Here is a 144,179-nt window from a genome sequence, read left to right as displayed (position 1 = left end):
CCTCCTGCCCCCGTGCACCTTGCCTACCCACCCCAGCTAATACGCCAGATCCCCAGCACCACAAGCCTGGCAGTGTGCAAGTAGCCCAGACGGGCCACCCCACCCCACAGTGAATCCCGCCCCTAGGAGAGGGGAAGAGAAGGCACACACCAGTCTGACTGTGGCCCCAGCTGTGGGCCGGGGGCAGACATCAGGTCTGCCTGCGGCCCCGCCCACCAACTCCAGTTATAGACCACAGCACAGGGGAAGTGCCCTGCAGGTCCGCACCACTCCAGGGACTATCCAAAATGACCAAATGGAAGAATTCCCCTCAGAAGAATCTCCAGGAAATAACAACAGCCAATGAACTGATCAAAAAGGATTTAAATAATATAACAGAAAGTGAATTTAGAATAATAGTCATAAAATTAATCGCTGGGCTTGAAAACAGTATAGAGGACAGCAGAGAATCTCTTGCTACAGAGATCAAGGGACTAAGGAACAGTCAGGAGGAGCTGAAAAACGCTTTAAACGAAATGCAAAACAAAATGGAAACGATGACGGTTCAGATTGAAGAGGCAGAGGAGAGAAAACGTGAACTAGAATATAAGGTTATGGAAAAAGAGGAAGTTGAGAAAAAGAGAGATAAAAAAATCCAGGAGTATGAGGGGAAAATTAGAGAACTAAGTGATACACTAAAAAGAAATAATATACGCATAATTTGTATCCCAGAGGAGGAAGAGAGAGGGAAAGGTGCTGAAGGGGTACTTGAAGAAATAATAGCTGAGAACTTCCCTGAACTGGGGAAGGAAAAAGGCATTGAAATCCAAGAGGCACAGAGAACTCCCTTCAGACGTAACTTGAATCGATCTTCTGCACGACATATCATAGTGAAACTGGCAAAATACAAGGATAAAGAGAAAATTCTGAAAGCAGCAAGGGATAAACGTGCCCTCACATATAAAGGGAGACCTATAAGACTTGTGACTGATCTCTCTTTTGAAACTTGGCAAGCCAGAGAGGATTGGCACCAGATCTTTAATGTGCTGAACAGGAAAAATATGCAGCCAAGAATCCTTTATCCAGCAAGTCTGTCATTTAGAATAGAAGGAGAGATAAAGGTCTTCCCAAACAAACAAAAACTGAAGGAATTTGTCACCACGAAACCAGCCCTACAAGAGATCCTAAGGGGGATCCTGTGAGACAAAGTACCAGAGACATCGCTACAAGCATAAATCATACAGACATCACAATGACTCTAAACCCGTATCTTTCTATAATAACACTGAATGTAAATGGATTAAATGTGCCAACCAAAAGACATAGGGTATCAGAATGGATAAAAAAACAAGACCCATCTATTTGCTGTCTACAAGAGACTCATTTTAGATCTGAGGACACCTTTAGATTGAGAGTGAGGGGATGGAGAACTATTTATCATGCTACTGGAAGCCAAAAGAAAGCTGGAGTAGCCATAATTATATCAGACAAACTAGACTTTAAATTAAAGGCTGTAACAAAGATGAAGAAGGGCATTATATAATAATTACAGGGTCTATCCACCAGGAAGAGCTAACAATTATAAATGTCTATGAGCCGAATACCAGAGCCCCCAAATATATAAAACAATTACTCATAAACATAAGCAACCTTATTGATAAGAATGTGGTCATTGCAGCGGACTTTAACACCCCACTTACAGAAATGGATAGATCATCTAGACACATGGTCAATAAAGAAACAAGGGCCCTGAATGACACATTGGATCAGATGGACTTGACAGATATATTTAGAACTCTGCATCCCAAAGCAACAGAATATACTTTCTTCTCGAGTGTACATGGAACAATCTCCAAGATAGATCATATACTGGGTCACAAAACAGCCCTTCATAAGTAAACAAGAATTGAAATCATACCATGCATACTTTCAGACCACAATGCTATGAAGCTTGACATCAACCACAGGAAAAAGTCTGGAAAACCTCCAAAAGCATGGAGGTTAAAGAACACCCTACTAAAGAATGAGTGGGTCAACCAGGCAATTAGAGAAGAAATTAAAAAATATATGGAAACAAACGAAAATGAAAATACAACAATCCAAACGCTTTGGGATGCAGCGAAGGCAGTCCTGAGAGGAAAATACATCGCGATCCAGGCCTATCTCAAGAAACAAGAAAAATCCCAAATACAAAATCTAACAGCACACCTAAAGGAAATAGAAGCAGAAGAGCAAAGGCAGCCTAAACCCAGCAGAAGAAGAGAAATAATAAAGATCAGAGCAGAAATAAACAATATAGAATCTAAAAAAACTGTAGAGCAGATCAAAAAAACCAAGAGTTGGTTTTTTGAAAAAATTAACAAAATTGACAAACCTCTAGCCAGGCTTCTCAAAAAGAAAAGGGAGATGACCCAAATAGATAAAATCATGAATGAAAATGGAATGATTACAACCAATCCCTCAGAGATACAAACAATTATCAGGGAAAACTATGAAAAATTATATGCCAACAAATTGGACAACCTGGAAGAAATGGACAAATTCCTAAACACCCACACTCTTCCAAAACTCAATCAGGAGGAAATAGAAAGCTTGAACAGACCCATCACCAGCGAAGAAATTGAATCGGTTATCAAAAATCCCCAACAAATAAGAGTCCAGTACCAGATGGCTTCCCAGGGGAGTTCTACCAGACATTTAAAGCAGAGATAATACCTATCCTTCTCAAGCTATTCCAAGAAATAGAAAGGGAAGGAAAACTTCCAGACTCATTCTATGAAGCCAGTATTACTTTGATTCCTACACCAGACAGAGACCTAGTAAAAAAAGAGAACTACAGGCCAATATCCCTGATGAATATGGATGCAAAAATTCTCAATAAGATACTAGCAAATCAAATTCAACAGCATATAAAAAGAATGATTCACCATGATCAAGCGGGATTCATTCCTGGGATGCAGGGTGGTTCAACATTCGCAAATCAATCAACGTGATACATCACATTAATAAAAGAAAAGAGAAGAACCATATGATCCTGTCAATCGATGCAGAAAAGGCCTTTGACAAAATCCAGCACCCTTTCTTAATAAAAACCCTTGAGGAAGTCGGGATAGAAGGAATATACTTAAAGATCATAAAAGCCATTTATGAAAAGCCCACAGCTAACATCATCCTTAATGGGGAAAAACTGAGAGCTTTTTCCCTGAGATCAGGAACACAACAGGGATGCCCACTCTCACCGCTGTTGTTTAATATAGTGTTGGAAGTTCTAGCATCAGCAATCAGACAACAAAAGGAAATCAAAGGCATCAAAATTGGCAAAGATGAAGTCAAGCTTTCGCTTTTTGCAGATGACATGATATTATACATGGAAAATCCGATAGACTCCACCAAAAGTCTGCTAGAACTGATACATGAATTCAGCAAAGTTGCAGGATACAAAATCAATGTACAGAAATCAGTTGCATTCTTATACACTAACAATGAAGCAACAGAAAGACAAATAAAGAAACTGATCCCATTCACAATTGCACCAAGAAGCATAAAATACCTAGGAATAAATCTAACCAAAGATGTAAAAGATCTGTATGCTGAAAACTATAGAAAGCTTATGAAGGAAATTGAAGAAGATATAAAGAAATGGAAAGACATTCCCTGCTCATGGATTGGAAGAATAAATATTGTCAAAATGTCAATACTACCCAAAGCTATCTACACATTCAATGCAATCCCAATCAAAATTGCACCAGCATTCTTCTCGAAACTAGAACAAGCCATCCTAAAATTCATATGGAACCACAAAAGGCCCCACATAGCCAAAGGAATTTTGAAGAAGAAGACCAAAGCAGGAGGCATCACAATCCCAGACTTTAGCCTCTACTACAAAGTTGTAATCATCAAGACAGCATGGTATTGGCACAAAAACAGACACACAGACCAATGGAATAGAATAGAAACCCCAGAACTAGACCCACAAACGTATGGCCAACTAATCTTTGACAAAGCAGGAAAGAACATCCAATGGAAAAAAGACAGTCTCTTTAACAAATGGTGGTGGGAGAACTGGACAGCAACATGCAGAAGGTTGAAACTAGACCACTTTCTCACACCATTCACAAAAATAAACTCAAAATGGATAAAGGACCTGAATGTGAGACAGGAAACCATCAAAACCTTAGAGGAGAAAGCAGGAAAAGACCTCTCTGACCTCAGCCGTAGAAATCTCTTACTCGACACATCCCCAGAGGCAAGGGAATTAAAAGCAAAAATGAATTACTGGGACCTTATGAAGATAAAAAGTTTCTGCACAGCAAAGGAAACAACCAACAAAACTAAAAGGCAACCAACGGAATGGGAAAAGATATTTGCAAATGACATATCGGACAAAGGGCTAGTATCCAAACTCTATAAAGAACTCACCAAACTCCACACCCGAAAAACAAATAACCCAGTGAAGAAATGGGCAGAAAACATGAATAGACACTTTCCTAAAGAAGACATCCGGATGGCCAACAGGCACATGAAAAGATGCTCAACGTCGCTCCTTATCAGGGAAATACAAATCAAAACCACACTCAGATATCACCTCACACCAGTCAGAGTGGACAAAATGAATAAATCAGGAGACTGTAGATGTTGGAGAGGATGTGGAGAGACGGGAACCCTCTTGCACTGTTGGTGGGAATGCAAAGTGGTGCAGCCACTCTGGAAAGCAGTGTGGAGGTTCCTCAGAAAATTAAAAATAGACCTACCCTATGACCCAGCAATAGCACTGCTAGGAATTTACCCAAGGGATACAGGAGTACTGATGCATAGGGGCACTTGTACCCCAATGTTTATAGCAGCACTCTCAACAATAGCCAAATTATGGAAAGAGCCTAAATGTTCATCAACTGATGAATGGATAAAGAAATTGTGGTTTATATACACGATGGAGTACTACGTGGCAATGAGAAAGAATGAAATATGGCCCTTTGTAGCAACGTGGATGGAACTGGAGAGTGTGATGCTAAGTGAAATAAGCCATACAGAGAAAGACAGATACCATATGTTCTCACTCATGTGGATCCTGAGAAACGTAACAGAAACCCATGGAGGAGGGGAAGGAAAAAAAAAGAGGTTAGAGTGGGAGAGAGCCAAAGCATAAGAGACTCTTAAAAACTGAGAACAGGGGCGCCTGGGTGGCGCAGTCGGTTAAGCGTCCGACTTCAGCCAGGTCACGATCTCGCGGTCCGTGAGTTCGAGCCCCGCGTCAGGCTCTGGGCTGATGGCTCGGAGCCTGGAGCCTGTTTCCGATTCTGTGTCTCTCTCTCTCTCTGACCCTTCCCCGTTCATGCTCTGTCTCTCTCTGTCCCAAAATAAATAAAAAACGTTGAAAAAAAAAAATTAAAAAAAAAAAAAAAAAAAAAAAACTGAGAACAAACTGAGGGTTGATGGGGGGTGGGAGGGAGGGGAGAGTGGGTGATGGGTATTGAGGAGGGCACCTTTTGGGATGAGCACTGGGTGTTGTATGGAAACCAATTTGACAATAAATTTCATATATTGAAAAAAATAAAAATAAACATCGCCCTGTATGACTTTTTGCCAAATGAGGAAAGAAATTTCCAAGTCTTCTTCTTGCCCTAGTTTATCCCTCTTGTATTCTTGCATTCCCAAGTAACGACTTTTTCTTTTAGCATCTTTTTAGAAATTCTATTGGATCCAAGATTAAAGGGCAATGTGTAGAATAGGGAATTAGCAGTTATGAGCAGTTATTTTGGTTCAAGTAATGTGTGAGTGTTTTAAATACATTATTTGACTTCATATCAACTTACTGAAGTGTAGACTGTTTACTCCACTGCATGAAAAAAAATGCATATAATCATGGGAAAGAGATGACACTCTACAGACAGGCTACCTGGACTGAAATCTTAGCACTGTACCTTCTTGTCTTATGGAAATAATGGCCCCAAAGATCAGGCACATTGGAATTTATTTACATTTTCTAAGTCATTTTCTTTTTTTCAATATGTAATTCATTCTAAACGCTTCATTTAGAATAAAGGTAGACTGAAAATTGGTCTTTCACTGCTCCACCCAGACCTGTGACAATCAATAGCAAAGGTGGCTGTTGTCCTTATTAGTTCAAAGTATGCGGAAGACAGAAAAAGGCCCCAAAGATGTCTATATCTTAATTCCTGAAACTGTCTATAACTTAACTTCTGAAACTGTGAATATTTTACCTTACATATTCACATTTAGAAGGATAAAAAAAATCAGGGGGAGGAGCCAAGATGGCAGAACAGCATGGAAGTTTTTTTGGCATCTCATGTCCATGAAAGACAGCCAGATCAACACTAAACCATCCTGCCCACTTAGAAAACTGATTTGAGGATTAACACAAAAATCTGCACAACCTGAACCACACAATTCACCAGGTATACGGTGCTGAGAGGTGAATTGGGCGAGAAAGAAGCCCCGGAGAGCAGGGAGCTGGTTTTGCTTGTGTGTGTGTGTGGGGGGGGGGGGGGGGGGTGGGGAAGTACATGAAAAGAACCTCCCCCAAAAGCAGGTGGAAAGTGGAAAAGTGGAAACAGCCACAGGAACTGAAATAAAAAAGAAGAAAGGAGAAAGGAGAGGGTTTAAATTCCATTAAGACTCTATAAACAGAGAGCACAGAGTCTGAAACTCCACAGCTCAGTACCTGGTAGTGCTCTGTTGGGAAGGGCAAATCTCCAGGAACACAGTGGGGTCCAGGAAGTCCTCGGGCCACACGAGAGAAGCAGTTCCACTGCTGAAATGCATTTGGTAGAAACTGTGTATCCACCTGGTCCCAGTGGACCCCAGAGAACAACCACATTCGCTGGTGCTGAAACAAGGTCCTTAAAGGTGAAGCCTGGTGCCAGATGTGTGTTGTGATTTTCCAAAATCCCTGAAATGCTGCTGCTACACGATCACACAAACTTTTTCTGGGGCAGGCTGGCACTCAGCCGCAGTCTCTGGGCATCAGCTACAGCACAGTTCCATGAACCTTCCTGGGTATGGCTGGCACCTGGCCATTGCTTGGTGAGACCCTCCCCCACAGCATCTCAGTGGGTCAAAGCCGCAGTCCCTCAGAAGTCAGGGGTCGGGAAACGCAGCCGCATCTGAGATAAAACTCAGGAGGGAGGCGCTGCCTGGCAACCTGAAGGCTTGGTCACAGAGTAAAAGTGGGGAGTGGACAGAAGCTGGAGATAAAGGATGGGTGTGCGATTGCTGGTCAGGGAGAGCACAGAGTTCCAATACTACACACCGGAGAGCTGGGTAAAGCCATTTTCACGAGACCCGCACATGCGCATACACACCGCAAGCGCCACAACAATTCACCCCAGTAAGCTAAGCAGCGCCATCTAGTGGAGAAAGGAGCTGTTACACTAAGCCCCACCGAACGCGGCCAACCTCGCTCTTTAAGAACACCACAAATCACTCCTTCTGCTTATTTACAGATTATAAAGTGCTTCATAGTTTGACTTGAAGGGGAAAAGGATGTAATTTCAATCGTATTTCAGTCTGTTTGCTGGTCCATCTATTCAATTTTCTTTTTTTTTCTTTCTTTGTCATTTCTTTTGTTTTTCTTCAATACAGAAAGAAAAAAATTATTTTCATTTTCAATTTTTATTAAAAATATTTCATTTATTTTTTCTATTTTTTTTTACTTTTTTGTAAATTTTACAAAATCTATTTTACTTCCATTATTTGATGTTATACTATTTCATTCTTTTCATTTTCTAAAATTTTCAAACATTTTCCTTTTTTTATTTTTCTTTTTTATTTTTTTTGCCTTTTTCTTTTTTTTTCCCCTCTAATCTGTCAAGCACCTTTCAATACCAGAATAAAACCACCTAGGGTCTAGCATCATTTATTTGATTTGTGTATGTGTGTGTTGTTTATAATTTTTTAATTTTAGGTTTTTTTCCTTATTAATTCCTTTTCTTCCTTCAAAATGATGAAACAGAGGAATTCACCTCAAAAGAAAGAGAAGGAAGAAACGACAGCCAGGGACTTAATCAACACAGATACAATCAAGATGTTTGAACAAGAATTTGGAATCATGATAAGTAGCTGGGGTCTAAAATAGATTAGAATCCCTTTCTGTGGAGATAAAAGGATTAAAACCTACACAGGATGAAATAAAAAATGCTATAACTGAGCTGCAATCTTGAATGGATGCCATGGAGGCAAGGATGGATGAGGCATAGCTCAAAACAGTGACATAGAGGACAAACTTATGGAGAATAATGAAGCAGTAAAAAAGAGGGGGACTAAGGCAAAAGAGCATGATTTAAGAGTTAGAGAAATCAGTGATTCATTACAAAGGAACAATATCAAAATCATAGGGGGCCCAGAAGATGAAGAGAGAGAAACAGGGGTAGATGGGTTATGTGAGAAAAACATAGTGTAAAACTTTCCCAACCTGGGGAAAGACACAGACATCAAAATCCAGGAGGCACAGAGGACTCCCATAAGATTCAACAAAAACCAAACATCAACAGGTATATCATAGTCAAATTCACAAAATTCTCAGGCAAGGAGAGAATCAAGAGAGCAGCAAGGGAAAAAAAGTCCTTAACCTACAAGGAAAGACAGATCAGGTTCACAGCAGACCTATCCACAGAAACTTGGCAGGCCAGAAAGGAGTGGCAGGGTATATTCAATATGCTGAATTGGAAAAATATGCAGCCAAGAATTCTTTATCCATCAAGGTTGTCATTCAAAATACAAGGAGAGATTAAAAGTTTCCCAGACAAACAAAAATTAAAGGAGTTTGTGACCACTAAACCAGCCCTGCAAGAAATTTAAAGGGGGACTCTCTGAGGGGAGAAAAGACCAAAAAGAAAAAAAAAAAAGAGAGACCAAAAGCAACAAAGACTAGAAAGGAGCAGAGGACACCACCAGAAACTCCAACTCTACAAGAAACATAATGGCAATGAATTCATTTCTTTCAGTACTCACTCTAAATGTAAATGGATTAAATGCTGCAATCAAAAGACATTGGGTAACTGAATGGATAAGAAAACAAGATCCATCTATATGTAGTTTACAAGAGACCCACTTTAGACCTAAAGATACCTTCCGGTTGAAAGTAAGAGGATGGAAAACCATCTATCATGCTAATGGTCAACAAAAGAAAGCTGGAGTAGCCATACTTACATCAGACAATCTAGGCTTTAAAATAAAGACTGTAACAAGAGATGAAGATGGGCATTATATCATATTTAAGGGGTCTATCCACCAAGAAGACCTAACGATGTAAAAATGTATGCCCTCAATGTGGTAGAACCAAAATATATAAATCGATTAATCACAAACATAAAGGAACTCATTGATAATAATACCATAATAGTAAGGGACTTCCACACTGCACTTACAACAATGGACAAATCATGTAAGCAGAAAATCAACAAGGAAACAATGGCTTTGAATGACACCCTGGACCAGATGGACTTAACAGATATATTCAGAACATTTCATCCTAAAGCAGTGGAATATACATTCTTCTCCACTGCAAATGGAACATTCTCCAGAAAAGATCACATACTGGGACACAAATCAGCCCTCAACATGTACAAAAAGATCGAGATCGTACTGTGCATATTTTCAGCCAACAATGCTATGAAACTCAAAATCAACCACAATAAAAAAATTTGTAAAGATAACAAATATTTGGAGACTAAAGAACATCCTACTAAAGAATGAATGAGCTAGAACCTCTGGGATGCAGCAAAGGTGGTCATAAGTGAGAAGTATATAGCAATCCAGACCTTCCTAAAGAAGGAAGAAAGGTCTCATATACACAACCTAGCCTTACACCTTAAAGAGCTGGAAAAAGAAGAGCAAATAACACCCCAAAACAACAAATACATGAAAAAATAAAGATTAGAGCAGAAATCAATGCTATCGAAACCAAAAACAAAACAAACAAACAAAAAACCCAGTAGAACAGATCAATGAACCCAGAAGCTGGTTATTTGAAAGAATTAGCAAAATTGATAAACCCCTAGCCAGTATGATCAAAAATAAAAAGCAAAGGTCCAAACAAATAAAATGAGAATGAAAGAGGAGAGATCACAACCAACACAGCAGAAATAAACACAATAAGAGAGAATATTATGAGCAATTGTATGCCAATAAAATGGGCAATCTGGAAGAAATGGACAAATTCCTAGAAACATATACACTACCAAACTGAAACAGGAAGAAATAGAAAATTTGAACAGACTCATAACCAGTACAGAAATAGAATTAGTAATTAAGAATCTCCCAACGAACAAGAGTCCAGGGCCCGATAGCTTTCCAGGGAAATTCTACCAAATATTTAAGGAAGAGACAACACCTATTGTCTTGAAGCTGTTCCAAAAAATAGATATGGAAGGAAAACTTCCGAACTCTTTCTATGAAGCCAGCATTACCTTGATTCCAAAACCAGAAAAAGACCCCACTAAAAAGGAGAACTATAGACCAATTTCCCTGATGAGCATGGATGCAAAAATCTTCAGCAAGATATTAGCCAACAGGATCCAACAATACATTAAAAAAATTATTCACCACGACCAAGGGCGATTTATACCTGGGATGCAGGGCTGGTTCAATATCTGCAAAACAATCAATGTGATCCATCACATCAATAAAAGAAAGGACAAGAACCACGATCCTCTCAATGGATGCAGAGAAAGCATTATTACAGCATCCTTTCTTGATAAAAACCCTCAAGAAAGTAGGGACAAAAGTATCATAACTTGAGATCATAAAAGCCAAAAATGAAAGACCCAACACTCATATCATCCTCAATGGGGAAAAACTGAGAGCTTTCCCCCTAAGGTCAGGAACAACACAGGGATGTCCTCTCTCACCACTGTTATTCAACATAGTATTGGAAGTCTTAGCCTCAGCAATCAGACAATACAAAGAAATACAAGGCATCCAAATTGGCCATGGGGAGGTCAAACTGTCACTCTTCACAGATGACATGATACTCTATATGGAAAACCCAAAAATTCCACCAAAAAACTTCTGGAACTGATCCATGAATTCAGAAAAGTGGCAGGATATAAAATCAATGCACAGAAATTGGTTGCATTCCTATTCGCCAACAATGAAGCAACAGAAAGAGAAATCAAGGAATCAATCCCATTTACAACTGCACCAAACACCATAAAATACCTAGGAATAAATCTAACCAAAAATGGTGAAAAATCTACACTGAAAACTATAGAAGCTTATGAAAGAAATTGAAGACAGAAAAAAATGGGAAAAGATTCCATGCTCCTGGATAGGAAGAACAAATATTGTTAAAATGTCAATATTACCCAAAGCAATCTACATATTCAATGCAATCCCTACCAAAAGAACACCAGCATTCTTCACAGAGCTAGAACAAACAATCCTAAAATTTGTATGGAGCCAGAAAAGACCCTGAATTCGTAAAGCAATCTGGAAAAAGAAAACCAAAGGAAGAAGCATCATAATCCCAGACTTCAAGCTGAATTACAAAGCTATAATCATCAAGACAGTACGGGACTGGCACAAGAACAGACACTCAGATCAATGGAACAGAACAGAGAACCCAGAAATGGACCCTCAAAGATATGGCCAACTAATCTTTGACAAAGCAAGAAAGAATATCCAATGGAATAAAGACAGTCTCTTCAGCAAGTGGTGCTGGGAAAACTGCACAGCGACATGCAGAAGAATGAACCTGGACCACTTTCCTACACAATAATAAACTCAAAATGGATGAAAGACCTAAATGTAAGACAGGAAGCCATAAAAATCCTCGAGGAGAAAGTGGGTGATGGGCATTGAGGTGGGCACTTGTTGGGATGAGCACTGGGTGTTGTATGGAAACCAATTTGTCGATAAATTATATTACAAAAAACAAAACAAAACAAAACAAAACAAAAACCCTCGAGCAGAAAGCAGGCAAAAACCTCTTTGATCTTTGCCACAGCAACTTCTTACTCAACATGTCTTTGAGGGCAAGGGAAATAAAAGCAAAAATGTACTATTAGGACCTTATAAAAAAAAAATCTTCTGCACAGTGAAGGAAAAAATCAGCAAAACTAAAAGGCAACCGATGGAATGGGAGAAGACATTTGCAAACGACATATCAGATAAAGGGTTAGTATCCAAAATCTTTAAAGAACTGTTCAAACTCAACACCCCAAAAAACAAATAATCCAGTGAAGAAATGGGCAAAAGACATTAATAGACACTTCTGCAAAGAACGCATCCAGATGGCCAACCGACACATGAAAAAACGCTCAACATCACTCATCATCAGGGAAATACAAATCAAAACCACAATGAGATACCACCTCACCTGTCAGAATGGCGAACATTAACAACTCAGGCCACAACAGATGTTGGTGAGGGTGTGGAGAGAGAGGATCTCTTTTGCACTGCTGGTGGGAATACAAATTGGTGCAGCCACTCTGGAAAACAGCATAAAGTTTCCTCAAAAAATTAAAAATAGAACTACCCTATGACCCAGCAATTGCATTACTAGGCATTTAACCATGGGATACAGGTATGCTGTTTCGAAAGGGGCACATGCACCCCAATGTTTATGCAGCACTATCAATAATAGCCAAAGCAGGGAAAGAGCCCAAATGCCCAAAGATGGATGAATGGATAAAGAAGATGCGGTATATATATATATATATATATATATATATATATATATATATACACACATACACACACAATGGAGTATTACTTGGCAATCACAAAGAATGAAATCTTGTCATTTGCAACTATGTGGATGGAACTAGAGAGTATTATGCTAAGCGAAATTAGTCAGTCAGAGAAAGATAAACGTCATATGACTTCACTCATATGAGGACTTTAAGACTCAGAACAGATGAACACAAGTGAATAGAAGCAAAAATAATATAAAAACAGGGAGGGGGGACCAAACATAAGAGACTTTCAAATATGGAGAACAAAACAAGTTTCCTGGAGGGTTTTTGGGAGAGGGGATGGGCTAAATGGGTAAGGGGCATTAAGGAATCTACTCCTGAAATCATTGTTGCACTATATGCTAACTGACTTGGATGTAAATTTTAAAAATAAAATAATAATAATAATAAAATATTAAATATTAAATAATTAAAATAAAAAAACAAAAACAAAAGAAGGATAAAAAATTTGAGAGTTTATTCTAGTTTATCCAGGTATTTCCCTATATAAATTCTAAAATTCAGAGAACCTTTCTGGTTGAGTCACAGAGAGGAGACGTTGCTGGCTTTGAAGTTGGAGGAAGGGAATCACAAACCACAAAATGCAGCTGGACTCTAGAAGGTGGAGAAGACAAGAAAGTGAATTTTCCAGGTTCACTAGAGTCTCCAAAGTATACCAATGCAGTGAGACTGATGTTGGATTTCTAACCTACAGAACTGTAAGGAAATAAATATGTGCCATTTTGAGCCACTAAAGTTTTGCTGATTTGTTATAGCAGCAATAGAAAAACAATGCAAAAGTTAAAAGGAAAGGTACAACTTTCAAGTTCACAGCATTGCCAGCAGTAATCATAGAAAGAAAATTATTTATATTTTTGTTTACTTTTAGAAAAATGAAACTCAAAGAAGAAAATCTTACCAGCTAAGAAAGGGTATTGTGTACAACTATTTATATGTGTAATTACTGCTCTTTAATTCAATTGTGGAGAAGAATCAATTATATACTAAATATTTTTTTGTTTAACTTGCTTGGAAGAAAACTGTTCAGCTATTATTATCTTTTAAATTTGTCCAGGTTTGGATGCATTAAAAAACTGGAGGCATTACTCTTCCAAGTAATTTTTATTATTTTTTAATGTTTATTTTGGAGAGAGACAGCCAGCAGGAGAGAAGCAGAGAGAGAAGGAGACAGATAATACTAAGCAGGTTCTGCGATGTCAGCACAGAGCCTGATGCGGGGCTCGAGCTCACAAATTGTGAGATCATGACCTGAGCCTAAACCAAGAGTCGATGCTTAACCAATTGAACCACCCAGGTGCCCTTCAACTAATTTTTAAAATAAGAAACATCAAGATTCATTTTTAAACTAACTCAAAATTACTAGTTATATAAAGTTATTTAAAATACAGTAATGATACCAGGAAGAATTTTGATATGCATGCATGAAGACATTTATTAGCCATTTACCATTACTCTAGTTTGTGCTATACTCTGATGTCTTCAGGTTTAACAGCCTCCTGCTGTCCTTATAGGAATGTATCCAATTGTGTAGACACAGAGTATATCAGGTCATAAAGGGAGGTCAGGTCATAAAGGGAGAAGCACTTACTTTAGCAAATTTTAGTGTTCTCTGCACTCCGTTTCAAGCAAAAACTAAATATGCAAAAACACAATTTTGCTTTTTATGGAAGCTTTTTTATGATCATTATTAAGGTCCCTAGTTAAAATCTCCTTAGGCTCTACCCTCTCTCTTTAAAAATAAAAAATATCTTCTGTAATTTGTGTGTTATTATTGTGACAACTTGAAAATAAATAATGACAATGTATAATCTCCTTCTGTTAATTAAAACACAAACCAGTTTCATAAAAACATCTCTTCTCTTGGGCGTGGGGTGGGGATGGGCGTGGGGGAGACAAAACAACCTCATCCAGAATTTCTATTATTGATCCTTTCTCTTTAAAACCAAAGGAAATCACATACAATAAAAGACAAAAATATTTTACATTTTTCATTTTCCCTTATATGTTTATATTTTTCATTTCATTTCAAAATGTTAGAATAAATTTTTATTTACAGCAGGGAAAATAGAAGAAATCTTGGTGAGAGAATTTTTAAATTTAGATCTTGAAGACTAGGCTTTCAGCAGTTGGGAGGGGAAAATTGCAGAAAACAGCTTTTAAAAAATGATGATTATGATAAGAGTTTCAATTTACCGATTACCTACTTTGTTCCAGTATATTACTTTTGTCCTTTAATTTTATTACACTTACTATTTTTTTTTAGAACAGAAAAAGTTTAGTGAAATTATATCCATTTTACAAATTATGAAACTGAGGTTATGATAACAGTAAAAGGCCACCCAGGATCACCAACCAAGTATTTGAATTATACATTTAACAAGCAAAGATGTAATCCAGATCCACTTGATAGTAAACACAAATGTGCTTTGCACTGTGAAAGATGAAATCACTTCTTATCAGTTTATAGGCATTTTCTGTTTTTTGGGAGAGACAGACACTGTGCCATAGTGATATAGTCTCCCATTAAAATAAATCTTTTTAGGGGTGCCTGGGTGGCTCAGTTGGTTAAGAATCCGACTTCAGCTCAGGTCATGATCTCACACTCTGTGAGTTCAAGCCCCGCGTTGGACTCTGTGCTGACAGCTCAGAGCCTGAAGCCTGCTTTGGATTCTGTGTCTCCCTCTCTCTCTGCCCCTCTGCTGTTCATGTTCTGTCTCTCTCTGCCTCAAAAATAAATTAAAAAACATTTAAAAATAAATAAATAAATCTTTTTAAATACAAAATATTTTCTTAAAAAATTATAGAGTAAACATGAGTATGGAGGATATGCAGATATGGTCAAAATTGTGATGGTGATACACTAGTTAAGAAGTCTGGGCTACACTGCAATATGTTGAGCCATTCAAAGCATCCCAGCCCCCTTGACATTCAGTGCTCTACATCAGTCATAGTTATATAAAGTCTAAGATGGCGCCTGGCCTCTAAAATGAGACACTTCAGCTTCAGTCAACTTCACTCCAAATTTAACTCCTGGGGGCACCTGGATGGCTCAGTCAGTTAAGCATCTGACTTTTGTTCAAGTCATGATCTCATGGCTCGTGAGATCCTTGATCACGAGGTCAAGCGCCATGTCAGGCTCTGTGCTGACAGCTTGGAGCCTGAAGCCTGTTTCGGATTCTGTGTCTCCCTCTCTCTCTCTCTGCCCCTTCCCTGCTCCTGCTCTGTCTTCCTTTCTGTCTCTCAAAAATAAATAAATGTTAAAAAAATAATAACTCCTGACTTGTCTTGACACAAGAAAAGTCTTTGATAAACTGAACATGTCCTAAATTTATAAATCATTGGTCAGGATGCTATTGCAAACATTCAAGAAATTAGCTCTGTTCTGCCACTAAATATTTCTGTGGACTCTGAAGTTCTAAGCATTTTTTGGAGACTCAGCATTCAGGGATGAGATCCTCTAATACTCCATATTAGATTTAATGTTCTAAATCATGGAATCAACACAGATCATCGATTTTTGATCATGGGACCTTATTTTTTTCATCGTAAGAAAAATAGATGCTTTTCTTCTTCGTGAGGAAGCTGTGAATTATTTTGGTAAGTATGATACTGAAATATCAATTCAGACCTCCATATATACTCAGGATAAGATGTTAGAGTGTATATCAGATATACTCAAAAAATAAAAATGTATTCAAGCCTTTCTAGGGTTAGTTTCCAGTAGGGTTTTTTCACAAAATGCAAAAACTATTGGGCATTTTCACTGCCCAATGGGGAATATACTCCATGGCTCTGAATGCTACCAGTGTGAAGCACCTTCTGAAGTTCACAATGAGCACAGTGTCTCAGCTGGCATCTGTGGGGAATGCTTGTTGAGTACCTAAGGAATCACAAGTACAAAGCAGGACTCTCAGCCTGAATATTTGCACTGGAACACCACCTAAAAGTATTCCTTAGTCATAAATTTGTCTGGGATACTGATAATTCAATTTTAAATTACATGCCTACATTATGAATCCAGGAATCTTAGTTTGTTTAAAAAGGACCCTTACCAACCCCAAATGCACATCAAAAGTGGAACTAATTATTCTACTTCCTCCCTATTTCTTTCTCTTCATTTTTCCATCTCTCTCTTTTTCATTCGCACACACAGATACTTACTCCTGGAAGCTATTTCTTCTAACAACTATGAAAAGGAAATATGATGCCTGGGCAACGAGGGTTCAAAATGCTCATTTTCTAGAGGTTCAACACTCGACACCATGTAGTAAAATGATACATCCATATTTTAAATTGTACCTTCAGATTCAAATAAATTACCAAAGTACATCATTTCTTTCATAGATTCAGTGAGTAATACAATAAACCTTTATCAATGGCTAAGGTGTACACGTATGACACCCCTGAGGCTAACTTGATTACATAACACAGATGTTTCTGAAAGCTTTGAAAAAATCAGAGGGAAGTGGAAGATGTAATCTAGGGAAATGAAATAATTTCAGTCTCTAAATGACAATTCTTTTAAGTTTGTCTATTTATTTTGTGATAGACAGCATGAGCAGGGAAAGGGCAGAGAGAGAATCCAAGCAGGCTCCATGCTGTCAGCTCAGAGTCTGAGGTGGGGCTCAAACTCACAAACCATGAAACCATGAGCTGAGCTAAAACTGAGAGTTGGACACTTAACTGACTGCGCCACTCAGGTGCCCCAATAACTATTTTTTTAATAACTTAGAAAAAGTACTATTATGACCATAAATGGATTAGACAAACTTTCTATCTTACTTGCCTTCACAAGTCCTCAGTTATTAAATGTGAATGACGTTTGGAGATGGACAGGCTATTGATATTCAATGAAGCCTAAAAATACAGATGTTTCTTCCTCTAAAACTGAATTTATCATTTATAAAATTTTTACTGTGGGAAAAATAAATTCAAATTCCTTATATTCCATAGTTCCACTGTAGTCATAAAATATATTTAGTACTCTAAAATATAATATAAATACAGTAAGTCATAATTTCTGGGAACTTACTACCTTAAATATTAGTATATAAAATCTATTTTTTCCTCATTAAATGATTGCTGCAAAATCTTTAACCAAAATTACGAATTCAGCTGGCCTCATATGATGCATCCATCTCTTTATTACAGCAAGAATAGCAATATGTGGAATGTACATCACCATCGAGACCATCAAAAGTATATTTCCTATTATAAAACAATCTCAAACTTAACATAAAATCTTTTAAACATTTCAAAAATGTTTATACTATTTGAGTGGGTTGACATGATACTATTCTTCCCCAAATGCTTGAGTGTTTCCTCACTCACGAAGACAGTTCTGTACTCAATCTGGTATGAAAACTGAAAAAGGGATACACACACACACACACACACACACACACACACACACACATATAGCCACTGGGTGGCTCAGTTGGTTAAGCATCCAACTTCAGCTCAGGTCCTGATCTCACAGTTTGTGAGTTGGAGCTTTACACTGGGTTTTCTGTTGTCAGTGCAGAGCCTGTTTCAGATTCTCTCTCTCTCTCTCTCTCTCTCTCTCTCTCTCTCTGCCTTTCCCCTGCACTCTCTCTCTCTCTCTCTCAAAAATAAACAAGCACTTAAAAAAAAATAAAATAAAATTGTTCACCAGTCTTCCCCACTAAAAAGCCAACCTTATCCCCTTTGTAATAAGTATTTTGTTGGAAGTTATTTTGAAACTGTAAAAATCCCATTCCTAATCAAACGTTCAAGTTACCAGTTTGCTTTTTATCAGTATGAACATAGGATATCCATTCCATTCAATGGGTCATGATCCTTGTTATTACTATTAAGTCTCAATTTTTTTTCCAGTTTTGACCTTTGGAAACTCATCAAATATAGCTCCAATGTACTTTCAACGTATTCCCATTATTCTTGAACACTCCTTTACTTTGTGGTTGAAAAAGAAGTTCCAGTCTCATCTGGTGCATTTCCTACCCAGCCATGGCACTTCTTCATGGCACTTTGGTTCCTTTTTAGTGGAACAATGTTCAGAAATCAAGGGCACTATGTTAGTAATTGTTAGGGAGGTGAAGCTATTCCCAGTCATTGTCAGGGGAAAGAGCTAGGGAACATATGTAAGATGAAGATAGAGGTACACACATGTACACACACACATATCCCATATATGTACTTTTGTTATTACCTTCATATATCCTATAAAACCAAAGTGTATTGCTAGTTTGTGATTTTTTGCTTCATTTACTTACCTTTAGAGCGACGAAGAACAAAGAAAATTACTTCTTATGTTTCTGCTTCATTGCCAGCAGCCAGTATTGTCAGGTTTTTTTATTTATGCCATACAAATAAGTACATAATAGCATCTCACTGTTGTTTTAATTTCAGTTTCTCTAATGATAATGTTGAATACCTTTTCACATGCATACTTACTATATATTTATCTTCTCTGATTTGTGTTCAAGCGTTTTGCCCATTTATTAAGAATTGTATAATTTTCTTATTTTTGAGTTTTAAGAGTTTTTTTATATTTTGTGGTTATGAATCCTTTAGCAGGTGACTTGCAAATATTGCTCATACTCTTTTGTTACTTCATGCCTTTAACAGTTATTTTTTTCACAGCAAAAATTGTCTAATTTTGACAAAGGCCAATTACCTTTCTCTCTGTCAGTAACAACATATTTTAACTTGGTGTCTTAAACGGATGTTCACTTGTGCCCTGGGGCTGCAGCTTCAGCTGCTTTTCTCTCTGAAACTAGGCTTCCATTTGTTAAGGTAGTGAGGGCCCCTAAAGCCTTTCACACAGTGCTGGCTTCTCTTCTTCAGGACTCCACCATGGAGGCAGGCTTTCTTTAGTCTCCCAAACTACCTCCAACCACCCTTAGGTTCCTGGACAAGATCCTGAGAGATGATGCAAATATGCCTTTTGTCTTTAATATGAGTGAGGGATTATCTCCTCAAGGTTGTCCACGTTCAGGCTTCGGCAATTTGCTACAAAGTTTAAGTGGATTCCTATATGCCTATAATGTGTCCAGCATCTCAGCTTCCTGTACTATGCACAGTTAAGATTATTCTTGGGTCCTATAGCTCTAGAGGGACATGTTTTACATTAGATGTCAGGTAATTTGTCCTGTGACAAAAAAAGCTAATTTTTTTTATTTTATTTAGTTTGCTCTTAAACTTGGTTGAGGGCGACCCACTCTTTCCAACTTTCTTTTCTTTTTTTTTTTAATCAATTAATTTATTTGAGACAGAGAGAGAGCAAGAGAGAGAGGATGAAGGCACAAGCGGGGGTGGGCCAGAGAGAAGGAGAGACAGAATCCCAAGCAGGCTCCACACCATCAGGGCAGAGCCTGATGTGGAGCTTGAACTCAGAAACCCTGAGATCATGACCTAAGCCAAAACCAAGAGTCAGACTGACTGACTGCGCCACCCAGGTGCCCCTGTTTCCAACTTTCTATACCCTAGGCAGAAGCAAAACTCTAGATCATCTTCTAAATGGTTTTCTCATTAAAAACCAAGCAATAAAGTCCTCAAAAGATTAACGAAATGTGCTATGTATGTATCTGTATATGTATACACATGGATACATGAAAATGAGAAAAGACATTTCCATTTTATTCTTATAGTAAATTACAAAAAGGTTAATGAAGATTTTCAGAAACTCTAAACTGTAATGCAATTTATTACACAATTTAGGCTAATTTCATAGTTGATTTATACATTGACATTTTATATTAGATGCCAGTGAGCATAATGAGATATAAAATTACGGGACTGCATAAAGCTTGTGAAGAGACAGGAATATATATCAAATATAAGTTACTGTTCAAGGAAATTGCTGATTACCTGTCCTTTACTCTGGGTTATTAAAGATTAACGTTTTCAAGCGTAACCTGAGAAAAATATAGTCTGGGGATCCCATCTCTGCTATCTCTCTAGACACTAAATGAACAAATAGCAATACTTTATGAATTTTACACCTCAAATAGTTCAGAGTGCTTTCTGTATTTTGCCTCATGGCATAAATTTTATAGCTTTACCTAAGCCAACTACTGAAACAAATAGTGTCTCCCTCCAGAAACAAAACTTTAAAAAAAAAAAAAGCCAAAACCCCTGAAGAAATTTTAAAAAATATCAAAATTATGTTGTCATCTCCTTGAACATGCAACTAATGATGCCATCAACACAGCATTGGCTGTGGATAACAGACCAGCAACAGGACTGCCCACTACTGATAGGCCAATTAGAAAACACACTAAGAAAGATTTAACTGTCATGGTACCTGGGTGGCTCAGTTGGTTAAGCATCCGATTCTTGACTTTGGCTCAAGTCATGATCTCACTTTTTTTGAGTTCAAGCCCCACGTTGGGCTCTGCGATGACAGCACAGTACCTGCATGGGATTCTCTGTCTCCCTCTCTCTCTGCCCCTCCTCCACTCACTTTCTATCTCTTGAGAGAAAGAAAGAAAGAAGGAAAGAGCAAAAGAAAGAATCTTTTTTTTAAAAAAAAGGCTAAGATAAAGAGTAGCATGAGCACTCAAACTTCGTATATGAAGAAGACAACATGGAAAGGCATGTTCATGGTGTCTTGAAGCATTCCTCACTCAGATGAGTAGGATTCAAACCATGCCTCTATTGACAGCTTGGTGTAATATATTCCATTAGCTAAACTAAGTTTTTCATCAGATCTATTTGGGAGTTTACAATTAACTCGTCACTGTGAATTCCTCCACATTTTGTAGAAAATGCTCAATTTGAATCATGAGATAAAAACAAGCATCCTACCGAGTCGCAAAGAAACTTACACTTAAAATGGCACAAGTATGGAAAGGACATTGATTTGGATTGTGCAGCAATTTATCTAGGATGACACAGATCCATACACAAAACTCACAGAACAGGATAGAATTTCGTTTCTTTTAACCCTCTCAAGTTACGTATACAGAATTTATGAAATTTACCCTTTGTTTTTCCAGGTTAGTTCCTATCAATCCCTTTTCTCTCAAAAAGAATAAAATAACTCCTCCTTTTGTCCAACTCTATCTTTTAAACTTTCTGAAATTTCAAACTCTGTTTAGGGTCTATCAGTATACCCATCCTTCACCACTAAATTAACCCTTTCTTGCCAGATGTGCACGTTTTCCCGTTTGCACTGCTGTGTTCTCCAGTTGTTCATTTTTTGGAATCAGACTTTTGTTTTGTTTTTCTTCCCAACTTCCTAGATTCTCAATTTGGGATATTTGCCCAAAGATGCTGATGTTTGAAGTTGGAATAAAGCATACCCTGTATCAATACTGAGTGAGTCTGAATGAAAATTTTCCTGGAAGTTATGGAGTTAAGCACTAAAATTCAAAGGCAGCCTCTGTGGAGATCAAGACTGTGATTCAGTTAACTTTGGTTGAAAAATGGACACTAGATCTATTTTGTTCAAACCAAATAATTTAAACCTTTTTATTACATTGCTAGAGAAATAGAATTGTTCAGAAAGCATAGTACTGATGAATTAGGCTATTGTGACTTTAAATTCAACTTGGAGAAAATCCTATGCTACCATTATAAGACGTTTATAAAAACTAGGAAGTAGTTTATTTTTCTACAAAGGCTGCCTTCAACCACACACCGTTTTATCTGTTTCCATTTGCATATCCCATGACTTCTGTATCCCATGACTCCCATGAGTCATTCTAAGGTATCAAAATCCAGGCTCAGCAACTAAGATTCATGTTCAGGTACTAAGCAACTTCATCTGTTCTAAGTTAAAACTTTAATCTCTCTTTCAAGCCAAAGCTTTCCTCCTCTTGCACAATCCTAAACTATTGTTCAGATCTCTGGTGGGAGAAGTACACTCTGATCTTTCACTCCCACTTGACTTCTTTCTTTCCCAGCTATTTTCTGGCTTTTCTAGAGCCATTGAGAAACTTAGAGAAACCAGGTAAAATTTATATTTGCACTTCTCTCTTCCTGACTCATACTGGATGACCTCCAATGTCCTTCCAAATGGCAGGTAAAAAAATATGGGCTTTTTGTGTGGGAGAGGTAAAGTTCTTTGAAGGCCCTATGAGAACTTTGGCCTTTCACTTTTTCTTGAGATAGGCTATCACAGTTGACCTGCAGTCTTGTGATTCACCCATGCTCAATTGATGCTCGCTGAAGTATGCAATACAACCTACTTTTGGATTCTCTTTGCCCAAACAGGTTACCATATTGCTTTTAAATTACTATCTTTGGAGTGCCTAGGTGGTTCAGTCAGTTAAGCATCTGCCTCTTGATATCAACTCTGATCTTAATCTCAGGTTCATGAATTGAAGCCATGAAGTGATAAATTTTTATGATAAATATCATAAAATATATGGTAAATTACTATCTTTGACGGAAAGAGTAAAGGACAAAGCAGATCTTTTGCATCGTGCCACCTGATTCCAGTTTCTTTCTTATTTTTAAACTTCATGGTAGTTCTTGACTAACATTTGTTTGTCAATGATTCTCTCTTGTAAATAAAGTATACTAAAAATAAGACTGATACTTCCCAAAACACCAGTATATTCTAAAGGAGTAAAAAATGTTCATTCTCAAATATACCATTGCAGTAAATAAATACATACCTGAAAAGAGTCAGCCTCCTTTCTTTTCTTTGGAAGTATTTTATTAATGTCCGCCTGTAAGGCATCTGGAAAGAATCTTGAAGTATTCAGGTCTTTACGATCTAGATCTATCCTTCCAGGATAATGAAAACACCAGCAATGTCAAGAAGTTTCTTTTTTCACAATATTAAATGTAAATACACAATCACAAATTCCCCTTACCTAAATTTGCTTATTTTCTAACTGACCAGCCAACAACTTGAATGCCAGTTGTATTCAGAATAATGAATTTGAAATTGCCAGTGACAAAATTTCCTACTGTCAACTTCTATTTATATAGGGAAAAAAATAGAAGGCAGTGGATTTTACTGACCTGACACTGAAGCTTTTTATAATTGCAGGTCCAAAACATTGTACAAGGTGAAATGCCAAATAATTCACACATGGGCAAACAAAGACCACAACAAGAGGAAGCAAAGTCTATGCATACAATTCTTTTCTACTTAAATGCTTTACACATGCTCGAGTTTGCCTGGAGTGCCAGACTCCACAGAACCAGGTAAATACATAAATGCAATTTGTATACTACATCAAATAATACACACTTAATAAATATTTAGCTTTGTATATTCTGTTTATAACATACCTGCCTACTTCAACGAGAAGAATGTCTTATAAGAAGGGGTGTGGTTCAGGGCTGCTTCCAAGGCAGAAGGGACACAGGGAAAACCATACTATAGTAATCTTTCTCTCACACTGTTTCTTATGGGTAAAACCCAGTAGAAACAAACATTAGATATGGTCTAGAAAGGCTAAACACATGCACACACATACAGAGAAATGCTTGTGAGTTTCCTGGCATTCTCTATACTTCTTATATGCTCCTGCCAGTTAACTCTCCAAACTTCTGCACTGTGTCTGTTTGGTCTAGGATGAGGACCTGAATAGAAAACATCATACCCCTCCCCTCCATGCTTTTTGCCCTTTTGTTTGGTTGGGCCAACTGAGTGCCCAGCGGGGTGCTGGAGGGAAGGATAGGGCAGAATGCTAGAAGCATAGTTGGGATATTTATTCTCCAGCTCCCTCTCTGAGAAATCAGCATGGGTTGGCAGCACCCTTCAACCCAAATGAAGGTCACGGTTTCACTCAAGGTGGCTCCCTTCCACAAAGCAGTCTTCTTCCAGGTTGAGGAGCCCTCCCTTTCCCTGTTTCTCCAAGTCAAGAGTGGTAACAGCTGTTACTCACTCCATGCTACAACTTTCTACCACTTTTTAAAATATTGTTTTTATTAAACCATTCTTAAATCATGCCATTTGGAGTGTGTCACAGTTTCCTGCTGGAACCTTGACTAACAGACATGAGGGTCACCATTACACCTGCTTCATTCCCCACCATACACTAAGTTGTGGGAATAATGCATGACAAGGGCACATAGTAATTATTTAATTCCAGAAAGGAAGGTAGAAAAGGAGCTAGGGAGGGAGGAAAGAAGGAAGAAACCTGCCTACAGGGTTTACATTTAAAATTAACAATGGAAAGGCTTATCTGCTTTTGTATTCCCCCTTTTGGTTATTACCTGGGGGGGGGGGGGGGCAGCACTTAGACTAATTGTAGTGAGTCTCTGTCTTAAATCTTCCCTCCAACATCTCACCTGGACTCTAAAAACAGTATTGACTGCTTTCTCTGTTTTGATTTTAGATCTCCTATAATTCATTCTCTGTAAAGTTGTCAGGGTGATTTCTCTAAAAACTCATACTTTACCCCTGCAGCTTCTAAGCTACTCACAGTCTTGTAGGTCAAGTCCAAACTCTTGAATGTACCACAAATAATGTGCTACCTCTAGTTTCTACCATCCTCTTTAGACTTATCAAATCATTAATGTCAACCCTCAAAACCTTGTTCCAGGATACAATTCTACTATGTAAAACAGCAAATGTCCAAAATTACATTTAGACATTGTTTTAAACTTAGGAAATAAAAACAAACAAAAAGTACATACATTAGTGAGCAAGAAAGGGTAGGGACTTTAAAATGTGGGCCATTGAAATAAACTAAGGGTGGGGCACCCGGGTGGCTCAGCTGGTTAGGTGTCTGCCTTGAATCTGGCTCAGGTCATGATCCCAGTGTCATGGGATCAGCCCTAGGCTGGGCTCAGTGCTGAGTACAAGCCTGTTTAGGATTCTCTCTCTTTCCCTCTCTGCCCCTCCCCCTCTGCTCAGGAGCCAGTGCGCACATGTGCTCTCTCCCTAAAATAAAAAATCAAATTAAAGTGGCATTAAAAAAAAGAAAAACTAAGGTTGGCAAAGGACTAAAAGAATAACTTTAAAATGTCTTTTGGATCACAAAATCCCATTAATCCAGATCTAAGTTACTATACTAAAACTAGAAGTAAAAACTCCGTTGAATGTTTAAATTTATTATTTAATAATTTGCAATATAAAGTACAGTTCAACTTTTTAAAAGGGTTATTCTTCTATTTGTATATCTCAAACTTATTTCCTTTTTTTTCTTTTTTCCCTCTCTAAGTACCTGTTTCAGTGGAGGAACACAGCTCATCCAAGGGGATGCCCAATGGAATACATAGATTTGATAAACCCCTCCCCCACAAAAAATCACATGATAGGAACTGTTCCAAAAAGCAGTTAATCAACAGAGTAGGACACACTTATTGTGTTGTTCTTATCGTGATGTGCAAGCTAAACACCATGCTTTTGGTTGTTGCTATTTCACAGATCTTGCAGAACATAATTACAGAATTATAGACTGTCTACCAGAATAGTTGTCTAATCTCAAACAGATCACACACAGCTTGTCCCATTTGTTTTGGTCCCCTTTAATATCAATTACAATGACTGTCAGTTTGACACAATTTTAGAACAAAGATTGTAAGATTATACCTGGTTATCTATCACCCACAGAAGGAAAATACAATGTTTCTCATCTCTATTATACTAGCCTTTTTCCATCTGCCTTCAACATTTATAACTGTCTAAGGAAACGAGGTGTCACAGTGATAAGTTCCTGTCAGTGAAAACTTCAATAAAACAGCTGCATATTTTCATGCATAAACCCCTCATCTATTGATTTCACTTAGGTGAATTAGGTTGGTTACAAGCCAACTCACACACACTTAAGTCAAAAGGCAGCTGTTCACTATAAGAATGTTGAGTGTAACTTTGCATTTTGCCGTCAAATTAATGACTGGGTCCCAAATGGAAATCAGAAGCTTTAAACATTCCCAATTTTAATACAATTACCCCAATTGTTAGTGTTATAGATTAAGTTCTCCAGAAAGCAAACTCTAAGACAGAGTTCAGCATACAAGATGTTTTGGAAGGAGCACTGCCAGAATCAACAATTGTGGAAGGGAAGATAAAGAATTAGAATTGAGCAGAGGAAGAGACCAAAGCCATACAGGTTTTACAGGCTCACCAGACCCAAGAATCATCTGGAGCTAAAGTGATCCTTCAGCGTTGTCCCGATTTGGAACAAAATAAGTGAGCCTTATACTTCTGCCTCCTTCACTCATTAGATGTGAACTGACCCTGGAAGGGCATGACTTTAGGTGAAACGGCTATGCCATTGAGACAATCACTCAACAGGTGAAGACTATTTGCTTCAGCACCTGGATAGTAAGTTTTTCCTTCAAGAAAGATCTGAGTGGCACATATTCCTGTCTATGTGGACCCCCTTTGTACCACCAAGCTCCATCCTCATGTATGCCCAGGAAACAGCATCCTCTGGAATCTAGTAAGCCTCAATTTTGTAAGAAACGTAAAATAAAAATACAAAGGTTAGTAGAAATAGCTGCCCAACCCACCATCAATACCAATATCACCTTCCTTCATTACCTATACTAGACTCCCCTTGCAGCTGCCAACTCTGCTGGTCTCCAGGGCATATCTGGTGACATGACCCAAACCCTCATTCCAGAGAGGACTGGACCCCAAGTCACTGTGCTGTTTTCAAGCTAGAATTGCTATAACTGTTCATTTACAGTAAAAAATGGGCAACAGGAATGTATTAGTCTGTTCAGCCTTCCATAATAGAATACCACAGACCAAGTTTGAATAATAGTTCTGAAGGCTGGAAGTCTAAGACCAAGGTCCATTAGAGTCCATTCTTCGAGTAGGCCTTTCTTCTTCCTGGTGTGCAGATGGCTGCCTCCTCACCAAACCTTCACATGGCCTTTCTCCTTTACACATGCAGAGAGAGCATATTCTCTGGTAGCATAGCTCTTCCTCTTCCAAGGATACCAGTCTTATTGTATCAGGGCTCCTCTTAGGACCTCACTTAATCTTAATTACCTCTTTGAGTACTCTATCTCCAAGTGTAGTCATATTAGGCATTAAGGGTTCAACACACAAACCTGGGGGGAAGGGATACAATTCACTCCCTAAGAAGGAAGACCTAAGGGATACCTAAATAGTTTATCTTGCCCTGCCCCAATTGTGTAATTGAAGTCCTACTTCCTCCTGATGATCAGGATCAATTACTCCTGCGAAATGGTATCTCCACTTCTCACCTATTAGTCTCTGGACGCAAGAAGTTCAAAGCGTCCAGTTGGCTGATGTAGATTACAGTCCAATGGGATACAGGCAAATGTGTTCTCACTATGGGGACAAGGACATCTGGCCCTGAAGGCTAGAGTTGCAGGGAGAGGAAACATCCAGCCCACTAAGGTAATTATGAGTAACAGTAAAGGAATTCACTCCTGCTTCTCTACTCTTGAGTTCCATCAAAGATAACCATAACTGAGCATTGATTAAAGTGGTAAAAATAGATTGTACTCAGTAACTACTGACAGTAGGGGAAAGAGTTGAGCTCCGTTCTGATTTGTGAAAAGGCAATCTGGGCATTTTAAGGGAGAATGAGGGAGGGAAGAGACATTATGCATATAAAACACTTCTTAAAGTTTTAGTCAACATGAATTAGCTATTGTCTGCATTTCCAAAACAGATAGTTGGACACAAAATTTTATCTGTGGCTTTGTGACAGGACCAAGATAACTGGTTCCCATGGATAACTCTCAATGTAACAACAACCATGAGTATTACAACAAAAAATAATAGTGTTACAGTAACAATTGTTGCATGATGTCTGTGTGTCAAGGACTATACCAAGTGTTCTACATGGATTACTTCCTTAATCTTTACAAACTTTCTATTAGGTAGTTACTAAATACGTGTGTATACACACACACACACACACACACACACACACACACACACACACACATACATGCATATATATACATATCACACATATACACACTCTGGCAGTATGGAGCCTGCTTGGTATTCTCTCTCTCCCCCTCTCTCTCTGCCCCTCCCCTGCTTGCTCTCTCTCTCTCTCAACATAAATAAATAAACTTTTTAAAAATTAAAAATAAACACATACCTGCATATTTCAAATTGTATGATCCTAAATACATTAAATATTTTTCTACAATGAATCCTACATTCTACAATATAGATTCAAACACCTAAAAAATAAATTTTTCATAAAGTAAAGTTCACCATATATTCTCTCACTGAGAAAAACAATGTGCTTTTGATGAATTGTTAAATGACTTAGTTATAAAAGAACAAGATTTATTGCCCTACAAAAGCTAACTCCTTGATGGAATTTACTCTGTCTTCATTTCAGAGAAAGAAAAATAAAATCAAAGTGTCTGCTATTGTCCTCCAGTGCCAGTCAATGTCATTTGAAACTGCCTCGTTACTGTGTAAAGGCCGAATCCATGAGCTTGCATCAACCATTACACAAGTATGTTAGAGGAGAAAAGAAAGCAAAATGTGTGGTTATGGAATCATACATTGCCCAGGCCTGCATCATTCTGACCATAGAACAAACTACTGAACCATGGAAAAAAACACTAAATATATTGTGGGATACAGTTTCCAGTTCATCTTAAGTATTTGCTTCAAGTGGATTCCATGGTCTTTAAAGTCCTCTAAAGTCAATAAAATAAAGCTCAATAACTTTTGAATTTAAATCATCACATTGCCATCTTGTGGCCATAGAAGAGAAAACTGATGATCACTACGAGCCTCTCCCTCTGCTTGTAACTTGGGTTATAAGGACACGATAGCTCACCTGCGTGACTTATGGGAGGCTAAAAAGGCTCTGTTGCTCTGACTGGCAGCTATAGGACCTGATAGAGGACAGAACTTTTATATAACATTGGGATGTGATTGCTGAGCAAAAAAACACATTTTCCAAATTAAGTAGAAAGTAAGTAGAAACTAAGTTAAAATCTGAAAAGGTCTTAGTATGAAGCATCATACAGTGCTCCATAGAAAGATGGTGAAGTCACATTTGCTCAGGAACCTCTACTGTTTTCTCTAACTTGGACAACTACAGAATGAATGCTTTTCAAAAGTGTAACAGATTGGACATCCAATTCATGCAGTTGGAAATCAAATTTAAAGCAGAAACCCCTCAAAGCAAAGTGTCCCTGTTTGGCTGACTTGAGACTCCACTCAGGTGTGCATCAAGACAAATACCAAGGCCAGATTTCTTGTCTTAAATTCCCAACCCTATTTTGAGTTATTAAAAAAAAAAGTCTTTATTTGAACTTAAATGTCATGCCTTAGTATGGCTGCATGTTAACATCTAATTACATTTGCCTGTGGATTCATTAATTCATCAAAATTTGCCAACTTTACTGTTGGGAACATATAACAAAAGTATGAATTCTGTGAAGCACGAGTTGCTTTTCTAACATATGACAAAGCTGGGAAATTTTCAAGAGAAAGATGATGCACATAGGTAACCAAATAAGTAGCTCCTGCTAAGTTAGCTGATGAGGAGGGGAATGTATAGTGGTCTAGAAATGACTCGGAGGAGGAAAAGGGGAGCAAAAGGCAGGGCGGGGCATTTAAAGAATACACAGGCTCTGTAAGATTGTGTTTTATACTGCCTTAGTTCAAGAATGCTTTGCAGTCTATGACCCATGATCATCTCTGTGACATTCCAAGGAAACTTGAGAGCAAGTGGCAGTTCCCACGAAGCTGGCCCCATGACTGGAATGAGCAACCACAGGCTGGAGAGACTAAAAGACCTCAAACTTATCTGGTAGAGTTCCTCTACAAGTGAGTGCTCCAAAAATACCTATTAGCTGCTCCCATACCTATGTTAGTTATTTCTAAAATTTCATTATTCGTCATGTAAGAATTCTGATGAATAATTTCCAGGCAATAAATAGTTCTTGCTATCCTTCAACTTGCTCCAGCTAGTGAAACTATGGAAAACCAAACCCCTAAACTGTTTATTAGCTTTGAAGTGCCATTTTCCATTTCCTTTAAATCCCGAAATGTCTATGAATCTTGAAAGTGTCACATGTTTCCTTACTATAGTCTTCCATTGACTTGAGATAGTGGATTTTTATAAACAACCGAAATGTGTGTCTCTATTTTCACTTCAATAGAGAAGGTCTCCTGTATTTATTTCCTGTTAAGAGGTAGGTAGTTAAGATTAGAATTTAGGGAAAATTCACTGTTCTTATATACACGGATGCTCACTTTAGAAGTTAATAGAACCATCACTCCATCTCAGATAATGGTCTACCCTTTGATTATTTGTAATTGCTTGAGAGTAGTCAGCAGATCTCTAGAGACATTTGGAAATGAATTTACAAAATTGACTTGCTCTTGAAATAGAATGAAACAATAAAGATAAATCATTTTAATAGGAATCAAAATTCTACTCCTCTCAAATATAAATTCTCTGAAGAAAATGTATTTTGGGGAATCCTTATAAGGATTTATAAATCCTTATAAATCCAAATATCATTTCAGGAATTTTTGACTTAAAGAAATTGAAAATAACTTCTGAAGAGGAGACATTCTGGCAAGTCAAAATTCCTGGGTTCAATTTTAATTGACATCTTCATTTAGGTGCAATAGTTGATGAAAGGAACAAATTCTGGTGTGTCTGGGTGGTTCAGTCGGTTAAGCATTTGACTTTGGCTCAGGTCATGATCTCATGGTACGTGGGTTTAGGCCCCATGTTGGGCTCTGTGTTGACAGCTCAAAGACTGGAGCCTGCTTCAGATTCTGTGTTTCCTACTCTGCCCCTCCCCACTCTGTGTCCTTTGCTGTTTCCTACTCTGCCCCTCCCCACTCTGTGTCCCACCTGTGTCCTTTGCTGGGAATCAGAGTTACTCAGGCATGATGGATGTTTCCTGGAGGAGGTGTGCAAGCAGGTTAAGTTTTGTGGCCTAAACTGATCTTTATGAGAGAAATGGATGCATGAAGTATTAGCCTATTGTCAGACTGGAATCTGGGCCAACTGGCAGATGGGCCTGCAGGCATATATAAATGATCTTCGTTCATGACATACTAGACTTGGTTCTAAGAAAATGTAAGCTAGAATCAGAAAATGAACATGCTCTCCAGTTCTGCTCAATACTCTGTAGCCCTAAGGACTATAGACCCCCCAACTCTGGATCCCAATTTTCCAAGTATCAGAATCTAGGTTTTGGCACAGACATTGGCATTGACAAGGTGGGCATCAGCTATAGTGACAGACACATACACATGCTTTTCACAACCAATAGCCATCATGGAGAGGGTTGGAGCTGCTGAGGAAGAATATGGCAGATGTTGACATGGTAACTGGAGAGAGACAATTCTTTTATGTCTTCTGCTCTCTCCTCTTCCAGTAGATTCACATGCACAGTCTAATGAAGAGCAAGGCCTCTACTACACAGCAGCAGCATTTGGTTATCTGATAAGGTAAAAATATACGCCAGAGAAATTACCTTACTATAAATCCATAGCCTGTCCCCTCCAAAATGCCCCATAAATGTGTAGAGTAGTACGGGTACAGATTACTCACCTGAAACCTTTACCAAGAGAAGACTGAGTATTGTATTGCAAAGCAAGACTATCCCTTTGTATTCTAATTTCTTTATTCATCAGCATAATTGCCAATTTACTCAGACTTCAGGATTTTTATTGTTGGTGATGTGTATTAATTTGAAAGCATGTGATAATCAGTTGACCTCAAAGTACAGGCTCTGAAAAAAATTGTGTGTTTAATCTGACAGTGCAATTGGTTTGAAAATTATAATTGGTTAATGAATATAGAACACTTGGATCACATTCATTTTTCTATTACTTTCATGGGTTTTCTTCAATTAGTTTTACTATCACATATTCCTTTTCATTTTTAACTCCACCAAAATGGGGAAAATATGGACACTCACTTGAATAAATCTCAGAATAACAGGCGTATAGACATCCAGAGTTGCCTTGGACAACAATGAGCATGAGGCTGCTGGTGTTCCACTGAGGGTGTTGTTTTGGTGACCAACACTCTTGAAGCCCTGAGATAGCCAGATCTGAAAATAAGATCACTCTACAACTCTGTGATGGCTCAGGAAATTCTCCAACTACGTCAACATCTGGCTCTAACCCTAGTGTCTTGTCTTCTCATGTTGCCTGTCCCTCAGCAGAGCCTGAGTTAGGCTGTAAGTACAGGATGAAGAATAAAGCCAATATTAGGCAGGAAGACAACCTAAGCAAATTGGAGAAATTTGACATTTACTTAAGATAACCACTAAAATAACATATAAAGACTGGTGTGATTGAAGATTAAGAGTGATCTACCTATTCCAGGAAAGGTACAGACACCTATCAAGCTATCATTCTCAACTCTGGATTGAAAGAACATTCTCCTCCCCTCCACCTTCTCCCCAAAGCTTAATTGGCTGCCTCATGTTTTTCAAATTCCACATGGAGTAGCCCAAAAAAACTTTTTTTTCAAATTTTACTCAAAATATATTGTATTTCATTAAGAGCCATTCAACACAATAATTCAAGGACATAGGGGAAAAAAAATCTAAGTCTGGAAATCATCTCATGGACTATCCAAACACACAGACTAGAAGAAGTATAAATTGTATCCCATGATGATGATAAAAAAGCAGAAATATTTTCTCATTTATATCCAATATAAAAAATGTACCTTTTCCTTTTCCTAACTAGATTTCACTGATATTTTTGATAATACATTTTCCCTTGTTATTAAGGACATGAGAATCACAGTCATTTATAGTTTTGAAGACATATGTAGTCCCTGAACATAATTAAAACTATATCATTTAACAATGATTATTGTTACTGCATTTTATTTGTTACCCATGCCTTCCTTTAAATTTATTTTAGTTGAATTCAGTTAACTATATCTGTCATTGTTACCTACTGTGTTTTCAAAATCTCTAGCCTGCAAATGCCATGTTTTTGAATCACACTGGTTTTACATAATCAAATCTGAGACTCTTCACCATTAAGCACAAATATTTAGATCACTCTTATTACTATAATTGTATTGGGATTGATTTCAGTTTTCCTAATTAATATTTTCTACTTCCATGTTCTCTTGACACTTTAAAATTTTGTTTTCAAGTGTACCTGAATGGCTCAGTCAGTTAAATGTCCAACTCTTGGTTTCAGTTCAGGTCATGATATCGTGGTTTGTGAGTTCCAGCCCGGAATCAGACTCTCTGCTGTCAGCATGGATAGATGCTGTCAGCATGCTGTCAGAATACTGCTTTCTCAGGATTCATAGCAATAGATGACTCAAGTACAGGGAAGTAAATCTAAGGTGCTAAATCTGTGATCATGGTCATTTGATATGAATTGAAATTAAAACGTATTCTCTCACCCTACCCACTCATTACCCAGCTATAGAATCTCACTCTAGATACGTAAAACATAAGATCACTGCCCAAGAGAAACCAAAGGTCCACACCTGATGCTAGAACTGCTTCACAAATGATAGGTGTTTATTTAATAGACACTTTCCCCCCTAGCTTCTTCAATTCCATGTATCCTTTTCTTCCACTCATGAAACAAACAACTAGTGTAGTTTTCTTCCCTTTTAAATACATTTAAGTTCTTGCCAAAAGAACTTACCCCCTTTAGCTCTCTTTGTTCAATGAATAAAATTAGATACCTGTTGACCATTTCTGGGTTTCCAGTAATAACTTCCCCCTGACCATTTCATATCTTTCTAATTTTGTAATTGAAGAAAAATGGCAGTGATAAGTTTTAAAGTTTGCCCCCAACAAATAAAATAGTGAAAAGAGGTTCTAGATTTTAGTTTTTCACCTTATTCAAATCCATTTAATTAGGGGGAAAAAAGTTACTTTATTAAGATGTAATGTTTCACCTTAACTTTATAAACACAAGAATAGTTATCCCAAACTATGATTAAGCTGACCTTAGATGTAGTAGCATAAGCTAGAAGAAGTATTTGTATAAATGTAAAATGATATGGAGCACCTGGGGGCTCAGTTGGCTGAGCATCTGACTTTTGATTTCAGTTCAGGTCATGATCCCAGGGTTGTGGGATCAAGCACCAATTAGGGGTCTGTGCTCACAGCATGAAGTCTGCTTGGGATTCAAACTCTCCCTCTATCTGTTCCTCTTCCTCTATCACTCTGCCGCCAAAAAAAAAAAAAAGAGGAAAAAATGGTGTAACTTACAGTCCTATCAAAATATCAAATATCTATGAATAAACAATGAAATATCTGTAAAAACTCTACACATAAAGTTACAAACTATCACAGAGTGGAATTAAGACATAAAAAAATGGAAAGATAAAACACTTGAGAATCAGAAAACTCAATACTATAAATATACTATGTCTCTGTTAATTGATTTGTAGATTCAATGTCACACCAATCAAAATCCAAGCAGTTCTTTTAATGGAGATTGCCAGGTTGATTCTCACATTTCTGTAAAAAGGTGGAGAAGCATGGACACCTAAGACAGTGTTGAATAACATACACTTATAGGACTACAGTAGTTAAGACCATGTAGTACAGGGGCAGATAGAACAATACGAACAAGAAACACATACAGATAGAACCTGATTTCTGGCAAAGTTGGCATGAAGAATAATAAAAACTAGATATCTTTCTAATAATTTTTGCTGAATTTATTGGATATGTGGATATCCATAAAGAACAAATAAATTAATCACTATCTCACAACATACACATGTACTTACATACAAATCATAGTGTCCTATAATTTAATCTTGTTGGTGATTACATGGGTGTAATCTTTGGAATTACTTTGGAAAAAGATCATCAGAATTTACACTCACAATTTACCCATTTTTCTCTACGTGTGTTATACTTCATGTTATACTAAAAAGTATATTCTCAATAAAGTCCTTACATGGGGTGCCTGGGTGGCTCACTTGGTTAAGCAACCGACTTTGGCTCAAGTCATGATCTCATAGTTTGTGGGTTCGAGTCCCAATTGAAGCCTGCTTCGGATTCTGTGTCTCTCTTTCTCTCTGCCCTTCCCAGCTCATGCTCTGTCTGTCTGTCTCTCTCTCTCTCAAAAAATAAATAAACAATAAAAAAATTTAATCCTTATAGATTTCTTTTATAAATTAATGATATTAATGGCCTATCTATATGTATGCCTTCTGCTCTGAAATTTTGTAGATGCCAATTAGTCTGCTATGGGTTGCCATAGTAAAATACCATAGAGTGAGTGGCTTAAATAACTGAAATTTATCTGTTACAGTTCTGGAAGCTGTAAGTCCAAGATCAAGGTGTTGGCAGGTTTGGTTTCTCCTGAGGCTTCTCTCTACAGTTGTAGACTAAAACACGGACTGGAACTTTTTAGCTCACTGTGTCCTCACAACATTTTTCCTCCATGCATGTTCATCTCTGGTGTTTCTTTCATTTCTTGTAAGGGGACCTGTCATATTGGATTGGGGCCTCACCCTTAAGACTCATTTAACCCTAATTATCTCCTTAAAGGCCTTGTCTTCAAATACAGCCATACCAGGGATAAAGGCTTGAATTTTGAGGGGACACAATTCAGTCTGTAATATCACCCATTCTGATTTGGGGACCCAGATGTGTGACTTGCTCTCCCAAACTGGATGTGAAAAATATGCAGAGCCATAAGTCTGGATTCAGGATAAAGATACGACAATGAGGAGGTAGCCAGCCATAAGTGCATCTTTCCAAGAATATAATAAAAATCTTAATGACTCAATAAGAAAGAAGGAAAGAAAGAAAGAAAGAAAGAAAGAAAGAAAGAAAGAAAGAAGAAAGAAAGAAAGAAAGAAAGAAAGAAAGAAAGAAAAAAAGAAAACCACAAAATAATACCTTACAAACAACAGCAAAGATGAGATGGAAGGAGACAGTGACATACATGTTCATATGCCCTCGTCAAGGTTTTGGCCCAGATTATAGTCAGGGGACAGTATACTGGATACTTTGAAAGGAATGTTAAGGCAAGAAAGGTTTGGGAATCTAAAAAGAAATTAGTTTGTAGGCTGATTCACAAGATCTTCTGGCAGCCATATTAAGGTATGATGAACCACATCAAGTCAATAAATATGAATTATGCATGCACCATATGCTTAGATCTGTGCTCAGTATTTTTAAAATATATATGGAAGATTAAAAACAAAGTATATGGAGGATAAAATATTCTCCCTTCTTTCAAGGGATGCATGACCATAATGGAGAAAGAGGACAACACCATTAGTCTTACAAATAATGGGCACAAATGGTCAGATTTAGGGCTCATATAATCAATTGTAAGGAAACAGTGCCCCATGAGTTTGCTGCAATGCTGTGATGCAAACCTTGTTGTAAAATTAAGGTTGACATTTAAAAAGGAACACCCTGGGGCACCTGGGTGGCTCAGTTGTTTAAGTGTCCGACTTCACCTCAGGTCATGATCTCATGGTTTATGGGTTCAAGCCCCGCATCGGGCTCTGTGCTGACAGCTCAGAGCCTGGAGCCTGCTTCCGATTCTGTGTCTCCTCTCTCTGCCCCTCCCCCACTTGTGCTCTGTCTCTATCAAAAATAAATAAATGTAAAAAAAAATTTTGTAAAGAAACACCCTGCCCAATATGTTACTGCAATATGTTTCAAAGTATATTTGTACATAAATATTTCATTTTCAATATGTCCATAAAGCCAAATGCCATACAGATTCCCAGTCTCCCTTCTATGAGGCAACACATTTTTAGTTATGGAAACTGAATTCATATTAACCACTGAATAAGTATGTATCTACTAGATTCTTAAGAAACCGTTGACAGGTAGAAAGGAATTCAATAAGAGATGCCTGATCTCAACCCCTTTGGAAGGATTTGTTGATTTTATAATTGACTTAAATTTGAGAGGGATAACCGGCTTATATGTTGCTGTGTTTCTACATGGCCTTAGGCAAAAAAAAATTTGAATGCACAGGCTATTTCTCCCTCTTTTGTGTGTGGTTTTAAAGCCAAGAGTACAAAATATACTCCATATTTTGCTTTTCATAACTAGGGGAAGTATAGTTTGTGCTGAAGGGGTTAAGTTCAAGGCATATTTCACTACACTTTATAAAACACTTATAGGATAATAACCATTTTCAATTATATCTAGTCAGGCATCAAGACTCAACAATTATTTTTGTAAAATCTCATTCCTATTCTTGCAAGTAAGCAATTCTTTTCATCTAAAGCCATGTTTTTCAAAGTGGAGTCAAAATTTTCCGTGAACATATAGGCTTTCGCCAAGGCAGAGAGCTCTGAGGCAGACCTGTATCTTCAATTTATCAATTCATATTCTCTCTGTCCTCCTCATTTCTTTCTCTGTTTCCATAGAGATCCTTATTGCTTTGCTTTTTTTTTTCAGTTTCTCCTTCTCTCTTCATTTAATGGTGTTGCCTCTCTATCCTTTGTCTCTCTCTCCCTTCCTTCTTATCCTTCTCTCTGCTTCCCTCTCTCCTTCACACACACCTACAAGCATTATTTTATTTTCCTCTCTCTCAAACGTAGCACCAAAGAAACCAGAGCCAGACTTCAAGAAGTTTGTTCCACCCGTACAGTGTGACCTTAGGGGCAAAAGGAAGCTACTCATGAACAAATAAAAATACTCTGCAGCAACTGCAGTTCTTATAATCCAAATAATTTGTCATGAACAGGTATGGGTCAATATGCACAAGGTCAGGCCAATAACAGTACCTCACTCTTCTGTCCAAACAGTGCCAAGTGCTGGGCAAGGTATGCAAACCAGGCCAGATGCAATCCTTCCCTGGGGAATTTTCTAACGGAAAAGACTCTCTACCTCTCAGGATCTGCACTGAAAAGATACAATCCAGGGATGCTCATCACCATGCAATCTTGAGGATCTTAAAGTCTTCAACTAATTGGATGAGGCTCATCTATATGATGGAGGGTGTTCTGCTTTACTAAATGTCTACTCATTGTAAATATTAAACATATCTAAAAAATACCTTCCCAGCAGCATCTGGACTACTGTTTGGCCATAATAACTGGGCACCATAGTATAGTCAAGTTGACACATAATATTAACTAACCATTGCTGATAGTATGTGAACTAATTGTGTACAGATGATTTTAGAAAAGACATCGATCAACTTTTTGAAATAGTTATTTATGATATTTGTTTTCATGTGACTTGAAAGAGCATAACTAAAATACCAAACCTATGATATTAAGCAGATTATCGCAAAGAATATTTTCAAAGCTATGTAAGATAAAATAAATGTATTAATTAAGTGATAGTCCAAGCTGTATGTGTCAAAAATTTGAAGGTGATACTAAAATTACTGAAGTCTGGAAAATCCCAGCCTAAGACCTTGTACCATTACAGATGAAAATATCCTTTACTGTTAATAAAACTAGTAGACATTTTCCAAGGTAGATTTTGATGAATTAAAGTCATATGCTAAGGACAGCATAGGAGACACATTCTTTGCAGTTGGAAATGACCAATGATGTAAAAGCAGAGATTGGGTAGGACCTCTGAGAAATATTTTGACCTTTGCCCTTCCTTTTTCTACAGCTTAGAAAGATGCTATGATAACTCCAACAGCCATACTGAACCACAAGTCAAGCTTAGGATGAAAGCCACATGCTAAGCGTGGTAGAGTAGAAAGAAGTAGTCAGGGCCCTATTATTCATGACACCAACATACTATTCCTTGGCTTTCCACCTCCAATTTCTTATACCTGAAGAAAGAAATAAACCTTTCTCTTAATGAAGCCACTTGAACCGGATTGCTGCTTCTGGCAGCTAAGTGCCATTCTGAGTGCAACAGGAAGGACTTCGAAGGAAATTGGAAAAGGAAAAACACTTTTACCAGCTGGTAAGTTAGGAAGAGATGTTAGAGACAGGGCATGAAAACAAACTGCTAAAACCATTCTAAAACAAACCCTAACTCAGGAAAGAAAGTGAAAGTTTTTGAAATATTTAAGACTAGTTGACAATGTTATCATAGTATTTTTTTCCATTTCAACACTTACTCCGTCTTGAATCTTGTTTTAGTTGAAATGTGATATAGAAATGTGAATATGACTCCCCGAAAATGCTCAATAAGGCTTTGATCTTGGACAGTTCTGGGTACAAACAAACCAAAACTGAAAAACTGCAAAAGGAAACATGAAAGGTCTATATGAGCTAAAGGATTAAAAATGCAAATTATGAGGACACACACACACACACACACACAAACTAAAGAAAAAATCACTAAAGAAAAATTAACACTGTCCTTCCATCTTACGGATAATTTAATGTTTGTTAGCCTTTCATGGTGTTTACCATTATGTTAAATTCAAAATAATAAAATCTGAATTCACCAAACTTTTAGGCTTATTTATATTTTCTTAAAGACTTCTTCACTTTCCATAATTATGATTAATAGTGAAATTTTCTTGTGTGTGGAAAGATATCAAACAAAATATCAAAGTGAAATAAAATAATTTTTAAATAAGTACTTACTGGACATTTGAAGAGCACAGTACTTTATTACACGGAGGGTGATTATAAGCAGTTTCTCAATTGGAAATAAGGTATGAGGTTAAGACCATGGCTCTTTATAGTACACATGGTAATAACCATGAGGATGAGCTATTGCAATAATAAAATATGCTTCTCTTTAGTTTTTTTTAATATAATTTATTGTCAAACTGATTTCCATAAAACACCCTGTGCTCATCCCAACAAGTGCCCTCCTCAACACCCATCACCCACTTTCCCCTCTCCCCCACCCCCCATCAACCCTCAGTTTGTTCTCAGTATTTAAGAGTCTCTTATGGTTTGCCTCCCTCCCTGTCTGTAACTTTTTTTCCCTTTCCCTCCCCCATGGTCTTCTGTTAAATTTCTCAAGATCCACATATGCGTGAAAACATAGGATACCTGTCTTTCTCTGACTAACTCATTTCACTTAGCATAATACCCTCCAGTTCCATCCAGGTTGCTGCAAATGGCCAAATTTCATTCTTTCTCATCACCAAGTAGTATTCCATAGTATATATAAACCATCTTTTTTATCCAGTCATCAGTTGATGGGCTCTTTAGTTTTTAAAACAAAATGTATCCTCATTGTTTAGAATGTTAGAGATTTTCTTTTGTTACCTGGGATTCAGTGCTTATCATATACTTTGTTTCTCAGTTTTATTTCTTTCATGGCCGCTTGCTTGCCACATTCTAATCTAAGGAGGTCAAGGAGAAATACTAAGAGAAGTGAAGGAGTTTTAAATGAGATGTATCACTTAAACTTAAGAAATAAAGTCAAGAAAGAGTTCTTAGCTCAGTGCTCTCAGAGAGGGCCATATACCTGGAAGGGATTGAGAATAGTGGACATTTTTCAGAAGCTCTCTTTCATGGATTTCTTCTCCACTGCCTGGGGCCAGACATCAGAATGATTCACCTCAATGATTCAAAACCTGATTCAGAGATCTAGTTAAAAGAACTTTGTATTTCTTATTATCCTACCTTGTTTCCAGTGGCAAAATAGATCATTCAGGATAAATTGGAATGTGTGAAAGTACAAGCAAGTAGATTGGGTCAGAATCATTACTGCCATCAGAGGGGAGCCTGGTATATCAGAGCTTTTATTAGTCCTTATAGTAAGCAAAATATCCTAAACAAGTAGAAACGTGTTAATTAAATGCACATATTGATTGCTCACACTTCATATAAACTTTAAAGTGATATCCCACCTTTGCATCTTACCTGTCATATTTAAGTCCAGAGATCCAATCTTCCTGAATGTAAACAAAGTAGTATTTTCCCCGTCGACCCTACAACTTTCAAATCACTAAGAACACTAAAATTATCATGGAATAGAATTTTTGTCTTAAATCCTATTAGGGTTCTCAATCTAAAGTTATTTGAGTCCTAAAAACCAATCTTTCATCCTTAGTTTTCATATGTACAACATCAGATATTAATAAATGTCATCACAAACGACCCTGTCCCCTTCAAGCTTATTTTTCTGTGTTTGCCTTACTCCTACATCTTCTCCTAGTTAGCAGAATTACTTGAAGTTCTTGTGGCTCATTAACTAAATTGGTCTGAAGCTACTACAATACCCAGGTGAGAAGCTATGTGGCCTGGGCGAATGTGGCAGCAGTGGAAGAAGAATTGAGAGTTAATCAAGCTCAGGGTATCAGTTTTAAGATTGAGACGATTTCCCTGTTCATGGTTTGGTCAAGGTTTGGTTGTGAAATAGAAGGTGTCATTTATGGAGACTGAAGCACTCTCAGGTTTATGGCAGAAAACAATTCAAATAATGACGCTTGATAAAGAGCTCTATTACATATTCAAGTACAAAAGTCAAGCAGGCATTGATAGTTACTGACATCTGAGTTTAGGAACACAATGAATGCTTGAGATATAAAGTAGGGAATTACAGGTGTAGAAGATCGTATTTGAAGCTTTGAAATTAAATCAGACCATCTGGATGTGAGTGTAAATAGAAAAAAAAAAACGGAAAGAAAGAAAGAAAGAAAGAAAGAAAGAAAGAAAGAAAGAAAGAAAGTTGTGCCGATAAGCACCATATGCTCCAAGATGTAGTGATTCAAAGAGGAGAAAAGAAAGAAAGAAAGAAAGAAAGAAAGAAAGAAAGAAAGAAAGAAAGCTGTGCCGATAAGCACCATATGCTCCAAGATGTAGTGATTCAAAGAGGAGAAAAACGTGCAGGTAGTGTGCTACATGAGGGGCAAGTCTTTCCTAACACCACAAGGGTCTCTGTCCCAATTAATGGAGTTTGATAGTAATTCTGGCTACGAGTTAAAAAAAAAAAAGGAGAAGAAATCAGAGGAGTCTAAAAAGGAAACACTTGTGAAGTAAGAGTAAAATTATGTGTGCAGGGTTCTGAAGACTGTTGTAACTCAGAAGTCAAGTAAAGAAAATATTGGAAAAGGTGAGATAGACCAATGGTGTTAAATGCTAAGAGATCCTGTAAGGGAACACTGTGGATCATCCACTGGGTTTCAAAGATAGAGATCACAAAGCACTTATACAAGAGTAACTTTAGGGGCACCTGGGTGGCTCAGTCGGTTGAGTGTCCGACTCTTGATCTTGGCTCAGGTCATGATCTCACAGTTCATGAGATTGAGCCCTACATCTGCACTGACAGCATGGAGCCTGCTTGGGATTCTCTCTCTCCCTCTTTCTCTGCCCCACCCCTGCTTTCATGCTCTCATTCTCTCTCTCTCTCAAAAATACATAAATAAATATTTTTTAAAAAGTAACTTTAGTGGAGCAGTGGAAATGCAACTCTGATTAGAGTGGGTTGAAGAGAGAATAGGAAATGAGTAAACAGAGAATGAGTATAAAAGAAGGTATTGGACCTAATGTCTGCAGATATTGTTTTTGATTTTCACAATAGCATAAAGTTATAAATTACAGAGAAAAATAAGAACACATTGTGGCTACTAGGAAAACCTCATTCAGATCTTTCCTAAATGTCCTGAGTCACAAACAGGCATGAATAAAGAAATTTGCTATCCCCTCAGCACTGAAACCGGTTATAGTATATAAGTCACCCTAAATGTGGGGCACCTGGGTGGCTCAGTCAGTTGAGCAGTCAACTTTGGAGCAGGTCATGATCTCAGTTCGTGGGTTTGAGCCCCATGTTGGCCTCTGTGCTGACAACTGGGAGCCTGGAGCCTGCTTCAGATTATGTGTCTCCCTCTCTCTCTGCCCCTCTCCTGCTCATGCTCCGTCTCTGTCTCTCAAAAATGAATAAACATTAAAAAATTACAAAAATAAATCATCCTAAATGTAATTGTTCCTCTACTCCAAAATGGTGTGGTACTGTTGGAGTTGACAGATAGAAACAGAGATAGAATAGATATATATATCCAAATGTGTGAATAATGGAAAGAAAAGATCTTACAGAACTCCATGTGTGGTAGAAATACAGTCTGAGCATTCCACATGGTTTCTCATATCACAGTATTATTCTTAAAGTGTCTTTCTTATTTTTCACTTATTCTATTATTATTCACTTATTCTATTATTATTCACTTATTCTAGATCATTCATTTTCATGATGTTTCACTTAATTTATTTGAGAAAAAGAGAACGAATATTTACATGAATCTTTTAGCATTACTGGGAAAAACAAAGTAACAATCTACTCTTAGAAGTGCCTATTTATTAGCATTTATTTATGCAAGTAGGAAAATAAAGGCAGGTCATGTGTAAGAAGTGCCACGTTTGTTAAGTACCTCCTGATTTATATTTTTCTCTTCATAAGCTTCTTTCTCCTTTCAATCACTATATACCACTAGGATCTCAAGAAAGGAAATAGATAAATATCATTACAGAAAGGAAACACTGATTTAAGGGAGATCCTGACAGAAGACATCTTGGAAAACAGCTGGGGATGACAAAAAAAAAAAAAATTGACATGTTGAACAATCCCAAAGAGAATACATTACCAAGTTATCAGAATTAAAATTGTTTGAGTTGCTGAATTTGAATGAGTTTACTGTATTATAAATTAATATAGAGAGGTTGGCATGGAAGGACATGAGAACTGTGCTAGCCTACAAGGTCATAGCATTGTAAGAAAAAGCAGATAAATTATAGGAAGTAAACACTATTATTTGAATACATAAATATCAAAACATAAATATTTAGCCCTAATACATGATTTCACATAATGGGTTTATTATTCCTAGAAAATTTATTTTGTGAGGAAAGGATGTTAGTCCAATGCCTTACCTCATAATTCTTCACCCTTTCTACATATTAATATGGGGGGGGGGATGCAACTTTTCCCCTTTAAAACAAAGGTTGATGTTAGCATAATATGAGCCTCTCTACTTCCAAATTTCAAATGATGAAATGCAAATTTTGGAATACCAGGAATGACCAAAAGGATTTTTTAAGCATGTGACTACAATTAAAGCTAGATGATACGTTAGGCTGGGAGAGAAAATTTGATTTGGTAAAAGCAGCTTCTCCACCCTCAGTAGGCTTGTCCTTGCTTTTATGACACTCAGTAAGAAGGCACTTTACCTTTGTTTTTAGATTAAGTACGACTTGTCCATGTTCCTGATGGCTCTCCGGTGTCATCTTTGTACTGTAGCGATGTTATAGAAGAAAACACAGAGCTGATCCATATCATTTTGAAGGCAATCTTTTTCTACCTATTGATGGGCCAGTTTTTAAAATAGTATAACTGAAGATGGAGATTAAGCTCCATTTTCCTAGATGACCCTCATAAAATATCAATGACAGAGACAAATAGCAAGAATCTGAAAGTATCACAGTATTTTACAACTAGAATTTTTTTTGCTTTTTTTTTTTTAATTCTGAAGTTTTTCTATTAGGATGTTCCTTTAAAGGCTGAATCAATGATGTCAAGAACTTTTCAGAAACCCCATGCTCTGGATTTTGTGATTACAATAAAGCTTTTGCACAGATGCCTGCTATTTACTTATTTGTTTTGCTACACAAAGAAAAATCTCATTCCTGAAAGCAGAGATGCTGACTTGATTTCTCTAAACTTAGAGAATTAGAATATTGTGAAAATGGAAAAAAAAAAAGATCTCTGGATCCCCAAAGTTACAGGTAACAAATACCGTATGAAAGAACAGGGCCAAATAGTCAAAACTAAGAATGAATAGCATATTATTATTACAGTAATTATTACAAAGAATAATATATAATTATGATTAATTAATACCATATTTAATTACATAAACCCATATTTCTTCTCATAATTTCATTCTAATCGAAGGAAAGGCAAGTGGTATGCAAGTATCCAGGCTCCGATCTATGGATACCCCTAACAAATCTTTTAAATCTCACCATTAAATAAAGAATAGTAACTGCATTTAAGAGCTCCTTTTATTTATGGACATAGTTAATTAAAAATAAAAGAGTACCCTTAATTGAGAACTCCATTTCCTAATATTTATTCCTTTGAACCACCTAATTCCACAGAGGATAATGTGTATAATCATGAGAGAAAAAACGACAAATCATCAGACCTTTCTTTTTAAGTTTGGTAATTTTCAAGAAACTTTGTTCTCAGGCATAAGGAAAAACAAGTGAGAATATTTGTATTCTCTGTAGTTTACCCTTTTCCATTTTCAAGGCTTTAACCAGATCTTTAATTTTTTTTTTTCTAAAAGAGTTTTGCAGGGTAGGAAAACAAAATCTGCTTGAAGCCAAATCTTTGCTCTGTTTTTTGAAAAACATTAGTCTAGTGAAAACATTATTTTAAGTGTGATGGGGAGTGGGGGGAGAGGAAGAGACAAATCTTTTAGAGGGTTATGACCATTCATATTGGGAAGTAAGCCAAAGGAAAAAGAAGTCAAATTAATGCAGTTTTCTTCCCTCTGAGAAGACAGCAATCCTGAAGAGTATTTTAAGCCTTTTTTCAACATTTTCCCACCTCTTCATATTTGCCAGCAGTGATAAAAGCCAAGAGAATGCATTGAAAGTGTGGTAAAAAGGTCAATTGAAGATTAGAGGAAGATAAAGAGGCATCTGGGGGTAAAGTAGCATTTCTATTTCTCTTCTAAATTCTCTGACAGTGGCAATGCTGGGCCAGTAAACTTTGATGTGATATAACTTTATTTCTGATTTATTTTGTGAAGAGAAGTAAAAGTTATAAAAGGTAAATAGTGATTACAACTGATTTATTTATACTGCTGTTTCTTTCGTTTTATTTATCAGTGGGAAAAAAGTCAAATGTTGTCAAACAATGTAGATGATTTCCTATGGTCTTCTACTTATCCAGGGCTTCTGTTAGTATTCAGTACATTTTATGATGCATGTTATTATTTCTAAGTATTGAAACCCATTTCCTGGACTACGTTTAGTTATAGGTTGTTCAGAACAATTATTTACTGGATCTAAACCTGCCTCAAAAAGATACTTTGTGTGTGTGTTTGCAGGGAGAAGAGAATGAGGTTTCATGTTACTGTACCTTAAGTGTATTCTTTCATCATTTTATAGTGGTTAATTTGAATAACAAAGTCATTTAATCTTCTCAAATCTCCATTTCCTCATCTATTAAACTCACCTGAAAAGGTTGTGTGGACTCAAGAATTTAACATAGGTGAAGACATTTGGACTGGTTTTAGGAACATAACAGGTTCTGAATATATCTGATCTGTATTGATTTCGTCAAGTGCCAAATATGAGATAATTTGAATGCATGCAAGGATATATATGGCGTGTTCTGTACTCTACATTTTTTTTTCATTTTTTAAATTTATTTACTTATTTTGAGATACAGAGCATGAGCAGGGGAGGGGCAGAGAGAGGAAGAAAGAGAATCCCAAGCAGGCTCCGCACTGTCAGCATAGAGCCCAATGTGGGGCTCAGTGCAGGGCTCAAACTCTGGAACCTTGAGATCATGACCTGAACCAAAATCAAGAGTTGGATGCTTAACCACTGAGCCATCCAGGTGCCCCTGTACTCCATTTCAGAGGCACTTTTTATACCTAGGCCAGTAGCAGACCAATAAGATATAACCAATAAACTTTTTACATTTTAGCATTATGTTTCTGATGATGATTTGGGAGAGGTCCCTTACGTTAATTCCTGTCTGAACCATCGGGAACCTTTCTACCAACTCTTTCAGCACTGACTGAATGGTCAGCAACACCAGCACTATTGACAATACCGGAAGACTCAAAGTTAATTGGGCTAGCAGTCTGCTTATACCCCATGGATCGACTTCCCCCATACTTCTCTTCTCCCCAGTTGTGGTACTCCATCATGATTTTAGTCATGACCTTTCTTTTATTGCTTAGGAAAAAATTACTAACAGGTCATGGATAAGCCACATAGAAAATAGCAAGCTCATAATAAATACGCCATGGAACAAAATGACTGGCAGATAATGCCCTGGTATAGGAACTAGGTGGATAGAGGACACATTTACTAGATTTGTGTGACAAGGAATGTAATTTTTATGATTTGTTTAAGGCAGAGATTTCCACATCTTCTTTAAAAAAATAGGCAATATGATAAAAGAAATGTATGTTTTATGCTAGCACTATGAGGACACTTTGACATTTCTTTCCATTTTCTGACAGCTGTTTTTGCAAGTTTCTCTATAATATTTCCATAAATCAGTAGCTGAGTATATAAAATTATGCAGTCTCCATAAAATCACAGAAAACCTTCCTTAGATAACTAACTTCAATATTTTCAAAGTCTTTGTTTTATATATTTTAAATGTTAGCTTAAAATGTTGGTTTAAATTATAAGCAATCAACTTCCTGGCACTTTCAGCAGGTTCCATATATGGGTCAAACCTGCTCCCATGACTAGAAAATTCCCTCAGGATGCCAGCAAGTAGGGCAAAGGTCTGTGAATAAGCTCCTTAGGATGTGCTGAGGGAATGTGGTTGGGCATTGACAGTATCTTAGTTTAGTAAGAAATTCTAGAGTCCAAAGATTTATGATTTGAATCTGTGTGACCTTGAGGCAAGTAATGGAATAAGTATAGTCAACAAGAAGAGCAATGTGTAAATCCAGTTTTGGTAGCACTGAGTATGTGATTCTATTTGGAGAATCAGAAACGCATGTCTTGGACTTGAGAACTGATTCAGGCAACTTATATACAATATAAACAAGAAGACAGTTGGGAACAGGAGAAAAAATGACATCCAGGAGGCAAGAAAAGAGAAAAAAAAGAACAAGCTTAAAGTTTAAAGAACCATATATTTAACAAAATGTCATTTGTATTGGCATTAAACTAACAGCATTATGCTAGTTTTGCAATATTGGAATTTTTTATCCAAGATATTTTGCCTCTCACATTGATTTGGAGATGTACCGAAGTTCATGGAATATTTGGTTTTGCAATATTAAATTTTCACCTATCACTGATCTGAGGGTGGCTATATGAGGAAATGTACAAACTAATATTTACAAAAGTAGATATAGTTCCCCAAGACCTTAGTTTTCAAATGTTGAAGAATAAATTACTCTTTGACTTTCAGAAACAATACCCTCAGGAAAGCCTGAGAACAAATGTAAAAAACTGAAGTCAAAACTAAGTTCAGGGCGCCTGAGTGACTCACTTGGTTAAGCATCTGAGTCTTGATTTCAACTCAGGTCATGATCTCTTTGTTCCTGGGATTAAGCCCTGCATCTGGCTCTGCACTGACCGTGTAGAGCCTGCTTGGGATTTTCTCTCTCTCTCTCTCTCTCTCTCTCTCTCAAGTAAATAAACTTTGAAAAAAAAAAAGAAAATTAAAAAAAACACAAGTTTTATCTTAGTTAATTCTGAGTGATTAAAAACAAGATACTTCATTGAAAACTAGTCTGTAATCTTACTTATTTGTACACACTATCATACACCCCAGATTTTCCCTTGCCTTTGTTCAATATTAATGCTGTTTTAATATTCACGAATTCATAAATAACATAAAATCACTGTAAAGTTAGCCATTGTTGGGATTGCACATGTTACTGTTCCAGGCAGTGTCATAGTTCAGGTCCAAGAGCCTCGTATTTTGTGACTAGAGAAAATATGATGGAATACAAGCATGTCAGAAAGGTACTAGTAGGAGGGAAGAGAAAAAAGACTGCGAGGTCCTTTTTGGGAGATCCTTCAGGCTTGTTATTTCTCGTGGTAGCATCTTAGCAACATTATGAACTTTTTCTTTTATTAGTTTAATTTTAAAGCTTCTGATATATAGATATTCAGTGAATTCAGTAGATGATTTCTCATTTTCTCAATCTTAAAGCTTCAGACTTGATAAAATGAAGGAAATTTTCAACTTTTAATGTTTGTGGGCCCACCCTGCTCAAGGGGTCTCAGAGGAACCATACTTTAACAGTCACCCAAATCAACAAAACCTCAAAGCACACGGACTCAGTTTCTGCCCAGAGTACACATTGTACATCTGCTTCATTAACAAATAACCTTGGAGGAAACATTCTAAACATAAAGATACGAGTAAAACCTCCCTAGTTCCCACAGGATTGGAATCATGCAGTCCTGCATATATTAAAAGCTTAAGATAAGGTCTGTTACTTTCTTCAATGCCTTTTGATTTGTAACTCTTTATGTAAAAAGTATATACAACCCTGAATGGTCCTTCCGTGGAGCACTTTCTTCTTTGTGAATGAAGATCGTGTATCCTGGGCAGCAGTCCTAACTTGGACTTGAATAAAACTCTTTTCCTTTACCTTTAACTTTTTTAAAAAAAGGTGTATTCATTTGTATTGACAGACTGCTTATCAGTAATGGAGAAATAATGATTACTTTGATTTTCAGAGTACTTTATTGTTGTGTGTACACAGACCTTTTTAATTCACAAAGCTCTGTGGAGCACATAACTCTTAAGGCACACATTGACCTAAAATTTATTCCATGTGAATGACTCACAGAGTCTGCCTTTCTGACCAACTCCTGATTGTTTTAATGCCATAAGCTGCCTGTATCTAGTTTTCAACAAAATAATGTGCTTCTGAGCATAAAAATGAAGTATTCTGTTCCCAGAATACTTCTACTACTGTGGTAAAAAAAAAAAAAAAAACCTTTACCTAAAACTCAAGGTTTGATTTCTTCTATGAGAAAAAAAAAAAAAAAAAAAAAAGAAAGAAAGAATATGTGTGTGGGTGTGTGGACACTGAAAACTTGTTGGAGTTATATTTAACCATTCATAGCAAATGAATCTAAAACACTTTTTTTTTTAAATAAATGCTGGCAAGCATTGAGCCTGTATCCATACAAGGTAGAAAAAACTTGGCAATGAATCAAGACTTTTTGCATTCCCTTGACTGATTACATTCTTCATTGTTTAGCTAATTATTCTGGCATCATGTGCAGACACAGAGTCCGTGTACATTCCATATTTTCAGATAAATCCCAAATCTCAGAAATCAGGACTTTGAACAAAGTCTTCAAACAATGGGCTTCCCTTTGAGATACATCAATTCCTGTGCATCTTTTTCATAAATACATGCATGAAATAGAGTGAAAGATGATATGCTATCAAAGGTGTATCAAAGTTTAAGAAATTGTAACTGAAGGGGGGCGCCTAGGTGGTTCAGTCAAGTGCCTGGCTCTTGATTTTGGCTTAGGTCATGATCTCATGGTTTGTGAGTTCAAACCTCACCTTCATCTCTACACTGACAGCACAGAGCCTGCTTGGGATTCTCCCCTCTCTCTGCCCCTCCCAAACTCACTCTCTCTGTTTTTCTGTCTCTCTCTCAAAATAAAGAAATTGTAATTGAAGGAAAATTTTAGACATTCCACTAAAACACCCACAAAACCCTTTGTAAGTCTCTGTTATTCTCCATGAAAATAGTTTCCCTGAATAAATCAAAAGGTTTTTAACTTTAAGCTTTATATAAGTAATATATACATAGAGTTTGAAATGTCAAACAGTGCTGAGATCTTAATAAAAATAAGTTCCACTAACACTGAACTCTTCACCCCACTCCCCCACACATATACCAACCTACTGACTAGAGATCAAGTTTGTTTTCTGTTCCTTCTTATTTACTAGTTACTAAATAATATTATTTGTTGTTAATTCATTGTCAGTTATAGATGGTATCCACTAATTTCTTATTAAGACAGGTAAAAATATTTTTATAGAAGTAACATTAACACACAATGTTATATTAGTTTTAGACGTACAACATAATGATTCAACAAATCTATCCTTAGGCTATGCTCTCCACAAGTATGGCTACCATCTGTCACCACACCACGCTATTACAATACTATTGACTATATTCTTTATACCATACCTTTCTTCCTCATGACTTAATTCGTTCCACAACTTGAAGCCTTTACCTTGCACTCCTCTTCATCCATTTTGCCCATCACCCTCCAAAATATCATATTTCTTACGTATTGCCCTCCATTCATTACCTACTGTAATAATTTTTATCCAACCTGTATTCAGTCATTTATTACTTGTATTATCACATGTTTCTAAAATAAGTATTATAATTATGCTTCTATTTATATCAATCTTGGTGGTGATGGTGTTTTCTGGCAATCCGTCCCTTCCCTTCCCTTCCCTTCCCTTCCCTTCCCTTCCTTTCCCTTTCCTTTTTATTTTTATGTTACTTATTTTTGAACCTTGGGCTGTTTTATCCAATATTGTGGCCATCAGTGTCTAAAACACATTATCAGATTCTATTTGCCAGGCTCATGTTTTCAGTTCCAGCCTCACAAGTAACTATGCTAAATTTTGTATGTTTGTATCCTTCAGCTCAGCTCCTCATCTCTTCCTTCCTCTTTGACTAGTTACGGTCTTCACTGGTTAAATTTTGCTGGAGAATTTATTTCCCTTATTCCGATTATTTTTGAAATATCCAGTTGAGGCTATTAGAACCTATTGTAACAAAGAATTTTGAAACAACTCAGGAAATGTAAACAATTCAATTAATCAATTTATCAATAAATACTGATATTTAATCAATAAAAAAAACCTGCTTGATATTCTGTGGGAGAGAATGGGAGAAATTTGTTGGACATGTTCAGGTGTATAAAATAATAACAAGAATAATAGAATCTTTCTCTTTAATTATTAAAACATACTATCAGATACCATGGGAAGCATTTTTCATAGAGAAGCATTGGGTAAAAAAGCTGTCAGTTCTGAATAAACATTAGGATTCTTATTTAAATCAACATGTTTAGGAGTAAGCCTCAGACATAGCATTATATAAATCATTAGGCAAATCTAATGTGTGAGCCAGGTATGGAACTTGAGACAAGAACCTGGGTTTGGAGATCAGTTATACTACTTAGTTGTTATTTGACATTCTTAAATTGGTTTAGTTCCTTCATCCCTAAGAAAACTGTATTATCTATATCTTATAGTTATGTAAAAATCATATATGAAATCTAAAATAATGATTACTTTTTCTTGAGAATAAACATGTACCAGGCGCTAAACTAAATAGTTTTACACATAGCTTTTAATAGGCATTCTAACAGTACATGGCATGTACTTGATCTAAATATAAAAAGTAGAAGCTTAGAGATGTTGAAAGTGTCACTCAAGGTCACACAAACAGTATTTTAGGAAATGGTTTTCAAACACTGCTATGGTCACTGAAGAACTTAAACTTTTAGATACTACATTGGCAATAATAGGCCCTTAAGAAGTACTGGCTATTTTATTTGGAGAGGCTAGCTGGGTTATTGGTATTCTTGGCTAAACTTATCACCCTCATAGACTGAGAAAAACTCTCTGGAAATGCCCTCTATTTCAGACAAATAAAGGGCCCTCACGTTACACTAGCAGTGTTTCCTCAGAGGACCTCTCTGCCAACAATTGAATCTGAATGAATCTGAATCTGTTCCGATTCAAAAGGACAAGCTCCTCGGTCAAGTTCTTAACTGTAAAACAATAGAAATGATCTGAATCACTCCTAATGGGGCAAGTCATCTAAATTCTCTGAGCCTTAATTTAATAGAAAATTTAAAAATGAGGTGTGTCTAAACGATTTTAGTTACTCAAAAATTCCATCTAGTTTCATGATTTTCCATCATTTTTATCACATTTTTTTTCTTTTCCGTCTTACTTTTAAGAAAAAGTATGCCTCACAGAAATTTTAGAAGTTATATCAGAGATCCCTTGGTACCTACGTGTTGATATTCAATTGATGCATTTAGGTACAACATTGTCTTATCAACCCTCAGGCTGACACACTTCATGAATGATAAAATGAGTCATACACTTATTATTTCACTATTCTTCAGTGTGATTTAAAAATATTTTTTTAACTTTTATATTGCACAAAATAATTTCTCATGGAAATGTGATTGAAAGAAGAAAGTTCTAAATGAAAATAATAATTTTTCGTAACTCAAAATTGGAATCACACCTGCATTAAAAAAAAAACACACACAAAACACCTGCAATTCTTCCAAGTGTTGACAAACAATTCTACATTATTTCTGTTTCTAAAATTAATTGGGAAGTAAGACATCTGAGATTAAAAAATACATTATTTTTGAGTAGCATAGTTCAAGAGTAACCCAATGTGAAAAAAAAAAGCTAGTTTTTCTGTTCTGATTTCTACACCAAACCTCCTTATAACTGAATTTTCATATTGTATTTAAATAAAAACAGAATATGGAAATGAATTGGTTAGTCTTCCTGACATAAGTATTTATTACAATATTTACTCGATAAGAAAACTTAATAATATAGTATGACCGGAGTCCAGAACCTACTTTGCAAATAAATTCCTACCTATTATAAACTTGAAAAACCCAAAGTCTTTTTTCTCATATAATTTCTAAAAGACATGAAAATTATGTGTACTTTTTTAAAATCTTAGAATTTTGCATGTCATATTTGGATGTAATTTAACATTTTAAAATATTTTATTTTATTTTCAATTTTGTAAAGATACATCATTCGAAGTTGTATAATTTCCTTCAAAATTTCATTTGTCTAAGAGATCTTATTCTTTTCCTTGACTATCTTAACCTCATATACTTCCATTGGTATTCCATGTGTTATTTTTTATGTTATTTTTTTAATGCTCTGTAATCATAATTTGTCAAACAGTCCTGCAAAGAGAGTATCTTTCATACTTTTTAAAATTATTATGTTCTTCCACGATTACTACTGGATGATTTACAATGTCACTCTAATCTATCTTTCTTTTTTTGGTTTGTTTTTCAATCTATTTCACCCCTCCTCCTCCACACCTTCTCTCTGGAAACCACCTGTTTGTTGTCTGTATTTAAGAGTTTGAGTTCGTCTTTTTTATTTGTTTTGTTTCTTAAATTTCATGTATAAGTGAAATCATATGGTATTAGTCTTTCTCTGGCTTATTTCACTTAACATTATATCCTCTAGGTCCATCAATGTTGTTGTAAATGGCAAGATCTAATTCTTTTTTGATAGTTGAGTAAGATTCCATTATATATATATATATATACACACATACACATAAACATATATATATATACACACACACGTATATATGTATATATATATGATATTCCATGATGTCATATAATTTTATATATATATATACATATATATATATACACACACATATATATACATGTATATATATATACACATACACATACCACATCTTCTTTTCTATTCATCTGTCAGTGGACACTTGGGTTGCTTCTATATCTTGGCTATTTTAAATAACGCTGAAATAAACATAGAAGTACACATATCTTTTTGAATTAGTATTTTCATTTTCTTTGGGTAAATACCCAGTAGTGGAATTACTCAATCATACACTAATTCTATTATTAATTTTTTGAGGAACCTCCACAAGTTTTTCACTGTGACTGCACCAATTTACATTCCCACCAACAATGCATGGGAATTCCTTTTTTCTCCACATCATCATTAGCACTTGTTATATCTAGTCTTTTTGATTCTAGCCCTTCTGACAGGTGTGAGATGATATCTCATTGTGAATTTGAGTGGCATTTCCTTAATGATTAGTGATGTTGAGGATGTTTTCATGTGTCTGTTGGCTATCTGTATGTCGTCTTTGGATAAATGTCTATTCAGTTCCTCTGTCCTTTTTTTAATGGGATTGAGTGTGTGTGTGTGTGTGTGTGTGTGTGTGTGTGTGTATGCATGTGTGTTGAGTTGCATAAATACTTTATATATTTTTTATATTAACTTATTGCATGTATCATTTGCAAATATCTTCTCCCACTGCATAGGTTGCCTTTTTGTTTTGTTAGTATTTCCTTGTTCCTTCCTTTTCCGTGCAAAATCCTTTTTATTTTGGGTGTAGTTCTGATAGATTAAATTTTCTTTTGTTTCCCTTGATTGAGGAAACCATGTCATTATTATACTGGACTAAAGATTAAATCCATTTTGGATTTGTTTTGTGTGTGGTATAAGAAAGTGGTCCAGTTTCATTCTTTTGCATGTTGCCGTCCAGTTTTCCCAACACCATTTGTTGAAGAGGTTGTCTTCCCCAGTGTATATTCTTGCCTCTTTTGTCATAGATTAATTGGCCATATAAATTTAATCTTGTCCTCTTCATGTTCTATTCAAAATTTGTTACTCCTTTGAAATATTTCTAAGATACCAGTCTCAGATCTATGAAGTTGAATGACATGGTTTCAAAAATACTGACAAAGAAAACTTTATCTTCTTTCAATTTCCTTCTAAGATCACTTTATGTCCTGAAGTATCAAACCTATCAGAAAGACTATATTATATACCACCATGTAAGATTGTCTAGTCTTGGTAACTGATAGACTCATCAAATTCATCTCCTGTCTGACCAGAAGTGCATTCAAACCTAATTAAACATAGTGGACTGCCATATTATTTTTTTTAATTAAGGAAAGGAATATTAAACTAATCATTATATTCATACACTGGAAATCTATGAGGTTGCTTGAACAGTGGGTTAGATATACCTAGAGAGTTATTGACTATGTCCATGAGATTATAAATGAAAGGTGGAGGGAGGGGAGTGAAGTAGAGCAACATTCCTTGTAACACGATTGCATTTTCCAGTTTTATAAAATTAAATAGACAAAGATTGAGAAAGGACTAAAGGAATAATAGGATTATTTTATTTGTTTCAACACTCCTATAACAATATTGTAATTTTAAGTAATATGGAAAAATATCAATAAAGTATAATCTCCTGAAAAGAAAGTTCCAGAACCTGACTTGAACATGATTTCTCATATCTTACAAATTTTAAAACTTTAATTATAAAGACTTTTTCTCATAATTTAACCATATGTCTTCTTTGTCAGTTATTTAAAAAAAATTCTTCTTTCATAACACTATGGAAAGTAGAATGAGATATTAAAATTTAGATGCTGAATTTGACTCTCTGGAAAGCCACATACTCTAAATTTGTTAAAATAATGTGAAAAAATAGGTATCATACTTACCCTAGGCACTAACCTTGTCATTTTTCTGGCATGCCACATAATCCCTGTTAGATTGCTCTTCATCTCTAAAATCAATTTTTAAAAAATGAGTTTCATACCTGCCTTCTAACTTTTAGAACATTGTGGTAATGTTATAGAATACAAATCATTTCTTCAACATATAAAAAAAGTGAATATGTCTATAAGTATAAATCTATAATGATCATAATCTGTAATGTTTGAATAGGTCCAAACTTGGAGGAGAATTCTGCTTAGGATCATACTCTAAAACAAAGGCCAAAACCTCAGGAAATATAATAAAAAACAGAATCTCCTCCCAACAGAAGGAGACAGAAAGAAACTATGACCGCAAGTTTTCTAAAGTAACTGCTCTAAGAAACAGAGAGAGAAGAAATATTTTCCCCAGGGAAAATTAAGCCTCTTATTTTCTATTTGTATTTGCCTTTATACATCACACTAGGCCATAACAAACTCACAAAGGTCCTGTGGAATATTTAAAAGGGTTTTTTAAATATTTATTTATTTATTAGTGATCTCTACAATGTGATACTCAAACTCACGATTCTGAGATTAAGAGTGAAACACAGCAGGGGTGCCTGGGTGGTTCAGTTGGTTGAGCGCCCGACTTCGGCTCAGGTCATGATCTCATGGTTCATGAGTTCAAGCCCCGCGTCAGGCTCTGTGCTGACAGTTCAGCGCATGGAGCCTGCTTTGGATTCTGTGTCTCCCTGTCTCTCTGCTCCTTCCCTGCTCACACTTTGTCTCTCTCTCAAAAATAAATAAAGATTAAAAAAATAAAAGAGTAAACACAGCAATATTCGACATCTATTATAATCCATACAGACTGCTAGCTTGAGGAATTCAAAATCTTAACATTTGACTGCACTATATTCCTTGAGATGATGCCATATCTTTGCAAAGCTAGGTTTTCAGCAATCACTATGATAAGCAGCAAGTACTCATGAAAACCAATGTGGGATAGGAAAAGAGGATGGCAGTGTCAAATCTGATTACAGGTTTGAGAAGTTGCACTGTGTCCAAAACATGCATACATTAACAATTGTGATTAAGAATGAAATAAAAATATAAGTTTTCTTTCAATGTGCATGTGGTTTCTGTCAAATAACAAACTTTTAGGTAATAAATATTTATTAAATTTTTGGACCCATTTAGAGATCAAATATAATTGTTAGCCACTTTTTTTTTTTTAATTTAGGAGGGGAGGGGCAGAAGGAGAGAGAGACAGAGACAGAGACAGAGACATAGAGAATTCTAAGCTGGCTCCACACTCAGAGTGGAGTCCAAAGCGGGGCTTGATCCCGCGACCCGGGGATCATGACCTGAGCTGAAATCAATAGTCAAATGCTCACCCAACTGAGCCAGCCTGCTCCCCCTTAGCCACTTCTTTGGGTGGAGATGCACCATGGAAAAATGACAGACACAGCTAGTTCGTTGTGAACCCCCTGGATCAATACTTAATCTCTGCAAAACTACTGTGCAAGAGAGGAATACAGTACACTCATCTCAATCTTGTGGCTCTTACCTTCATAACTTTAATGAGAGAAAGATATGTGCTGCCACCCCCCCATGGAGAGTTAAGTGCAGACTCATTTGAATGAGAATGATTCTGAGACAGACTTTTGATTTAGGATACATCTGGGATGGCACCAAATTTAGGTTTTGTTTCCTCTCCCTATCACCAGAATCCAGTGATGTCTTGTCATTAGAATAATAGAAATTATTATTATAATGGGAATAAGCATATGATTCACCTTTATGTGAGCATGAAAATGAATTCATGAAAAAAATTACTTATCATCCAAAATGGAAGCATCCACTCCACAGAGGGCCAGACTCCCTGGGCCTAGCAATTCACTGAAAATTGGGGAAATTCTGACAACACATCCTTCATTAGTTAAACAATTATTAATGTGTTAAGTCTAGCAAATTTGTGACTGGAGAAGACAGTACACTGGAAAAGGCCTGTCTTCAGTTAGTCAAGTATAGCCCATTGCATCTCCATTCTTTTAAGGTTTCATGTGTATAGATTGTGTATCTGCAGTATAGCTAATTATCTAGGCATTAAAGAGAAAAGGAGAAGAAAAAGGCAAAAAGGAATTAACCTGTATGCCATTGTATGCATCTGTGTTCTCCTATAAATACTGGATTCATGAACCATTGCCAATGAAGGTCATTCACTTTAACTGGAATGAAACACAATAGCAATGTAATTTTCTTAATCTCCTGTATGACTTTCCTTCCATGCATTACATTTCCATCCCTCATTTCTTTTGTCTCATTTCATGTCTTCTATTATAGTGGCTTTAATATGCTTACTCCCCAATCTCTTATTGGCCCACATTCAAACCATTTACTGTAGGTAATTAGCTTTACTGTGTCTGAGCCTGTGTTATCTCTGCCTGTTCGGTTCACAGCAGCCTTTTTATGAGTATTCTTCTTATATCAGAATTTAAAAGAGTCAAAATAGGATCAACGTCTGTTGAGGACATTGTGGCTTAGTTTTTCAGTTTCAAGCAACCAAATGTGATGTTATACTCTTTTGAGTAAGAACACAAATCATTGACCGATGTGTTGTTTAATTAAAAAATAATAGCTTAAGTCAGACCAAATTTAACAAGGGCTACTATATTACAGAGTCTCTAAATCTAAAATCAAATACCAAGCAACCACAAGGATATGCTATATAAAATATGCTTAGAGAGACTCCAGGGAAAATTGAAATGAAATCAAAGAATTTGCATCCCCTTGACCAAGGCAGCCTTAACATTTTTCTCAGCCTAACTAACCATTAGACAAGCTTCTTTCTGACTCTAGGCCCCTGCCCTTACTTTTCTGAGAACATTTCCTTTAGAAAACTGGTCAGTAAATCCTTTCCCAGCCCCTTTGAAATGTAAGTATTTTTAAAAGGTTGCCTATTTTACAACCTAAGGATGTCTTTCTCAAGACCTGGGAGCCATCTTTTTGAAATGTAGTTATCAAGAAAAAGAGCACCCCTATCCTCATTTCCCCCCATTTTTGTGGAAGGACAGAAGCCTAACTTCCGTGGACTCCTTGATCTCAGTTGTAAAACTTCCTGTGATGAAGTTATGATTTTACTTATATTTGGAATCTAAAAACAAAACAAGTGCACAAACCACAAAAACCCAGAAACAGAATCATAAATACAGAGAATAAACTAGTGGCTGCTGGGGGGGAGAGAAGGAGCGATGGGTAAAATAGGTGAAAGGAATTAAGAGGTCCAAACTTCCAATTATAAAATAAATAAATCATAGGGATGAAAAGCAGAGCATGGAGAATATAGTCAAAAATACTGTAATAACATTGTAGGGTGACAGATATAACTATACTTATCCCAGTGAGCATAACTTAATGTATAAAATTGTTGAATCACTATGTCATACATATGAAGCTGGTATAATATCATATGTCAACTATACTTCAATTAAAAAAAAAAGAGAGAGAGAGGGGCGCCTGGGTGGCTCAGTCAGTTAAGCGTCCGACTTCGGCTCAGGTCACGATCTCGCGGTCCGTGAGTTCGAGCCCCGCGTTGGGCTCTGGGCTGATGGCTCAGAGCCTGGAGCCTGTTTCAGATTCTGTGTCTCCCTCTCTCTCTCTGCCCCTCCCCCACTCATGCTCTGTCTCTCTCTGTCTCAGAAATAAAATAAACGTTTAAAAAAAAAAAAAAGAGAGAGAAAATGTTTACTTTTCCTTTTGTAAAAGCCAGTTGGCAAACACAGATGGCCTATGATCTTTGTCTCACCCCCAACTTTTATTTTTATTTTTTCAATTTAAATTCAAGTTAGTTAACATATAGTATGTCCAAGTATTCTTTCAGGATTATTGGTTTCAGGAAAATTTAGTGATTCATCACTGGCATATAACACCCAGTGCTCAACAAGTGCCCTCTTTAATGCCCATTATTCATCCCAACAAGTGCCCTCCTTAATGCCTATCACCCGTTTAGCCCATCCCCCCACCAACTTCCCCTCTAACAACCCTCATTTTTTTCTCTGTATTTAAAAGTCTCTTATCATTTGCTTCCTTCTATTTTTATATTATTTTATTTTCCTTCCCTTCCACTATGTTCATCTGTTTCGTTCCTTAAATTCTACATGAGTGAATTCCTCTGACTTATTTTGCTGAGCATATACACTCTATTTCCATCCACGTTGTTGCAAATGGCAAGATTTCATTCTTTTTGATTGCCAAGTAATATTCTTCTTTATCCATTCATCAGTTTATGGACATTTGTGCTCTTTCCATAGTTTGGCTATTACTGCTATACACACTGGGGAGCATGTGCCCCTTTGCATCAGCATTTTTGTATCCTTTGGATAAACCCCAACTTTTCAAAACCATACTGCCTTTTGTTTCTGCAAAGTTGCATTCAGACTGAGTTCTAATCTCTCTTCCTTATTATAACAACCTGAACAAAGTCTTCCTTTCCTGTTTAACTTCACTCAGTGCAATTTTTGCTTTGACACATTAATGCCTGATAATATTGTTTTTAAAAATATTCAAAACCATCAGTTTTATCTCATAGCTTTTCCCCAAGGCTTGCTCTGGTCAATGAACTGGGTGTTGCAGAGTTGGAAAGTAAGAATTCAAGAAAATAAGCATTTTCATTTCCAGCTTATATTAACAAGTTATTCATTTCAAATTATTATATTATCATTGATTCATGAAAGAAATGTTTGAAAATAAAAAGTAAGTCAGGAAATGAAACTTAATATTTGACCATTCTTGATTTTTCCTTAATTATCTCTTGACAATACACAAAGGTAATGGAGAAATAAAAACATGGTCTAAATCTAGACCTGGCATTCTATTTTATTCTGCTATCATAGTACAACCCAATACATATTTACTGAAGAAATTTAAAACTGTTTATATGTTATCCTTTCCTTTAAATTACAACGATTGTATGCAATATTTTTTGTTGGTCTATGGTGAATTGTCAAGATGAGGATTGTTTATGGGTTTGGAGTAGGATAGATGGCGAGTTTAGAACGCAAAGGCAGGGGAGTCTAGGAGTCAACTGGGTATAGCCACTCATCAAAATGGAGAAAACAAGAGAAGGAAGAAAGGAGGTGGAGGAGGGTGGGAAAGCGAGGTACTTGGTGAGTTCAGTTACTGACAAATTGAGTTTTGATGCCTGTGATTTAGCCCAAGAAAGATGTCCACAATAAACCTGTATATGGAGAGGCAGATCAGGGCTGGCATTCGACATTTTGAAGGCATGAGGGGAGAGAAAGGATTTTCTACAGAAGGGAGAACGTTGAACTCTTCAGATGTGAAAGGGATGAAAGAGAGCAGAGATTAATATTCTACAGAACAGAGGGAAATTGATTGAGCAAAGTCCTGAGAAAGAAGTTCAGGGGGATTCAGAATGGATGAAGGAACGAGGTTGGTAGTTTACCTTGAAAAATGAAGATGTCTTTTCCACTGAGCTGAGATGAAAGACAAATACACGTTAATCTGAAAGCAGGATGTAAAGAGATGTGAATAGAAACTGAGAATAGTCCTATTTAATAGTCTCTCTTCTCTATAAAGTAAAAAGCAGTATTACCTATGGAAAAGAAGGTTAGATGCTTCTAATCAGGGCTTCTAAATGTCTGTTCCATTAGGGAGATAGCTCTAACTAAACCAGTTTGGGCACAGAGCTGTGCAAGTCATTTGTGATCAGGTATTGCTTTGTAACATCACATCAATCCATCACTTGCTAAACCATTAACACAGCTGTCACCCTCCTGCATTAAAATCCCAGACAGAGTTGCTGAGTCACTTCCATTGTGTGTTCTGGAACCCATTTGAACCCGCCATATTATATTTCTTTGTAGATTTACTGACTGTAAGCACTGGCTTGAGAAGGGGACAGGAGAAAAGGGACTATATTTCTGTATTAATTATCAGTGCTATGCCTGACACCAACTCTTCTACAAAAAAAAAAAAAAAAAAAAAAAAAATGCCTGGTGATAAAAACAAACTGTATTTTAATATGATTGATTAAATACAGTTCTATTTACAAATGTCCCTGAGTACCCGAAAAATATAGACAAAGTGCCTCTCTGTCTCTGTCTCTGTCTCAATCCCCCCCCACCCCCGCCCCCAGCATCTTCCCCAATTTTTGGAGCTCAAAACAGCCTGGCATTAAGTAAAGGATCAATAAATGTTTCTGGAGGCTGAATGCTTTGACTTTTGGCTTAAATCTTGAATTACTTTACTTGTTAACTCTTTATATACTTATGCTTTACTTTGCCATTTGGATGCTAAGCTTTTGAGGAGAGAAACTCTAATCACAACACTACATGTTAAAGCCCCAACTAGCATAAAAAGAAAACTTTGAGAAAGGCAGTTTTATAATAAAACTATATACATAATATATTTGGCTAGCCAAAAGGGTTTGGGAATATAAACACGCTTGAAATGTCCTTTCAACAGCAAGTATATAATAAGTACAAGAACACATTTTCAGTTTCATTGTTTTCAGATTCATTTTTAAAATTCTAGTTTGAAGTGGTCTTATAGAAATCGATGGGAGGAAACCCCAGTATAATAGTAGGAAATGTTAATAATTTTAATATGTAAAAAATTCATGCTTAGCAATGGAAAGACAACCTCATCAAAATATTGATTTTTTTGGCATTTCTTTTCTAAGTTTTTTAAGGATTAATTCTAAAAAGAATTGGAAGATAATTTAAATAGCTATTTGCTATTTAAAAATAAAATATAGATTAATATCAAAAATTCACTCTTGGTCTATATCTAGAGAGAAAAACTGTTAAATTGGAAATATGTATCATTCTATTTCTAAATGAGAAAAGAAGTCAAAATAGCAAAAGTTGAATCCACCAATGATTCTCATTAGTTACCAGTTTCTCTTCTAACTGGAAATCTTTCCAATGATCTGTAATGAGAAAACAATTCTGGAAAAGTTACTAAAAGGATATGAACAATGATAATGAAAAAAATGCAAATGAAATTTTTACCAAAGAGCCAGAAATACTCCAACAACAAAAAGGTTTCTAAAGCAAAACACTTTTTTTACTATTATAGTAAAAACAACACCGCCACCTTCTGGTGAAAATATAAATTGCAACCTCGGAAAGGATTTTTTGTTTAGTGCTTCAAATTTGCTTATTTACTAACTATAACTTCAGAAAATATAATTTTTAGCATTGACATATATTGGATAATTCCCATAAATAAAAGTTGTGTTTGGGGTTTAAAAAATATCTACGTAGTTAACGTCAGCATACCAATGATAAAAACAAAAGCATGAGACTTGGAGCCACAGATACCCAGATTCAAGTTCTAGTGCTGACATTTACTAACCTGTTGGCCTTGAAAACTTAATTTCCCTGGGCTTTAGCTGTCTCATCTAAGAAGAAATTGATAAGACTGTAGTGAGTCAAAATGTGTAATACATCTAATGCATTTCCTCATATCCAACAGATCCACAATAAGTAATATTTTCACTAGAACTATGTGGTCTTTTCTTTTTTCAGTTTAAAGTGTTTTGTAAGCAGTATTACCCAACTGGCTTTGCTGTTTATAATTTTCCGACTTTCAAATTGCTTATCAAAGACATATGGTAATTATCTTTACACCATTCACTCATATAAAAGGAAAGCCAATAATAGATCTATTTAATCAATTGAAAAGCAGGACGTATATACCACAAAGAAAATAAGGCAGACAGTTGATAAAGTGATTCATTTTTTCCTTTTCTTGGGCAAGCTTCTGCTTTGCTGACAACTAGCAAAAAGATGTGCCAAAGTTTCTGTAATTGGGAAGCCAGATGAGTCAGCTGTTTCCACATTCTTTGGAAGATTCAAGAATATAGCTAAGGAGCATGTACCAGGAAGTCTCTGTCTTATGTCGGTCAGTGCCTTTACCATCTCCATTGAGCTATGTCAATTCTCTATTTTCCTTATCAGAATTTATCCCATTACATCACCATATGCTGCCATGCACTCAACCCAACTACTCTTGGATCTCTCCATGAAATAATCCTGTAGTGGGTGTTATGTCCACATTATTACTGAAATAGCTCACTAATGCAGGAAAAGAAGGAATCTAGTGATGTTCTCTGATTTTTTTATTTCTAAAATCAAGAGCCTTTAGAAAAATTTAAAAACAAGTAACTCTCCATTGCTTTCCAACTTTCTACCACCCTTCCTTCCCCAACTCACTCTACCCCATCCCAGAGAGCACATGCTTCTAGAAAAAGCCTCAGTAGTATCTCAACTCTCAGCAGTTTCCAGCAATGATTACACTTTAGAATAAACTAGGAATTTTTAAAAACTATTTTGAAAGATGGAGAGGGAGAGAGAGAGAGGGAGAGGGAGAGAGAAAGAAAGGATAAGCAGGGGAGGGGCAGACAGAGAGAGAGAGAGAGAGAATCCCAAGCAGGCTCTGGGCTGTCAGCACAAAGCCCAGCTCAGGGCTGGAACTCACCAGTGGTGAGATCATGACCTGAGCCAATATCAAGAGTTGGATGCTCAACTGACTGAGCCACCCACATGCCCCAGAATAACCTAGGAAAATTTTAACAAAGCAAACTTAATCAGACCTGGATGGCACTTGACATTGTTAATTTTTAAAGTTCCACAGGCAACTTCCATTTTAGTCATTGCCAACCACTCAATCCAAACTCTAGTCAGAGAAAGAGTTGACACAGAATCTGAAGCAGGCTCCGGGCTATAGGCTGTCAGCACAGAGCCTGATGCGGGATTCAAACTCACAAACCAGAAAATCATGACCTGAGCCGAAGTCAGATATTTAACCAACTGAGCCACCCAGGTGCCCCCCATACGTTGAGAAATTCTTATCTTCAGATGTTATGAGTGCAGCTATTCTGCCGAGGCTTCTGCTCTGTGTATTTTGGTCCCTAGGCTTAAGCCAGGAATTTCTAACTTGTTCCTTTCCTCCCTCACCATATTGGGATACATACTCCATTCTGATGGGACTGAACTAAGAAAACATCCAAATAGGCAGGAGACACTAGCAAGATCCTCTTAGGGAATTCTCTATAGACTTGGAAAGACACAACAATAGTTGGCTTTTCAACATTGTTTTTAGTATCAATTCTTTTTGCAGATCAAATATATAGTAAAATGCACCATTTTAATATGTACAGTTCAACAATTAAAAAATATATATATACTACCATAACAGAGAATGTTCTACCATGCCCTTTTGCAGATGTGGTATTAATTATTTCTTTAATGCTAATTTGCTGGTTTACATCATCATTCTATAGATAATTAATATGTTAACATAAGATAAGCTGGGTAAAGCTTATAGGAGAATTGTTTGTACTATTTTTACAGCTTTTCCTAAGTCTAAAATTATTACAAAATAAAGCATCAAAAAAAGAAAGTCAAATTAAATCTGAAAAGAAAAATTTAAATGCCAATTATTTGAGGACGATTTTTATAAGCTGTTCATTTTAACAAAAACACTAAAATGTTTTGATACCATTTACCCATGCAGTTTTTAAAAACAAATTCTTTTATTTATTTTTGATCACTCACATGTAATGTGTAAGTTAATGTTTATTGTTTTGGGTACAAAAAAAGGCCGAAAAATACTGAAATATGCTGCAGTGCAGGAAAAGGACATTACCTCTAAAATTAATGTCCAATCTGATTTCTTTAAAAAAATAGTACTGAGTGTTTTGATAACCCAAGAGGACTTACATACAAAACCTTCACACAACACATTACTTTTGCAGTTTCAGATAACTGACAAGCAGCCATCTGCAACTGTATACTACTAACATAAATCTTATATGTCCATCTGTCATCCATGAAAACTATAGTATGGAACAATATTTTAGCGTGTATTTCATAGTGAATGCAGTTTATATTGAATTAAATACATCTATTGAGATACCAGAAATCACTGAATTAAATTACATTCACCAAGTTCAAAAGTACACTTATTTTCCCTTTCCCAACCATCAAATGTGTGTATTCATAAACAGATATAAAACATACTGCAAAATCTATGCCAATTAATAAGGTTAAATACTTAACAACCTAATACAAATATTCTCATTTTTAAAGATACATATATACATTTTACATAATTAAAGAAAACATTCAAAGAAAATATACAATTTTACTTACATTTTTCTCCAATTTACAAAGCTAGATCAATTGTATATATTCTTTCCATACATAAGAGTGTATGGAAAGTTACATTTTTATGTCCTACAATTAAGGAAATCTAAATATTAAAAATAAGTTTTAAGACATATATCCAATTATGTACAAAAATAACCACAGGTCAACTTATAGTTTCAAGTTCACTTTAAAAATCATACAAACTGTGAAAAAACAATACTATGAAAAAATTTTGTTCTTAAAGTAGCATACCAACACATATAATCTAGTTGATCCAAAAGTATAAATAATAATTATAAATTACAGTAGTGTCTAAACTGCCCTGTCATAAAAGGAGGTATTCTTTGTAAATATGTGTAAGAGTCTGACCTCATTAAAGTGCCAAAATTATTTTCACTTTACCCATTTTCATTAAAAATTTATAAAAATGTATCATCTTATAAAATTGAGCACACTGAATGCAAAGAAACCCTTGATAACTAAAAATCATTATGAATGCCAATTATTAAGTGACTTGTTCATCAAATATATGCATATATAGGGTGATTTCTTCTCCCTAAATTAAGTATGAACTTCAACATTTTTCTTAATCTGTTATTCACAGATCTATTTCCTCCATATTCTGAGTAGACAAAGTTGGCTTCAATCTGAGCTAAAACAAATGGAGTGGTATCATGTTATATGTGAAATACTTTATCTTTCAAATAAATGATCAGTAGAAAAGTAGAGTTTAATGTATTAATCAAACAACATTAGTACAGGCCCACTATCAGCAAAGTACTATTTTAAGTGCTGTAAAAATAAATAATATACTAGGTGATAAGTTTTTAAAATGAGAAAAATTAAATTACTGAGTATGTAAATACTGATCAACAGTTTATTAAGAAGTCTTTTCAAAGAAAGCCACTAAAATGTACCTAAGTCATTTAAAAAAAAATCTTTTCATATATAATTGGCACTTTACTGAAGTTGGTATTTCTCCCGGAAGACATATAATTGGATAATACTATTATGGAATCACAAAAGGAAAGTGTTAAAAATAAGAAATAGTAGCAAATTACTTCCTGCAATTCTTGATTTAAAGTGAAAATATGTAAATATAACGCTATTCCTGAATTCACTGTATACTGGGATACAAAGAAGATAATCAATCTATGTTCTAATAGTTCAGTAACCTTTTGTGATGGACAGACTAGTGTATATAAATTTAAAAACAAAGTAGCTGGTTTTAAATTCATTAGTTTTCAAGAATAGTTCTCAAAAATCATCACATAAATTTGGTTAAATTTTTATACCATAAATTTTCTAAACAAGCCCCAACTACTGGTAATGATAATTAAACTAAAACAAGTTGCAAGAAGAATAGAAATACCACTTTGTTTTTAAGATATAAACTTTTAACTAATCACTGGATTTTTTTCTAGTTTAGTTTATTAGTTTTTTTATTTCATACCTGTACAATGGGAAGTGTGTGTGTGTGTGTGTGTTCTGAGGTTTTTGGTGGGTTCTGAAGGCACAAGTCTGTTTCTTATATTAAAACAAAAACAAACACATTCATAAATATACAGGAAATGCATTTAATTATAAAATACCAACTTTTAAAATATGATTGTCCATATCGGGTGGATAATGCTGCAATGGCAATGTGAATTCTTACAAATGAAGGCCAATTTTCCGGTTGTAAAATGGTCTCCTTTTGCTATTTCACCCTTCATTTCCTGCATTGCTGAGATCACATTCTACTGAAACAGTCACAACTGCATTCTGACTCTGAAATGATACATCTGTGTCTAATGGTGGCGGCTTATACAAAAAGATTGCACACCCATTGAAGAAAATGGTGATAATTTTACAAGTAACACCTAAATACAAAAACAAAAATTAATCATGCATTTGGGTCTTTAAGTATTACAAAAAAATAATTCTCACTGAAAAATTCCTCATGAATAGAAACTACTTTAAAGAAGAGCATTATTTACAGTTCTATATTTTAAATATTAAAAGTTTTACAAAGAAAGGTGATATTCTTCAGTAAAACATTTCTATACAACTCAATGAACTAGTCTTTATTTTCTCTTTTTTTTAAGTTTATTTATTCTGAGAAAGAGAGAGACAGAGAGCACACATGCAAGTGGGGGAGGGGCAGAGAGAGAGATGGAGAGAGAATAGCAAGCAGGTCCCCCACTGTCAGTGTAGAGCCTGACGTGGGACTCATTCTCACAAAACAGGAGAAGATGACCTGAGCCGAAATCAAGAGCTGGATGCTTAATCAACTGAGCCTCTACTTTCTTTTCAAACAGTAAAATGTACGATAACTGTTCTTTTCTTGGTTATGCTTGTACATTCTTATAAAATAAGTATTACAGAGAATTAAATAAATCCATGTTTCATTTCTAATTTTATTAACATTGTATGTATAAAAAATTACAAGGAATGAAGCCAGTGACAAAATATAATAGCTTACTATATCCTTGAACCTAAGTAAGTTGTAGAATTTTCATGTCCATGAAGGAAAACAATTCTTAAAATAAAAAGCCTCTGGGCCTCTTAGGAGAAAGCTTCCATGAAATAGATCACATTGAATACTCATCCAAATTTAAGTATCAACTAAAAATATGAAACAGATTCACTTCACAAATTTTGTTTTCAAAGAACTCTGATTCTGAACTTGGCTACATGAAGAGAAACTATTTCTAGCCAGAGTATAAGCATTTAAGTCACGGTTGAATAAATTAAATGACCTCATAATGTAGTTTTTACAATACCTAAATGTATTAGCCATTAGTATTTTATTCAAAATGCATATATGAAAAATAGGAATTTTCACTGAACTATGCATTTATAGAATTCCATGTAGGAAGAATAATTACATAGGGATTATTGTCACAATGTTTTTAGAAAATTTAAAGGTATGTATGTTTTGGGGAAAAATTCTCATATTCATCATAGAGTAGGAAAAGGAACAAATTCATTATCTGTACCTTTTGGTTAAAAAATACAAGCATAACAAATTAAATAATTTTTTAAGCATAAAAACACAGTGAATAAAAATGTTTAATAAGTAAAAGTGGTGGAAAGATTAATTTTGCCTAGTTAATATTTATTCTATTATATTTTTGAATTTATGTATTTATTTCTTCAGTGGGCATTTTATTATTCTGTCATTATAAATTCAGACATCATTTTCTAGGTTTAAACACATTGAAGCTTAATAAGCTATCCTGATACATATACCAAAATACAATCACAGTCACAACAAACTGCACAATATGTAAATATATACATGTGTGTGTATTGTATCTAGGACTTCTGAATTTTTTTATTGAATTATACTGGCATAAGATTTGTATTAGTTTCAAGTATATAAGAATAATTTGATATTTTTAAACATTATGAAATGATAACTACCGTAGGTCCAGTTACTGTCACCACATAAAGTCATTACAGTATTATTGAACATAGATCCTATGCTGTACATTACAACCTGTGACCTATTTTATAACTGGGAATTTGTACCTTTTATTCCCCTTCACCTATTTTGCCTGTCCACTCCTTCCCTCCCCTGTGTCGACTACCAGTTTGTTCTCTGTATCTACCAATCTGTTTCTGGCTTGTTTTGTTTCTTTTACTTGTTTGGCTTTTTTTAGATTCCACATATAAATGAGATCATATGTTATTTGTCTTTATCTGACTTATGTCATTTAGCATAATACCACCTAGGTCCATTCATGCTGTCACAAATAACAAGATTTCATCCTTTTTATTCCTGTGTAATGTTTCACTATATATATAGACCACATTTTCTTTATCCATTCATCTATCAATGGACACTTAGGTTACTTTCATATCTTACCTACTAGAAATAATGTTGCAATGAACATAGGAGTACATATATTCATCAGATTGGTATTTTCATTTTCTTCAGATAAATACCCAGAAACAGAAGTAGAATTACTAGATCATATTTAGTTTAGAATTAATAGATCTATTTTTAATTTTTTGAGGAACCCCCACACTACTTTACATAGCGGCTGCACCAGTTTGTATTCCTACCGACAGTGCATGAGAGTTCCCTTTTCTCCACATCCTCACCAACACTTGTTATTTCTTCTTTTTGATAATAGCCATTCTGATAGGTGTGAGGTGATAGGTCACTGTGTTTTTGATTTGCATCTCCCTTATGATTAGTGATGTAAAGTATCTTTTCATGTGCCTGTTGGCCATGTGAATGTCTTCTTTGGAAAAACATCTATCAGATCCTCTGCCTATCTTTTAATCAGGTTGGTTGTTTGCTTTTTTGTTGTTGTTGTTGAGTTATATGATTTCTGTATATAGTTTGAATATCGACCCCTTATTGGACAGCTCATCTCCAAGCATCTTTTCCCATTAAGTTGCCTTTTCATCTGTTTATGGTTTCCTTCACTGTACAAAAAAAGTTTTTTAGTTGAATGTGACTACATTCCCTTTATTTATTTTTGCCTTAGTTTCCCCTGCCTGAACTCAGAGATCCAAAAAACTACTGTTAAGGCTGCTGTCAAAGAGCTTACTACGTTTTCTTCTAGGAATTTTATGGTTTCAGCTCTTACACTGAAGCCTTTAATACATTTTGACTTTATTGTTGTGTATGGTGTAACAAAGAGGTCCAATTTCATTCTTTTGCATGTAGCTGTCCAGTTTTCCCAGCACCATTTATTGAAGAGACTGTCTTTTCTCCACTGTATGTTCTTGCCTGCTTTATTGTAGGTTAATTGAGCATATAAATATGGGTTTACTTTTGGGATTTCCTTAGTGCAATTGAAAAAGTTGTTTTCTTGATTTCTCTTTCTCATAGTTTGCTATTAGTGTAGAGAAATGTGACAGATTTCTGTATACTAATTTTGTATCCTGCAACTTTACCTAATTCGCTTATTATTTACAATAGTTTTCTGGTGGACTTCCAATACTATGTTGAATAAAAGCGGTGAGAGTAAGCATCCTTGTCATGTTCCTTATCATAGAAGAAAAGCTTTTATCTTTTTACTGTGGAGTAAAATGTTAGCTGTGGGTTTGTCATATGTGTCCTTTATTTATTGAGGTATGTTCCCTCTTTACCTACTTTGTTTAGAGTTTTTATCACAAATGGATGTTGAATTCTGTCAAATGCTTTTCCTTCAATTATGGAAATGATCAGGTTTTTTATCCTTAATTTTGTCAATGTCATGTGTCACACTGATTGGTTTACGGGTACTGATGAACTCTGCATCCCTGAAACAAATCCCACTTAGTCATGGTTTATGATCCTTTTAATATACTGAATTAAGTTTGATACTTTGTTGAGGACTTCTGCATTTATGTTCATTAGGGATATTTGCCTGTAATTTTCTTCTTTGCAGTGTCTTTGGTTTTAATATAAGGATAATGCTGGGCTGAGAAGGATTAAGTATTAACTCTTTAAATGTTTGGTAGAATTCACCTGTGAAGCCATCTGGACCTGGACCTTTGTCTGTTGGGTATTTTTTGATTACTGATTCAATTTCATTACTAGCAACTGGTCTTATGCAGATTTTCTATTTCTTCAAGATTCAGTCTTGGAAGACTATTTTTCTAGGAACTTATTCATTTCTTCTAGGTTATCTAATTTGATGGTGTATAATTGTTCATAATATTCTCTTATGATCCTTTGTATTTCTGTGGTGTCCACTGTAATTTCTCTTCTATCATTTCTGATTTTATTTGTTTGGGCTCTCTTTGTTTCTTGACGAGTTTAGTTAAAAGTGTTGATTTTTGTTGATGTTTTCAAATAACCAACTCTTCGTTTCATTGATCATTTTTATTTATTTATTTGTTTGTTTATTTATTTATCTCTTATTTCACTTACTTTTTCTCCTGGTCTTTATTATTTCCTTCCTTCTATGCACTTTGGGCTTTGTTTTCTTTTTCTAGTTTCTTTAAATGTAAACTTAGATTGTTTGAGATTTTTATTGTTTCCTAAGGAAGGCCTGTATAACAATGAACTTCCTTCCCTTTTACAACTGTTTTTTGCTGCATCCCCCAAATTCTAGAACATTGTGTTTCCCTTTTTATTTATCTCAAGGTATTTTTTTAATTTCTCTTTTGATTTCTTCTTTGATCCACTGGTTGTTCAGTAGCGTGTTTTTATTATTTTATTATTTTATTTTAATTAATTTATTTTTAAATTTATATCCAAGTTAATTAACATATAGTGCAACAATGATTTCATGAGTAGATTCCTTAATGCCCCTTACCCATTTAGCCCACCTTTCCTCCCACAACCCCTCTAGCAGCCCTCTGTTTGTTTTCTATATTTAAGAGTCTCCTAGTTTTGTCCCCCTCCCTGATTTTATATTATTTTTGCTTCACTTCCCTTATGTTCATCTGTTTTGTATCTTAAATTCCTCATATGAGTGAAGTCATATGGTATGTGTCTTTCTCTAATTTCGCTTAGCAAAATACTCTCTAATTCCATACATATAGTTGCAAGTGGCAATATTTCATTCTTTTTGATTGCTAAGTAATACCACATCTTCTTTATCCATTCATCCATCGATGGACATTTGAGCTCTTTTCATACTTTGGCTATTGTCAATAGCATTGCTATAAACATTGGGGTGCATGTGACCCTTCAAAACAGCACACCTGTATCCCTTAGATAAATACCTAGTAGTGCAATTGCTGGGTCATAAAGTAGTTCTATTTTTAATTTTTTGAGGAACCAAAATACTGTTTTCCAGACTTGCTATACCAGTTTAGTAGCATTTTTTTAAAATCTTCACATATTTTGGAGTGACTGGGTGGCTCAGTCAGTTAAGCATCTGACTTTGGTTCAGGTCATGATCTTACAGTTTGTGTGTTCGAGCCTGATGTCAGGCTCTGTGCTGACAGCTCAGAGCCTGGAGCCTGTTTCAGATTGTGTGTCCCTCTCTGTCTGCCCCTCCCCAGCTCACTCTCTCTCTCAAAAATAAATAAACATTAAAAAAAATTTTAATAGAAAAATAAATAAATAAATCTTGACATATTTTGTGAATTTTCCAGTTTTCTTCTTGTAACTGATTTCCAATGTAATACTTTTGTGGCAAGAAAACATACCTGATATGATGTCAGTCTTCTCAAATTTATTGTAACTTGTTTTGTGACCCTGCATGTAATCTATTCTGGAGAATGTCCCATGTGCACTTGAAAAGAATGTGTATTCTGCTGTTTTGGCATGGAATGCTCTGTAAATATCTTTTAGGTTCATTTGATATATTTAAGGCCATACTTACATTATTGATTGTCTATCTGGATGATCTATCCACTAATGTGAGTGGGGTATTAAAGTCCCCTACTATTATTGTATTACTATTTCTCCCATTAATACTGGTGATACTTGCTTTACATATTTAGGTACTGCTATGTTAGGTACAGAAATGTTTACAAATGCTATTGGATTGATACCTTTAACATTATGTAATGCCTTTGTCTCCTGTTCCGGTCTTTGTTTTAAAATCTATTTTGTCGGAGGGGCATCTGGGTGGCTCAGTCAGGTAAGTGTCTTGACTCTTTGATTTTGGCTCAGGTCATGACCCCACAGTCCATGAGATTAACCCCCACTCTGGACTCAGCATGGAGCACAGAGACTTTGGATTCTCTCTCTTTCTCTGCCCCTCCCCTGCTCATGCTTGCTCTCACTCTCTCTCTCTCCAAATAAATAAATAAGTAAATAAATAAACTTAAAGTCTATTTTGTCTGAAGTAAGTATTGCTATTCCAGCTTTCTTTCTATTTTTATGGAATGTCTTTTCTATCCCTTCACTTTCAGTCTGGGAGCTTATAGTAGCATATACAAGGGTCTTGTTTTTTATCCATTCAGCCACTATATGTCTTTTGATTATAGAATTTAATTCATTTACATTTAAAGCAATTACTCATAGGTACGTACTTACTGCCATTTTGTTAACTGCTTTCTGGCTATATTTGCAATCTGTTTCCGATCCTTTCTTCTTCTCTTTTTCTCTTCTCCTGTGGCTTATTTTCTTTTATTTGTTTAGATTCCTTTCTCTTTTCCTTTGTGCATTTACTATAAATTTTTTTACATGTGTGGTAACCATAAATTTCACATATAACATCTTACATATATAAGTCCCTTTCAAGTTGATAGTAACTTAATTTTGAACACATTTCAAAACTTTATACTTATACTCACATTCTCCACATTTTAGATTTTTGATAACACATTTTATATCTTTTTACTTCATGTTTCCTTAACTAATTATGCATTTTAAATGAACTTTACTATTTTTATCTTTTACCCTTAACACTTACTTTATTAGAGGTTGATCTACTATCTTTATTATTTATTTACATTTACTGGTGAGATTTTTATTCTCATGTTTTCTCATTAATTAGTGTCTTTTCTTTTTAGCTTAAGAGAAGTGCCTTTAATATTTCTTGTAAGGCCGGGTTAGTGGTGATGAACTTCCTTTAGTTTTTGCTTACATGGAAAACTCTTTATATCTCCTTTAATTCTAAATGATAACCTTGCTGGCTAGAGTACTCTTGCTTGACAGTTTTGTTTTTTTTTTTTTCCTTTAAGGTTTTGAATATGTCATGCCATTCCTTTCCGTCCTGTGCAGTTTCTGCTGAAAAACCTGCTGATAGGCTTATTGGGTTTACCTTATAGGTAATATATTTCATTCCCTTGCTGCTTTTAAGATTCTCTTTTATCTTTAACCTTTATCATTTTAATTATAATTTGTCTTGGCGTATCTCTTTGGGTTCATCTTATTTGGAACTTTCTGGGATATCTGGATGTTGATGATCCAGATGAACATCCAGATGATCCAGATGTTGATGAATCTTCCTTTTTCTAGATTAGGGAAGTTTTCGGCCATTATTTCTTCAAATAATTTTTCTGGCCCTTTTCTCCCCTCTTCTCCTTCTGGGGCCCCTAAAATGCAAATGTGACTCCACTTAATGTTCTTCCAGAGGTCCCTTAAGGTATCACTTCTTTTAATTCTATTTTCATTTTGCTCCTCTGAGTGTTTTCCATTGCTGTCTTCCAGATCACTGATTCATTCCATTATTTTGTCCATTCTGCTGCTGAAACCCTTAGAATATTTTTTAGTTCAGTTATAAGTTATGTCTTGTACCTTCTTATATTTTCTACATTTTTCTTGAAGTTCTCGCTATTCATCCATTCTTTTCCCAAAATTGGTGAGCATCTTTATGATCATTGCTTTGAACTCTTTATCAGTAGGCTGCTTATCTGTATTTCCCTAAAGTCTTTTTTTTTTTCTGAGAGTTGCTTTGTTCTTTGGTTTGGAATATATTCCTCTGTCTTCTCATTTTGCTTATCTCTCTGTTATTAGTCTATATGTTTTAGGTACAATGACTACCTTTTTCAGTCTTGAAGTCGTGGGCTTGTGTAAGAGCTGTTTCATGTGGCCCCAAAACATAATCTCCCCTGGCTACAGACACAGGCCCCCAATGGATATCCTTTTGTGGGCACTAAGTGCTAGCTGGCTACAATAGGGACGCAGCTGCTTTATGGGGTAGGTAGGGCTCCAGGTGCTTGGCCAATCCAGTTTTGGCTTGGCAGCCATATGGATAGGGCAGTGGTTAAGGTGTTTGCCTGATCCAGTTGGAGCTTGTCTGCTACATTGGGAGGGTGACGCTCAGGAAGTTTATCTTTCTAGTTGTGGCTAGATCTCTACAGTGGGTGAGGAGGGTACTGGGAATTTTCTCAGCCTGGTTACAGTGCAGGGTGCACAAACATGACCTCTGGTGCTAGTAGACGAGAGGGAAGGCACAGAAAATGACATTCAAAGACTGTCACCACCAAGTTGGGATGAAATTACAAAAATGGCACCTACCAGGGCTTCTGTCCCTGGATAATGTCACCGCAGGTTCCTGCCTCTCTAGCAGCCACCTTAAATTTAGTAAGTGGGTCTACTGTGCTTATAGTCTGGGTGTTTTTCAATCTGTTGCTTTTGTGCTGGATCTCAGAATGAGTGGGTCTGCACATAAGCCCTTTAAGAGTGGGATTTCTGTTCCCTATAGTTCTGTGATTCTCTTGATCTTAATCTCTGTTTATTTTCACAACCAGATGTTTTGAGATCTTGTCTTTCCAGTGCCAGTCCTCAGGGTCAGGGTGCCTATTGTGCAGCACAATCCATTCACTAGTTGAGGAACTGCTCTTTATTTTGGGAATCCCTCCCAATTGTGGAGTTACTGTGTCTGGGGTGAGATCCTCAGCAAGGCCATGTCTCTGCCTTTCCTACCCTACTTAATGCATCTCTTTTGTCTCTTGTTATGGGGTGCTGTGTCGAATGCTAAGATCCTTTTTAGAAAATTATTCTATATGTAGCTGTAAATTTATTGTGTCCATGGGAGGAGATGAGTTCAGGGTCTTCCTATGCCACCATCTTGAAACTTCTACCTCTATTTTTAATTTAAATATTTTAATATTTTAGGTTGTTTTTAAATTTTTAAATTTTAACTCTTGCAAAACACATGCATTGGCGTAATCAATCTTCTGCAATCTTAAATGTCATTTATTGCTTAACCAAGACTTTCCAAGATGGGCTACCAAAGGCAAAAAGGGTTAAACATCATAGCTAACCTTTTAAACTATAAAAACATTTCTTACAACATGCCTCTGAGCCAAAAGATACTTCCCTACCTCAGCTCTAAGTACTTTCCAAAGAGCAGGTATCTAGATGACAATCATTCCAGAGAGATTTTCAGAATTGTCTTTTATCTTTTTGTCAGACTTTCAAAAAAGTTTTTGACAGAAGTTGTTTTAAAAAATTACATGTGATTTCATGAAAGGTAAAATGTTATTCTCTTCTGAGACTGAGCCTAACAGACTCATTAAAACCTTTCATCACATGCTGTGTTAACTGATCTCTATAGGATACCCCAGTAGCATGGACTAATAAACATTATAAAACTTAAGTAACAATAAGATTTTTTTTTTCTTTTGACATTACCAATTTAATCTAAAGTTATCAAGAAACCACCACTTACTTATGGCTACTAGCATGTAGGCCATCTTGATGTTATCATAAATCCAGCAAGCGCCTCTAGTTCCACATTCATTAAAATCCCACAGAATACATGTACTGTCTATTGTGATACCAAATATAATTGGTCCAGGTATTGTGCCTAGAAGAATTATATGTGAAATACACATCAGTAAAGATTATAGCCTACAGTTATAGATTTTTATATACATGGTTATACATATATTTTATATAAATAAGACTAGGAATTAATCTGCACATATATAAATCAATCAGTTCATGTACAAGTAATAGGGGTATAAAGAAACAGATAAAACATTCTAAAATAATTATATAATTATTATGTACTTCTAATCAATGCAAAAATTCATTTTAATAAGAATATCTGGCATGCATTAGGCTAACATTTAGCTAAGTAAATATTTTAATTTACTGCTTTCCTAATTTAATGAATATGTTTGAAATTAGCTATTTTAATTTTAAAAAATCAAAATCATTGATGCACAAGTGCTAAACTACAGTATATGTGTTGTGTGCATGTGCATGCATGAAGAGTGCACATGTGTATGCACGCACATGCACATACATATACATTCATACTAACATGCTTAGGAATACTATCTCAAAAACACCCCCTCCCTCGCATGAAGTCACGAGGCTCTAAGCTGCCACATCTTTAGGAAGTTTCCAACTGTTGCAAATCAAATACATGAAGTGTTATTTCTTAGACAAAGATTTCAGTTACATCCAGTCTGTTTTTTCATGACCTGAAGCCTGACAGAGTCAAAATAGCACTGGATTGAGAATAAAGTTATCATTTTCCTATTCTCATTTTCACCACAAATTGTGTAACCCTGGGCAAATCCCTGAATCTCCCAGAACCTTAGTTTATTCACCTGAAGATGGGAAAGTTGGTTCAGGGGATTTCTAATGCTCCTAACTTTTGGTTTTTAGTTTTATAAATGATCTTTATATTATGGGTATAATATTGTGGGAATAATCATACACACATATAATTATATGTATAATACAGTATTTCTGTCCTTCTGTTTCTTCCTACATCTGGAAACTTATGAAATTTTCTATAAAATCTTTCTTCCATCAGTTCTTAACTAGCCACAATATGTATACCAAATTTTAATTGAAATTTGTTAACTCATTATTTTTCATTGCTAATACAATATAATCATGCCCCAAATGGAGATCAATGCTGGGAGAAAAGGAATTGCAATAGTTATAAATATGATTCTATCATAATTTATGTTGATAATAAGTTTTACATGAATAGGAAAAATTTATGTATTTTACTGTGTTCAATTAAAAATGTGTTGATGATCCTATGTTATATTTATAATAAATATGATACACTCTTTAAAGTTATATTTGTAACAGAATTGGAAATGACAGTTAACCAATCAGGTAGATTAAAGAGTAAAGTCATTATTTTCTTATGTGATCTGTAAACAATACTACATCTCAAATATTAGAAAACAACTTTCTTCAATGACAATTACATAGTTTTCTATGGCATTTAAATTATTTTCTTGGCATATCCCTTAAGTGAATTAATCAATAATGCTAATCAACAAAAATAACCAACAGTCACCAATGAATTAAGAAAAATGGCATACCAACTAATCGAAGCAGCATAAACTGTATTCCCAATGCTAGGGACCGTTGCCTCTGATTAACACACCTAAAGATATCAAATACGTATACGTTAACTAAAAGTGGTCATATAGTATATTTGCTCTTAAAGCCAATTTATTTTTCTACCAGTTTAGCATTTCTAGATTAAGTAAATGTTATGTGCATGAAATAAACAAACTATTTGTAACAGCTTATACAGAGTTGAACCTTTCTGGAATTATAAAAGAAGAAAAATGTTACATGAACTAAAACACTACAAAACACCAAAAAGAATCAAAGTTCGACAAATATATCGAATATGTATGAATTGAAACAAATGTAAAAAAGAAAGCACATGCATTAATAAGACTTGTTTTTTACTATCCCTTAAGTCACAAGTCACATGACTTAAGTCACAAACAAATAAATATTACTCTAATTCTTACTAAGTTTTGAGACAGAAACCATACATAGGGGATAAAGTACTAATTCAGGTTTTGTAAAACAGTTCTTGAGGCTCACTCTGATTCAACAATGATTCTTTAAGTAATGACTATCAAACATGAAATGAGACATGATACTGGCACACAAGAGTTAGGAGATAAAAGAGACCAACTAGTTCTTAAAAACAAACATGTAGTTGAAAAGTTTTATAGATAATGTTCCAAAAATGAAGTTTTAAAAAATCGCTTTCTCGGTTCTCTAAATAACTCCAATTTCCACATAGGATAATGTTACCAGACTATTTAATATTTGCAGACAGAATCTCCAAAATTTCCATTGGACAAAAAGTATGTGAAAAAGTAATGAGTATCAGGGAACAAAAACTGAAGAGTAAAAGAGCTAGAGGTTGTTAGGAAAGACATAGAAAGACTGATGAACTTACGAAAGGGCAGATTTTTTTATCAAAAAAAAAAATTGATAAGTATTTTTATCAAGTGTTGTGAAGGAAAAAAAGCAAATTGAAAGCTCAAAACGCTGCCAAGAGCCATGTGGCATCTAGCTTCTCATCTAGTAGAGCATTGTTTTGAGAAGGTTGAATATCACTGCACCTACTATATGAGGTAGAATTCAGGTCATTCTGATTCTGACATATGCGGAATACTCTATATTTCCATCATACTCAAACACGGTTGAATAGCTTAAACTGAAGCCTGATGAAAGAGTCAGAGAAGCTAAAGTCAAGTATATTCCAGGTAGGCAATATTAAGACACTTTCACATACATGATCACATTTAAACCTCATATATCTGGGGTTCAATGAAGTAGCTTTTCCAATGTCATAGAAGTAACAATGTTATAAGAACTGAATTAGTTTTAGAACCAGTGGTCAATATATGAACCAAATGAACCTGAGTCTATTTTCTTTACACTCAAATTGTCTTAGGGATGGCAAATTTCACAATATAATACATACCTTAGGATGGACACAGTTATAGGAGTACCAGCCATAAATGTAAAGATAATTGTAGCAAAGAAAATGCCAAGGAATATGGGCAAATTTGCACATCGACTTTCACATTTTCCAGCTTTAGCTTCAGAAATAAAACTTGCCGAAGTAGGAGTTATTTCTGTATTCCTTGCAATACAGGAACAATTGTAATATTCCTACAAATATTAGACATGATGATATTGCACGTGCTTATCTTGAAAACATATTTTATCATTGTAAGTTAGGTGATTTACAGACATGGCAATCATTTTACACAATCTTAATCTTTGAACAACAAATAATGCTACAAAAGAGTAATTAACTCTTAAGAGATTAAGTAAGTGAAAATAAAGGACCACATTTATGAAGTAGAATCATCTGTATTTGAGTTGTGTTCACTGCTTCAACTTGTAAGCTATTACTGACTCATAACTTATAAAATAAATGGACAAGAATATACCAATTATCTGACCTCACCTTCCAGACTACTTTTAATAAATCATATTTGTTCAAATTATTTTCTTGCTTTCTTTTCCATTATAGAAGGTAAAGAAGCACACTATCTACAATAGTTTGAAAGGACAAACACTATAATTTTAACAAATGTCACCGCAAAATTAACTAATATAACACAAGTCTCTAGGAAAAAAAGATGTTGCTTTCAAGTAAACAACTTTACTATCATCTTCTGAACTTTCTGTAATTGATTTACTAAAAGCAAGTTCTATCCCTTCTAAGATGACATATTTATGACAATGGTAAGCTAGAAGTTATTGCTTCATTATCCTAAAGGCTATTTTATATATAAATATATAAGATTATGTAATATATACTTACATATAAATTAATAATACGAACTGTTGGAAGGTAACATGTTAAAAGATTACAATTATTACTTTTGTAGGAAAGAAATTCAGAGTGTAGGGGTGCCTGGATGGCTCAATTGGTTAAGCTTCCGACTTCGGCCTAAGTCATGATCTTGCCATTCCCAAGTTCAAGCCCGCATTGGGGTCTGTGCTGGCAGCTCTGAGCCTGGAACCTGCTTCAAATTCTGTGTCTCCTTCTTTCTCTCTTCCCCTCCCCCATACTCACTCTGTCTCTCTCTCTCTCAACAATAAATAAACATTAGGAAAAAAAAATTCAGAGTTTAAGAAGTTTGTTAGGCATAACTACTTTTTAAATGTTTTTTTACAGCTCAATTGCATTCTTACTATAAATCTTTTTACAAGTTTAAGGCCTCAATAAAGTCATAACAGAGCCATAGAAGTCAAAGGGAAATAGTACTTTTTTTATTCTGAAGGCCAGAGACCTTTTTTCAGTGCTAAAGCTAATCTAAGGCCAGTGGTACTGACACAGGATATCCAAATATGCAGATGACACTCCCAAAATGGAATATTACATACTCAGCACCTGGATATATCAAATAACGAAGAAATGTAGCCTTTAAAATTTTAAGAGAAAAGTATTTTCTATCTTGATGAAACTGTATACCTCTCTTAAATAAAAAAGTATACAATTTTACCTGCAATATACCTAGCTCTTACTCAACATTTGCTTTGTTGTTTGGGTCAGTGTAAAAATATAAGACTAATATTTCTGTGAACAAATGTGCATAGGTATTTACTGTATTATTATCAATGCATTTTGCCTATCTGAAATATTCCATAAGAAAAAAATCCTGTGAAAAAATGAGTTGTGACATGGACCAGATAGACATCAAAAGCCAGAACAAATAGAAAATTTGTAAGTCAAAATAACTTGCTTTTCCTAAACAATCCCTAGAAGACAATTTGCTATTTAAGATGGAAATTACAGTACTTGGAGAAAAATATAAATATCAAATTAATTATATCAAAATAACCAATACCACTTCAAGTATGTTCTGGGTATTAAAGTTTTTTTTTTTTTTCTTTTTTTGGTTTCCTTATGCAGGATAATATTTGTGTCTAACATTTTTAGTTATGGGAGTAAAAGTCCACAAATATCTTTTTGTTGTAATCTACTGGTTAGAGTTATTCAATAGCGCTTAGCAATCATATTTTATACACAAGAAAATGTTACCTACATACCTACCTCTGAAAGTAATAGTTACCTATCATTCAGATACTTCTGATTCTATAACATGCATCATACTCATTTGTGGAATTTGATCCCTTATAAATAGCACAAACACCTAATTTTCTCAATCTGTTTTAAAACTAAAGGAAGCCCAGATGTGTACTGGTTTGAAGGCATGATAACCCTGAGACCTGAGATCTTAAAAATCTTCTGGAGGCCATTTATTTTTCATAGGTACTTTATAGTAATGATCTAGTTTTATCCCATGGATTAAAATTGCACATATGGTACCCAAGTCCGTTAGGTCTACTATGATTCACCACAGACATTTTTTTGACACATTTTTCAATGTTCTTAGATGATTGTTTTAAAATCTATAAGCTAGGTAATATGGAAAAAAATGTACATTGTTCCTCATATTCTCACACACCCTGCAGGAAGATCAAATCCTAGTATGTTCAGATAAATTTCTAATGTATTTATTACACACAAAATCATTAAAGATATGTGTACATGTATATGCACACATATATTTATGTGTGTGTTTATGAACATATAAATGCATACAACCACACACATACACACACAAACACATCCAAGTTGGCTTTAGAAGAAATCTGAAGTAATTTTATAGATTCTTTCAATTAGCTTTTTCTACTTATTTATGTATAAATCTTTTCTTACAATCTTAAACTTATCTTTATATGGTAAAAGAAATGCCATTTCACTAGTCTACATTTCAAATATTCAAGATTGTACTGTTTTGTCATAATTGCTATGTATCTTACTCATTGTGGTCTCTTATTTCACAGTATATATTTCTCTCAGATCTTTTTAAAGTTATCACATTACATATTAATCCATAACATATTATGTACTACTAATAATCTGAATGCTATTTTTCCCCAAACTCTTAAATTTAGCTAAGATGAAATCTTTAGATTATAGATATAGTACAATAAAATTCTATTGGATCTTCTTAAACTATTTAGCTGTTTAAAAAAATCATATCTAGGTAAACTAATATGCATTCTAACCTAGAATTAAAAGTAAATTTGTATTTGAGGATTAATGATTTGGGGCATTTTAAAATGAATCTGTGGTGCATCAAATAAGAATAATAAATATTTATTATGTTTCTAATATATACACTGTAATTAGTAAGAATAGAAGTTCCCTGACTTCTAGGGGCATAAAGCATGGTTGAGAAAATAACACAATGTAAAAAGGTAAATAATATTTCATTACTGTAATAGAAGTGATGTAACAAGATGTAGGTGATTAACTGCCAAATTTATTTTTCAACATTTAATGCATCTGAAATATAAAGGAAGAAGAGTCTTTTCCAGCAGGAGTGCTTAGGGTCTTTAAAAAACAAAAAAAATGTATATATGCATACACACACACAATTAAGAACACTGTGCATGAGCTCTACCCTCTTAACAAATTTAAAGTGTGTAATACATTATTGTTGACAATACATACAATGTTGTATAGCAGATCGCTAAAGTTTATCCATCTAACTTGACTGAAACTTTATGCTGGCTTCTGAATGAAGGAGGTGGGCCAGCAAGGGAAGAACAGACAGGTACTGCATAACTCCACTAGAAGGACAAAGAAGGTCATCCATAAATGTACAAACACACTACCTCATTAAGGTAAAGCAGAAGACCCAAGTTACCTTTGGCTGTCTTTTTAAAAGAGAATTTTTACAACCTGCAAAGCAGGGAGAGAAATACTGGACCCCATCTCCTCCACAGACAGGATAATAATATGATTGAAAGCAGTTACAACCGGCATTACAAGGAGCAGTCAAGTTTCCCAGTTCTCCTGTCCTGTCATCAAGAAATGAAATGAGGCAAATTATCTATATTATAACTTTTAATGAACAGTTCAGAAGCATTGTTAGATCTTGCCCTTTAGTCATTTATTTACTCACTCAACACATACTTAATTACTGAATGAATAAAACAAATCAAATGTCTGCCTTTTCACACAAAATTTAATTTCTTGTGGGAGAGAGAGTCAGCATAAACAATACTTATATAATACAATGTGTCTCAGTGATAAGAAAAACAGGCAGAGTAAGCAAATAAAGCAGGGTTTCTCATTAGGTGCTACATTATTCTTTGAAGGGTAGCAGGGAGGGAGTGCTGCTTTTGTGGATTATAGGATGCCTAGCAGCATCCCTGGCCTCTACCCATTAGATGCCAGTAGTATCCCTCAGTTATGACAACCAAAATGTCTCCAGACATTGCTAAATTTCCCTAGAGTGTGGAAAATTTTACATCTGCAAGGATGAATAAAATAATGGTATTCAAAATACTCATACTCATTTTATCAGTGGGAAAACTAGGGCCCAGAGAGATTAAGCTTTCTATCTTCACCAAACATTCCTGGTTCCCAGGCTCAGTTTTGTTCCATGCTGCCTTTTAATAGGATGCAATATCTTTGATAACATCGTTATGTTATCTTCAGGGTTACCCTAACCAAAGATACTTCTCCAATTCCTGTTTGTTCATTCATTCAACCAATAAACATTGAGCAAATGCTAGGCCCTATGCTAGGTATCAGGAATACAAAGCTGAGTAAAGTACTTGCTGTCCTCAAAGATTTCACAGTCTAGGAGCAGAGATAGACACAGAAAATTATACACTAATATGGTGAACATGGTTACAGGTATTTGCAAAGTGTACTTTAGAAGCACTGAAGGACAAGCTGAAGTTTAGGTGAGAGTCTTTAGGAGCTACTACCTGAGAAAGTCTTAAAGGATGAGTAAGAGTTAGCTGGATACATGGGGAATGTGAAGGGCACTTCAGAAAAGCTGGTACAAAAGCATAAAGGTGAGATATAGCTTCCTATATGGACAAATATGAATGATGTCTGAGGCAGTGGGTGATCAGAAACATAGTTGAAGAGGGGTCAGAGACCAGATAACTGAGGGCCTTATCGACCTGTTAAAAAAACAATGGGTTTTAACCTATTTTTGAAAATGTAATCAAAGTATTTTTACACTGGAAAGTGACACTGTCAAAAGCACATCTTAGAGAAATAATGCCAGGAGTGATGCAGAGTATAAATGTGAAGGAAGGAGACCAGTTATAATATGCCAAACAGTAATTTATGACAATCGACAATATATAGGAGAACCAAAATAGAACATTTGATTAAAGGAGACAGATTTGGGAAATATTTTGGCTGATTCTGGATGTAGAATCATCTAAAATATTGGGGGTAAGATGTGGTGTTTGAAGATGGGTATAGGACAAAAGAGTCAAGAAACTATTATTAGAAAAATAGTCAATGCTTGAAAAGTTTATTAAATGCTCTTAATATATACATATTGTTTTTAAAATACATAACACATTTTAAATTTCCTGAATATTTAAAATATACACGTGTATAAACATACACACCCATACTACATACTGTCTAACTTGGTGTTTTGGTAGAAAAAGAGAACTAGTTTGGGGAGGACATGATGAATGAGGTTTTATACATACTGAAGTTTAAGAGTATCAGAATTTGGTGAAGAAATATGGCCTGGAGCTAGATATCTAATATAGTTTGCATATAAATGTGGCTGAAAACATGATAATGATAAGATTAGCCATATAAGGAGCATAGAGCAAGAGAGTAGAGGTCTCCAGTGTCCATTTATTTCATGAATACATAGTAAGCTCCAATATTGTGCTAGACTCTACTCAAAGTGATGGAAACATATCTAAAAGAAATAAATAGAAAAAGGGAGGGAGGAAAGAAGGAAATGGAAAAGGAAGGCAGGCAGGTAGGGCAGAAAGAAAAGGATAATAAAATCCCTTCTCATCACCATGAAGCTAACTTCCTTGCTTTCCACTGCAGGTCAAAATCAGTAAATGAGTGATTTATCTAAGGATTATAAGAGAATAACTGCTATGTTGGAAAATGATATTTAAGGGGTAGGTGGAGAATAAGGAGTCAAGAAAGAGTAAAGGAGAGAAAACAAATTGGAAACAAATCAGTGGAAGTTGGAAGAAAAGGTGATCAAAGAGTGAATTGTAAATAATTCATTACTCTGCCTGGAGTCTCTTCCTCTAATCAATTCCATAGGCTGCTGCTAGATATCTTTATCAAACACTATTTTACCCACAAAAGCAAGCATTATAGTCTACCTACAACTAGCTTACAATATAGATACAGAAGTAAGGTGACTACAGAAATACTACCCCTTCAATTCTAGAAATGGCGTCTACACATTTTTAAACTTAACTTTTCCAACATAAAATTCTCACACTATCAATATGTGATTACTAAGAACATGAAGGTGTATGACAGTATGATGCAAACTTAAGTAGAAACAGAAATGTAGCATATATTCCTTTTAGTTAAGTGTATATAAACTACTTAAACCTATATATTTTATAAAGGTTAATTTCATGAGGTAAAGGGGAAACTATTATTAGAAAAATAGTCAATGTTTGAAAAGTTTATTAAATGCTCTTAATATATACATATTGTTTTTAAAATACATAACATATTTTAAATTTCCTGAATATTTAAAATATACACGTGTATAAACACACACACTCATATATGTGAGCAACACATTTATCACAAATAATAGAATTTAAATGTCAATTTCTTATTTGAATCCCAACTATTCTATAATTATGTCTCTACTGTAAGGAAAGATTTCCCTAAACCTATCATAACATCTTAATAGGTACGCATCTTTAAGGTGCTGTTTCAGGTAAGTAAAGCGATTCTCGCTATAGACCAGACAGAGAAAAAATACTGTGTGTACTAACTACAGTATTTCATATTTCACAAGGTTCTAAGTAGAAAGTAAAACACAAATCACAATTATCAACACTGATTACCAGAACAAACCCAGAGTCAAGGCAATATGAGAACAGTAGGAAGCTTTAATAACTAATATATTTCTAGAAATGACAGTCTGCTTTCAATTGTTGTGTCCACATTAAACATTTAATAATAAATTAATGTAAAATATTACAAATATTAAAAATATCCTCTGAAATGATTAGTATTGTTAATCTTAAGGGTTTTTTTTAAAGTTTCATTCATTTTTGAGAGAGAGAAAGCATGTGTGCATGCACAAGTGGGGGAGGGGCAGAGAGAGGGAGACACAGAATCCAAAGCAGGCTTCAGGTTCTGGGCTGTCAGTGCAAAACCCTAATGCAGGGCTCGAACCCACAAATGGTGAGATCATGAACTGAGCTGAAGTCAGATGCATAACTGACTGAACCACCGAGGTACCCCAATCTTAAGTTTTGAATATATACTATTTAACAGGATTTTAAATGAACCTATCAATAAGTCTAATTCATTAATTCATAGTTGCAAAGCTGTGTTTAACAACCATAACTTCTTTTTCCTCATAACTAACAAGGTATGTTTTGTGCTTCTTAGTCTGTTTCTCTTTCCATATACTACTTTTTTTTTTTTAATATATGTGTTTGTTGGATGAGGCTATAGTGAGTAAACTATCTACGGTATGGACATTTTAATATGCAGTGTACAGAGCTAACATGAAGAATTTGAGGGGCACCTGAGTGGCTCAGTTAAGCGTCTAACTCTTGATTTCTGCTCAGATAATGACTTCACAGTTCCCGTGTTGGAGCCCCATGTCAGGCTCTGCACTGACAGTGTGGAGCTTGTTTGGGATTCTCTCTCTCCCTCTCTCTCTGCCCCTTCCCCACTCAAGCACATGGGTGCACACTCTCTCTGAAAATAAATAAATGAACTTAAAAAAAAAAGAATTTGAGGCCACAGAGGAAGAAAAATTGACAATGTCTCACCTATTCTGCGACATTAAACTCTACCTCCATCTTCATTTATATCTAAATAAATACACACAACTCAAACTGACACCTTCTCTCTTGTCTTCCCTTCTGATTAGGCAAAGGACAGCTTATCTGGTAGGAACTCTTGTTTAAGGTAGAAAATAGCAAATAGATTCACATCCACATCATTCATCTTTCAAGGTAATTAAACTAGTGGTAAACTATCCAGAACTTTCTGTTCTAAAAGGAATATACAAAAAACAAGTGGTTTCTCAGGATACGTTTGGGTAAAGTTTATAGGTGTAAAGTCAGGTCTGCAGTACTTACCTGTACCTACCTTTCAACATTTCCAGATATTTTTTCATTTAGGAACATGACCTAAGTCCCATTGGAACTGGTTCCTGAACCTACCAGCCTTTACTAGGCATTTATGCCTAACATACTCCCTCTGCCTTTCCCTCTTCTCAAATTTTTAACTCTCATAGCTTTTTTTGTACCCTTAAAAAATATGTAAACCAATTTCTCTGTTATACCATGAAACTTTTTCTGAATCTAATCAAAGGATACTGAAAAGCTCTCCTTCTTTTGAATTTCATAGCCCTTTGTGTGTCTCTCATTACCTAATACATTGTTCATTTACCATTTTTTTCCCAATCACTCCTGCTACATTGCAAACTCCTTTAGAGCAGGGATTTTTCAGCCAGAGGATGTAGTAAAAAAATGTTGAATAAATGTAATAGAGGTGAACTTAACATTGCTTTAGAATGCTCAGCATCTCATTAATGTAAAAGAATGACAGAAACTGCAAATCACAATCGTTACTGGCAAACTCATCCAACAAAGTACATTCTATTTAGGTTATTGGAATGCCATACTCTACAGAACTGTGGAGTCCTTGACCTAGAGTACCATCTCCCTTACCAGCCTCAAACACATTCAGTGAAACAATTAAAGCAACACTGCAGGCTATGAATGCACCACTATGCAACATCCTCCTGCCTGATCTGCTAATTCATGCCTTAGGATTTCAAAACTAAACATACAAGGCAAAAGTAAACATACAAAGATAAAATGGTCATACCAGTTATAGGTGGAAACATGTTTACAGGTCATAACAAGAAGTCATTTATTTCTTTACAATAACCATGAACTTCTAAAGTGGAAACAATAATCATTAGTATAACCTAGGACTAGCTTCATTTTAATTTATCTGCAGACTATTTTCAACCCCCCTAATACACTAATGTCACCATAGAGGCATCTCCATTTTTAAAGATTTAAATCAATAGCAACATATGAAATTCTCCCTAGGATGTGAATCCTTTCAGGGCAAAGATTCTGTTACTTTAATCTTTGTATCCCTGAACATAGTTCAGGACACATTGCCCAGGATAGAATAGTTGAGTAGTTACTCCTTAACTGCTCTCCAGATAAATCCCCAACATTTAATAAGATGTCAAATTATTTAAACCAACAAAACAAGAAAAAAAAAAAAAAAACCTTACATCTTCTTATATACGAAAAAGCCAATTTTTCATTATTTTATTCAAGAAAGCATATACTTGAAAATACACACACAGCTTTTACTCTCATATCAATATCAAAAAGTACTGAAATATATTTACCCATTATATGATTCAGACACACCGGCAAAAGGCTCATTTTCACAGTTGGCATAAACAAATACAAAACTCAGCACAAGCGCAACTAAAGATGTGAGCAAAGCAAACTTCATTGTGTTTTTACATGTCATTTTGAGTTTTGAAACAAGTACGCCACCTAAAATCTGACCAAGAGCAGCTCCAGGAATTAAAACAGCCCCTGATGAGAAAGAAGACACAGAGAGTGAGAAAACATACAGGTGTAGTCAGTTACTCACATGACAAATTGGGAAACATCAAAAACAAGCACCAGTACTATTTTAACACATGAATGCTATCATGTGATTTATAATGTTTTGAATATTAAGATCAACAAATATTCTCTTTAGCTATACAGCCTCTGTATTTCGTGTTCATACAACAGACTGTCTATTAACAGAAAATCTGAAACTTTTATCAAAATCAGTAGTTTAAATTTCAAGAAGTGGCTATCTAAAATGATATATTATTCTAATAAAAATTTAATGTAGTAAAGTAAAATTATTAGATTAAATCTGAACAAAGAAAAAAATGGTTTACCTCCAAGGGTAGCTGCAAAGCTGGAAGACAATCCAAATTGATTTTCTATAAATTTAGGTAAAAATGTAGCAAATCCAGTAGTAATTAAGGCTTCTGAGGAAGTTGAAAAAACTAAACACATAAAGACAGTATTCCTCATCAAATTCTAAAGAAAAAATATAGTTCACCAAATGAATAACTATGATTATACTGCAAAATGTAACATTAAAATGGCAACATGATGAAATGGCAAATTTTTAATAAGCACAGTATAACTATCTATAAAATGTCAGCATTTCCTCCAGCATAAAAATGAAATATTAATAGCTTGATATATACAACATTGAGAAAATTTATATGTGGAGCACCTAGAGAATTGACAGGTGATTGATTCAACAGTAGGGTGACTGTGCCTTTATCATATGCAAAGGATGGGGTAAAGGAGGTAAAAGCCAGGTTGGAAAGGTTTTCTCCAGTATATAATAAACTTTCATACATTAAATCTACCCCTTGTCTGATGTTTTGAATTCCCATGTCTACTAAATGAAGAACTTGGTTATAAACACAGATGAGAATGGTCTCTTAGTACCAAATTTGTATTGTTCTATGAGTAAAGGACTCACTAGTTAAGAAACTTAGATAGCTATAGAGTTCAGCAATTTTAAATAGGTGGATACACTGCTGGACTTCTCAGAATCTTAAACTATCAGAGGAGAGTACAGAGATTAATTAATCTAATATATCTGCCCACAAAGTGAAAACCAAATTATACTTCTGGAATATTAAGTGAAAAAAAATTTAATTAAATCAAGCAAAATACACACACTCACAACCACTCACAGGAGTCATGAAGAGGCAAGGCAAGAGAGTTAGAAGTCAGATCCAGATGATCTAACTTAAGAATAATAGTAGTGACAAAAAAGAGAAAAGTACCTGAACGAAAACATTCAAAAATTTTTAAAAATAATAATGGCAGAAAACATTTAAATCTTCAGGTTTAAAAAGATAATGGATTTCTAGCAAGAATTAATGGGAAAAAAAAAAACACATACTTAGGCATAACCTAATATATTGCCTGAAATCAAAGATAGATGGAAATAAAAATGAATCATACTAACTTGGATGGAACTTCTCAACCACAACACATTTAACTAGAAAAGAATAAGATAACATCCACAGAATTCTGGGACTAAAAGAGTATGATCAGAAAAGGTCCATTCAGTCAGAAATATCATTCAGTATTCAAGGATACTTAGATGCTACTCTGTCTGAGGAAAACTAGCAATAAAATACTGAATCCAGAGGGATCTGAATCAGAATTGAGACCTCAAAGCATGAAACCATAAGAATAAAAAAAAGCAGTAATATACATAAAAATGGTAATATACATAACAATTTATAAAATAAATAGAAATATATGACCTAGAACATAACTATTACAAAAGAAAATTGTTGGGATTAAAAATCATGAACAATGTCAGAAAAACATAAGAATGTGCCTGCATGGGAGGGAATAGAGTTAAAAGGTAAGATAAATCAATTAAAAACATTTCAGGCTTTCATTTAAGGAGGAAAATGAAAATGATTGAGAAGGAAATAATTTCAAATCTTGAAAAGGTAAAATTACAAACTCCCGTATGTACAAAACTTTTATGATGCTAAATGAAAGAATGTTTTTCTGTGCAAATACAACAGAACAGACCATAACACTTGTTTCTTTAATCTCAAGTTCAAACCAAGTAACCACTAACTGCCACCTATTTCACAAGGGAAAAATACTGGTTAGACATTCTCTAATATGTATTTATAATTTAGTGATAACTGATCTATTACATAAAGGAAGTGGCATGGAATAACGAACTATAGTGCTAAAGAGAAACCACTGAATATTGATATTGTTATTAAGACAACTCATGTTCTTTCAACCATTCTATCCTGGAATAGTTCTCATTTACTCAAAGCATAATAAAATTAAATCTGAGGAGTTATTTATTTATAAGAGCTAGAATTATAATAAGTAAGCAAAAATGCATTGTAAAAATATGTATATATATATACTTATTTATATGTATATATAATATAAATATCTACCTATATATGTGGAGGAGGGTGTGTGTGTATATGTGTGTGTGTGTATGTGAGAGAGAGAGAGAGAGAGAGCGCGCAAGCATGTATGTGTATAGTGTTATTTTACCTTTAGGGCAGCTGGAAAATCTTTAAAGCTTGTTCCAAAACTCTCCTCGGTGTCTTTTAAGGAACTACTCTTATCCTGGTGAGTCTGGGAAATTCTTTCACCTTGAATTTTTGCTGTACCTAAAAAAGCAGTAAATGTACTTCTTCTATCACTTCATTCTTCATTTTTTTAATGCTTACTTTTAATTTTTTTTTAATTTTTTATTCTGAAGTTAGTTAACCTACAGTGTAGTCTTGGGTTCAGGAGTAGAACCCAGCAATTCATCACTTACATATAACACCCAGTGCTCATTCCAACAAGTGCCTTCCTTAATGCCCATCACCCATTTATCCCACCTGCCCCTCCCCCATCAACCCTTAGTTTGTGCTCTGTATTTAAGAGTCTCTTATGGTTTGCCTCCCTCTGTTTTTATCTCATTTTTCCTTCCCTTCCCCTATGATCATCTCTTAATTTTCTCAAATTCCACATGAGTGAAATCATGTGATATCTGTCTTTCTCTGACTGGCTTATTTTGCCTAGCATAATACCCTCCAGTTTCATCCATGTTGTTGCAAATGGCAACATTTCATTCTTTTTCATCTCTGAGTAGTATTCCATTCCAGTGTGTGTGTGTGTGTGTGTGTGTGTGTGTGTGTGTGTGTGTGTGTGTGTACATTGTGTGTGTGTGTGTGTGTATATATATATATATATATATATATGCATACATACATACCACATCTTCTTAATCCATTCTTCAGTTGATGTACTTTAGGGCTCTTTCCAAACTTTGGCTATTGTTGACAGCACTACTATAAACATTGGGGTGCATGTGCCCCTTAAAATCAGCATTTTTGTATCCTTTGGATAAATTCCTAGTAGTGCAATTGCTGGGTTGTAGGGGAATTCTGTTTTTAATTTTTTTGAGGAACCTCCACACTGTTTTCCAGAGTGGCTGCACCAGTTTGCATTCCCACCAACAGTGCAACAGGTTCCCCTTTCTCCCTATCCTTGCCAATACTTCTTTCTTGTTTTGTTAATTTTAGCCATTCTGACTGGTGTGAGGTTGAATCTCATTGTGGTTTTGATTTGTATTTCCCTGATGATGAGTGCTTTTAAGCATCTTTTCAGGTATCTGTTTGCCATCTGGATGGATGTCTTCTTTGGAAAACTGTTTATTCGCCCCATTTTTTCACTAGATTATTTGTTTTTGGGGTGTTGAGTTTGGAAATGCTTACTTTTTAACTGACACACACTTCTACAAGTTTATAAAACCATAACATAAGAAGCCAGTTCCTCTGTCAACAAAATTGCACAAACATTTACGTATATAATTTTTTCTGAGAGCTAGAATTATTACTATCAGCTAAGGGAGTTCCAACCAGTCTAAAAATTAAGATGAGACGATTCTGTTCCAACGATATATTTATCCTCTTTATTTAAAAATATCTCTTAGGGGCGCCTGGGTGGCTCAGTCGGTTAAGTGGCCGACTTTGACTCAGGTCATGATCTCACAGCCCGTGAGTTGGAGCCCCGCATTGGGCTCTGTGCTGACAGCTCAGAGCCTGGAGCCTGTTTCGGATTCTGTGTCTCCCTCTCTCTGACCCTCCCCCGTTCATGCTCTGTCTCTCTCGGTCTCAAAAATAAATAAACGTTAAAAAATAAAATAAAATAAAAAAATAAAAATATCTCTTAAATTCTTTTCTTCTTTTTGAATGGTTCTCTTTTTCATCCATTATATATTAAACAAAGTATGTTCGAGGTTCTTTTCTTTTAACTCTCTTAAGTTCTTTTTTTTTCATTTTTTTTAATGTTTATTTTTGAGAGAGAAAGAGAGACAGAGCATGAGTGGGGGGAGGGCAGAGACAGAGGGAGACATAGAATCCGAAGCAGGCTCCAGGCTCTGAGCTGTCAGCACAGAGCCCGACATGGGGCTTGAACCCACGAACTGTGAGATCATGACCTGAGCTGAAGTTATACTCTTAACCGACTGAGCCACCCAGGTGCCCCTACTCTCTTTAATTCTAACATGCTTCACAGATGAAGTATTTACCATGTATTATCATGTCTCTTTGATTTTTAATAATGGTACTGTGAATAAATCTGAGAAAACAGTCAATACATGGAATTATAAATTGGATGGCCCGGGGTAGACAGGAATCAGTGAGACCAACTACTTCTACTCTGCCAACTTTTCTTTTGCCCATTCCCAAAGTTAATCATCTACCTTTTACATGTAATAGAAACAACTATTTAATCTTCAGCCTAGAGAAAAATACTTTTATAGATAATTTGAACTACATGATTATATAGAAGCAAAGTTTTCCAGAGAAGGGGAATGGATGGATATTCTTTTCTATTAATCTTTTCTTTTTGGACAAACTGTCTAATATTGAAATATGGTGAAAAATGAGTATACTACAGCATTACTTTTATGACAATTGGAAAAAAAGTACTTGTTCTCTCATCAACAAATAACATCAATGATTTAAGGCAGATTAATTATTGGGTAGTGAGTAACTGAATACAAACTAATAGTTTGAAAGATACTTGTACTTTGCATATACATAAAGCAAGATTCCAGACAACACACAGGAAACAAATTTAGTTAAGTATATAGTAAGAAAGTGCCTATGTACAGTTTTATTGATTTTATTACCTGGAAATAAAGGAAAACCATAAGTATTAAGATTGCTACCCAGTATTTCCTAAAGACAAATGTTCAAAAGTTTGCATAGGCAGACAACTGAAATTCTATAGAACAATGAATTTTCTAGGGTTCTTATCAACTATACAAAAAGCAACAGTTGGCCTAGAATTGGAATAAAACTCTTTGGTTTTAACAAAAATGAATACCTGGTAAATGTTTTGGGAAGCATAAAAAAGGAATTATCAAAGACCAAGCAAAGAGCCAACACAGAAGAAATCCAATCCACCATGCCCCCAGCCATCGTGGATCATCTTCAGTAATATCTATGCTATACGACAGAAAAACAAAATGTAAAAGTCAACTTTACCTTGTTCACTAAAATTTAGTTATGATAACTATACTTTGTAATTCAAGTACATATATAGGGGAATATTATTACAACATTCAACATTTAAAGCAGAGTCACTGTGATGAATCAGACAACAGAAAGCGGGCATAAATGAAAACTACAATAATGGTTTACAAAGTATATCAAAATGGCACTATGACATAAAAGTGTAAAATATTTAAGAGTAAATATATATATGCTAAATATCTGAAAGCATACATAGAATTTCTAAACTACCTAATTTGGCTAAGTTTTTCTTCTCAACTATATTGATTACATCTTATAACAAATCACTGATCTGTGTTAAAAGCACATACACTGTGTCTTAAGGCATTCACTTAAACATAAAATTCATTTTATTTATTTATTTATTGAGGTGTAACTGGCATACGATATTATATTAGTTTCAGGTATACAATATAATGTGATATTACCATATATTACAAAATGATCACATTAAGTCTAACATCTTAGCTGCAGAAGTATTTTTCTTGTTTTGAGAACGTACAAGATTTACTGTCTTAGCAACTTTCCAATATTCAGTACAGTATTACTAACTATAGTCATAGTGTTGTATATTACATCCCATGACTCATTTATTTTATAACTGTAAGCTTGTACCTTTTGACTCCCTTTACCCATTTCACCCATCCCCCACCTATAACATATAACATATCCAAATGGTAGCCACAAATTTGTTCTCTGTATCTATGGGCTTATTTTTTTGTTTGTTTGTTTGGTTTTTTTTTTTAGATTTTACATATATATGAAATCATATAGTATTTGTCTTTCTCTGTCCGACTGTAAAGTTCTTCTTAAAGTAACTTCTTAAGTTTTATAACAGTTCCCATCATTTTAGATCAAGATATTTCTGGGGCTCCTGGGTGGCTCAGTCAATTGAAGGTCCAACTCTTAATCTCAGCTCAGGCCTTGATCTCAGAGTCATGAGTTCAAGCCCCACAGTGGGCTCCATGCTGGGCATGGAGCCTACTTAAAAAAAAAAAAAAAAAAAAAAAAAAAAAAAAAAGGTTTCCCTCCCAAACACACCATTACTACAACTCATGTAATTCTCCACTGAAATTTAAAACCTTTCTTAAAAACCCAGCTCTCTGTTTCAAGGACTTCATCTGCACATCTTCTTATATAGTTTCTAAAAATTAACCTGGGACTAACAGCTCAAAGAGCAAATCACATATCCATGAGCACATTTTCTATTCATTACTCACAGTCACACAAAGGATTGCACGGTTTTGATTCCTAATGGTAAAATGAGAAAATATGGACTCACCAAAGGTTACTGACTTCTCTATATTCCGGAGAAAGAGAAGGTAACTCAGTGGTTAAAAGGAAGATTTGGGAGTCAAAGGTCTACTTGGATTTATGTCTTAGCCACTTAACAACCTCTGTATATCAACTACCTTATAGGATTATTAAGAGAATTAAATGAAGAAGTATGTAAAATAATGTAACACACAAAACCTATAAAAAACTATAGAAAATAGTATGGGATAAATAAATATTACCTCTTATTATCCTCTATGGCCAGAGCTGAAACCACACAATTGCAATTCTTATGACCATATCAAAGCTACTACAGCACTTAGTTTGAGAATCATAGACTTTTGAGACTTTTCAGGCTATCTACATCCAGCTAAATCTACTAAAAGCGCAACTAATTTTGATTAAATTCTTCATTCTGAGCAATGCATGAAGTCCTAGAGGTGTATTTTGAAAATTTTCAGATGACTATTAAGCATCCTTATTTATGAATAAATTTATTATACTAAGGGGTGGTATGGTATTAATTCATGAAGGGCAGATAAAGTATTATATAAATATTGTGTGTATTCAGTTCTGTTTCCTGAAAAATCCCTCATGCTATCTGAGGAAATTCTTTGAAAACGTTCTATGATGTTAACATTATTAAAATAAAATAAACATATAAAAGAAAAAGAGATGTCGCCTTGCCTTTGTCCCATGTTCACATCAATGTACATGCTTAGCAGCTGTCCTCCCAACACATAACCAATAGCAGGGCCTAATACTGACATAGAATAGCCAATTCCTGGAAGAACAAAGACATTGAAGATAGTCAACAGTACAATTGTGCTTTGAAAAGCTTACAGCAGTGAAGACAAATATTTTACACTAGAAAAATCATGAAATGATTAGAATTACACCAAAATTACACATTTTCAGTAAAAAAAATACCATTGAATAGTACTTGTCAAGTCAAAAAGCTTAAAAAATATTTAAAAATAAATATAAAACATTTTAAATATAAATATTTATGTAATTCAGTGTATAAATTGTTAGACTGCAATAATCGCAATAAACCTAAACTATAAATTCATGGAAAGTTACGTTACGTTACTTGGTGGCAGAGATAGTGCATCTACTACTACCCTTTGTGGATGGTGATATTAGTTACTGTTCACAATTCTTATGGAAAAAATGATGTGAAATGAAAAGCCTTTTCTATTGTGTAGACACTCCAAAAGCAATCTGTATTTTGCACTACAGCAGCTGATTTTAAAACCTGGATCTGGTCATTAGTCTGTTTCATAAAAGTAAGCCATTAATTTAAATTCCTGCACTTAGTGAATCTTCCACTTTAACTTGCAGCAGAATTAAACTAACCTTATTTCTCTGATACTTAAATTTTTGCCATACATAACATTTAAATTTTTACCAAAAAAGATGTGTACATTAGTATCTTCATATATTACCATTTTCTGAATTTTTTATTAATTGCTGAGATTCTCATTCTCATATACAAAAGAACAAAATATAACATATCCAAAGCTAAGCATGTGTCAAGGCCAAAAATGACTTATATACTTGACCAAGTCTCCAAAGTAGAAGCCATGCAAGATGATCTGGAAACATATAAGAATTCTGAAGGACCAGAGTCAAGATTCTGAAGAGGGACATCTAAAAAAATGGGACTGATTTTTTTCCTACATATATTGGGTGATTCTACAAGAGATACTGGGGGTTAGCAATCCGTGGTAGTGTCTGGGAAGGAAGGAAACCAAAGTTGTAGTTCAGGGCTCCTAACTTGGAAGTTATTAACTTCCTCTACCCTACATTTTACATTGGCACCTAGGAGGCTATACTATAAAAGTAAGGGTGAATTACAAATAGACTTGCTCACAAAGTAAATACAGCTTTGCTTTAAATAAACTCAACCTGCGAAGTCAGATAAAGGGCATCCCAGACTGCAGTGTTCCCAAATATATCAGAGATTGGGAGTTTATTAAAAGACAGAGTGGGGTTTGGAGAAAAGTGGTACAAGTATAAAACACCTTTATCAAAGTGAAGTGAAAGAGATCCACAACAGATTCCTCAGAACTGAAGATTACCAACTGGAAAATACAATTAAGTCAGTAAATATTTATCGAGAAGCACAAAAAATAAAAACAAAGGATAAAAAATACAGAAAAGAGTAAGAGATGAAGAATGCATTAAAAAAAAAAGGCTTAGCATACATGTAATTGGAGTTCTAGGAGAGGAGATAATAGGAAAGAAGTTATATTTAAATAAATAATTATAGGAAATATCCTAAAGCCAATGAAAGTACAAAACAACATATAAATCCAAAACATGTAAATCCAAGTCATATAAATCCAAAACAAGTTAAATAAAAGGAATTTTGCACCTACACACATCATATAAGTAAAACTGAAGAAAATCATATCAAACAGAAAAATCTTAAAAATGCAAACATATATAAGAAACATTGGAAGTGAAAAGACAAAGAAACAGTATTTTTAAAGTACTGAAAAAAAAAAAAAAATCAACGGTCAACTAGTTATCTATTCCCAGTGAAAACATTTATCAGGGAAAAGCGTTAAAAAAAATTTTTACTTAAAGAGTTCTAGAACTTTTGTGATAAACAGGAATGTGATAAAAATATCAATTAATTTCAGAATTTCATAATATCAAGTTTGCATATAAGGTCATTAGTAGATGAACAGTAAAGGATATTGATAAAAGGAGGAAATTGATAAAAGCGAAGAAATGAAATAATAAACATTAAATTATCAAAAAGAAAGAAAAAAAGGCTAAGAAATAAGAACATAGAGCAAATATGTTTTGCACATGTTAAGATGAAAGATTTAAACACAAAATAACATTAAATGAATTAAAAAGTTGGAATTAAAGAACAAAGATTGTTAACCCAATGAAAGCATCAAAGAAATAAGGGAATAAAGGGTGAATGGCCTGGAAAAGATTGTAAGGATTGAGATGTTACATTAACTACTTTTTTTAATTCACTCTAAAAGGTAGCAAATTTTGATTGTTTTCTTTTTGCCCCTTTTTGCCTTGTTATGTATAAAATTTGTTTCATAGAATAATGTATGCTACCAAAAATAGATACTGTTTTAAAAGAAAGAAAGAATGGAGGAAGATTTTGGAAATGGGGAAATAAAAAGAGATAAAAAGCATAAAAAAGGAAGTTTTTCACACAACAAAACTTAAATACCCACTAAAAAATACTGGTTATCTGAAATTGAAAAAAAAATCAGGTATATAAGATACTATAATTAAGTGTTCATATTTTCCTTAACATAAAGAGATAAAATATGTTTCCCAGTTTTGTTACTTCTGTTGTTTTCCTTTGCTCTCAAAAATTACCATTTGATAAATTCCTACAGTATAAGAAAGAGTTAACATAGCAGGCCTGTGACTGTTAACTTTAGAAAGACCTGTTTGCAAGGCTGGCCCTTGGCTGGCATTTGGGATTTATTTAACTGTCCAGAAGGATGCCACCATTCCCTAACTAATTAGGGTGCCTGCCTGACTGCACCTACACTGTACAAACAATATTGTTTTGCTGACCACTTGTATTCCTTTTAAGAGTCTAGAACTTTTAATACATGCAAGACAAAGGGTCCCTACATGATCAACCCCCAATAAAATCCTTGGACATTGAACCTCTAATGAACTTAACTGGTAGAAAACATTTCAAACTCCTTGCTGGAAGAATCAATTGTGAACTGTCTGGCTCCACTAGGAGGAAGCTAAATCTTCAAAGCTTGTACCTGGTTTTTGTCTGTACTTTTCCTTTTGCTGATTTTCCTTGGCATCCCTCCCTGTAATAATTCACAGCTATGAATATGATTATATGCTAAGTCCAGCAAGTCCTCCCAGAGATTTATCAAATCTGGGACAGTCCTGTGGGCCTCCACTCTACCTACCGTGTTTAAATAATTTTTGTAAAACTTCCTAATTTTGTGTTACTAACACATGAAGATTAAAACTGTTTTATGAGAATTATTGATCAGAAGAGGACTTCAGAAAGGAAATATGCTAAACTGAGAGAGTGAAAAGCATCATTACTAGCTAATTGAAATAAAAGCATTACTAATTAGTAAATGAAAGAGAAGCTATACAGATCAGCTAGAACTTGTAGAGAGAGACAATGAGACTTTGCAGAGAGACCAACACAAAACAAGTAGAGAAAACAACTAGAAGTGTAGTGGTTTTCATATTAAGGAAGAGCCTAAGTAGGTTTAATAGTCTCCATCAGGGCTGTTTTGAACATACTTGACTTCCAGTTACTATAGCAATAAGTTCTTGTTACACACCGAATGTTTGTGTCCCCTCAAATTCCTATGTTTAAACCTGGGATGTAGGTTTCCAGTGTGATGGTAGGAGGGGAGATGTTTGGAACTGATTATGTCATGAGAGCAGAGCCTTCACAAATTAGATTAGTGCCCTTCTAAGAAGATGCCCCAGAAAGCCCTTTCTTACCTGTCTGCCATGTGAGAACACAAGAAAAAGATGGCTGTCTATGAACCAGGAAATGGGCCTCACCAGATCCTGAAACTGTGGGTACCCTGATCTTAGACTTTCCAGCCTCCAGGACCATGAGAAATAAATTTCTGTTGTTTACAAGCCAACCAGTGTATGGTATTCTGTTACAGCAGATTAAAAGAACTAAGGCAGTCCCCTATATTAGAATAATAAACTGATAAGATGAAAACTTAGAATGTGAAACACATTAATTTGATGTAAGGCCACACACAGCCTAGTAAACTCTACCTTGCAAGAATATCACAGAAGGAATTTAAGAGAAACTTACGCTACCAAAAATTAGGTTCAGCACCGCCTTTCCCCTCACCCCCCCTCCCCCAGCCACCAACCCAGAATTGAGCCACACATAACCAGGATTAGTCTGAAATGAAAAGTCCACAGAGTTCTGGGTACTATCTTGTGGTTTCTTTTGTTGACTCTAGTTAAGTCCATAAAAGATTTAGTAAATCAGGTAGAATGGCCAACTCAATCTCCCCACCCTGTGTAAATTAACCTGGAATTCAATTAATCCAGACAGCCTACTGCTTGGATGGCAGTTCTAGGAGGGCTGGCATGCCCGGAACAGGATATAGAGCGAGATGTCAACAAAACTCATAACCGCATTCAACTGAAGGACATGTGTCAGTAAACAATCAAAAAGAGTAATATTGCTCTATCTAATATTTAATGGAAATTGAATAGAAATGCCTATGAAATTACAACTTTTCATAAGCATATGTTATGCTTTTACTTATCAATTTAAAAAGCAATGAAATGATACTGAAACATTTATTTTATAGAGAAAACTTACCTATGTAAAGAGAAGATTTGTGTGTGGGCACAGAATCATCAATAAAAGCTGTTCCCAGGGTATAAAGAGGAGTTCCTCCTGTTCCCAGCAAGAGTTGTCCCAAGATGAACACATACAAATAGTTAGAAAGTGAAGAACTTGAAGAGGTACAACTGGCTCCATTCCTTGTTGCTGAGCAAGTATCTTTGGGGCAAAAAAATTAAATTGTGAATTTACAGAAATTTAATTTATCTATCTGTCTTTATAAATCAGACTTGCCTAACATAACCTTCTTAATTTCTTTCAATCACTTCACTTTATTTTTAAAATACATTACTAAAGAAAATTTATTAAATATTATGTTAAAATATAGAAAACATAGAACAAAACTGAGAAACATTACTTTAAAAATCATAATTCACAAAGTTCGGGGTAAATTAATGTAAACACAATTGAAGCATGTGGTGCCAGGGAAGGAGTTTTCAAATTAAGAAAAGAAAAAAACAAACAAAAAAATTAGCCTTTATTTTTCTTTCCAAGTTATAATACAGTATGAGAACCATAATGAATTCATCAATCAATACTTTAAACACATGTGAAAAGTATACTTAGGTTATAGTATATTTTGGCTAAAACAGTAATTTCTCAATGTTTACAGCAAAGCCATAATATTTGAAGTTATGTCTAATTCTTTATTGTAGCTTGAACTATTTTATTAAATTTATTTTTTGAAGCAACCTTTGGCTCTAGAGGATATTCTTCTGAATATCATCAAAGGAAAAATGCTTATCTTTAAGATTTGATTAAAATCTTAAAAATCACACTCAAAGACTGGATATTATAGTAAATCTAGATTTCCTAAACTCACTGGATAATATTAATGAGCAATGATGCTTGTTAAAAATACATTCCCAGCCCAGGACACCTGGGTGGCTCAGGTTGTTAAGCATCTGGCTCTTTCTTGATTTAGATTCAGGTCATGATCTCACAGTCATGGGATCCAACCTTGCATAGGGCTCCCCATTGAGTGTAGAGCCTGCCTGGTCTCTCTCCTTCTCTCTCCACCCTTTCCCTTCTCATGCACTCTCTAAATAAATAAATAAATAAATATTAAAAATACATATATTCCCAGCCCTTTCCCTTTGAATCTGGTGTAATATCTAGGAATCTGCATTTTAACAATGGCCTTAGCTAATTCTATTTTCACTTCCTTAATATCAGATCAAGATTACTTCCTGAATGATGTAAGACCCCCAAAGCACCAATCCTGAAGATTCTTTAACTGATTCATGGCCATCAACTTTCAGATGCAAATTTTATGTATAAAATATTTTATTTTATTTACTTATTTATATTTGACAGAGAGAGAGAGAGAACATGCACACAAGTGCAGAGAGAAGCAGAGGAAAAGAGAGAGAGAGAGAAAGAGAGAGAGAGAGAGAGAGAGAGAGAGAGAGAGAGAATCTTAAGCAGGCTCCATTCTCAGCTTGGAACCTGACCATGGAGCTTTATCTTATAACTCTGGGATCATGAGAGAAGCCGAAATCTAGAGTCAGATGTCAACCGACTGAGCCACCCAGGTGCCCTTGCACAAAATACTTATTTTTTTTTAATGTAAAATATACCCTATAATTTTGTACATGTTCAGATTATAAGAGGTTGATGAATATTCAGGCCGATAATTTGTATCTACAACTGGGCTAAATCTGCATTATTTGTGTTACCTCCTTTGCCATGTCAGATATTTGAACTGTGATTTCTGGTTTCATCATTCACTTTCTTGGAGGTAGTAGATTAGACTAAGAATAATCTCATTATTTGATACATTGCAAAATTGAACATACAGGTATTTCTTAATTTATTATTTTTCATATTTTTTTATGATAGGTAAATATATTTTTTTACTAATCTGGTAGGTATTTTGACCATGTGAGTATTCTCTGGGGTTTTGGTGTTTGTTTTTTTCCAGAAGAAGTAATACATGAAGTTTCAACATGTTTGTTTAAGTAAATTTTAAATACCACAGAAGATCAAGAGAAAGAAAAAATTCTCCCTTCCCCCACCTGTCTCCACTTTATGATCTTCCATGTAACTCAGAGGGAGGTAATGACCTTTGTTAACAGCTCTTTTTATTTTTTTCAGACACTTTCTCACATATTCACATGTTTCCTATCCATTTACTGTTTTTACACAAGTACAGTCATACTAAACATACTACACCTATACTCAACAACTTCCAATTTTCACTTACATCCCGGACATCTTTGAAATTTAACTGTATTTAAATTTCTTTGTTGGTACTGTCATAACATTCCATAGCATAAATGTCTTCTAATGTATCTACTTAATCCACAATTTACACTTAATAATTAATAATTAATAACACATACTGGGGCACCTGGGTGGCTCATTCGGTTAAGCGTCCAACATCAGCTCAGGTCATGATCTCGCAGTTCATGAGTTCAGTTCCATATCGCGCTGTTGGCTGTCAGCACAGAGCCTGCTACAGATTCTCTGTCTCCCTCCCTCTCTGCCCTCCCCTGCTCACACATGCTCTCTCTCTCTCACTCAAAAATAAATAACATTTAAAAGAAAATAACACATATTATTATATTATAAATATATTTAGGTCATTACAAACATGTTGTGATAGGTATTTTTATAATTTCCTTGGCATATTTATGCAAGTCCATATGTAGTAGTTTCCAAAAAGTGGAACTGCTAAGTCAAAGTGTATAAATATTTGTATTTTGATATTGCCAAACTATCTTATCAAAAACTTAAACAAATATGCAATCATACCAGCAACACAGCAACATCTTCCATAATAAAATTAAATTACTACCAATCTCACTGGTTAAAAAATACCAAACACACATATTTTTTTCAATTTAATTTTTAAGGTCATCAATAAGCATTTTTTATTTTATTCGTCATTTACATATTTTTTCTATGAATGTTTCAAATACACTTTCGAGGTCCTAGCTTTGATATTTGCCTCATAAAATCTTCCCTTCTCCAAGATAATGTACATAGTAACATGATTTTATCCTAACATTTTACAGTTGACCTGAAAACGATGCAGGGGTTGGAGCACCAAACCCTACACAGTTAAAAATCCATGTATAGCTTTTGGCTTCCCAAAAATTTACTAATAGCCTATTTTTGACGAGAACTCTTATTGATAAACAGTTAATTAACACATATTTTGTATGTTACATGTATTGTATATTATTTTCTTACAGTAAAGTAAGCTAGAGAAAAGAAAATGTTAAGAAAGCCATTAGGAAGAGAAAATACATCTCCTGTACTGTATTTATTGAAAAAAACCTGTGTGTATAAATAGACTCACACAATTTAAACTCATGTTTTTGTGTTTTTCAATTGTATTTTTAATTCATATGTAATAAAGTTTAGTGGGAAAAGACAGAGATGCAGCATTCTGTTGGATTAACCAAAGAGAATCTTTTATTAAAGACACTCAGTTTGTTTTTTTTTTTTTTCATAAGACAGAGCTGAATCTTTTTTTTTTTAAATTTTTTTTAATGTTTTTTATTATTTATTTTTGAGAGAGACAGAATGCGAGTGGGTTAGGGGCAGAGAGAGAGGGAGACACAGAATCCAAAGCAGGCTCAAGGCTCTGAGCTGTCAGAACAGAGCCCAACATGGGGCTTGAACCCACAGACTGTGAGATCATGACCTGAGCCAAAGTCAGCCGCTTAACTGACTGAGCCAGCCAGGCGCCCCAAAGACACTCAGTTTTATGTCACTGATCTTTGCAGTCTTTCTCTGGCTCAAATCTCTTGTAATTACTTCAGCTCTCTAAGCCTTGAGATATCAATATCTCAGCCCAGCTATAACCCATTTCACATTACTGCATAAAAGACTCTTTAATACTTAACATTTTCTTTTATTATTTTCCCCAAGTAAACAAGGCCAAAGATCTACTTATGAACACTACTATATCCAATATACTACTCTATTATTTCTGAATAATTTATTTCTATTGCTTTTCTTAGAATTGATAAAAAGAAATGACATACTAAGCCACAGAAAGGCATGGATGAATCTTAAATGCATATTGCTAAGTGAAAGAATCCAGCCTGGGGAGGTGAGGTTAAGACAGTGAAGTAGTACGTGGTTGCCTCATCCCTCGAACACAGCTAGATAAATATCTAATCATTCTGAACACCCAGGAAATCTATCTGAAGACTGAGACAACAAACTGCACAACTAGAGGGAAAGATGAGACTACAATGTAGAAGGCAGAAGGTGTGGAGATGTGATTTAGGGGAGAAAAGGATCATGGGTGCCAGGGAAGAGAGGGGAGCCCTGATCATGGAGAGAGGTGAGAGTCTGAGAGATTGGAGGGGGGGTGGGGGGCAGGTAGGAGGAGAGCAGTGTACAGGGGATAGCACAAGAAAAACACTTCCCTAAAAGCATGGACTGGGAAAATGAGAGGGGCTGATTATTGTGAGTTTTTTCAACCAGTGGAGCTCAAAAATTGGAGTTTTAGAAGTCTTCGCTGTGGGGGTGTGGAGCCCGGCAAGTGAAGATGTGCCCCTGTGGAGAAGAATGGAGGAGGCCTGGGAGTAGACAACACAATCTGAGGAACCCCTGGGACAAACTGTGAGAAGACAGTTTTTGCTTCTTGAAGTATATCTGGGAGAGATGTCATTACTTCTCAAGGAACGAAAGAGACAGCAGGCTCCACTGCACTGTCTGGTTCCTTAGCATAGGGGAGAAACACCTGCTAAGGGTAGCAAACTTGGACTCTGTTTTTTTTTTCTGCATTTTATAATCCACATTCCTGCCTATGGGTATGACTGCACTTCTGGGACAAGCTGGCACCCTCCCCAGTGCAGCAACCCTCCCTGAGAGGACCAGCACAGGTCCACGCCACACTGGGTCTCTAAAGTTTGGAGTTCTAAAACTCAGTGTGCCTGAGATAAAACACAGGTGCACTGCACTGCTAGGAAGGCAGACAGTCCAGATACAGACAGGGTGAAGGTAGGAATTTGAGGGAAGCCTGGGAGACATGAAGAAGAATGTTTGCTCTTCTGTAAAGGCTTCCCGGACAATGGTGGGATCGAGCTCCCCTCCCTGGGGAGGAAGGAGAGGGCTGGCACCATTTCTCTCACCCACCCATCAGCATGGACGGACTTTGTGGAGCAAAACAGCACCAATAATGAAGACCTCAGCCACTACACCAAGTCCCACACCTCTGCACTCTGCAGGTGCTTCTTTACTAGGGCAAGTGTGCCTGAGAACCAAAATAGTGGGTCCTTCCCCCGAGAAGACCAGCACAAACTTCCCCCCACACACCAAGTCAACCGACCACAGAGTGCTGCAAAGCTTCAGCTCTAGTGGAAATAGGATGTAGTCTCTTTTAACAAGCAGACCAGACAGAGCACACCTAGTTAAAACCCGCCACCCTCTGGACAAGATCCAAATACTTCCCATTGCAGGCAAGGAAAACCCTGCAGAAGACTGCCCTAAAAAAGAGCAGACAAAACACAGCAGCAGAGTGCACACAGCATACACTAGAGACACTTCTTGAAGCACCAGGCCCTAACAGTATATGACCTCTTCTTCACAAAGGCATTTTTGTCAGGAACAGAAAACACAGCAGGTTTTCGTAACATAGACAAGAAGACAGAGACCTAGACAAAATGCCAAGATGCAGGAATTCATCCCAAAAGAAAGAATAATAAAAGGTCACAGCCAGGGATCTAATAAAAAAAGATAAATGTAGAGGTGCCTGGGTAGCTAGATCAGTTAAGTATCCGACTTCAGCTCAGGTCATGATCTCATGGTTCGTGAGGTCGAGCCCCACATCAGGTTCTTGGCTGTTAGTGCAGAGCCTGCTTCAGATCCTCTGTCTCTGTATGCCCCTCCCCCACTTGTTCTTTTACTCTCTCTCTCTCAAAAACAAATAAAAACATTAAAAAAAAACAAATATAAGTAATATGTCTGATCCAGAATTTAAAACAACAATCATAATGACACTAGCTGGGCCTGAGAAAAGCATAGAAGACACCAGTAGTCCCTTACTGCAGAAATAAAAGACCTAAAAACTAGTCAGGCCTTTAAAAAAAAAAAAAAAAAGTTATAACCAAGATGCAAAATCAACCGGATATAATAACCACAGGATAGGAGAAGCAGAGGAATTAAGAGACACAGAAGATAAAATTATGGAAAATAATGGAGCTATAAAGAAGAGGAAAAGAAAAACACTGGATCACAAATGTAAACTCAGGGAACTCAGCAAAGCCATAAAGCATAATAACATTCCTATCTTAGGAGTCCCAAAAGGAGAGGAAAACAGAAGAGAGCAGCAAGTTTATTTGAGCAAATTATACCTGGATATTTCCTTAATCTGGGGAAGGAAGCAGACATCCAAATCCAAGCACAGAGACCTCTCATTAAAATCAATAAAAGCAGGCCAACACCAAGATATACATAGTAAAATTTGCAAAATACGGACATAAGGAAAAGTCCTAAAAGCAGCAAGGGAAAAGAAATGCCTACCTTACAAGGGAAGACATATAAGGTTAGCAGCAGACCTATCAATAGAAACTTGGCCGCCTGAAGGGAGTGACATGATATATTCAACGTGCTGAATGGTAAAAATATGTAGGCAAGAATACTTTATACAGCAAGGCTGTCATTCAGAATAGAAGGAGAGATACAGAGTTTCCCAGACAAACAAAAACTAAAGGAGTTCATGACCACTACACCAGCCTTTCAAGAACTGTTATAGGGGACTCTTTGAATGGGGAAAAAAAAAAAGTGACAAAGACTACAAAGGAACACAGAAAATCGCCAGAAACAACGACTTTACAGGTAATACAATGGCCTAAATTAATATCTATCAATAATCACTCTGAATGTAAATGTACTAAATGCTCCCCTTAAAACATATAGGGTATCAGAATGGGAAAAAAAAAAAAAAAAGATCCATCAATATACTGCCTACAAAAGACTCATTTTAGACCTAAAGACACCTGTAGATTAAAAGTGAAGGCATAAACAACAATTTAAAATGCTAATGGACATCAAAAGAAAGCTGGGGTAGCCCTACTTATATCAGACAAACTAGATTTTAAACCAAAGACTATAAAAAGAGATGAAGAACGGCACTATATCATAATAAAGGGGTCTATCCAACAAGATCTAATAATTGTAAATACTTATGCCCCCAACTTGTAAGAACACAAATATAAAAATCAATTAATCACAAACATAAAGAATCTTATTCAGTAATAGTGGTGATTTTAATACTCACTTACATAAATGTAAAAATCATCTAATCAGAAAATCAACAAGAAAACCATGGCTTTGAATAACACACTGGACCAGATTGACCTAACAGATACTTTCAGAACATTTTATCTTAAAGCAGCAGAATATACACTCTTTTTGAGCGCATATGGGACATTCTACAGAATAAATCACATACTGGGTCATAAATCAGGCCTGAATAAATACAAAAAGACTGAGATTATACCATGCATATTTTCCTACCTATGAAACTTGAAGTCAACCACAGGAAAAAGTTCAGGAAGACCAAATACATGGAGGTTAAAGGACATCCTACTAAAAATGAATGGGTTAGCCAAGAAATTAAAGAAGAAATTAAAAAAATACATGGAAACAAATGAAAAATGAAAACACAATGGTCCAAAATCTTTGGGATGTAGCCAAAGCAGTCATTAAGAGGTAAGTATATAGCAATATATAGTATATAGCAATATAGTATAAAGGTCTATCTCAAGAAGCAAGAAAAATATCAAATAAATAACCTAACCTTACAACTAAGGGAGCTAGAAAAGGAGCAACAAATGAAGCCTAAAGCCAGCAGAAGAAAGGAAATAATGAAGATTTGAGTAGAAATAAATAATATAGAAACAAACAAATAAACAAAAAACAGTAGAATAGATCAATGAAACAAGGAGCTGGTTCTTTGAAAAAATTAATAAAATTGATAAACCCCAAGCCAGACTTATCAAAAAGAAGAGTGAAAGGATCCAAATAAATAAAATCACAAATGAGAGAGGAAAGATCTCAACCAACATCACAGAAATACAAACAATTATAAGAGAATATTATGGAAAATTATATGCCAACAAATTGGCCAATCTGGAAGAAATGGATAAATTCCTAGAAACACATAAACTACCAAAACTAAAACAGGAAGAAACAGAAAATTTGAACGGATCGATAACCAGCAAAGAAGTCAGTGTAATTAAAAATCTCTCAACAAAAGTCCAGGGCCAGATGGCTTCCCAGGAGAATTATACCAAACATTTAAAGAAGAGTTAATACATATTCTTATCAGTTTTCCAAAAAATAGAAATGGAAGAAAAACCCAAACTCATTCTACCAGGCCAGCATTACCTTAATTCCAAAACCAAAGACCCCACTAAAAACAAGAATTACAGGCCAATATCCCTGATGCACACGGATGCAACAATTCTCAACAAGATACCAGCAAATCGAATCCAACAGTACATTAAAAGAATTATTCACCATGAACAAGTGGGATTTATTCCTAGGTAAAGGTGATTCAATATTTTCAAATCAATCAATGTGATATACCACATTAATAAAAGGATAAGAATAAAATGATCCTCTCAGTAGATGTAGAAAAAGAATTTGACAAAGTAAAGCATCCATTATTAATAAATACCCTCAATAAAGTAGGGATAGAAGGAACATATCTCAGCATCATAAAGGCCATATACAAAAGACCCACAGCTAATATCATCCTCAATGGGGAAAAACTAGTTTTCCTCCACAGTCAGGAACAAGAGGAGGACATCCACTCTCACCATTGTTATTTAACATAGTACTGGAAGTTCTAGCCTCAGCAATCAGGAAAAAAAAAGAATAAAAAGGCATCCCAACTGGCAAGGAAGAAGTAAAACTTTCACTGTTTGCACACAACATGAAACTCTATGTAGAAAACCCGAAAGACTACAAAATATACACAAATACACAAATTCAGTTAAAATCACACGATACAAATAAACACACAGAAATATGCTGCATTTCTATATACTAATAATGAAGCAGCAGAAAGAGAAATCAGGGAATCGATTCCATTTACAATTGCACCATAAACCATATGATACTTTAGGAATAAACATAACCAAAAAGGTAAAAGATTATCCAGACTCTGAAAACTATAAAACACTGATAAAAGAACCTGAAGAGGACACAAAGAAATGGAAAAACACTCCATGCTCATGGACTGAAAGAACAAATATTGTTAAAATGTCTATACTATCCAAAGCAATACATACATTTAAATGCAATCCCTATCAAAATACCCCCAGAATTTTTCACAGAGCTAAAACAAAAAATCCTAAAATTTGTATGGAACCACAAAAGACCCTGAATAGCCAAAGCAATCTTATAAAAGAAAAGAAAAGCTGGAGGCATCACAATTCCAGACTCCAAGCTATATTACAAAGCTGTAGCCATCAAGACAATATGATACTGGCATTAAAAAAGACACATACAGATCAATGGAACAGACTACAAAACCCAGAAATGGACCCACAACTATATAATCAACTAAGCAGGAAAGAATATCCAATGGAAAGAAGTCTCTTCAGCAAATGGTGCTGGGAAAATTGGACAGTGACATGCAGAATAATGAAACTGGACCCTTTTCTTACACTATACACAAAAATAAATTCAAAATGGATGAAAGACCTAAATGTAAGACAGGAAACCATCAAACTCCTAGACAAAAACACAGGCAGAAACCTTTTCGACCTCAGCGGCAGCAACTTACTCCTAGACGTGTCTCTGGAGGCAAGGGAAACAAAAGCAAAAGTGAACCAATGGAACCTCATTAAGATAAAATGTTTCTGCACAGTGAAGGAAACAATCAACAAATAAAACTAAAAGGCAACTGATGGAATAGAAGATATTTGCAAGTGACGTATCTCATAAAGGGTTAGTATCCAAAATCTATAACTTATCAAACTCAACACCCAAAAAACAAACAATCCAGTGAAGAAATGGGCAGAAGACATGAATAGACATTTTTCCAAAGAAGACATCCACATGGCTAATAGACATATGAAAAGATGTTTAACATCACTCATCGTCAGGGAAATACAAATCAAACCTACTATGAGATACCACCTCATACCTGTAAGAATGGCTAAAATTAACAACATAGGAAACAACAGATGTTGGTAAGGATGCAAAGAAAGGGGAACCCTCTTACACTGTTGGTGGGAATGCAAACTGGTACAACCACTCTGGAAAACAGTATTGAGGTTCCTCAAAACATTAAAAATAGAACTACTCTACAAGCCAGCTATTGCACTACTAGGTGTTTACCCAAAGGATATAAAAATATTGATTCAAAGCGACACATGTACCCCAATGTTTACAGCAGAATTATCAACAAGAGTCAAATTATGAAAAGAGCCCAAATGTCCACTGACTGATGAATGAATAAAGAAGATGTGGTGTATACATATACAATAGAATATTATGCAGCCATCAAAAAAAAAGAACAAACCTTGCCATTTGCAACCACATGGACAGAGCTAGGTTTTATTATGCTAAGTGAAATAAGTCAAAGAAAGACAAATACCATGATTTCATTCAACTGGAATTTAAGAAACAAAACAAACGAACATAGGGAAAGAAGAAGAAAAAAAAGAGAGGGAAGCAAACCATAAGAGACTCTTAACTATAGAAAACAAACGGGGTTGATAGACGTGGGTGGGAAATGGCCTAATGAGTGATGGGTATTAAAGACAGCACTTGTGATGAGCATCTAAGTGATGAACCCCTAAATTATACTTCTGAGCCCAATTTAACTCTATATGTTAACTAATTAGAATTTAAATAAAAATTTGAAAAAAAAAGAAAAGAAAAGAAAAAGGGCATTAGAAAAAAGTTAGGGAAACCTGAATGAAGTATGGACATCAAGTAATAAGTATAAACATTAAGAGATGATATATCAACACTAGTTCATTAATCATTAAAAATACAGCATACAAAGTAATAATGATAGGGGGAAATTGAGGCACCTGGGTTGCTCAGTCCATTGAGTGCCTACTCTTGATTTTGGTTCAGGTCATATTCCCAGGGCTGTGGGATGGAGCCCCATGTCAGGCTCCACGATGAGTATAGAGCCTGCTTAAGATTCTCTCTTTCCCTCTGCCCCTTTCTCCCACTTGCTCTCTCTCTCTCTCTCTCTCTCTCTCTCTAAAATAAAGTTTACAAAATAATAATAGAGGGAAATGGTTGTGGTATATTTGGTGTATTTGGAAATTCTCTCATACCTAATACTACCTTCACAATTATTCTGTATATCTAAAATTGTTCTAAATACCAAGTTTAGTAAAAAAAAAAAAAAAAAAAAAAAAAAAATTACAATTACAACTAAAGTCTTGCACTTTCATAAAAATTAAAAATAAAAATATACAGCAACAATATTAATCAGGCAGATAGTATGAGACATGTAAGAATAGACAGAAAAATGTAGAAGAGACTTTAATATTCATCTTTCTCAGTCCAAGAGTGAAAATTATTAAAAATAAGCAAGGATACACTATAAACACCAAATGTTGGCTAACTTGACAATAGATTATATTTAAAATAAAAATAAAAATAAAATAAGCAAGGATAGATAAGACCTAAACAATATTATCAGTAACACTGCATGTAGGAAAACATGTCAAATTCTACACTATGATGAAATTTTGTCTTCTATTTTTAGGTCCCAAGGACAATTCTAAAAAAATTGACCAAATATTATGCTATAAAAATATTTATATACATTCCAAAGAGTAAATAACAATAACATTCTATGACCAAAATGAAATAAACTAGAAATTTATAATGCAATAGAAAATGAAAGTGCACATAAAAAAAGTTGAATTCAAAAAATTTAAACTTAAAAAACATTTTAACTCTTAAGTTATTTTTGGATCAATAATTTTGGAATTATGAAAATGCTCAGAAATTATGATACTAAAAAAAATACATCAAAATTCATATTCTACAACTAAAGTAGTACTTATAGGAAAGCATCTCATTCAAACAAAACAAGAACCAAATAGAAAAAGGAAAATAAAAATTTTAAATATATAAAAATAAGTCACACATTCTGAGTTACCCCCAACACTCATACTACTGGAGCAACATGAGCTTATGATAGAATATCTATGGAGGAAATAAAATGCAAAAGAATATCTAGAAAAAAAATACTAAAAAGGGAATAGAATGAGGAGGACCCTCTAATTAAAGCAATAAAGAATTAATAAATGACTAGAAATATGATTAATGAAATAAAAAATAATGTTAATAAAAAGTAAATCCTTTGAAATAATCAATAAAATAAACCACTGACTAACATAATGAAACAGCAGAAATTACAACTATACAAATACACGGAAAAAAAGGAAATGAACTAAAAGGAGATGACTTTTTAAAATTCACAAGAGACTACTTAGAGCAAATTTCTAGCAAATATATTTGAAAAACAAGAAATTAATTCCCAAGACCAGATAGTTTCAGAGATCAATTTTGCCAAAACTTTTACATACCTAATGCTATTCAAATTATTCCAGAATATAGAAAAAGGATTAAAAATTACCAAAATATTTTTTAAGTTATTCATTTATTTTGAGAGAGAGCGAGAGAACGAGAACATGAGCAAGGGAGGGGCAGAGAGAGAGGAAAAGAGAATCATAAGCCGGCTACACACTGTCAGTTGTAGAGCCTGATGCAGGGCTGGATTTCAGGAACCATGAGATCATGATCTGAGCCGAAATCAAGAGTTGGACACTTAACCAACTGAGCCACCCATACACCCCATAAATAACCAAAATACTTGGTAATATTGATACCACATGAAAAAGATCAACAACAGCAGAAACTAATAGACCAATCTCATCTCTAAGTATCAATACAAAAAAATATATTAGCAACAAAATCCAGCAACATATTAAAAAAAGGTAGCATGACTCTTTAAAGATGCATGCTTTAGAAATTTATTAAGAAAATTTAATACATTAGATCTAATTAGAAAACTCAACGATCACTTTCATAGATTTTAAGTAGACATATGACAAATGTCAACTACAAATCACATAATCAACATAAAACAGGAACAGATATGTCTCTAACATGATCAAATAAATATATGGGCATGTAAGTATGGATATATACATGCATATGCATATGCACATACATACTACTAAAGTCAGAAAGAAGTAAGACAAGGATACTCACTATCTTTGCAACTTTTCAATATTGTATTGTGGGGAGAAAGAACCTTGAGGCCTATGATCAAGGATCAAGAGGTAAAACTAACTCTATATGCAGAAATTACAAATTCTTTCAGCAACAGTGAAAAAAAATCAATGGAAAAACTACTAAAAACAGTAAGAAAATTTAGTAATATAAGTTTATTTATAAATATAAAATTAATATATGAAAAGTCAGTAAGTATCACATGTTCAAGTTGGATAATGTGATAGAAGAAAAAACAATTTACAATAGAAAAAAGAAACTAAATACACCTAAATAAATGTGAACAAGCTGTATGAAGACTACTGCCTACCTAGAATCACAGTGAAGCAAGTGAGGTGGGGCAGAAAAATACAGTTTGTCACAGAGGTGAGGTTCCACAGAAAGATTCTAAATATGAACAGCAATCTCTGTACGTGGGGAAAAAGGTAAAAGCTCAAAAATTTACATATGAGGAACATCCATCTCAACTAGAGAGAATCCCTGCTTGTCCAGAACAGGGTTCCAGTTCCTCTCCTACATAAAATATGTTAAGCAAGAACTCCAAGATGGTCCTCTGAGAGTCCCCATCGTAATTCCTGGGACCGTGAATAGGACATTACTACATCTTTGATTACGTTACAGTGGCAAAGAGTTTTTGCAGAATAAGATTATTAATCAATTGACTTTGAATTAGGAAGGAGATTATCTGCTTGTGCTCAATCCAATCATATAAGCCCTCTAAAGCAGAGGTCTTCTTCCTCTGGCAGCAGCAGCATATGTCAGAAAAATCTAAAGCCAAGTAGAGATTATACGAGCTGCTGCTGGCTTTAAAGATGAAAAGGACCAGGTGCCAAGGAATGTGCAGAGCTTTTTGCTGATAGAAACACTCAAGGACGACTGTCAAGGAAATGGAGATCTCAGTTAAAGGATTCCAAAAAACTACTTCACAGTAATTACTTCAACAGTTTAATGATTACTTCATTACTGATTACTTCAACAGTTTAATGAGCATGGAAAGAGATTCTTCTCTAGAGCCTCAAATGAGAAGGTAGTCAGCTGATACCCTGAGTTTGAGAGTCTGATCAGAGAACCCAGCTCAGCTGTGCCAAACTCCTGATCCATGGAGATAGTAAGATAATACATTTGTGCTGTTTCAAATTTAGTTTGCATATGTTATCCAGCAATAGAAAATACAAACATCTCATAAAAAATTAGCCAAGGAATAATTTGCCTCATTCAAACGTAAATAATAAACAAAGAGGAAAAGCAAATGACATGGCAAAATAGTCTCCAGGAGAATGTCACTATGATGTAGATTTAAAAATTACCACATTGCCATACTTTAAAAGTGATGACAACAATTGCTTCCTTTTTTTTTTTATTTTTTTTAATCTTTTTTTTTTTTTTTGAAAGAAAGAGAGAGAGAGAGAGTGCAAGTGAGGAAGCAACAGAGAGGCAAACACAGAATCCAAAGGAGGCTCCAGGCCCTGAGCTGTCAGCACAGAGCCCAATGCTGGGCTCAAACTCACGAACCATGAGTTTATGACCTGAGCTGAAGTCAGATGCTCAACCAACTGAACCACCCAGGTGCCCCAACAATAGCTTCTTAAAAGCAAAAGCTGAAAACAGGGATTTAAACTTTTTTTTTTTTAATGTTCATTTATTTTTGAGAGAGACAGACAGACAGAGCATGAGCAGGGGAGGGGCAGAGAGAGAGGGAGACACAGAATCTGAAGCAGGCTCCAGGCTCTGAGCTATCAGCACAGAGCCGGATGCAGGGCTCAAACTCAGGAACTGAGATATCATGACCTGAGCCAAAGTCAGACGCTTAACTGACTGAGCCACTCAGGCACCCCTGAAAACAGATTTAATAAGCTCATAAATGTGATGAATAAGAGAAGTGGAAAAAAATGGGCTGAAAAAACTCAGAAAAGGCATGAAACAAAAATGAAAACTACCACAGAAATAAAAGTACATCAAAATGGGCAAAAGAAAGAATAGCACTATAAGAATCACAAAAAGACAGAATATATATTTGTGACTTGAAATATAAACAAAATTAAGTACATAAAAACTAAGACTTAAAAGATTAGAGAAAAAATTATAGACATGAGATCCAGACAAAGAAAATCAAACATGTGCATAATCAATCAGAATAGGAAAAAGCATCTACTCTGAGGTAAAACTTAGGAAACTTTCCCGAAATAAGTGAAGGCCGATCTCTAATTTAAAATGGCATAGAACATCCAGGAAAATGTGATGCAGGGCTTTTAAGACATTCCCTTATGAAGTTACTGGATTTTAAAGACAAAGAGAGACAAGTACAGTCAAGAAAAAAGATAGTCACTTATGTAGAGGGAAATGAACAACTTTGGTTGGCATCAGACTTCTCTAGAGCAACATTAATCTCATAAAGCAAAGGAATGATAACAAAAAGTAATCAGTGAAAAATAATGTGACTCACAAATTTTATACTCAAACAATCACTCAAATATAAAGGCAAAAGACAAATATATAAACATATTTCAAATCTCATAGAATTGACCTTTCCTGAAAAAAACAAAAACAAAAACTACTAGAGGGTACATTTCAGCCTACCAAGAAATATTGCATTCTGAGAAGCCATGGAGACCTGAAGACCATTGCATCATAAAATATTAAATAATTTATTAAATTTCACTTGTAATAACATAGCTTTAAAAAATAGCTAGGTTTACCTATTACGTGAATTCTGCAGTATTATTAGTTGAGGTAACTACTTGAACCTAGAGTTTCAACATCTATTGAGAAATGAAAAAATTTCTGACAAAGTATTTCCAACACTAATTTAAAAGCATGTGATTTGACAATACACCACAAGAGGGAGCGCCTATGCTGTTTATGAACATAGGGAGTGTTCCCAATAAAACTAAGGCTTAGAATTTCATTTAATGGACAAACCAGTGCCCACTCCTGCCCACTAACATATGCAGAAGCTAAAGGCAAAAGGTAAAAAGAAAACGTACATATCAAGGTAGGTGTAAGTTAAATATGAAGCTCAGCCCAACCCTTATTCCCACACAGAGGCCCAAAATTTACTATCCCCAGGCATTTATTTACCTTCCAAACCTTGAAGTTAAGAAACCATGTTTTCTTCTGGGCCCATCCTGCTGCCAGGGGTAGGGCACGATGCTGCAGTTTGAGATGAGATTTCACTCCCCCAGTCACATTTGGGTTTTTGTTTTTTGTTTTGTTTTGTTTTGTGTTTTAATTTTCAGGAGGTGCTCCTGAGAAGAAACATAGTTTTATAGGAAACTTGGTCTGCCCAATTACCTGCATTAGGTAATTTGAGGTGGCTGACTTTAATCAAAAACAGCCTCTCTTTCTTCCTTCCCAGGGAATGACTACAGTTTTCTCCCCCAGCTCCCCTTCCCATCTCCCAGCTACTGCCCTAAAGAAGGAGAAAGGGCTGTTGCTTTTGTTTAAACCTGCCCAGGTCCAAGTCTCTAACCAGCATCTTCTAGCCTAGAGAGTGTAGATCATCCCCACATGCCTCTCCTACAACCTCTTTTCACTAATCCTACCACCAGTCTTTCAAAAACCTTTCTTTAAAAACATTTCTTTAGGGGTGCCTGGGCATAGTCAGTTAAGCAGCCAACTCTTGATTTCAGCTCCGGTCATGATCTCACGGCTTCATGAGCCCTGCATCGGGCTTTGCGCTGGCAGCAAGGAGCTTGCTTGGGATTCTCTCTCTCTGCCCCTCCCCTACTTGTGCTGTCTCTGTCTCTCTCAAAATAAATAAACTTAAAAAAAAAAGTTTATTTAAAGAGAAAAACAAGTTAGCTTTGAGTCTGTGTCTATGATATGGGTCCCTCTATGTCCAGGGCTAAGGGCAGCTGGTGGCAGAAGACCCGAGAAAGGAGTAAGAAAAATACTCTTCCTGAATATGAGGAACCCATATTCTGAAGCCCTCATCCAACTGATGTAGGAACAGGAGATGAGCCAGGTGGCACCAGGGACTTCTTAGGGTGCTGTTGTTCATAAACGTAGAGGGTGGGTGGCAAACAGTTGCACAAGGAATCTCAGACAATTGAGGAGTCTAGCTTTGTGGGAACTGAAAAGATGACAAAGCCTTTGCCTATGTAATCAATCTGCCTAGGATGCCAGCCTGCTCACTCATCTTCTATGGGAACCTGAGTCAAGAAAGTGATTTTCAAAAGCAGCTGTAACAGCATCTATATCAAGATGCTGTAAATAGAGAGAACAACATACTTTTATTAAATTAAAATTAGGACACAGACCACAAAAGTATTTTCATGGTGCAGATGAAAAGTGTGAACACACATTACATCATGAAACAAAGCAGTTATTTATCTGAAGGAAGACAGCAAAGTGGAAATGAAATAACTTAGAAATGTGAGAGAAAGAAAGCAGAGATGAAACATGAGCTGGCAGAGCTCAGGAAAGAGAAAAATTAAAACCCCATAGAAATGAAGATAAAATTGAAAGGGCCACAAAGGCGAAGAGACTAAAAAAACATAATAACAGTCATATAGTATAGAAATGAGAAAAATGAGAGAAATAAATGATAAAGAAATAGAAGAAATGTTAACTGTATATGGTGGTCAAAAGAGATCACATATACCCATAATTTAAGTACCTGAGGAAAAAAAACAATGTCATGGAATAAAATACTCAAAGATATAATTTAAGAAAATGTCCCAAAAATCTAAAAATATGTATGTAAATCCATATACTTCAATTTCCATAACTGGGTGCCAGAGAAACATGACATGAACAGTCGTCACCAACACACAGCCTGGACTGGACTTTGAAGCCAAATTGCACAGATGTATGGACTACTGAGAATATTCTTTCTAGAGAATACCAGCAGTCTACTGTGTATCAAGTGTCACAAACACTTCTAAATGACTTCAGAATACAGGTGGCCAGAGGCTACTGAGAACAATATAAGAATGGATAAGAAATTTAAAAATGTCAGTGATCAAATTATGAATGTACAAATGAGAAACACTTTAGTTATGAATATGAATAGCACCTTCTGATAAATAACATATAGACCTTTCACTAAAATGAAATATATCCTAGGGGCACCTAGGTGGCTCAGTTGGTTAAGTGTTCAACTTTGGATTTTGGTTCAGATCATGATCTCACAGTTAACAGTTCATGAGATCTAGCCCCAAGTCAGACTCCATACTGACAGCTCAGAGCCTGCTTGGGATTCTCTCTCTCCCTCTCTCTCTGACCCTCCCCCACTTGTGCATGCATTCTCTCTCTCAAAATAAATAAACCTTTAAAAAATAAAATGAAATATATCCTAATTTGCTCAGATTATATTGCTCAAGAGGGAAAAAAACGAAATAAATAAATATAGTTATACTTATGGTGCTTCTCAATACTCAAAGCTTTCACATACATTTCCTAACCTAACCTTTATAACTTTCTTTAATCATTTTATAAATGAGGAAACTGAAGCCCTAAGTCACATGCTATGCATAATCAGATTTTTCTAATATAACCCAGTACTCTGATTATAATCTTCTAATCCCCCGATGTATTCTCCGTGATCTCTAAATTACAATTTAATAAGCTGAACCATCACCTAGAAAATTATAAAGCAAGATTTCTCAAGTATATTTTATGGAACCCTAAGCTTCTGAGAATTTCCATGACCCAAAGGCTTCTATGGTCAAATCAGTGAAGGAAATATTCTATTAATACACCCTCCTCTTAGAGAGTACTAAGCATGCATTTATACATGATATGATAAAGTTTTTCACATGTCATATATTCAAGTTACTTTTTTCTCCATTAATGTATAATATCTCACAGAATATGCTTAGAAAACACACTTTTGAAGAATGCTGGTTTCAAGTATCACAAAAGGGTCAAGTAAAACAAAAGAACCTTACGTAATTAAATTTTTTAATTTAACACTTGTATAGATAACTCACAGAGTTAGTTTTATCAGTGATCACTTAATGACTCCTGTTGCCAAAATTTAGGATTTTGCCTTTCACCTTCTTTCTTACTACCCCTCTCCTTTGAAATGAACATCCAGAGTCACAAATGTAGAAACTGAGAAGATGACTCCAAATCTCAATTTTAACCTTCCAGTATCTCTTATGCTCTAGAACTGTATTTCTAATGCCAGATTTCTACCTCATGTGCCGAAAACAAAATTCATCACCATTCTCAAAAACCACATTCTCTCCCTGACTCCAAAAACTGTTTACAACATCTATTTTCTAGTCAAGTTTAAAACATAAAAATCATTCAACATCATATTTGTTGCCTAAAACGACCACACCATATGCTTTTCAGCCTGAAACTATACCCATTGTTCAAGTCCAGTTCAAATTCCACTTATTATTAAAAGTTTTCCCGAGTTGGCCAAAGGAAACTCTTTTTATTCATTTACTATCTTTCTTCATTCAGTGACAATGAACCCTGAAGTTTTAAGTTGCACCAGGTTCTTGCTTATCATGCCTTACTTATATTTGATCTTTATTTATGTTAACAGCAATAACAGTTATATTTACTGAATGGTCATCTTATGCAAGATCCTTCCCTATCATGTATTATCTAATCCCCAGAAACATCATATGGAGGAAGTACCGTTACTTTCCACATTTTACAGAAGAGAAAAATCAGGACTAGATTAACTACTTGCAAAATCTCTAAGACTTAAGAGCCTAACCTTTTAACAGATTCATCTCATGGTTAATAATGACATAAAGTACAATTAATTGGTTACATAAATAATTTGGGATGTAAATTCAAAACATTTCTGTAACGGTTTCTATCAAAATAAAACAAAAGCAAAAACTTTTAATATAATTTCTTACAGTCAATCTACTTATCTTCTCTAAAATACAAACCCCTGAAAAATAGAATCCAACACACTATGAATCTAATAAGAATGACCACACATGCATAAAACCTTTGTAAAACATTAGAAAATCCTATGTATAATATTTACCAAGAAATCTGAAATGTCTTAAAATAAATATATTGACTTTAAATTGTACAAAATTCTGGGGTGCCTGTGTGGCTCAGTCAGGTAAGCTTCCAACTTTGGCTCAGGCCATGATCTCATGGTTTGTGAGTTCGAGCCCGCCTACGGCTCTGGGCTGACAGCTCAGAGCCTGGAGCCTGCTTCGGATTCTGTCTTCCATGCTCTCTCTGCCCCTCCCCCACTCACACTCTGTCTCTCTCAAAATAAATACATATTTTAAAAGTCTTTAAAAAATTATACAGAATTTGTATGGATCTATGATTCTGAATAAATTGAAATGGGAATCAAAAGTTTACCTCTAAAATCAACCTATCTGAAAGGCTTTTTCTGGAGAATTTATGTCAAAACTCAATCAAAAACAATCAACACTTTTGTGTTGTTTAAACTATTCCAATATAGAGAAGAAAATATAAAACTTCCCAATTTGCTATAGAGTATTAGCACAACCTCATTTCAAACAACAGTCATTTGTAAGAAGGAACTTTAAATCAAAATATTTTTAAAAGACTAAAATTAGAAAATATGTATGGATATTTTTTATGTATCAGGTAACACTGCAGTAGAATACAGACAAAAGGAATAACTGAAGGAAATTTAACTTTTTTTTATAGATATGGATTGTTTTATGGGGTTGATTCTTTACAAAGGAAGACTTAAGGGAACCAACAGGTATTAACACCACTAGGCAGTTACCAAAACACTGCGGAAAGTGCATCTTAGGTTAAGGCACATACCAACTTCTGCACCAACTCTGGTGGGAAACACGCCAGGAAAATAAACACTACAATCTCTTTCTTTCCAATATGTAAACTCCCACTGGCTAAACCCAACTAGAAGCCAGAGGGCAAAAGTGCTATAGTCCATGGGGCTTCTTCTCTTAAACAGGGTGATAAAATGAATGGCAGATCTCAAAGGACAAAGGATATACACCACTGTCCATTCTTTTTTTTTTTTTTTTTTTTGGTTTCTTAGTATCCATTTTTATCTTTGTCCAGATGAAAAACATATCTCCCGTAACACAAGAAATCCACAAAAACCTATCAGCAATACATCATCCTGGGGTAATACCAATCCAGTTATTCTCCCACCTGAAATCAACACTGAAATGTTGGTTATCACCAGTAGTCTTCACATAAGGTGTCAGAGAAAAACACAGGCAGTAGGATAATTAACAAGATCTATAGTACTTCGCTTTATAGCTGGTCAGAAAGCCTGAGATGACAAACATCCCTTCCTTTCCTGTCATCCAGGCTGTGTTCCCTTTACTTCCTTCTTGTAACTCAACAGGCCTGAGATATTACATAGCATCTACAAGTCTTCAGCTGTTTTATCTCTGTTTGCTTGCCATAGTTACCCTTTTAACAAGTACTATTAGGTATGGGAGTGTTAAAAGTCACCCAACTGAATTCTCTCAGTCCGAAATACATTTTCTTGGACACTGTATAGAAACAACCCAATTTCCCTTCCCCTTAGTAACTAGAACCTATCATTTCTGCCAGTTCAGTGACCATTTTCTCTTCCTGTTGATTATTTAATATAAATAGATAAAAATATAATTAGGGTACATTCTCAGCTTTAACTTTAAGGAAATAATGACTGTGTTGTCTGATAGAAGCATGAATCCTTGGGGGACTAGGACTCCACGGTCCAAGGCAGAAAGCAAAAATTGCATAAATGGATTTTTACAGTAGAAGAGGCACTAATGCTTTGCCACTCCTTAGGTCCTTACCCTATGCATTCTGGCTATAAAGGATCCAGCAAAACAAAGTGGTTTCTGCCTTATTCAACACATACACCATGTTCACTATGGTAGAAAATTTTATTCTGCAAATTATAACATAATAGACATCATTCCAGTAAATCGGTGATTTCTGGATTTAGGGTACACAGGAAGACACACTGGTGAGTTTCATGAGCAGGAGTTTGCTACCATACTTCTTTTGTTGCAAATAAGTTTCTTTGTCAGAAATGATGTTGTGTAGAAGATAATAATAATGAATAAGGCATTTCATAAGTCAAACAATGTTGAGTGTCGATAGAAGCACTGAAGGGCAGTGAAAAGAAGTTCATATATAGAATATATAGTTACATCAAGCAGATAATTTGCAACAAGGAGAGATATATTTTAACCACTTCTGGGTATACTGGTTGCTCTGGGGAATATTGGCATATCGGTAGCTCTCAGGACTGAGCCCCACGGTTGGTAAATCAGGCAATCCATATGCAGTGGGGGTAGATAGACCAGTCTTGATGAGGGAAAGGCATGTTTTTGAATCCATGCTTATACCATGAGGGGTACTTTCTACATGGAACAATTCCACAAGACACTGAGTGACATTCACTCTACAGACCATCTTTGTTCCTGATTGAGAACCTCTTCCACAAAGGATACCCTTAAGTGAGCATTAACAAGTAACAAAAATATCTTTACATTCACATATAAAGTAATAAAAACAAATAGCATACAAATTTGAGATGCCTACCTATATGGTTACTTATGCTTTCCAAACCTACTTGTATCTACCATTTCATTTAACAACAAATACTTCTTCACATGTCTAATTTTATGATTTGTTACAGTAGATAACACATACCTCATCATGGGGAGTTCAGGTCATAATCATGCTTATGTCTAACACGCCAGCATCTAGTAGCAACCCAAAAGTTTCTTTTTTTTATTTTTAATGTTTATTTATTTTGAGAGAGAGAGCGTGCACACCCGTGCACATGCGTACCCCTCTCCCCCCCACACACACACATGTGCATGGGGGAGGGGCAAAGAGACGGAGAGAGAGAAGCCCAAGCAGGCTCCATGCTGTCAGTGCAGAGCCCGATGCAGAGCTCAGTTTCATGAACCATGAAATCATGACCTGTGCCAAAACCATCAACTGAGCCACCGCCCAGGCACCCCAAGAGTTGCTTTTCAAATGGAGAACACTGTAAGCAGACAAAAGTGTGGTCTTACTACAAAAACCTAGAGGCCTCACTGTGGAGTCCTGTCAGAGGCTCCCTACATCCTCCCTGCCTGCTAAAAACGATACCTATACATGCTGCAAGAACTTTACCTTGTTTAAGTTCCTAGTCAATTCTGGCAACCTTAGACATTACCTAATAAATACATTACATTAATGTATACAAATGAGGTAGGTGAGGTCTCCTAAATCCCAAAAAGTATACCAAGGGCTATTCAAGTGCAGAATGTACAAGGTGCAAAGTGGATACCACAACATGGCCCAGGCCCTACTGTCATGGTAAGCTGCTGATGTCTTTGTGGCTTTTCTCTAGCATACATATACTTTACTAAGGCTTCTAAAATATTTCAACTAACCAAGTCCAATTAGCTTAATACCATCAGTATAAATTCAGCATGACGTTCTATGGGATAGTATTATGATCACAGTACCTCCAGACCAGAGTTTCTCAACCTTGGCATTAGTGACATTTGGTACTAGATAATTCCTTAATGTGGCAGGGGCTCTCCTCTAGGCTTTGTGGGATGTCTATCGGTGTCCCTGACCTCTACCCAGTGAGGCCAGGAGCACCCACCAATTCAGTCATAACAATCAAAAATGTTTCTAGAAATAGAAAATTGGCCTCAATTCACAACCACTGCTCCAGATCACATTATACCAAAGAGCAAGACGACATATGTAGTAATCATATAAGGGAGTGGTGGTGTATTCTTGTTCCTCCACAGAAAAGCTATCTTGATTATCTGTGCAGTGGAAAAGTGAAAGAAAATATTTGCCACATCAAGAAATACATATAAGATGTCAGGGTCTATGTTGATTTGCTCCAGAAAAGGTATCAAATCTGGAAACGTGGCTAGTAGTATTATGTTTACTTTATGATTTAAAGTAATAAAAAATAAAATCAAGTTATAATTAGTATTATGTTTACAGTGATCTAAAGTCATTTTCCATGACTTTACCCTACATTTACACCAAATTCATAAAAAAAGTGAGAATGTGGTAGGAATCACCACACCTACAACTTTCAGATCTTTGATGGTATCACTAAACTTCTTAATTCCCTTAAGGAATAGTATTACTTCTGGTTTACTATCTCATTTAGGGATTTCTAATTATTTCTTCCTACAATAAGATCACTCAATCCACAGGTCAGATAATCAATGTGGGGATTCTACCAGTTAGTGTATCTATTACCTTTCTACATCCTAAGACTAGAGACAATTACAGGATGAGGATCTCACTGTGAGAGCAGTTTTGGACCAAGTCTATCATTGGACCTCTATTAAGTCCCATTCTTAACAGTGGACCATGGCACTATTCTAGAACTCCAGAGATCAGATCAGTTCAGAGCCATTACCTAATCACCTCCAGTGAGTATGAACACTGCCCTTCCCCTTCAACACTGGATAAGAGGCTTTGGGATGGGTTTAGGAAAAGAGAAAGCATCATATACTTCTGGCTTTGTTGTAAAACTCTTCAAAGAGATCTAGCCTCCCTCTCAATAATGAACTCTGTGTCTGTAAACTAGATTAGGTCTGGGAATTGGTAAAAGGGTTGTGAAGCCCTACAGTATTGACTCAGATTGGGTTTCTTCCCATGAGACTTAGAATTTTCCCACTTATATATGTCAACTCAGTCTCTGAAACTTGTAATGGGGATTGGAGCCAACCTTGCCTCTGAAAGTCAGCATATCCCCTTAGCTTCTATCTCCCTAGGATCTGGATGGGCAAATGAAGAATATCCAGTACAACTTATAAACTACAGGTCTTTCTATATTTGTAAAAAGCAAGGGTTACAATAAGAATATAAGATTCAATTAAATTTCATGGCAAAAACCCTGGGTGTTAATTCAATTTATTAAACATTGACAGAGTAGCTAATATTTTAGCTACTGAAAAAGATGAATTATGATCCCTGCATTCTCCCCAAAATTCAGTCTAATGTAGTAACAGTGGTAATTAATACTATAAAAATTAAAACCTGACAAATACAAAATTTATATGCTCGAAATATAGCAATAAAAATAGACAAAAGAAAATTAAGCATAAATGCCAAAAAATGAACAGGAAATATCAGAATTTAACAAATTAATATGAAGAATGGATAGAAATCATAGATTAAGGATAGCAATAAGTGAAATTTAAGTGAAAGTAAATAACATTAGGACTGGAGAATATACTTCAGTTTGAAGTAACCAGAATTCTGTCACAAAGATTGTATCCTGAAAAATGCCATATTTAGCAAAAACAAAAGACCAATATGTCCTCTTATTAATACCACTGAGTCAATTTTAAAAATTCAGACAAAAGGTAAAATAGTTTTTATTATAGCAACTTATTAACTGCTTTTATAAAATTGAAATTGTAAACATGACCAGATTGATAAGAAAATGGAGATAATAGGAAATACAATCTCTGAAAAGAAAATGACATGGCTATAGATAATTTTTCAATAAAGAAATATTTTTCACATTATGCCCAAGGACCCCATGAACAATTTAGTTCTATTCAAGATCCTTAGAATTATTGCAAGAAAGAAATACAGTAAGTTTGTTTACTCATTAACTTTCTGAAACAGTTCCTTCCTCCCTTCTTCCCTTTCATGTGGCAGGCTCTCTTGTGCATTATAGGATGTCCCTTTCCTTATTCAACAAATATCTGCTGTCCCTATGCCTAATGATATGCTGAACAATGGTGCGAGATTGTGCTGAAACTCGTTTTAAGTAACATAATTTAATATCCTACAGCGCTTTATGGGACATTGCCTTTCTGCCTCTTCCAATAACCCACATAACTGACAGTAATGACATTGTGGGTGGCCAGTGGATATCTGCCAAGTATTTTGGATGGACTGAAAGGGAACAGTAAGATTAGAACTTTAGAGTTGGAAGAGACAACTGCTTCGCATTCAAATCGTATAAAAGGTAAAATTCAGAAGGCCTTTGTGAGCAACAAAGATCAATTAAAACAGACTGTGACATGGATAAAAACAAGGCTCTGGCCCCATTGTTGATATCATTAAATGGATTAATGTGGCACAAGGAAATACTTTTAATTGGAAAATACAGCCTACATAAAAGTACCTAAGGGTATGACTCTCCCATTAGTCTGACAGGCTTACTTAAGTCCAGAGAGAGGCATGAGTTTAAGAAAGATACGCTCTATAACAAAACTATAAGTGTGGTTATTGGCACATATACCTGAATCAATTAGACAAGAAACTAGTTTGAAACCATTACATCGTACCAAATGAACCACCAGCCTCTTCTCAGGGAGATTATGACTGAATGAGTATTAAAATGACCCTTAGTCCCAACTTTCATAGGTAAGAAACCGGATGACACAGATTCTAACCACCCAAGGAGTATATTCTCCATTTGCCACCTTCAAATATAGCCAAAGATGAGAAAAAGGACCAAGAGAGAACACTGAGCCCCTCCCAAGAAGCAGGTTTACTCAAGGAACAAGCATAACATCTTCCCAGTGGGATTTTAGGATTTCTCTGAACTAATGACATCTATGTATTTTCCCCTTTCCAACCAGTAATGATTACTGTGACAAATACATTTCTTACATGTTTGGGGTATTAAAGGGGGGAAAAAAAACCAGACACTGCTAATACTAATGGGAATATAAAGAGTCAAAATTCAAAATGTGTCACAGACTTAAATGGAAAATGGAAAACTATAACACTTTTTGAAATAAAAAAAGTAGAAATTCTTTAGGATCTAGGACTAGGCAAAGAATTCTTAAACTTGACAACAGAAACATAAAAAGAAAAACTGACAAACTAAACATCAAAATTAAAAATTTTGTTCTTGTGAAGAACCCTGTTAACAGTATGAAAAGACAAACTATACTTTGGATGAAAATATTTGCAAATCACCTATCTGACAAAGACCTACAACTTAGGATACATAAGTAACTTTTAAAATTTAACAGTAAAATATAAACAATCCAGTTAGAAAATAGGCAAAAACATAAACAGACATTACACTAAAGATAAGTAGATGGCAAAGGAGCACAAGCAAAGATGCCCAATATCATTAGCCATTAGGAAAATGCAAGCTAAGGCCACAGTGAGATTTTATTGCAACCTATCAGAATGGCTAAAATAAAAAAATAATACAGCACCAAATGATGGCAAGGATGAGATCACTCATACGTTGCTGATGGGCTATAAAATGGTACAGTCACTCTGGAAAACAGTTTAATAGTTCCCAAAAAAATAAAATAAAATAAAATGACATAGAACTACCACATGACCCAACTGTTTCACTCCTGGGCATCTATCCCAGAGAAATGAGAACTATGTTCACACAAAAATACGTACAAATGTTCACAACTTTATTTGTCAGAGCCAAAAAACAGATGAACTCAGATGATCTTTAGTAGGTGAATGGTTAAACAAACCATGCATGGTACATTCATACCCCAAAATACTTAGTAATCAGCAATAAAAGGAATGAACAATTGACAAACACAACCCAGATGAGTTTTTAGAGAATTATTCTGAGTGCAAAAAGCTAATTCCAAAATGCTAAATTCTGTAAAATGATCAAACTGTAGTAAAACCTTTAAACAAAAATATGTAATCATGGGGGCACATGGGTGGCTCAGTAGGTTAAGTGTCTGACTCTTAGTTTGGGCTCAGGTCATGATCTCATGGTTCATTAGATCAAGCCCCACAGAAAGGTCTGCAGTGCTGAGCCTGCTTAAGATTCTTTCTCTCTCTGCCCCTCCCCTACTCGTATATACACATGCACTCTCTTTCAAAATAAATAAACAAAAAAAAACCATTAAAAAGACAGTTATCATGATGTAGTTTATCATATGAAAAATTTTCAAATATAAATATTCAACTCTATGAGAATGGTTAAAATTTAAAATGGAATGTTATACAAGAATAAGAATGCTCAAAGGTTGCAAACTATACACAGTATTATATTAACTCTTCAAGAAATAGGCACACTAAAACATTAACTAACATAGTCCCAAAGTTGTTTCCCTTGAGAAAAAAAAAATAAAGAATTGGGTTTTTTTCCCTATTTCTTAGTATTATCCAAATTATCTGCAGTGACCAATAGAACTTCTCTAACCAGAAAAATATGCTAATAAAAAAAAAAAAGGACTGACTGATAAGTTATCCATGAAATGAATATAAAAAGATAAATACTCTGCAACTATTTTTAATATATAATAACTAATATACATTCTTAAAGAAAAAGTAGATATCTATAAATTCAAAATGTTTCCTTAAAATGTACATTTGAATGCATATGGGTAAATGTGATGTAAGATGTACGAATATTAAGTGTGTGGATGTGGTTTATGCATGAGTGTGTGTTAATGACTGTGTAATGTAAATGTGTGTATTATGTGTGAATGTGAATACATGTATAAATGTATATATATTAAAAAGGCAAAACAATATTAACAGTGCATAATCTAGGTTCTGGTATGAAAATTTTTTATTTCCTTGCTTTTTTGTTCCATTTATTCCATTTTTTTCCTTTTATTCCATTTCTTTTTGTTTTTGTTTTTGTTTTGATCTTCTGAATGGCTTGCCAAGGATGCATGATGTTTAAAATTAGATAAAAATTAAAGATATTTAAAAGGGGTATTTCGACTATTTAAAAGCTAATATTTTGGTATACTATTTTGAGTGAATCCAATTAAGATGAGCTACACCAAATAAATCTATTTTCTTATCTCCTAAGAATATAATCCTGGACACTTGTCTAATTAAAACCCTCTCTAATACATGATTTTGGAAGTATTAAGCCAGACTTTGGATATACATCAATATCAAGTGACACCACCAACAACAACAACAACAAAAAAAATAGCTACCGTATTGAAAGATTTTTACTTGTTCATAGGATTTTGTATCTACCATTGCCAATAACTAAACAAACCAAGATAGGTAGTTTTTTGTATTAATATAGCTGTTACTTAATTAAGATGAACATCATTATTATTCATTGCTACTAATTAACGAGCACTTACCATGCACCAGGCACTGCCTATCACTGTATGTTTATAGTCTCCTATGAGGTAGGGGTTACTGTCATCACCAGGATTTATAATAAAGCTTATAGTATAGGGCCACATAGTGTTCAAAGAAAAATTTAAACTCTGTTTTGTCTGACCCTAATATTCTTGCTGTACTGCATACTTTCACTCATGTGTTAATAATATTAAGATAAAAGAGAAAAGATACTTTAAAACACACATTGGCTAATTTGTGCATTTTTAATAACAGTGACTTAGAAAATAGAATTTCCTCATTTCTTTGTTGCCACAAACCACATTTTTACCAATCTGAGGAAGCTACAAAAAGCATTGCTTAACTTTTGCCTCCCATACATTATACTGGTTAGTTACAACTATGCCTATGGTCAACTTGAATACCTTATCAGAGCATTTCCTTTTATTTTATACATGAAAACAAATAAGGGTAATCACTACTCACAGTCTATCAAAAAGCAATCCCTACATTTTAGAATCACCTTGGAAGCATGGTAGCTACATAGGGACATCAGCAGTTCAGCAACTAATTAAGGCAAAACCAAAAGTAGAATATCAAAGCATTTTGTTACTATTTCTGAATATGCTTCTCATTTTAGCTTCCTTTTTCACACTGCAAATTTTTCAGATCCCAAATCTTACCCATAAAGATCATCTATGCTTTGCTTCTGATAACACAATTCTTCCCATTTCAGTGGCCAAAGAAAGAGAAAATAACCCATTACTTTTAGGCCAAGTTTATGGCAAATGTGAGCAGAGAATCCCAAACTGTCTATCTGACATTATTCTTTTTTTTTTTTTTTTTTTTAATGTTTATTTATTTTTGAGACAGAGAGAGACAGAGCATGAACGGGGGAGGGGCAGAGAGAGAGGGAGACACAGAATAGGAAGCAGGCTCCAGGCTCTGAGCCATCAGCCCAGAGCCCGACGCGGGGCTCGAACTCACGGACCGCGAGATCGTGACCTGAGCCAAAATCAGACGCTTAACTGACTGAGCCACCCAGGCGCCCCTATCTGACATTATTCTTACTGCCTTCTGTGGAAGGGCATGTCATTAGACTCCTAATATGCCTCCATTGAAAGGATCGTTTATTCATTACGCACGTGACAACTCAACAAACCCTTCTTGAACACCTACAATGTATATCACATGCTGTTCTAGTGCTGGCAATAATGAATTTTATAAATTCAACCATGGCTTTCAAAATGAGTTAAGACAGCACAGAACAGATTTTCCTAAAGCCTGTTCACCGAAACACTTACCTGGAGGAGAAAACATAAAATGAACAGAAGCAGAGTAAACAGGGCAAGCATAACAATGGTCAATAAGTTCAGAACTGCATATATCACGTGCCCTAACCAGAGATTCACAAAATGCATTAACTCTTTAATGATGCAACAGAGATACTCCTTAAGTTTCATTTTCCCAACTCATTGAACCATGGAAAGTATTTTTAATATATTCTTAACATCTTCAGAAACTGCTCTGCAGATCATACTTTAGGAAATGCTGGGACATTATATTCTTTTGCTCAAAGGCATGGATTTTAAAATATCTATCTATCTACAAATTATAGCTGTGAGCAGGCAGAAGTGAGTTTGTTGCTAACACCTCATTGACACATGCTTTCCTACTTAATTTTCTCCGCTGGTTTCCTCTATTTCAGAAACTTGGTCATTTGAATTTCAACCAAACTGGATACCTTAAAGGATCTAGTATTTCATGATGGATGTGAAACTTCTATTTCAAAGTAATTTATAAAGCAATAATCCTGAAATGAAAAGAAACCTCTGTGCCCACACAGCTTTACAGAATAATTAAGCATCAAGATGGACATACGTTTCCCCAAATGGACTGATAAAATAACATGAGTAATTTTAAAATATATAAATTCCTGAGAACTACCCACACTTGCTAAATCAGGATCTTCAAGAGGCATTAATTAACAGTAGCAAGCATCCAAGGTAACTCATATAATCTAGGAAGTTTGGGGAAGCCCGAAGTGCCTTGTATGTGAAAAATTGTGCTGGTTTCATGTGGAGCACTGACTATCCTAAAAGTTAGTTCTAGCTCTTCTATTGTGTGTATTAAATTTTAAAATCTTTGAATCATCTGCTTTATTATATCATTACATTTTCTAAGATATCATCTTTCCTTTTTTAATTTCTGTTATAACAAAATTGAAATATAAGAAAAATAAAACTGATTTGTATAAGGAAGAAGGAATATCAAGAAAGAAGAACACTCAGAGGCCAAGCAAAATTAAAGCATACTGTATTAAATTAGTGATGGTAAAACTGTAAGATTCTTGGCCCTATGTCTTCTCCAATCTAGTCAAGTATTTCATGTTTAAAACAAATCCTTATGAACACAAGATAAGACAAACAGTAACTAAAATTAAATCACACTGAGTCCCACGCTAGTCATTTTCCTAGTTCAACATTTTAAAGTCACTTTGCATAACTAATGTTCTTTTGTACAGAATTCTTCCTAAAATACCAATCTAAAACATTAGAAATTTAATGCTATAATAAATGGAAAGTGTTGAGAGCTACCTTTTTCTGAGAGAAAGGAATGGAAAAGAGAAACATGAAAATAATATAACTTATGAAAAATTATCCAACTATGGGTCAGTAAAGAAAAAGAGCTTTACTGGATTTAGTAATTACTTCTCTACAGTCTCTAAGCATTTACTAATGACTCCTTCCCAAAGGCTCAAAGAGACAAAGAGATTATTTTGCTTAACACCACTGAATTAACACTCATCAATAAGGAATTAAAAAATGCCTGGATGAAAACACAATGTTATGTTTATTTATTACATTTTTAAATATTTGAAAGTTATATTGAAATACGTCATAACAAGTTAAAATATATAAAAAGTGAGTGTCAAATATTATGTACTTAAGAATATTTTATGACACTATTCTCAGGTTAACATATAAAAAAATTAGGCCCGAGAAGCATTTCTCTTAATTTTAATTCTTCCCTTTTTTTGTATCCAATAACAACCAAAACTTCCCTTTCAAAAATGTTATTATCTCTGAAGTCAGATAATCGCTTAGGTTTTTATAAAAGCTTCCCTTAAAAAAATACTTTCCCAAACCTACTTAAATTTATTTTTTACAAGCTGTTTTCAAACACACTCTTCTACCGTTTGCTAACCCTCACCTTCTTTTGTGTTTTCCTCACACCTGTGGAAATTGTACATGTTTATCATATTTCACATTTTGTCTTCTTCTACTTACAAACTATATTATGTTACTTTAATCTCCTCTTATAGGGATGATCTCATTCAAAGGGAGCCCCGACTTGCTCTCAAGTTCAAAAAACAGCAACAACAAAAAAGCACACAAAGGAATATGCTAATTCTCTCAATGTTATATTACCTAAGAAAATTGTACATTCCTTGATTTCTAATTTATTTACAGAAAGTTTTCGACTCTTTTGTATCCTTTTCCCACTTAAATCTTTTCTTCTACACTCTCCTTAGACTTGGACAAATAATTCTGATTTTTGGTTATGGAATCCAAAATTTGCAAAACTGGTATAATTCACTTGAACAGACAAGTTACTATGTTTTTAAGAAAGTAAAGATCATTATAACGGGCTATTTGAAACTGGGGAAGAAATGGTTTAAATTCATAAAGATAATTCTGTAATATGTAAACACTTAAAAAATACACTCAACAAAATATTTAAATTATCCAATATAGTTAATAAACCCACTATGAGAAATAAAAAATTGAAAAACATTAAACAACGCATGAAAAATATTAGTTTTAGTTGTTATTGATCTATCTACGAAATCACCATGAAGTCACTTCACCTCATGTCCTAAGGTTCTACACTGTGAAAGAAGGAATTTATGATTTCTAACATTCCTTTTGTTTCTAAATGCCTGGGTTCCTTTAGATATGTCATGCGATTTCAGTCCTGAGTTTTGTATCTGTTTTATTGCAAACACCTACACATACACACAAATATACCACAAAGAAATCCCTATTAAAGAAAACCTTCAAGGGAAAAACAATGCAAAAATTCACTAGGCATTTTTGTATACTGATTGTGGGGGAGTAACTGATATACCCCTTCCTAAAAGTCAATGTGGCATTATCTATCAGAAATTAGAATAAGGAAGCTCTTTAAACTCAATATTTATACTTCTACGAATGGAGACTAAGAGTAACTCACACACTTATATACACATGTATGCTCAAACATATATACGGCAACACTGGATATATAATATGCAGTAAACACTTAAGACTAAACCTGATTTCTTGATTTCCACGCCTAATTCTGTTCTTCTATATTCTAGTCAATAGCCCCAGTTGTTCAAGCCTAATATTATGAGCCATTATTCATTCCTCTTTCATAATTAATCTACCAAGAAAATCTTCTCTTTTTCCTTGAAAATCTATGGAAAACCAGTCACTCCTCTAGATCTCCACTGCTACCAACCCAGTCCAACCACCTTTGTCTCTCACCTGGACTAGTTGGTAAAAAAAAAACTAACTCTCGGGTGATTTTCTACCATTTACTCCCCATTCTTCAGAACAAGAGAAGCCAAAAATGATCATTTCAAAATGTAAGACGATGCACATCCCTATGAAAAACTGTCTCATGACTACCCACTGCACTTAAAGGAAAATTGAAATGCTTCATGTTGGTGTCTAACTGCCTCTCCAAGTTCATCACATGCGACGTTTTCCATTGCTTTGATCATGCTGGCCAAAGTGACATTTCCTAAAACCTACCAAGCTCTTTCCTGCTCCAAGGCCCTTAACCATGTTCTTCTCCAGTCTGGAAAGCATCTTTCAAGGCCGGTTCCTTGTTATCCAGCTATTATTATAACAGCTTTCCTTTGCCCTTTTATACACTATTACTTCATATTATTTGTTCCTTCATACACTCACCTTAATCTTCAATTATCTTGTTTATTTATCAGCTTTGTATTTCTTCCACTACATAAAACCCTGATGGCATGAAACTGTTTCAATACTATTATCTCAGCACTATGTACAGTCCATATCAATAAATATTTATTGCATGAATGACAGAAAATAAGAGCAGCCTGAGTTTTTGTTTTCATTTGCCAATGATAAGCTATTATTTAAATTATGAATCTTAGTTTACACTAAAAACTTCACATAACAGCCAATTCCTCTATCTAATCTACTTCAATTACAATAATAAAAAAACATCAATAAGACATATCAGAAATAACTTGGTGAAAACTTGCATAGTACACTATAACAAACTAAAAGTTTGTGATCTGGCAATAGCAATCTTCTTGGCTTCATCTCTGCTGCCCACCCACACACACACCTTAACTTGTGGCCGTTTCCCATTGAGAAATATAAATTGGTCAGATTAACCTGAGTTTTGTATCCCTTTGCAATTCAAAGTGTGTATGGCAAGGGATGAAGCTAAGAAGACTGCTGAGGACAGATCAGGTTTCTGTACTGGAAAAGGTGTTATGTTTTAGTTTAGAGAGTCAGATATTTTATCGAAGTTCATATAGTTTAAGAACAAGTAGGGCATCTGATCAACTGGAAGAATGAGGGATTTGATTCAGTACAAAGTTTGGCAAGTAAATTCTATACACACAATAATATTTTTACTATCATAAAGTCAGTACCATGTTTCTTTTGTGACTACAATTAAGATTTTACCTTACTGTTAAGATTTCAATTATTTTTATTAAAGCCTAGTGTATACACTGTTCCTAAAACTACCCCCAGTGAAATTATGTGAAATTGGCCTTACACAATCTTTTCCATTCTTAGATAATGTACTAGAATCTACATAAGTGATCTTTCCACTGATAACATATTCTCCTTATCTCATTTATTCCAAACTCTACCATGCTTTAAAAACATGGTCTTTGGTCTTATATGCTTGCATATTCTATTTTTATTTCCAAATGAAGTCTGCTAACCTAATTAGTACACTCCTAAAACCATGCTACATAATATGTACTTAATTGTTAAAAATATTTTCCTACTTGCTGTCATTCTATAATTAGGAATTTGGTCTTAGGAAATGTCAACACTTTAATATTAATTTTCAATATTAACATTTCACAAATGTAACAACTTTAACTTTTTAAAAATAATGCCTGTATCGCAGCAGTCCCCAATTCTCCTTTCTTCTTACTCTAACTAAGGCTTTTCTTCACTTACTAACTCCTGAAAGCTAATTTTATAGCCCTCTTCTTCTCAATATTTACTATTAAAAGTCCCTGTAAGGACAAAAAAATGTTAAGGTCTTCAGCACATCCCTCTGGCTCTATCATAATTGTTTTTCCACTAAAACTGAATCTTTGGGGAGCACCTAGGTGGCTCAGTCAGTTAACCAGCCAATTTCAACTCAGGTCATGGTCTCATGGTTAAGTTCAAGTGCCTTGTCAGGCTCTGGACTGACAGCTTGGAGCCTCCTTTGGATTCTCTGCCTCCCTCTCTCTCTACCCCTCCCACACATGTGCTCTTTCTCTCTCAAAAATAAATATAAATAAACATTTAAAAGAAAACTGATTCTTTGGAGGAAAAAAGAGGTAGAAATACAATAAAATTTCCTTTTGAGCCTTTCAATAATGTACTCTTTCATCTAACTGGAGCAACACATTAGATAAGTCATGAAGTTCTGTGTCTCTAAACTACAGTCATAGACATACAGCTAGCTTCAGTTCTTAGGAAAAGCTTCAGTTCTCCTATAAATTTCACCTCTCTTTACCTCAAGAATCAGGAATCAACATGTCCAGGGTGCAGAGCTATAAGCACAGAAATGAAACCAAAAACAGGAAAACTATACATCTTAGAACCCCAATGAGATTACAAGTACAAGTGCACAGGAAAATTGATCACTGCTTTTTGAGGAGGACTGTGTGTAATATGGGGAATGCATATCAGATAATTAACAACTTTAATAACTACTGAAGGGATGAATGATGCAATCTATTTCTGCAATCTCCTACTTCACACAATTCACATCAAAACAAAGCAGTAAGCAGTAGAGGAGACTAATCCCTTATCATACTTACCTGTACAAGTAAGTTGCAAAATAGAAGTAAAGGCTTTGTTTTATAGTACTTCTTAAGTTAAAACATACATACATACATACATACATACATAAATAACACAACAGAAACTTACCTTCAAATAGGGACCCCAATTGGTATTTTCCACTAAAAAATTTTGGCAGTGAAAATACAAGTGCTCCCAGTCCTATCATAAAGGATGCAAATGCAAGCCACCTTGGTTTGTGTCCTCTTTCACCAAAGAATGACACAAATAAAGACAACACACAGAATGAGATATCATAGCTTGATGATATCAGGCCCGTCAGGGAACTCTTCATTTCATAGCGCTTCTCAATAGTGGAAATGCTAATATTTACGAGGCCATTTACTACAATACCTAAAAGAAAGAAAAGAAGATTTATATGCATGATTTTTATTAACTTTACCATACAGATTATGATTTTCAACAAAATATACTAAAGTTTGATTGTGCCTAAGTGTGGCTGTTCATTTATTTTGATTTTTTTTTTAATGTACCAATTTCAAAAGTCTCAAAGTTAGCAACTCAAACATACTTCCTTACAAATGAGTTTGCTTTTAAATAGTATACTCGTGAATTTTCAGGTGTCAAATAAAATTGATGCTTACCACATACAAAATGTAGCTGACTTCATTTTTCTTTATATGACAAATTAAAAGTCAGACTGGTAAATTCTCATGAAGCCAGTTTGCTACAGAGATTCCAAGAGTACCATACTCTCATGGACTTCATTCAGGAAAGTATAAAAAAATTGCAGGTGACTCCAGAGGTCATTAAAGTAATGCCCCATTGCTTCCAAGGTTGTTCAATTATTAGACATATTTATATATAACTCGAGTTCCTTGCCTTAGTCTTAAGAAAGGTGAAATTGAGCTCTCAAACCTCCTTTCTTCTAACACTTTTATAGACCTTAACGTTACCATTTAAAAGGTCCTAGAGCAAAACTAAACACACAGCAAGAGTGTTTTCAACAATGGCATTCTAAGTCATATGCAAAGTAAGCAAACAAAAAAAGCACACTCACTCTGCTTATTACAAGTCTGATGGAAAAATATAAGGTAAACAAGGAAAACTGGAAATCCAATTTTGACTGACTTAACAAAAAAGTCTTGTCCAGATACAGATTAACTTTACAATTTAAACATTAATATAAATTGAAAATAAAAAAACATGTGATCAAATTACAAAGTTTGAAACTAGATAACCCCTTTTACTTAAGAGGATACCATGAACTGTTTTCATTTGTTAATTAAGAGAGTATACACAAGCCATGATTTCTACAGTTTCTTTAAATTTTGCTTAAGACTGTAACTGGAAATGTGTTGCAATACAGTTGATATAACAAGCTTTAAAAGTCCCACCATTAAACTCATTTTACTTTTATGCCAGCTTAGTAAGTCAAAAACCAATTTACAATTCTTAAAATTTCAAGGTAAAGTGTCTAATGAACCTAGGAATGACATGCTTATAAGGAATCTGGGAATATGAAAAATTCCCTAACCAAAAATCAACTCCTCCCCAACACCCCCCCTTCCAAAAAAAAATCAACTTCCCAGCGCACTTACAATACTGATTAAAAGTCACTCATTAAAACTCATTGCCTTTATGGTAAAACTTCTCTGAAAAAGTACATTTGTAAACTCTTGTAGAGGCATAGCACTTTAAGCCTATGAATCCCACTCTGAATTCTATGCTACACAAGTTCTAAGAACACTGCTTTAAAAAAAGAAATTCCCAGAAATATTGCATACTGTATCTCTCTATTGTATATACATGAAGATAGGAAGCACGTTAGGTGATTAAGTGCTATGAGAAGTCCTGTTTATGATTGAGAAATTCTGGGTTAAGTCAACTAACCTGACAAGTTTGGACTTTTATGGTTTTGGTTTTTTGTTGCTTTTTTTCCCAAGCACTTCTTAATATACCATGTAAATGGTCCTCCCAAGGATCATGTCTGAGAAACATGGTAATAATTCAAACTCAATGGCAATAATTCAAATTTAAACTGAAAAAAGAATTTATTGGATCACCTTCATCTAGGATTATGCTTCTTAAATTGGGGACCTCTGGGTAGATGTAGCTCTAAGCCAAAACTGACACATTTTTCTAAGAGTGCCAATAATATCTGATAATGATTTTAAACAATATTTTATAATAGATGTATGTATTCTGGAATAAATGACGTATTCTGGAATATAGAAATTTCAGCATATGTTTTAAGATAAAGCAAGAAATTTTACTTGTGTCCAACTTCTTTGAACTTTGCATTCCTTTGGCACTGAAGTGCGTCAACAGAGATTTTGGACAACAAAGATCAAGACACTGAGAGAAGGTGAACTAATGAGAAAAGCAGAAACCAAAATAACTTTGTAGCGCAAAACAACCTTTGACAGAAGAGCTGCAGTTGACTTGCAGTCAAGGTATACTCACTTAACACCTAACATGTGCAAAGCAAGGGGCAAGGAGCTCCTTTCAGACAGGGGAGCGGGAACAAGAATAGGAAGATTAGATTTACTCTTCGGTTAATCTTAAAAAAAAGAGCAATTTCCAACCCACCCCCCCCCCCAAAAAAAAAAAAATTTCTTGGATTGCATTTCTTCCAATCACCCTTGGATGGCCTCTTTACAAATACTGTGAAACTAGGACTCAGGTGACCCAAATATACCTACATACAGTACCACCAAAGTCTAACTAGCCTTCAGCATTTCCTTCCTCTACCTTGAGGCCCACCTCTCTTCAACGTGTGGGTCACCTTGGCGTAACTTCCCGTTTCTTACACCCCCCCCCCCCCCGGGTTCCCCGCATTCCATGTTGCGGCTGCTTTTACCTTCTGCAATCTTTCTTTCCTGGGAGCCATTCTTCCTCTACTCTCCCACTCACTCCTCCAAACCAGGCTTGCCCTGCAAACTCCTAAGGGTATAAACCTGGACTTTATCAGGTTACTCCCAAGAGAAACTGAAAGAGATCCTTAAACAAAACAGATACTGCACAACTCTTTTATTTCGAAAGCCTCGCCCTTCAACACCGCCTCGAGCGTTTGCTAGCATTCACCTGTGCCTACGTACGGCTCAAACTCAGTATCCTCAACAAAACATGAATGCTGCTGTCTAACCTATTCATGCAAGCTTCTCCTTTGAGAACTACCCTACCCTCATCTAAAAGTTAATCCTTCCCTTGCAGAAACAATGTAAAACAAAACAAAGCAAAACAAAACAAAAACCTCCTTTTAACAAGGGCTTTAGGAAAATAGATGCTTTTGTGGTATAGAATGGATTCCCCGAAGGGCAAACCGTTCCCAAAGTAAGGTTCCAGTCATTTCCACCCTCCCTGAACGAATCGAATGGACTCAACTGAGGTGAAACACGAAAGATAAAGAGCCCTTAGGGCAGTTTCAAAAGTTGCTACAAAGGAAAAGCTAAATTGCGGAGGCCCGGCCCTGCTGACGCCTGTGGGGGCGCTTCAGGACCCCCGGGCCGGGGCAGGCACTGCGCGTCGACTAAGCGGAACGCGCGCACCTGCCGGGTCCCTCAGCGTCCCGCGCGGGGCCAATGCCCTCTCCAGCCGGCGCTGGACTTTACCTTGCGTGAGGGCCAAGAGGCAATAGAAAAGCAGAAAGCCCTGGGGTGTGTTGCAGGGCTGGAGGCACTGCGGTTGCAAGTTCCCACACCCGCAGGGTCCCTCCTCAAACTCGGGCGGCGACTCTGGCCTGGACAGCTCCTGGGAAGCAGAGGGAGCCGCTGAAGGCTGGGGTGCCTCCGGTGACGTCTGGGACTCCGGGGGCTCCTGTAGCTTCGAATTCGGTCCCTGGGATTTGATGGCCAAGTCAGAGACTTCGACGTGAGAGGGCGATGCAAACAAACGGTGCGGGGTGTCCGGGCTGGAGGCGACGAAAGCCGGGTTCTCGATGCCTTTGCTGCCCTTCATGGTCAGGATGGGTTCTCCCAACTCCAGCGCGTCGGAGCGGCACAAAAACCCGGTTCCCCTTTGGAACCTCCCCTGTGCAGGTGGCAGCGCCCCCGTGCGGAAGACTTTCCGCCTCCGTGCAGGAGCTGTCTCGGCGCTGCCGCCGCGCAGCCGCCGCCGCCGCCGGGACCTACCTCCACGAGCTCGCAGTCGCCTAGAGCAAAGGGCGCGGGCGCCTGGCCGGCCCCTGTGTGATTCGCGCCAGGCCGCGCCTCACCTGTTGCCGCCCGGGCCAACCGGGATGAGAGGCGTGTGCGGGCGGCCAGGACGCCGCCAGGTGACCCGGAGAGTCCCTTCAGCCGGCCTGGCTGCTTCCTAGAGCCCGGGGACAGGGAACTAACCAGAGCTTGTGAGAGTCTGGTGGCCGTAAAGCTCCCCCTGGGTGCTGACAGGAAAGCTGTAAACAGTTGCGTCAGGAGACCGTTCCAGAAAATATCCTGCGTTTTACTTCCTTTACTAGGTTCGACTTCCAAGAATCAAGCAGCCGTAAGTACAAGACTTTGGATTTTGAGCATCTTGGTGACACTTTTACCTCTCATCCGCCCTGGAAACAGAAATCCCCACCAGCCACCTCCCCATTAAGACCTGACCGCCATAAACGTCACAACATAACCACCTTTTTGGTTTGACTTCCCCAAAACTGAAGATAACAGAAATTAGGAAACTTTAAAAGCCTATATATGATATTCTTTCTGCTGTATATTTCACATCTAAGATCAACAATGATGATATTCATGTAATAATTTCTACCTGGGGAATAAATTAAAAACACACACACTTTGAAGAATCGAACACCATTACGCAATAGTAGTTAAAGTTCATTCTTGTATTCATTCATCAAGAAACGGTGGTTAGGGAAGGCCTCAGTGAGTTTGAGCAAAGACCTGAAGGAGATAAGGGAGGGAGTCCCTTATGTTGGTAGAATAGAGGGGCTGGGGTGAGTGACATGGTTGGAGAACCCTAGGAGTTGGGGGCAGGTAAAGGGGTGCAGATGAGGTGGGGGATAAGTGAATGGGGCCAAATTTTGGAGGCCATTATAAGGACTTTGGCTTTCACTGTGAGTAAAATAGGAAAGGCTGGAACCAAGGAGTGACATGATCATGTCATGATTGGGTTTTCAAAGGATCCATTCTCTCTCCCCTTCTAAAGATACACTAATGCATCCTAAAAATATTTTAAACAAAGACATTTTAAAAACTATATCAAGATCTCAACATGTTTATCTTTCCCTAAATTAAATGTCTATGGCAATAAGGAACATAATATCAATCACACACACATATTTGTTTTTTGCTTTATATCAGGGCTACATACACAGAACTGTTAAGTTTCATAAGAATACAGAGTATTAAGGAACCCACTTCCTCAAATCTATTGATGATAAAAAAAAACTTCAAAACAAT

The 144,179-nt window shown here is 35.4% G+C and overlaps 1 protein-coding gene and 1 long non-coding RNA gene across 6 annotated transcripts; both read right to left on the bottom strand.

The window, feature by feature from the left end:
• Positions 1-22,569: 22,569 nt before the first annotated feature.
• Positions 22,570-50,140, bottom strand: LOC132681124 (uncharacterized). Of its 4 annotated transcripts, none has more exons than XR_009610871.3 (5): positions 44,600-50,140; positions 39,589-41,161; positions 32,496-34,733; positions 32,126-32,306; positions 22,570-32,014 (listed from the first exon to the last, which is right to left on the bottom strand). It is a non-coding gene; the product is annotated as an uncharacterized LOC132681124 (long non-coding RNA). The 4 variants fall into 4 exon arrangements; XR_009610869.3 differs by lacking the exon at positions 44,600-50,140 and having other exon boundaries at positions 32,496-32,757; positions 34,576-34,733; positions 39,589-42,155; XR_009610866.3 differs by lacking the exon at positions 44,600-50,140 and having other exon boundaries at positions 39,589-39,710; positions 41,060-42,155.
• Positions 50,141-56,269: 6,129 nt separating this feature from the next.
• Positions 56,270-143,638, bottom strand: SLCO4C1 (solute carrier organic anion transporter family member 4C1). 2 transcript variants are annotated; one of them, XM_060635291.3, is made up of 13 exons: positions 142,392-143,638; positions 138,907-139,170; positions 102,479-102,661; positions 97,834-97,930; positions 95,684-95,805; positions 92,852-92,970; positions 90,679-90,823; positions 90,124-90,319; positions 84,394-84,547; positions 80,640-80,830; positions 79,225-79,289; positions 77,598-77,735; positions 56,270-56,502 (listed from the first exon to the last, which is right to left on the bottom strand). In XM_060635291.3, the coding sequence occupies exons 1-13, from the start codon at positions 142,735-142,737 to the stop codon at positions 56,327-56,329; spliced, it is 2,196 nt and encodes a 731-aa protein (XP_060491274.3). In that variant the 5' UTR covers positions 142,738-143,638; the 3' UTR covers positions 56,270-56,326. The 2 variants fall into 2 exon arrangements, with proteins under 2 accessions (XP_060491274.3, XP_060491276.3); XM_060635293.3 differs by lacking the exon at positions 56,270-56,502 and adding an exon at positions 68,149-68,453 and having other exon boundaries at positions 142,392-143,587.
• Positions 143,639-144,179: the final 541 nt, after the last annotated feature.

The sequence above is a fragment of the Panthera onca genome, chromosome A1 (assembly GCF_046562875.1).
Source record: "Panthera onca isolate mPanOnc1 chromosome A1, mPanOnc1 haplotype 2, whole genome shotgun sequence".
Classification (NCBI taxonomy): Eukaryota; Metazoa; Chordata; class Mammalia; order Carnivora; family Felidae; genus Panthera; species Panthera onca.
The sequence above is the reverse complement of the archived record's forward strand: the minus strand, read 5'-3'. Positions and strand labels throughout refer to the sequence as shown.

Excerpts from the sequence above, each read along its gene's own strand:
- SLCO4C1 (XM_060635291.3), bottom strand. The coding sequence starts at position 142,737 with ATGAAGGGCAGCAAAGGCATCGAGAACCCGGCTTTCGTCGCCTCCAGC. Across the intron at positions 139,171-142,391 it reads CCTCTTGGCCCTCACGCAAG|GTATTGTAGTAAATGGCCTC; the intron begins GTAAAGTCCAGC and ends TCTTTCTTTTAG. Across the intron at positions 84,548-90,123 it reads GTGTCTGAATCATATAATGG|GACAGGAGAACTGGGAAACT; the intron begins GTAAATATATTT and ends TCTTGATGACAG.